Source organism: Cyprinodon tularosa, unplaced genomic scaffold (genome assembly GCF_016077235.1).
Source record: "Cyprinodon tularosa strain WSP-4 unplaced genomic scaffold, ASM1607723v1 ctg847, whole genome shotgun sequence".
Classification (NCBI taxonomy): Eukaryota; Metazoa; Chordata; class Actinopteri; order Cyprinodontiformes; family Cyprinodontidae; genus Cyprinodon; species Cyprinodon tularosa.
The window spans coordinates 79,959-201,854 of record NW_024039615.1 but is presented as its reverse complement, the minus strand read 5'-3'; the positions used below and the strand labels follow the sequence as shown (position 1 = coordinate 201,854).

The 121,896-nt window shown below is 39.8% G+C and overlaps 6 protein-coding genes across 9 annotated transcripts in view; 2 read left to right on the top strand and 4 right to left on the bottom strand.

Moving 5' to 3' along the window:
* Positions 1-554: 554 nt before the first annotated feature.
* Positions 555-30,572, bottom strand: LOC119775039 (disintegrin and metalloproteinase domain-containing protein 10-like). Its single transcript, XM_038272900.1, has 16 exons — positions 30,390-30,572; positions 23,262-23,412; positions 19,738-19,856; positions 19,434-19,592; positions 18,802-18,902; positions 16,853-17,002; positions 12,682-12,774; positions 12,405-12,588; positions 10,774-10,937; positions 10,504-10,687; positions 8,166-8,316; positions 7,899-8,082; positions 7,711-7,819; positions 3,089-3,309; positions 2,871-2,997; positions 555-1,824 (listed from the first exon to the last, which is right to left on the bottom strand). The coding sequence occupies exons 1-16, from the start codon at positions 30,454-30,456 to the stop codon at positions 1,643-1,645; spliced, it is 2,346 nt and encodes a 781-aa protein (XP_038128828.1). The 5' UTR covers positions 30,457-30,572; the 3' UTR covers positions 555-1,642.
* A 1,870-nt stretch (positions 30,573-32,442) lies between these two features.
* Positions 32,443-64,035, bottom strand: fan1 (FANCD2 and FANCI associated nuclease 1). The gene is made up of 13 exons (XM_038272899.1): positions 62,886-64,035; positions 60,324-60,464; positions 60,022-60,223; positions 57,503-57,736; positions 46,545-46,676; positions 46,370-46,478; positions 46,169-46,288; positions 43,046-43,210; positions 42,821-42,971; positions 42,629-42,732; positions 42,359-42,553; positions 33,839-33,967; positions 32,443-33,752 (listed from the first exon to the last, which is right to left on the bottom strand). Exons 1-13 carry the CDS (start codon positions 63,853-63,855, stop codon positions 33,591-33,593), a joined length of 2,814 nt encoding a protein of 937 aa, XP_038128827.1. The 5' UTR covers positions 63,856-64,035; the 3' UTR covers positions 32,443-33,590.
* Positions 64,036-67,396: 3,361 nt separating this feature from the next.
* On the top strand, positions 67,397-99,319 carry apba2a (amyloid beta (A4) precursor protein-binding, family A, member 2a). Of its 3 annotated transcripts, none has more exons than XM_038272903.1 (13): positions 67,397-67,515; positions 72,639-73,820; positions 85,915-85,974; positions 86,020-86,070; positions 86,245-86,284; positions 86,371-86,516; positions 90,434-90,520; positions 90,604-90,789; positions 92,949-93,128; positions 93,202-93,414; positions 94,856-94,975; positions 95,058-95,198; positions 98,583-99,319. In XM_038272903.1, the coding sequence occupies exons 2-13, from the start codon at positions 72,672-72,674 to the stop codon at positions 98,652-98,654; spliced, it is 2,445 nt and encodes an 814-aa protein (XP_038128831.1). In that variant the 5' UTR covers positions 67,397-67,515; positions 72,639-72,671; the 3' UTR covers positions 98,655-99,319. The 3 variants fall into 3 exon arrangements, with proteins under 3 accessions (XP_038128831.1, XP_038128830.1, XP_038128832.1); XM_038272902.1 differs by having other exon boundaries at positions 85,912-85,974; XM_038272904.1 differs by having other exon boundaries at positions 85,912-86,070; positions 86,254-86,284.
* Positions 82,801-85,652, bottom strand: LOC119775043. The gene is made up of 3 exons (XM_038272905.1): positions 85,508-85,652; positions 84,029-85,424; positions 82,801-83,105 (listed from the first exon to the last, which is right to left on the bottom strand). Exons 2-3 carry the CDS (start codon positions 84,983-84,985, stop codon positions 83,028-83,030), a joined length of 1,035 nt encoding a protein of 344 aa, XP_038128833.1. The 5' UTR covers positions 84,986-85,424; positions 85,508-85,652; the 3' UTR covers positions 82,801-83,027.
* A 1-nt stretch (position 99,320) lies between the features above and the next one.
* duox2 (dual oxidase 2) lies at positions 99,321-109,847 on the bottom strand. 2 transcript variants are annotated; one of them, XM_038272908.1, is made up of 9 exons: positions 109,468-109,847; positions 109,005-109,091; positions 108,508-108,685; positions 108,346-108,403; positions 108,120-108,254; positions 105,466-105,673; positions 105,158-105,372; positions 101,076-101,266; positions 99,321-99,724 (listed from the first exon to the last, which is right to left on the bottom strand). In XM_038272908.1, exons 3-9 carry the CDS (start codon positions 108,652-108,654, stop codon positions 99,713-99,715), a joined length of 966 nt encoding a protein of 321 aa, XP_038128836.1. In that variant the 5' UTR covers positions 108,655-108,685; positions 109,005-109,091; positions 109,468-109,847; the 3' UTR covers positions 99,321-99,712. The 2 variants fall into 2 exon arrangements, with proteins under 2 accessions (XP_038128836.1, XP_038128834.1); XM_038272906.1 differs by having other exon boundaries at positions 109,005-109,136; positions 109,468-109,846.
* Positions 109,036-121,896, top strand: part of duox (dual oxidase) — a 43,199-nt gene continuing 30,338 nt past the window's right edge. The window contains exons 1-15 of the mRNA XM_038272901.1: positions 109,036-109,276; positions 109,492-109,612; positions 109,694-109,777; positions 109,848-110,012; positions 112,170-112,357; positions 112,428-112,629; positions 114,366-114,532; positions 117,050-117,113; positions 117,427-117,523; positions 117,734-117,824; positions 120,853-120,955; positions 121,054-121,226; positions 121,311-121,486; positions 121,578-121,696; positions 121,783-121,896. The exon at positions 121,783-121,896 is cut by the window's right edge and continues 24 nt beyond it. Of these exons, the coding sequence (XP_038128829.1) occupies positions 109,241-109,276; positions 109,492-109,612; positions 109,694-109,777; positions 109,848-110,012; positions 112,170-112,357; positions 112,428-112,629; positions 114,366-114,532; positions 117,050-117,113; positions 117,427-117,523; positions 117,734-117,824; positions 120,853-120,955; positions 121,054-121,226; positions 121,311-121,486; positions 121,578-121,696; positions 121,783-121,896 (1,900 nt within the window). The 5' untranslated portion in view covers positions 109,036-109,240. The remainder of the gene's footprint in view (positions 109,277-109,491; positions 109,613-109,693; positions 109,778-109,847; positions 110,013-112,169; positions 112,358-112,427; positions 112,630-114,365; positions 114,533-117,049; positions 117,114-117,426; positions 117,524-117,733; positions 117,825-120,852; positions 120,956-121,053; positions 121,227-121,310; positions 121,487-121,577; positions 121,697-121,782) is intronic.

The following is a 121,896-nucleotide window of genomic DNA, read 5'->3' as shown; positions in this document are numbered from 1 at the left end:
TTAGTGTAGAGAAACGAAACAAGTGCAGATCGGTTATAATCCAGCGGATCCTAACAGGAGTGGAAGATATTTGCAGACGTAATAAATCCAACTGCAGAAGCACGTTTCTGTGTGGGAGCCGAAGATAACATCTGTTAGTGAAAAAACTGAATTTTTCCTCAATTTAAAAAACTAAAAAATACTTACGCCTTCTCTCTAGCCATACGAGTTTACATCATCAGGTAGTTCTTGCTTTCTAATAAATAAAATTCCTAAAATGTTTCCTTTGCAAACAGCTGAAAACAGAAACCAATCAGATTTCTTTCCTGCAGCAAACCGTCCAGATCCAGATAGATTCCTTTAGCGGCTCTCGACGACGGCGTTGATGTAAACATCAGGAACAACTTGGCTCTTTACGGGATCTGATCCTCGGAACGAGAACAGGAAATAGCTGCAGGACTTTTCCTGCAGGTTAATAAAAAACGCACTGAAGAAAAACAACAGCAGCCGTCGAGTGAAATACAGATATTACAGACCTTCGTCAATCCAACGTCACACGTAATGAAAGTGTCTGCATGCCCACATTGAACAGATCTTAAGATTCACTATCTGAAGAATAATAGGATGATTTCATCTTACATTTTTTTTTTTTTTTGTAATTTTTAAGATTTATTTCCACACTCATGTAAACTAACTCTGTAACACGACTCATTTCTAGACTCCTAGCCTTCCTTATTGAACATGATCAGCTTCATTCTTCGAGAACAAAAATACTAACGTGATCCTTCCTTTCTGTTCCCGGGACGCTACATCTCCTCACGCAGCGAAATGTTAGCAAGACCGAAATACAGAAAAAAAAAAAAACAGGGAGATGATGCCCTTAGTGTTCATAATCTTAGAATCAAGTAAAAGTGAATGTGATCCGACAGACGGCGACACAAGAGCGTCAAATCCTTAATGTTCCTTCATTTATGTGTTAATAATCCTGAGAGCACTAACCGAAAAGAAAAAGAGAGAAAAAAAAAGTGAAGAATTACACATTTACAGTAGAAGAAATAGTTTGTTTTCACTTATGATACACTAATTATTTACAGTCACATGCAGAAAGATGTCTGCATGAGGAGACCGGAGCCTCTCTTGCTGATCGACGCGTGTAAAAATCAGAAGAAAAAAAACACATCTGGGCGTCTCATTTCCGGCTAGGATGGTGAGGAGAGAAACAAAAGAAGAAGAAGAAGCGGAGAAGGATTCACCAGCAGCCACGGCTAGTCAATCCAAGAAGACGTTGCAACCGAACGAAAAAACACATCACAGGATGCACTGACGCCACGCGGGTTTAACTCCTCGGCACGCCGAAGAAAAAGGGAGAAAAAAAAGAAAGGAGGAAAAAGCAAGATGGAGGAGTGATGCTTAATCGCACTGCGCTGGAGGCGGCTGAAGGTCCAGTCCACGCCACAAACAGCCGCTTGAGTTATTAGACAATGTTTACTCTCGTTCCGCGTCAGCGGCTTGTCTGCAGGTTGGAGGAAATGACGACGATAAACAACCATGTCAGGCTTTTTCTTTGGATGGAGTGACGCTTTTGTTTCCCACTGTAGGCACGAGGAGGAGCCAAGGCATTGGGGGGGTTAGCAGAAGAGAGGTGGGGGGGGCCGAGGGGTTCTCAGCGTCTCATCTGGCCCATCTGATAGTTCTCTCTGGGCTGGCGGTGGTGCCTCTGGGGCTGCGGCTGCCGCTGCGGCTGTCCGCGGGCTTGCCGCTGGCCGCCATGGGCGTGAGGGTGCTGGGACTGGTGCTGCACCTGAGAGCTGGCGTGCTGCTGCGCCCGTCGCCGTTTCAGAGTGCCTGGGATGAGACGCAATTTCAGATTAACTCCTTTTAATCCCATTAGAAGAAGAAATTTGTCTTTGAAATAACTGGTTTAAAAAGTTTCATACCTTCTTTTTTACATTTTGTCACATTATATATTTCTGTGTATGTAGAGAGCTTTATATAATAAAACAAAACAGCCTGACTCGTAATTATTAGGGATGCACGATATAATCGGCCCCCCTATTAAAACTGAAAATCGGACATCGGCCACCCCACCGATATTTAACCCGATATTTGATCAGCTTCTGAGTTTCTAAAGTCTAAAAAAAAAATACTACTTCTTCTTCTTCCTCAAAAACTTCTTTTTTACAGACTTAAAAACTTCTAAAGACGAGGAAAAAAATATTGATACATTAAAATATCACAATATCTTCATATGCTGATATATTGCCATTTAAAAACACCATATCAATCTCTTTTACTAATGAAATATTGCTATATGTCATCGTTATGCTACGAAATCCCCCGAAAATTCACCAAATGTTGCCATATTTTTATATGTTGATATATTGACGCGGTATCGATCTATTTTACTAACAAAATCTCACAAGAATTTGCAAAATATCACGAGAGTTTGTAACAGAACGATGAAATTTCACGAGATTTTGAAAGTAAAATAGATCGATACCGCGTTTTTAAAAATCTATTTGATATCAGCATATGAAAATATATTTGAGTATATTATTTTTCAAAGTGTCAGAAATGGATAACAAAACTGCTATTTTCAATGACTACTTATTTTTGTCCAGCTTTAACATCGGTATCGATATCGGTTATCGGCTACATGAGTTTTAAAATATCGGCATATCGGCCAAAATCCCAATATCGTGCATCCCTAGTAATTAGGAAGGAAAATTTACAGATAAAAATAAAGAAGTGTGTAGATATGATAAAAGATGGATTCATATTTTATGAGGTAAAGGTTTGTAGCGGCTCTATTTACTTAATCTGCACTCCTGCCTAAAGCAAACAGAAACATGAGCAACACATCCTGTTGGCCTGCGTGTTCCTGCACCCACCTGGCAGCGGTTTGGGGGGAGGCAGCTTGGGGTTACTGCTGGGTGTGTGAACACTGCAGATCTTAATGAAACCAGCCATGAGCATGATGAGGGCGATGCCCATCAACAGCACAGCCCACCAGTGAGCCTAGAGCAGGAATCCACAAACAAAGACTTTTAATCCTCAGAAACTCACTAAGACCAACTTTCCAGCTATATAGCAGAGATTTTAAACGTACCACAATCCACTCTGCGATGTTCTCGTAGAGTTCTGGGTTAAAGATGGCCTTCTTTAGTCGGGCGAGCGGCCCGTCTGCGTCCACCAGCCGGCACTTCATGAACACGTCGCAGTAACCCCGGAAGTCGTTGCAAGGCGAGCCTGCGGGCAGAGTGGTCACCTTCTTGTTGAAGAAGCGAGCCAGCCGTTCGGATCCGGTGCTGCTGCACGTGTTTGGGTTCACTGTGGAAACAGGATGGTCATTTTCCCAGAGTTTACATTTTTTATTTGTTTTACTTTAATAAGCATTCCTGCAAATGCACCAGAATTAGCCAAAAGGCTGTTTTTCCTCTGTTGTCCCTGGACAGATCTTAAAATTGTTAAAATTGTGTTGTGAATTGGCGCTATATAAATAAACTGAAATGATAGAATTTACCTAAAAACACAACAGTAAGAATTTTACAGTAAAAAATATAAATATAAAAAGAGATAAAAACAGCTATAATTCTTCAAAACTTGTTCATAAATACAGAAGTAATGTTTGCTAGACTACAGATATTTAAAGATTGCATTTTATGTTAGTAAAGAAGAACATTCAAATCAAAATAATTACACACACTCACCTATCATATCTATCTCTCTATATCTAGAGATCTCTCTATCTCTCTACAGGTGCTGGTCATAAAATTAGAATATCATGAAAAAGTAGATTGATTTCAGTAATTCCATTTAAAAAGTGAAACTTGTATATTATATTCATACATTACATACAAACTCATATATTTCAGATGTTTATTTTGTTTAATTTTGATGATTACAAATGACAACAAATGAAAATCTCAAATTCATCATATCAGAAAATTAGAATATTACTGAAGACCAATAAAAACAAAGGATTTATAGAAATGTTGGCCAACTGAAAAGTATGAACATGAAAAGTATGAGCATGTACAGCACTCAGTATTTAGTTGGGCCTCCTTTGGCCTGTATTACTGCAGCAATGCGGCGTGGCATGGAGTCGATCAGTCTGTGGCACTGCTCAGGTGTTATGATAGCCCAGGTTGCTCTAATAGTGGCTTTTAGCTCTTCTGAATTGTTGGGTCTGGTGTATTGCATCTTCTTCTTCACAATACCCCATAGATTTTCTATGGGGTTAAGGTCAGGAGAGTTTGCTGGCCAATTAAGAACAGGGATACCATGGTCCTTCAACCAGGTACTGGTAGCTTTGGCACTGTGTGCAGGTGCCAAGTCCTGTTGGAAAATGAAATCTGCATCTCCAAAAAGTTGGTCAGCTGCAGGAAGCATGAAGTGCTCTAAAACTTCCTGGTATGTGGCTGCGTTGACCCTGGACCTCAGAAAACACAATGGACCAACACCAGCAGATGACATGGCACCCCAAACCATCACTGACTGTGGAAACTTTACACTGGACTTCAAGCAACGTGGATGAAGTGCCTCTCTTCTTTTCCTCCAGACTCTGGGACCTTGATTTCCAAAGGAAATGCAAAATTTACTTTCATCAGAGAACATGACTTTGGACCACTCACCAGCAGTCCAGTCCTGTTTCTCTTTAGCCCAGGCAAGATGCTTCTGACGCTGTCTGTGGTTCAAGAGTGGCTTGACACAAGGAATGCGACAGCAGAAACCCATGTCTTTCATACGTCTGTGTGTGGTGGTTCTTGAAGCACTCACTCCAGCTGCAGTCCACTCTTTGTGAATCTCCCCCACATTTTTGAAGGGGTTTTGTTTCACAATCCTCTCCAGGGTGCGGTTATCTCTCTTGCTTGTACACTTTTTTCGACCACATCTTTTCCTTCCCTTCGCCTCTCTATTAATGTGCTTGGACACTGAGCTCTGTGAACAGCCAGCCTCTTTAGCGATGACCTTTTGTGTCTTGCCCTCCTTGTGCAAGGTGTCGATGGTCGTCTTTTGGACAACTGTCAAGTCAGCAGTCTTCCCCATGATTGTGTAGCCTATAGAACTAGACTGAAAGACCATTTAAAGGCTTTTGCAGGTGGTTTGAGTTAATTAGCTGATTAGAGTGTGGCACCAGGGGCCATCAATTTTGAACCTTTTCACAATATTCTAATTTTCTGATATGATGAATTTGAGATTTTCATTTGTTGTCATTTGTAATCATCAAAATTAAACAAAATAAACATCTGAAATATATGAGTTTGTATGTAATGTATGAATATAATATACAAGTTTCACTTTTTAAATGGAATTACTGAAATCAATCTACTTTTTCATGATATTCTAATTTTATGACCAGCACCTGTATATCTAGAGATATCTCTATCTCTCTATATCTAGAGATATCTCTCTCTCTATATCTAGAGATATCTCTCTCTCTATATCTAGAGATATCTATCTCTCTATATCTAGAGATATCTCTCTCTGTATCTAGAGATATCTCTCTCTCTATATCTAGAGATATCTCTCTCTCTATATCTAGAGATATCTCTCTCTCTATATCTAGAGATATCTATCTCTCTATATCTAGAGATATCTATCTCTCTATATCTAGAGATATCTCTCTCTCTATATCTAGAGATATCTCTCTCTCTATATCTAGAGATATCTCTCTCTCTATATCTAGAGATATCTATCTCTCTATATCTAGAGATATCTATCTCTCTATCTAGAGATATCTCTCTGTATCTAGAGATATCTCTCTCTCTATATCTAGAGATATCTATCTCTCTATATCTAGAGATATCTCTCTCTCTATATCTAGAGATATCTCTCTCTCTATATCTAGAGATATCTCTCTCTCTATATCTAGAGATATCTCTCTCTCTATATCTAGAGATATCTCTCTCTCTATATCTAGAGATATCTATCTCTCTATATCTAGAGATATCTATCTCTCTGTATCTAGAGATATCTATCTCTCTGTATCTAGAGATATCTCTCTCTCTATATCTAGAGATATCTCTCTCTCTATATCTAGAGATATCTCTCTCTCTATATCTAGAGATATCTATCTCTCTATATCTAGAGATATCTATCTCTCTATATCTAGAGATATCTATCTCTCTATATCTAGAGATATCTATCTCTCTATCTAGAGATATCTATCTCTCTATATCTAGAGATATCTATCTCTCTATCTAGAGATATCTATCTCTCTATATCTAGAGATATCTCTCTCTCTATATCTAGAGATATCTATCTCTCTATATCTAGAGATATCTATCTCTCTATATCTAGAGATATCTATCTCTCTATATCTAGAGATATCTATCTCTCTATATCTAGAGATATCTCTCTCTCTCTCTCTATGGTTTGTTAATGGAGAACATTCAGCTGATGCTGACCAGGGTTTATACAGGAATGAGTAACTCTAATTTAATGCTTTTTAATGCTCTTAGAAATAAATTAAATGCCATCAACAAGAACGCATGACTCTCATATATACAGAAATAAAAACTCGGCAAAATCCTTTAACATCTTCACCGTCGACAGGCTGCAGCCATGTCCCAAATTCCTCATTTTCCAGCCACTTTTGTTTAAATTTGCATTTTCCAAAACCAGACATCCTAAGTTCCTAAGTTTGTTTTGGACTCCTGACTGTCAGAGAGGAAACCAAAAATTATTGGCTTATTCTTTAGACTGAACCAATCATCGCGCTCTCTGACAACCAGTCGCCTGGAATGCTTTGGACGGATAAGGGCATCGCTGTGGACGGATACTCTGCACGGGTTTCATAAGCAACGTCCTCCCCCACCCCCCTCTCGCTTATTGTGCCTTTGCAATCGTAGTAGTTCTAATCCGCACATGGTGCACGTATTATTTATTGCCTGTACGCCGGAGCTCGCATTAAAAAAACACCACCTTATTGGAGAATTATCCTGCCATAATGCAAGAGCACATAATTTCAATTTGAGAAAAGAATTTCATCTTCTTGCACTCAAAACTTATAATGCTCACACTCAAAACATGCGCTCTCTCTCAAATATTTTCTCTTCTCTCTCAAATTTTTGTTTCTTCTCTCAGATTTAATGCTTCTTGCACAGATATTTTCTCCTCTCGCTTGCCTCTTTCTCTTCGCGCACAAACCGCGCTCTGTTCGAGTCTCAGATACGCTCGCAAACCCGTAGGCCTTTTTTTTGCTCTCTCTCAGATTGGATCGGATCGTCGCCTAGCAACCTTTCCAGCCAATAGAACGACAGCCTCGGAAAGGGTGCGCTTGTCTAACTCTACTGAGTGTGCCTGTGATAAACCTTACAGACAATAAATTGCCTTTATCCTTTGCAGGATAATTCTCCCATACCACCTCACATAGTCTGAAATCCGAGATAATTTATCCGAATTGCAGGATCCGTGAACAACTATCGACATCAGGGAGACTCCCGGTTTTCCAAACATACGGCTTTAAGATCAACTGTAAGGAGTTCTGTGCAAACAGTTCTATCTGATATATCTAACCAAATTGTTTTTGTAAACATTTTTTTCCTAATAAAGCATTTTAAATGCCACTATAATCCCATTTAATGAATTTTAATGCCAATTAAGGCCTCAATTAAAAAAATAATACTTTAATGACTTAATAATTTTTAATGACCCACAGAAATCCTGTAAAATAAATAAAGAAGCGATGAATCAGATGAATGTTGGCGAACAGGTGGATGGACTTACTCTTCTCCATGCAGCACACGTGGCAAAGCTCCGTCTCATCCTTCCCTTCTTGGCTGGCACAGGTGCACGCCTCGAGCCCGTACTTCTCACAGATGGAGCCGGAGCAGCCCTGCGTAGGAGGAGCACGAGGACAGGCGGCGTTAGCGTTGCTATAACGACAGCCCGGTGTGAAACCATCAGCTGCTCACCCCATTGAGGCAGACTTGAGTTTCTCCATGGCAGGCAGTGAAGTTGGCCTTTGGCTCTGAGGTGGGGCACTGAGCGCCTGTGCCGCTGCACATGCCCTGGTGGGCACACTCCGACTCCTCCCTGCACTTCTCGTTGCGACCTTTGTAGGTGCACTCCCGCGTGCAGCATGGACCCTGACTCGGGCTGGGGAGAAACGAACCACGAGTCAAAAAAGTGTGAGCTATGAAAGAAAAGGAATAAATAACCAACCCAGCAGCGACATCTACCTGCAGACTTTGTTGGGCTTTAATTTACACTTGTCTTTGTCGGGCTGGTTTGCATCGTAGCAGCACTGGTCTCTGCACTGGTCACTGTAGCCACAATCACACTCCTCTCCAGGTTCTACCAGGCCATTACCACAGATGGGCTGACCCGATTCTAAGAATAAAAATAAAGCACAAGGAAGTAAAGGGAGGAAGCATGTCGACCAACAAGCTTCTGGTTCAAACTGGACCGAATAACTGAACTCAGACTCAGACAGGGTTAAGGTCAAGGCTTTGCTGCTAGAGTTCCCAAAACTTGCCTTGTGTTTTGGTTCAATGTTCAAAAATCCAGGTTTTAAGTTTAGTCTAGATGTTTATTAAAAGAGCAGCAACCAGCCAGACTGTAGCCTCCTATGAGCTGGAAACCTAATCAACTTCCAGAGCCAATTGGCCACAGTAGAGCAGGTTTTACGTTAGCTTTGACATTTAAGCACGGTGGTGACAGAATCATACTGAGGCTGTTTCTCAATCGGTGTACTGGTGCGTTCTCGTGAAACGTCTTCAGCTTCAGCCCTAGTAATGCAAGCAGACAGCGAATGGACAAAGATGTTGTTCTGGCCCCTCCCTCTTTACCCAGCATGCATCAGAGCAGACTTGCAGCATGCACTGCGGCAGCAGCAGCTTCCAGGTTAGCGCTCAAAGAGCTCAGAGTTTTAAGTTAAAAGTTGTTTTTTCTGTTGCCGTTCAATAAAAGTACGTTTTAAGGTAATTTTTGTGCGAGAATATTATACTTTAAGCTAGCCTCCTGCATGATGTCTGGGATAATGTCTGAGGTGGGCCAGGCGTTGTGGACGGCATTACAGCCAGAGTTCCTGCCATTAGGTAACCTGACTCCGCCAGATGGATTTGCTCCGCATATCCATCTGGAAGGGACGAAAATACTGGTTAGCTGATTGGCCTATGTTGGTGATAGACGGGCCAAATAAACCAATCAGATCAACGAACCATATGACGTGCTAACAGAGCGACGACGAAGAGGAGCCAATTGATAGATCAAACTCTTGCTGAAACCAGTCGGGAGAAGAGCAAAAACATCTTTTCCTCTGAGAAAAGCCTCCAGAGCAGTGTTTTGCTCTTCTTTCAGTGAAGAAATACTCTGTAATTCCGATAAAACTTGCTCGATAGCCACGCTAACGCTAGTTTCATCGGCTGAAGCCGCCATGTTCTTTAGACTGAACTGTCGCGCTTCTCGTTGCGTCGCACCTCAACCCGCCTCAAAGCCAACGCTGATTGGACGTTCGTTTGGTGAACGGCTCCAAATTTTCTTTAACGGAGAGTCTCCAGACTGATCTGCGAGTGAAACCTTGAAAGCTCGCGAGATCACGATGGTCTCACGAGGCTAGCCATTAGGTACCACATGCATGTACCATATGCATAGTGTAGCGCGGATGTAGAATTGACCAATCAGAGGCCTCCTGTCTCTCCTTCCTCCTCTGCGGCGATGTCTGCATTAGGGTTGTCAAAAGTATCGATACTCAAAAAAGTATCGATACTGGAACGTTGTATCGGGATACAATACTCGTTTTTAAAAGTATCGATACAGTTCTACCACCAGTGGCACCTAAGCAGTCATTCATCTAAAGTGCAGAATAGAGGACAATTCTGTGCACTTTTCGGTTTCAGACTTTTTTCTGTAACAGCTCCTGAGAATTATTTTTGTTTCTTAACCGATTTGGCTAGCGTCATTGTTATGTGTGCAAAGCATAGCCAAGGAAGGAACACTTCATTTTAATTTTATACGTTTTTTTTTTATCAAGCTTGCTTAATATTGTGCACAGCATACAACCTTTATTGTATTTATTTATTGTATTTTATTTATTAATGAAAATATTTCTGTAGAATTTTGGAGTCTTTGTTTTTATCCTTGTGGTATCGAAAATGGTATTGAGTATCGAATATTTTCCATAGTATCGGTATCGAGTTTAAAAGTTTAGTATCGTGACAACCCTAGTCTGCAGTCACCTACAACTTTTCCAGGCTTAATGCCTCAATATGTTGAAAATAAAGGCATCATTTTTTACTTCTTTTGAGTAGGTAAGAATTTTAAGGCTATGCTAAATGTGCTATCAGTACACAAATTAAAAGGAAAATAATTAAAGCAGTAGTTCAGCCTGCCAAATGTTGTCAGATAAAAACAGTATTTCAAAGCCTAAATAAGGAAGTGGCAGCATGTTATTCACTGATTCGGACTCCTGGTTGACTCAACTCTCCACTGCAGGAACGAAGGTCAAAAAGAGGGATTTCCTCATTTAATGTAATATTCCTTAAACAAGAAAAGTGGCTAAAAAGCTGCGCTACCCACCAACAAAACAGTTCCCTCTCTTCTTCTCCAGAACCTGGCTGATGTTGCGAATGCTGCAGATGGAGAACTTATTATTGTTGTACTTGTCTCCCGACGTGGCCCTCGCATACATGATATAATTGCCCTTCTCCTTCTTGTCTTGGCTTTTGGATTCCCCCGGGGTGCACTCGGATCCAGAGTCATGCTAAGAATTAGTAGAAAACGGAGGTTAGAAGAGGATGAGATAAAGGTGTACACCCCCATCATATTCGCCACATCTCAGTTGCTTACAGGGGAGCCAAAGTTGTGTCCCACTTCATGTGCGAAGGTGATATGAGAGACTTTTGGAGGTACGTGGGACGCGTAGTTCTGAACAGTGATTATACCGGTGTTGAGAGACTTCCTCTTCCCATCAGAGTACAGCTTGCTTTTTTCACAGATCCCCCCTGAGCTGCCTGGAACAGAGCAGAACACACAGGGAGGGCTTCAAAAGGAAGTGTTCACATTAAAAAGGTCCAGAATGGGTCATTCTAGAAGTTGGACGACTATAACATCCAGTCTATAAAACAGCTTCTTAGAAAAGAACAAAAAACTACAAAAAACTTGTTAATATAGTCATCATGATTCATTTAAATTTTAACGGTTGCAGTAAATAAATAAAGTTTTTGAAATAAAATTCAAATAAGCGTAGAAGTCCAACTCATAAGGTGAATGTTTGGGAATTTTAACATGTGCAAGTGTTCATTTTTGAGACTGCAGTCAAAACAGAGAGCAGCCCTCTACTTGGCCACACTGTGGATCTATGTTTCTTATACCTCATCCAAAATACTTATATTATCCTGAGCTATTTTGTTGCTTTTGTGCTGCTATAGGCTGAAACTGCTGGAGGACATAGGGACCCCTTTTTCATCATTCTGCTTCATTCTATCTCTATTCTCCCACTCTGCAGAATCTGTTAGTTCAATCTCTAACGTTCTGCTCTCTCTGCTTTTTCTCTCCACTGTCGCTACAAGCATGCTTAGTGCGAGGGATTGCCTTCAATTCAATGAGTCGATGAGATCAACTGGTTTTCCTTAGATAGAAAACTTTGAATCAATCTGACTGGATGATCTGGTGAACTGTAAAGTGACCTGAGATGACATGATGTGAATTGGAGCTATAGAAATAAACTGAATTGAATTAAATAAAGTTCAATTATAATTTTAAAGAAAGATCTCCCTCTTCTGACCGTGTGGCTGTACTGCACCCACTGCAGTGGACAAAAAGTATGAGAACATCAGCTCCCAGGCCAACATTTTAATTTTCCAATTTTCCAATTTTCCAATCAATGTTGGCTCCCGAGCCGACATTGTTAGTGTTTTTCAGTTTATTGGGGTGTAATGAACGAACGCTAATGAACTTTCTTAGTTTATTATGCTGAGAAATCAAATAGCCTATTTTATCAGTAAAACATAATTGCATTTTAATTGCATTGTATCTATGCTTCTTTTTCTATCTCTGCTTCTGTCTCCTTGAACCCCAGTGGGCCTCAGCAGATGGCCGCTCACACTGAGCCTGGTTCTGCTGGAGGTTTCTTCCTGTTCAAAGGGAGTTTTTCCTCTCCACTGTCGCTACAAGCATGCTTAGTGTGAGGGATTGCTGAAGAGTCAATGAGTCGATGCAATCAGCTGGTTTTCCTTAGATAGAAAACTTTGAATCAATCTGACTGGATGATCTGGTGAACTGGAAAGTGACCTGAGATGACATGATGTGAATTGGAGCTATAGAAATAAACTGAATTGAAATTGAATGACAGCAGCTGAAAACAGATCTAAAGGCCTCTTTTTACCCCATCCACCAAAATAAAAAAAAATCTAGCAGGCTAAAGTGATGTGATAACAGCAATAAACACAATAACTAATCTGTAAGGAAAACTTCAGTACCTGAGGGTGCGCCCACCCAGGCCAGCCCCAACACTCCATCATCAAAATCTCGGTCTGTGAAAACGTAAGCCAAGCAGTAATCGTCGTGATTCTGCTCAGAGTTTAGCTCCAGAAACTTCTCCACGCCAATGTTGGAGAAGCGGAACGGGTTGGATCTGTCTTTGTCGACGTCGGTGTTGTTTATCTGGTCAGGAGGAGATGAGCGGGTTTAAACGGAGAGCAAATACCACAGCAGTGCAGTAAAGATGAATGTAGGGAGACTGGCAGAGTAACTCACCCTGATCCGTTTCACCATGAAGCTGATGTTACGAATCCCCATGAAGTCTGTGCCCTGATAGATGGCATCAATGGCTTTGACATGGCTGGAGATCTGAAGGAGCAAAAAACAATGAAAACCAGGTCTCCTTATGTCGGACATCAATGTATCCGTAACCAGAATTCCTTCCTCTTTTCCAGCCTGAGCAGCAGCTCAAAACCTTTTTATATGTATTAGGGGTGGAACGGTTCACAAAATCCACGGTTTTCAGTTCGGTATATGTTGTTACACTGGAAAAAAATCGAAATCTGGATAAGTTGTTTTTTCTTAAAATAAGTGTATTTGTTCTTGGATTTAGTAGGTAAAAGAGAGATTTTGCCAATGGAACAAGACAATTTACACTTACAATAAGAAAACACAATTGCATTCGCTTATTTCAGGTGCATTTTATTTAATTTTCTTATTTTAAGAGCATCGTCTCTTGCTTCACAGAGTCTAATAACCTGGTTACATAAGCCACCAGAGATGCTATATTTCCCCAGATAATGAAGTTAAAGCGCCACCTGGTGGTGTCCCACTTAGGCAGTATTTCCCAACCTGCTTTGACTTTTGTTTCCCTTAGAGCATTTTTTTCTTATCATGAGTTCCACAATAAGTGTTAATGATTGTTCAAAGGTGAAACGCACAGTCACCGATTATAAAATAAAAACTATTGTATTTGTAATTTGAGCATTTAATTCTTAGGTATTTTGATTAGGAACAAAATACTGAACAAAATTTAAAGTCAGACTGACTTAATTATTTTTACTTTGTTTTCATCCAGACACCTGAGCTCCGATAGCTTAGGGTGAAAACCCGCTGATCCCAGGCTGTACTCTACATCCCGTCTGTTCCTCTGCTTGGTTTGGATTTTACACTGTTAAAAAAGTAAATGGCAATTGTTGTTCTAACACACAATTGTATTGTAATCCGACTCAGAAATATAAATTTGACATCTAACAAATAAATACACGTTTGCCCAACTCAAATTCTCAGAAGTTGGTTTAACAAGGAGTTTTAAATCGCCTATACAAGATTTTTTGAGTTCCCTCAACTGTAAACTCATGGGCATGCGCACTGCTTATGTTCATGGACACACCCACTACGGTACGGGGTTTCCTATCCCTTTCTTCAAGGGCACAGCCTTTTTCCCTCGTGTTTGAGAAGATTGGCGGACATTGTGATTTTATGCATCTGGAGAACCATGGAGGAACAACCCTGGGACCTCACCAGTTTTCTGAATCTTTTCTTTCCCCGGTGAGTGCTGCAAAGTACAGACAGTTAGCGGTTAGCTCCGTGAGTTAGCATTCCCTTGTGGTGTATTGCCACCGAGTTGAAGCATGAGTTCACATGTTTTTCACGTTCTGATGAAAGGAAAAGCCACGCACGTGCGCGTTTATAATGCGCATGTGCGCATGCGTGTTTGTGCCGCGCATGTGCGGGTGAGTGTTTATGCATAGAGAAAAGAGTGTGCCTGTTATTTTCATTGTACAAATGAAAAGAGACATTAAGTTGAGTGTAATAACTTATGAAATTTCTAAATTGTTTTATGTAGTGCAGTGTTGTTGCACTCAGGCACAGAATATTACAAGACTACATTATTTTACTTTCTTAATCCGATGTGGGTATTTACTGTTATTTACATTATTTACATGTGGATTTTTTGCTTTCATGATTTTATTTGCTTTACAAGAAAAACAGTGACATTAACAGTTTATATGTTAACCCTGTAATGCAGCAGTTAATTCGTAATGAGTTAGAAAAGTTACATTACACACTGAAATTTATCATACTTGGAGAGATATAAACTGTACAGTTAAGAACAAGAAGTGAATGGATTTAACTAAGCCCTGTTGTGCTATGCAGGCAGGGTTTTTTGGATACCCTGGATTCTGGATTCTCTCCTTAAATGGAGATGGTGAGCCAACCGTGTGAACATCTGGATTTGGACTGAAGAGAAGGATTTGGACTGAAGAGGACTTTCTTTTTTTGCATTCATCGTCCTGTCGGAGTGGTAGGACTAAAAAGAAAAACTCAGAGATAAAAAGGGAAAACCTTTTTCTTTTTCCGTTGGGAAACAAGACATTTTATTTCTTTTTTTTTTTTAAAGGGTGCATCCAATTTAAAGAGACTACAATTGAAAAAAACAAACTGAAGGCCGTCCAAATTTGTAAAACTGTTATTTTTTCATATATGTTAATACACTTACTTCACAAAAAATTACCTGTGTGTTTTCCTCTTACTAAAATGGTGTCTTACTGTTTTTTCCCTCATCATCACTCTTACGAATCTAGAACATTCTGGTCCAGTGTCAGGTTACTTTGATCTGTGCAGTTAAGATTATGTTGTTGAACATGGTTTTATACTGTATCTATTGATGCAATGTTTGGCTTGAAGCAATAAAAATGTTGTATTAACATAATTTTTTGTGTGTTGAATGATTGGTAGTGAAGACGATTGGTAGGACTAAAAAAACTGAGTAGATAGAACTCAACTTGCAGATAACACTACAAAATCTGAGTTTGTAGAACTCAAAATCTATATGTCAAACTCATAAAACAAAGTTGATAGAACTCAGAACTTAAAGGTGAAACTCAAAAACCTAAGTTGGTAGAACTCAAAATTTCTATGTAACACTCCAAAAACCTAAGTTGGCAGAACTCAAAAATCTTTGTAAACTCAACCACAGTGAATTTAAGTAAGGAAAACTCAAAAAACCAAATGCATCACGTTGCCTAGAAAATTTAAGTTCTGTCAACCTCTATTTTTTTTTCAGTGTAGCTGAAGTTGAACTTGAACTTATGCCAGGGTTTATACAGGAATAAATAACTCTAATTTAATGCTTTTTAATGCTCTTAGAAATCATTTTAATGCCACCAACAGGTAGCCGTCGACAGGCTACAGCCACGACCCGAATTCCTCGTTTCCAACCACTTTTGTTGAAATTGACATTCTTCCCCATTATCTAGCTTTTCCACACAATTCCACACAAATATATCCTGATATGTCTGATGAAATAGTTTTTATAAAATTTTAAATGCCACAATAAACACATTTAATTAATTTTAATGCCAATTAAGGCCTTAATTTAAAAATAAAATTTAATGACTTTTGATGATTTTTAATGACCCGTGGAAACCCTGTATGAGAAAACTAAATTTTTGGTTAATAAAAGCTCATTTAATTGTTCAGTTAGGTCTTCAAAAAGCTAAACAGATCCCAGCCCTATTTTATTTTATACCTAAGAAATAAAATATTTTCACATACCCTTTGCAATGCACCGGTGGACCACTAGGGGTACGCGTACCCACGGTTGCAAAACACTGCTCTAATGCTAGGTTAACACCGGAAGCAGCAGGTTTACATGCAAAGTCAATGATTGACACATATCAAGGTGCAGCAAAAGGTCCTGCAGCACGTTTTGAGCAGGAGCAGTGCGTCATGAGCTTCTGACGCATGCGACGCGCTTCAGAACCAGCAGCTGCTGGATTTGGAAAAATTTTACTTTAGCTGCTGGATGCGCCACATCAACCAATCAGAGAAGCTGATCTGGGAGCTAGCAGGGAGTCAGACGCAGCACTGCTGATGCAGAGCGCTATGATCACTCCTCTGAAACAGTTTATTAACGCCTAAATTAACTTCAAATGTAGAAACCTGCCAACTAAATATGTTTTATTTTATTATTCTGGTTCCTGCAGTTTGTATTACATTAAAAATGCTTTTCCACTGCGCAGCTAGAGCGGCAAAGATGCTTTAGCCGCATGCAGAACTAAACTTGTAAAAGCATCAAAAATGAAGGAGCAAGCGTGTTTTTGTTGCTCCTGCTTCCCGCGGTCGGAAAGTAGCATCAGAGAGTTCAGCTTTTAATTAGGAGCTTATTCAGTTCTGTATATAAGCTTGCATTCTGCATCAACAGCATTTAGAAAAAAAGAGTTTATTTTGTATTTTTTCCTAGTGAATGTATCCTTAAGATAAACTTAAGTTTGTTTAAGCACTGTTACTCTTTTTCCCCTTTTACCGAATTTGTACAAAACTTTCCCTTAAATCCAAGAGACACACCTATTCTTAAAAATCTAATGTACAGACTCTAAAGGACCTTAATTGACTTTGCATTAGATAAAAGGTTAGTACCTTAGAGCAGGCGGTGCCTCACCTGAGCTATGACAGCTTCGTTGCTCTTGTAGTATCTATAGAACAGGTGGTCGGTCTGAATGAAAAGCTGGCAGGTGTTTTTCTCCGCCTGGGCCATCCTCTTTCGTCTCAGCAGCACGGGCCCTTCAGCCTCAGCCTCAGCGTGGAGCTCCTGATGCAAGGAGCACATGTGAGTCTTACAGAGTTAAATAAAACATATAAACAGCATTTTCAGCCTAACGGCGAGTAAATAAATGATAGAGAGTATTTTTAGATTTTTTTCTCCAAGGCTGGATTCTGTTATTAACCCAGAATAGCAAAGCAGATATCAGATTATGTTGGGGAATTATGTTTGCGAGAAAACTCAGATAAGATCAAATATATAAAACACCTATTTGGGATCCAGAATTTACACTTGCATCTCAATAAAGTAGAATATTAATGTAAAGATAATTTGTTTCAGCAATGAAATTCAGGAAGTTAAATTCAGAATATATATTAGTGTACCGCCGCTGCCATTTTTTGGCCCCGATACCTGGCTGTGCAGTATCGGCCTCAGCAGATGGCCGCTCACACTGAGCCTGGTTCTGCTGGAGGTTTCTTCCTGTTCAAAGGGAGTTTTTCCTCTCCACTGTCGCTAAAAGCATGCTTAGTGTGAGGGATTGCTGAAGAGTCAATGAGTCGATGCAATCAGCTGGTTTTCCTTAGATGGAAAACTTTGACTGGATGATCTGGTTGAATTGTAAAGTGACTTGAAATTATATGTTTTGTGAACTGGCACCCACAGGGTTCCTACAGCATAAGGCGAGTTAAATTCAAGACTTTTTAAGACTTTTTAATGCCACTTGAAATTAAAATTTAAGACCAAATTCACAAGAAAAACCTGCTTGCGACAACTTAACCCAAAGGTTTATTTTAACATAAACCACTGCACTAATGTTTCAAATGTTGAAAAGCTTCCCATACAGGAAGAAAGCTAAAAACACACAAATGACAGATATATTTGAACAATTATTTAACTGAATTTACAAACTTTGTTTTAGCGGGGAACAAAACGAATCAGTTTTAAAGCCCCAACATAACCAGTGCTAAGTCTTTTTAGCAGCTATTTTTCTTTGTATGGTTTTCTTAGTATGTTTGATTTGGTGATAAGTGGAAGCGTTGCAGAGACAAGGGTGGAACTAAACTGTGAAATACCGGCTGTTTCTCTCTAACTCCATTTTGACGCTTTGTGTTTCGTGCTTCGCATGTGCGACTCCACTGCCTTAATTCCCATCGTTCCGAGCTTGAATGACTTCTTGCACTAAATCCACTGAGCCTCATGTATGTTCCCTGGTTTAAACCATGGAGAAAACTCTTGGCTGGAGACAATTTTGGTTATATTTACACTTGCTCATATTTTCCAGACAAAAAGTTAATGGTGTATCTCCCAAATGTCCCGGCTGCAACAACGCTTTATTGGTTCCGCTATCGGGACGGAACCTATAATGGAGAGCCATTATTTTTTATTTTTTTTTATTGTAAATTTTAACGATTTAGATTACAAAAATAAATAAATCGTAATAAAAATAATCCTATATACGATGTTTTAAAAATTAAGACCTACGAAATACTAATTTAAGACATTTTAATACCAATTAAGGCCTTAGTTTTATTTTGAAGAATTTAATGCCTTTTAAGACTTTTCAAGGGCCCGTGGGAACTCTGACTACAGAAATAAACAGAAATGAACTGAAGTAAATTCACTCCAGCATTCACTATTAACACTTTCCCAATATCATGCACATATAGGATTAATAACACAGCATTCAGATTTAATAAAACATGTCATGTAGCAACGCTAAAAAGATGCTATTTTGCCATATATGTTAAATCAATATTCCAACACTTCAAAATCAGGAACAAAACCGGCTTGTTCCAAATGAAAGGAGGATGTTTTCTCTGAAGCTTTCTTTATGCGCAGGGATTCACCTTGGCTGGCTTCTCTACGGCGGAGGCCTGATACTTCCTCATCCTCTCGAACACGGAGCTATCGGCGCAGCCTCCCTCTGGGCCGTACTTGTGCGGGTAGTCTGAGTGACAGAGGCAGATACAAACACTGTTTGGATTACAAAGACAATGTTAGCTACTTAACCCCCTGAGTCATTCTATTGCCGGTGCTATTCATGATCGGCTAATGGATGTACTTAGACATCGCTTGATGCGGCTCGCTGCGGTGTGTGAGCCGCTGCCTTCCTCGTCTCTCTCATTAGCCATTCTTTTCGCAATCCTCTTTAATTTGCCCCAAAGCCTCTTGCTATGTGTTCACAGATGATTTGAAATTGAAGGCTGCGGCTGTAGCAAAGTGTGCTCAGTGCTCACTATTAGCATCATAAATGTGGAGAGCATAAATAAGCCAGCAGCCTGAGAGAAGGATTGTTATTCAGCTAATGAGCACACCGGGTATCCCTGCTCCCGAGGGAGGCAATCACACCAGTCAACCTTCATCAGTGCTAAACTTACACCTTCCCTGATACACATTAGCAGGTAACAAATGACTCACATCTGATACAAGCAAACACACTTCTGACTGAGCAATGAGCAGGTTTAGAGGACAGACTTACGGATGTCGTCTTCGTGGTAGATGACAGAGTGAAACGGCACGTCTTTATCCTCCAGGTATCGCTCGGCTGGTTCCACGTAGTAAGTCCCGTGGTAGCTCTGTATAAAGCCTTCAAACTTACCATCCACAACGGAGCCATGAGTCAAGGTACCTTTCTCACCTGGGGAGTCAAATTATCGCAGTTTATTTTCAGACTCTCGCAAGATCGGAGGTGTAATTATCACAGCATCAAGAAAAAACAAGCGTTGTAAGAAATACCACGGGGCCGAGACATTAAACGGCGTGTGGAACAAACACGGCCTTACCGTAGATTTCTCCTGTGTAGATGTGAGAGGTGTCGTAAGGTATCTCCTCTCCTGAAACCTCCACTTTCAGATCTGGAGAAAATAAGGTGGTGTCCCTTTTCATTCGTAAATTGAAATGCCTGGAATGAGACGAGGAGAGAATCGATTCTTCAGTCACACATCCAGTCTGAAAGCCTTCCACCGATTAAGAATCAGACCAGTTCTGGATTTCAGAGGATAATGTAAACACAATCAAATTACAATCAAATCCAGTCCTTTATGGCTCTGTTTAGATGTTGTTGATTTTTATTATTTATACTTTGACACTTTAACACCTAAAGCTTTAAATGAGAACGTTAACTTAAGTCTCTTCTCTGTTTTTGCTGGTAATTTTAAGACGTTTAAAACGGCGCTATAGTGTCTAACATGTATGATTTTTTTATTTAATCTCCTGCCTGTCCAGGGTTGGACGTTTCTTCCGGCTGGTGTTTATTTTATTTTTTTTTCCCCCCACAGGATTTTTTCATGTTTTCTTCTGGAGCATGCAAGGTCAAATTTACCGTATTTTCATGACTATAAGGCGCATATAAACATCTTTTTTTCCCCCCTCAAAATGTGCGGTGCGCCTTATGTGTGTTGTTACTGCGGATGTTGTTGAGACCGCCATGAGAACGTTAAAGGGGGAAGTGTGGGCTTGGATTGTAGGGCTGAACAACTAATCGCATTTTCAATATAATCGCGATTGAAAAAAAATGCAATTTCCAAATCTCGGACGTCTGCAATTTTTGGCTAAGTAACAATTAGTGAATCAGAAACGTTCTTTAGGTGTCAGTAAAATGTTTAAAGTGGATTTGCCTCCACATGGAAGGGAAGACGGTTGCAGCAGTGAGATAATCTAATTTTATTACTTGTTTTAGAGTTTATATATTCATACATAGCACTAAGTACCAGTTAATCAGTTTAATACATAGACTGGTTTGTTGGTTGCACTTTGGACTTCATGTTCAAATCAGTTAAAAGCTGTTCTCTTGAATAATATTCTGATTAATAAAAAAATTAAAAGTTCTTGATTTAAATAGTCATTGTTTACAATTGTCTTTATTTAGAGGCCATTTTTGTTGCTTGTGGTTATGTAGAGAAAAGTCTAAATTAAATTGCAATTTTGGTTGAAATATATCGTAGGCAGAACGCGATCATTAATTAGGACACAGCGTGTCTTTTAGCACCTAATCTGCAAAGCGATGAAACAGATTGATTTGTTGTTTGTATATGTTTAAAAAAAGACATGATCAATTAAACTGGGGGGGGGAAATTGCAATTAGATTATTTTCCAAAATCGTTCAGCCCTAGTGGATTGTGTATAAAAGAACAGGCATGTGCTTTATGCAGAACATTGTTGCCATAACCCTGAAAATGGCAAAGAGACACGCCTATGAGTGCAATTTTTCCATCCGGACCAGGACTACAGCAGCTCAGCAACGTCCGGCAGATTATAATGAAAAGCTGGTAAGCTTCCACTCCTACTGCAGCAAACACATCGCCGCCCCGCACCCTACAGTCCGGTGCGCCTTATGGTCGTGAAAATACGGTACTGAAAATGTTTGTTCGTTTTAGTGAATATCTTGCCTTTTAGTTTTTCTACCATTTAAAGGCTGTTAGTAAATAACAAATCAATCAAATCTGTTAAGCCAGGCGTACACTGTACGATTTTTTGCCCTTTTCGGGCCGATTCTCTAATCGTGCGAGAATTTTACAATCTGACCGACTTTTAGCCCAATCGTGCGCCGTGTAGTGTACAGGGGGTAATGAGGGGCAATCAGCAACTCATTTTCCACACAGACTTTGAATGCATCAAAAAACCCTGCTGCAAACGGGATTATTTTTTCGCACACTACAGCACCTGATAAACAAATATGGAGCCAGCAGGTGTTTCAGCTGAGCGATATACGCCAGAGGTTGGAATTTCACACCGAGGACTTTGATCAAAAGGCGCTAATTTGTAAGACATGCCACAAAAACCCATCGCAGCAAAAGACAGCAGGACTAATTTATTCCACCATCTAAAAAGTCATCCGCTGCAAAATGAAGAATCTTCATGTCAGCGTCTCCCCGCACACCAATTAGAAGGTTCAATTAATCAGCTGTGAGGACGATGATTTTGGCCTCGTCGTTTGAAAAAGCAATCCCATATGAGAGAAATGGGACGAGATGGAAGGAAATCACAGAAGTTATTTATTACTTTATTTCAATGTTTTTTAGATGCTCTATGATGTGATGTTCAGAGTTTTTACAGGTGTTCTCTAAACTTGGAAATGTTCTCAACTTTACAACTTTAAAACTCCCAGCAGGTAAAGCTCCATGCTAATAGATTGGAGATAAAGCTCTTATTTTTGGACAGTATTTCCACTTTCGTTTTTGTAATTTGATTCAATTTCTTATTTTATTCTGCATTTTTTTTTATTATGCAAAAAAGAGCCCTTTTTAAAATTAGCATTTTATTTAGTATTGTGTGTTTTTGCTTTGTTTCCTGTTTGGTTGCTGGAATCTTGTTAATGCTGACACCCAAAGACATCATGTGGCAGAAAAGCTTTGAGATTGTTAAATAAAACGTTTTCAAGTTAAAACCAAAAGTTTGAATGAAAATAACACAATTTAATGCACTCTATTGTTTTTGAAGGTAATGTATCGTGCTATTAAATTTTCTTTATAATGTCGAGCCTTAAGTGAGGCAACACGCTATCCTGGATATTCTGTAAACAAACCCCCTAATTTCCGTAATAAACATTTGCACCCTGTCTTACATCCTGCAAGCGCTACTCAGGAAGCTCTCCAATCTGGAATGGAAACTATGATTGTTTGGCTGAAAGATAAAGGCGTCAATCTGTAGGGAAACTGAAAAGTAGAAGAAAAAATATGTACAAAAAAAAAAACACTTTCCAAACAAAAATAAAAGTGTCTTTTATGTCAGTGTTTTTGCACAGCTTTTTATCTTGCTCTGTTGTTCCTCATTAAGCAGCATCAGGGTTTAGGAACAGCGAGTTCTGCTGCAGCCAGGATGATAAACAGTCCCTGCCAAGATTCAAGGCAGATGGAGGCGACTTTGTGATAGAGTTTAGACTCTTAGTTTCTATCCAACTAAACACCATGTCCGCTTCCTCAAAAATAGGGACAACATTTTCCTATTTGTTGATTTTTATATCTTTATTAGATCTTAACGTAAATGCCTCCACAATCACCTCCAGGGGTGCATTGAGCTTTTAGTATTTTAATTGTCATGTGGAAAGAAATAAAAAGCAGCATATGAGGAAAAAAACAAAAGGTTAAAGTTTAAAAAAGCTTGTTATTATCCGGCTTTTAACCAAGTGGTGAATCATCTGGCTCCAACTAAAGTCAAAGAAACTGCACAAGAAAACCCAAGACGTACAGTAAAAGAAAAACAAAAACACAGGCGAAGAAAGAAAATGAAATCTGGTTTAGTTTTAGTATAAATCCCTCAAACTGGCTACAAAAATCAGCGTAGGTCACAAGAAAAGAGGTGAACAAACCTTCCATGGGCATGAAAGTCTAGATGAAGGAACCTGTCTTCATGGGAGAGGGCCCGCTTCACCCTTTGATGTTTGCTGTGAACGAGCTCTGTGTCGTAGGACAGGCCTTCATAATGGCGGATATACTTGTTCAGAGGATTCCTGTAGTGTCCTGTGGGGAAGATAAAAAAGCAGCACTTACAGACACCAGTTAGGATGAATAGCCGCAATAATTTGCCCCAGTGTCGGGAAAAAGTCTCCGCTTTATGTCAGTAACTGCAGAGAGGTAACAACACGCCTGCTCCAGCATGTTTTCTTATCCGAATCAGTCCTTTTCAGTCTGACTAAATAATCTAACAGACATTTCAAACACTAACTTTTGATAAATCGGTTAATGCTGGCATATGTTTAGTTACGAATATCTCAGCAATCCAAACCTTTAGCTGGGAGACTGATTTTAACGTCACCCAAACATAATCCTGCAGAAACCAACGTCTCAATAAAGTGGACACTCAGCATTTGATCTTAGATCAACACTGTTGGCCAACAGGCAGCAGGGTTTTTATTTTTGCTTGGTCAACATTTTCGACTTACTTTTTTTCTCCAGACTTCTGTTAGACAGATCCTATCTGTAACTGAACATTTTGTACCAGCTATGAGTTAAACTCCACCTTAAAAACCTTTCAGGCCCAGTTTAATAAAATGTGATTTCTAAATACATGATGGTGAAGATTCTCAGTCACCCACAGGGTTCCTACAGCATAAGGCAAGTTAAATTCAAGACTTTGTAAGACTTTTTAATGCCACTTGAAATAAAATTTAAGACCAAATTCACAAGAAAAACCTGCTTGCTACAACTTAACCCAAATGTTTATTTTAACATAAACCACTGCACTAATGTTTCAAATTTTGAAAAGCTTCCCATACAGGAAGAAAGCTAAAAACACACAAATGACAGATATATTTCAACAATTATTTAACTGAATTCACAAACTTTGTTTTAGCAGGGAACAAAACAAATCAGCTTTAAAGCCCCAACATAACCAGTGCTAAGTCTTTTTAGCAGCTATTTTTCTTTGTATGGTTTTCTTAGTATGTTTGATTTGGTGATAAGTGGAGGCGTTGCAGAGACAAGGGTGGAACTAAACTGAGAAATACCGGCTGTTTCTCTCTAACTCCATTTTGACGCTTTGTGTTTCGTGCTTCGCATGTGCGACTCCACTGACTTAATTCCCATCGTTCTGAGCTTGAATGACTTCTTGCACTAAATCCACTGAGCCTCATGTATGTTCCCTGGTTTTAGCCATGGAGGAAACTCTTGGCTGGAGACAATTTTGGTTCCATTTACACTTGCTCATATTTTCCAGACAAAAAGTAAATGGCGCATCTCCCAATTGTCCCGGCCGCAACAACGCTTTATTGGTTCCGCTATCGGGACGGAACCAATAATGGAGAGCCATTTTTTTAAATAAAAAAATAATAATAATTGTCAATTCTAACGTTTTATTTAGATCACAAAAATAAATCGTAATAAAAATAATCCTGTTATGATGTTTTAAAAATTAAGACCTACGAAAGACCAATTTAAGACATTTTTATACCAATTAAGGCCTTAGTTTTATTTTGAAGAATTCAATGCCTTTTAAGACTTTTTAAGGACCCGCGGGAACCCTGCAACCAGGTCATAGTCGTTCCAAAAAAAAATAAAAAAATCATTCTACTGGACTTTGTTTCCAAGTTTGAAGACGTTTCTCTTCCATCCAGGAAGATTTTTCATTTCAAAATGTCAGAAATAGCGTTTAGTTCCAGGTTTTAGTTTAGAAAACATGCAAATAGAAACGGATGAACGGGTCCCCCCCCCTTTGGAATGTGGGTCGTTTCGCTTCTTTGTTAGCCTGCAATGCCCCATACCTGTCTATGTCTCTGAAAGGGGGGTTGTTAAAGGTAATTGTTGGCCTGGCTGAATAGGCTAGGTCTTCTGTTCCCCTGTAAAGCGGTCGGGGGTGCTATGATGGTGGGAAGGAAGCAACTTGATCTGAATTGGAAAAAGCTTCCTGGATGGGAAACGAAACGTTTTCTAACTGTTTTGGAATGACTATGACCTGGATAACGGAGAATCTTCACCTGATGTAGGACTGCAAGATTCATCAGATTAAACACGATACATTAATTGGTGAAATAATCAGAAACTATTTTAGTCTTCAATTGTTACCTGCAGCATACAGACGCTGAAACATGCCATTAGCTGAGAATGAAATTAATAAAATCTCTTCAAATCCAGCATGCAATGAGAAAGTGACATTTTGGAGGCCAGTAAAGAGGCAGCTGATTCTGGAGTTGATGGTGAATCAACCAGTAAAGGCTGGGCTTTGTTAGAACATCTTTATTTTTAATTTTAATCTGCGGCTTAAAGTTGCACCGACCCCGGGCTGATCCCTGCTTCCTGACATGTGAATTTGCCAAATACAGAAATTCTTTTTTAATATATAACCAATACTGTGAGTTATCATAAGATCACAAAACAACTTTAACATTTTAATCTTATTTTACTGAAAAACATTGATCAGAACCGTTAAACTGCTCTCAAATATAAATCAAAGTTTAAAGCACCGACAGAGTATTTTTATATCAGACCATTGCAGAGGAAAAGATCGGTTTCAAATCAAAGTATCGGCTGATCTAAAATCGATCACTTCCTACTGCAGATGAATCCTTTACTACGAAGTTCAAAGTTTATACTAAAGATATTATTCAAGAATAAGATGTCATGTTATGTAAATGAAATGCTGATTTAAAAAAGAGGAATTCAACTATTTGCTTATTTTCTATTTTCTTTATATATATTTCTATTAGATATCAAATAAGCAATTTAAATATATTCAGAATACAGCCATTTTTATGCAATCAATTTTTAGAATAATCATCAGAATGCTGGATTAATGAAATGAGTGTTAGCTGCAGTTCCAAACAGCTGTGATCATATGTCCATCTGTTTAGGACGTTTTTGAAGACAAAACTAATCGTCTTTCAGGGCAGCAAAGAGGAGCATGAAAACCACCAGGAAGATATTAGTTTAAAAACAAAAAGTACAACACCAAAAAGCAAAAATCCTCCAAAGAATTCATCAATTGAGAGGACGTATTTACTGGTCTTCCTATAAAAGAGGGATATACCAAATGTAAATAAGTGTCCATATCATTTTGATTCAACCAAACTGCCAAATGTGTCTGGGTTGATCCAACGACAGACACTTGGAAAATAGAATTAAAAAGATAGAAATCTGCGTGTTAAGGCTCAAAAAGAGGTATTTTGGATTTCTATCGATTGAATAAAAAAAAAAAAACAACAACAGATGCCTGCTTTGGAGCTGCTTCAGCACCAGAGGAGTGGGAGGAGGATATGAAGGCAAAGGTTTCTCATGCATATCCGCCCATTTCATTTTTAAAAGTGAACCAGAAAAAAAAAAGGAAACCAAAACAAGAAGATCAATGTGTTTGAGTAAAATAAACTGCCAAGATTACTTTCTGTTTATAATGTCAAAGTAGCAAACCGGAGGATTACATAAAAATCCAGCAGCTTTCCCACAAAACAGACAATATACAATTAGAGCCGCCTGGCAGGTAATTAGTCTGACTACAAAGTCGTCATTTACTGGATACCGTAAATAAAGGCTGAGCAACAAACACGGATAAATGCTCCAGATTTCAGCCCCTTCACTCTTCATAAGCAGCATCAAATATTTAGGCGGTAACATTGAATTTTTCATTGAGGTAACTGTGAGAAGAGAAGAATGTCTGGAATTACCTAATCGGTCAAGTCTTTCACTAATGCACCAAAGAGCCAATGAAACAAAGAGTGAAAACAAAAACGTGAGAGGCCTGTTTGTCCATTTTTCTCTTTTGAAATCAGCACAGATCAAATCATTTTCTATTGAAAACAAATTACTGTCATAACCAGGACTCAGCTTGATAGGACCCTTTTTAGGAAAATAGGATTTAAAAAATTCCAGTGATTCCTCACATCTTAGAAAAACATCAAACGAAGCAGTGAATTATTGTACTACTGCTTTAATTAACCTCCTATTGGTGTTAACTTTCATTTATACGTTAATGTCTTTTAATAATGTTAAACATTATTATCCCTCAGATTTTTTCTGTTTATCTTCAACACTAATTGTATTGTCAAAACTAAAAGAATTAAAAATAACTTATAAAGTGTTGATTTTACTTATTAAAGGGAAAAACACTTTTTCAAACCAATCTAAGTGAGTATGACAAAAATATTCATCAGTGTTTCTATCAAGTCTCTGCTTACTAGAAACAAGCCTTTTAAATTGCGGTAGAGAAATTTTAACACTTTGTTTTGTTGCAGATTTGTTGGTGAAAAGTCATATTTAGGGGTGTAAACAATAATCGTTTTGTATCGATGCATCAATCCAACTGCCGACAATCCGATGCATCGACACGTCCACAAGAGTATCAATTCATGCTTTTTTCCCAGCCGGTCTATTTTTTTTATCCATTTGCTCCTGGATGTAATTCTGACTCCCACACTGCGGAGGCGCTAAACCTACTTTGCGCTCCTACCTTGCTTCCTTTAGCCACTACCCTATTTCCACTTGCAGTATTTTTTGATGAAAGTCCTTTCAGAATCTATAATATAGAGGCATTATTGTTTTTCATTGAAGGAGGTTTTCATATAGCCTGGGTGCCATTCCGAACTTAGTCCCGCCCACAAAGTTTGAGGTCGGGGAAGTTCGGTCTGGCTCTGCTCCATAGTAGCACGAGTATTATCGCCCACTGTCAGGCGATCCAATCAAATTGTCAGGGCGGGCTTTATACGATGATTGACAGATGACCAACAGTCACGTAATCAACCACGTGACCAATGTGCGCTTGGGTGACAACAACAATGGCTGCCGCTGGAGAGTTTAGGTGAGTAGATTCTGCTATTAGGTCTGTTCTAGAAGATATCGACAGCAAATTAATTTTAAAAGAGGGTGCAACTGCACGCTTTGATTTTTGTGGACAACAACTGTGCCTCGCTTAACACACGTCACGCACTCCGTTGCTCTTATTGGTTGTAGGTCTATCCAATTGAGTGCAGAGGCATTTTTTTTTCCTGGTTCGTTCGAAACACGCCCCATAATCACAGCTCTATGGAGCAGCATCAGACTCATTCTGACTAGAATTGAGTCGGACTACGTCAGGCTAGTTTTCATAAGCCTAGGTGGAGAACAACTTTTCAATTCTGTTATTTGCTGTTGTTTCTCAAATTAAACGCATAACGATATTACAAGCTTCATTGATTTATTGCACATTTGAAATTTTTTTTAGCCTGTAAGGTGTAAAAAAACAAACAAAAAAACAATCGAATCGTATCATGGTGTATTCTTGAGTATTGAAAATAATCCAATCGTTGGGTCAGGAAATTGATACAGAATTGAATCGCTGTGATGGGTGTGATTTACACCCATAAACATAGTCATTCCAAAAAAAGTTTTTTAAAAAAACAATCCACTGGACTTTTTTTCCAAGTTTGAATACATTTCGCTTCACATCCAGGAAGCTTTTTCAATCAAAAATTAATTCTTTGTTTAGAAAAAAAAAAACATTTTTGAACTAAAAAAGCTTCCTGGATGGGAAGCAAAATGTATTCAAACTTGGAAACTAAGTCCAGTGGATTGTTTTTTTATTTTATTTTTTTATACTTTTTTTGAGTCGCAGATTTCAGTTATTCTCATACAGGTTTCGACTTTGACTAGGCCGTTTTTTTTGTTTTTTTTTTAACCATTTGAAGGTGGACTTACTGGATTGCTTTGATTCAGGATTTGTTCTGCATGATGTGCACATGGGCTAAAGGTGTCAAACTGATGGTCGAACACTTTGTTTCGTGATTTAGAGGCAGGAAGTAGATTACATTGTTTCAGCAATCACAGTAAATTTTCAAGGCTCTAAAGCCAATAACCCCAGATCCTCACACCATCACCGCAATGTTTGAATGCATCGATTTATTTTTTTCTAGAAAGCCATTAATCTTTAAATAGACATACATAACGGAAAAATGTAAATTGCTTTGATGATTGATTAGTGTATCATATAGCGTAAACGATGTTGGCGGATTCCTGGAGGATCGCCCAAAATTTAAAGTTCGAGAAGAAATCCTGGAAAGGTTCACCACTGTGCAAAGTTTTCACTCTTAAATGAATGATGGCCACTATCAAAGCCCTACTGAAATGACTCTGTTCTGTTAAAAAGGTATGGCTTTATAAGCCTACTTCATGTCGTCAGACAGGTTCTTCCACAGCTTTAGATAGTATTTATCCCTGACTGTGGCTACTAAAGTAGAACTTAGTTTTCCAAAAACTGGGTTTAAGCAGACAAACAGTTTATGCAGGATTAAGAAAATAAAATCCCAATCATCTGATTTGACTCTATGGTGAATCTGACTATCTTGGTCAGATGGTCAAAGGAGTTTAACAAGCCTGACAGGAAATAAAGCGAATTTAAGAAATGTTTAATGGCAGAGAATCCCATTTCCCAGCACTTTGTGTTATAAAAAGCTGTATTATCACAGAGCTATTATTGGAAACAACACATATATGCTGTTTTTATTAAACCAAATTCAAGAACAACAGTAAAAAATAAAAATATTTTAAACAGCTAGATGATAAATGGATTATCTGCTTTGAAAAAGGTCGGATTTTGAAAAAAAGAAATCTTTAAAATATGCTACCGTTAGCTGCTAGCCTATGTGTTAGCATGGAGCTAGCGGTCCGTTAGCCCAGTCGGTATCTCCATCTTCTAACAACAATGGCTGTCGCCTGTGTTCGCACCATAACAACAGAACCAGGCCGAAGGAATAAAATAAAAATAGAATAAATAAAAACCGGTGACAACACGCGAGGAACAACATATCGGCGTCGGTTTACAGCCACAAACTGCGGGAATCCCGCTCGGCTTTGACGCAACGTATCTTTTGTTAGCTTGAAGCGAGACGGTAGAAAAGGGTGCAGTCCTGCTTACAACAAGCAGGCCCCGCTGCTCATCCTCCCTCCCGTTAGCTAACGGGCTCCCAGCCGCTACTGCTGCTGCTTCACCCGTTCCTCCCAGATTCTCCCCCTCCCCGCCTAAAATGTCCCCCACTCACCTTGGGTGTAGCTTAGCAAGTAAACGAAGAGGAAAACTTTAAGGGGTAGCAAAGGTGACACATCCATTGTTAGAGCATTGATGCCGTTTTCACTTAATTGTCCTCTCCAGGAAGGCGCAGACGCCCTGTGTGTTTATTGCAGCTTCCTCTCATCGCCTGCTCTCTCCTGCTCCAGCGTCGTGACGTCACACGCAGGGTGGCTGGGATCTCCCCCCCCTCCCTCCCGCTTATTATCGGAGATGGGTTTCAGCTCTGAGCATGGGGGGGATGGGGGGTATTAACGACAACCTTCACCAGATAACATCCATCATTACACACATGACATTTAAATCAAAAAACACTATTTTCTATCGTTTGATCCTACAAAAAGCTTATTAAAATACAGTTTAAATAGAGTACTGTACAACAAACCCAAAATATCAACAAATTCATTAAAAAATTCTTTTAAAAATGGATCGTCCTGGAAACCACAACTATAACACAAAGGAAGCTCAGTTCAGTTCATTTTATTTCTATAGCTCCAATTCACATCATGTCATCTCAAGGCGCTTCACAGTTCACCAGATCATCCAGTCAGATTGATTCAAAGTTTTCTATCTAAGGAAAACCAGCTGATTGCATCGACTCATTGACTCTTCAGCAATCCCTCACACTAAGCATGCTTGTAGCAACAGTGGAGAGGAAAAACCCCCTTTGAACAGGAAGAAACTTCCAGCAGAACCAGGCTCAGTGTGAGCGGCCATCTGCTGAGGCCCACTGGGGTTCAAGGAGACAGAAGCAGACATAGAAAAAGAAGCATAGATACAAAAGGCAACTGTAAAAGGTGAACCCGTCCAGGAAACACACAGCCAGGCAGACGAGCTCCAAGCCAGCTCCCATGTCAGAGGATGAAGAGAGCACATCCAGTTAGTCACAGTCAGAGAAACAGGACTACACTGAAAAACAGGCCAATCTCCAACATCTAGTCTTTTTTTGTTTATTCTGTAAATCTGAGCTAATTTCTCTGTTTTTAGTATCTGATTTTTATCTTCCGCCTTCCTGCCACCCACAGCAGACGGAGGGCTGTAAAGGTAAGTCCTGCTAGAAGCTGGTGTCAATCAGTTTACAGGAATTGTAGGCAGAAAAAATAAAAATGCGTATTTGTTAGGTAATCATAAGATTGATTTGCACATTATTACAAACTGTATTTATGGATGTTATAAAAACACCCACCAGACTTCCGTCCTTGGTTCCAGCTGATATTTTAATACATTAGTATAAAATCAGTGTAATTAGAGACAATTAACACAGTAATTATTTGTATGAGAAACTCACAGAGTTAATTTAGTTTAAGCTTCCAAGTAAATGTGATTTCCTGTTTTTGTTGCTTGGTAACCCAACATACTGATAAAACTGGTTTCTATTTTAATAAAACAAAGCAAATTCTTAATAACTAAAATTTTTTTTTAGCAAAAACCCAGGCTTCTGATTATATCCTGTCTCTGCCACGATGGTCATCGTGGTAGGGTTGGAGTAAGGTAGGGCTAGGGTAAGGTTAGGGTAAGGTAAGGTTAGAGTAAGGTAGGGTTAGAGTAATGTAGTGTTAGAATAAGGAAGGGTTAGGGTAAGGTAGGGTTAGGGTAAGTTGGGTTAGAGTAAGGTAGAGTTAGAGTAAGGTAGGGTTAGGGTAAGGAATGGTTAGGGTAAGGTAAAGTTAGGGTAATGTAGGGTTAGAATAAGGTAGGGTTAGGGTAAGGTAAGGTACAGGAATAGGTTAGGGTATGGTTAGGGTAAGGTAAGGGTGAGGTAGGGTTAGGGCAAGGTTAGGTGTAGGGTTAGGGTAAATTGGATTAGGGTAAAGTAAGGTTAGGGTAAGGTAGGGTTAAAGTAGGGTCAGGGTAAGGCTTAGGTGGGGTTAGATTCAGGTAGGGTTAGAGCGAGGTAGGTTTAGGGTAAGGTAAGTTTAGGGTATGGTAGGGTTAGGGTAAGGTAAGGTTAGAGTTAGGGTAAGGTAGGATTAGGGTAGCCCCAAACATTCTGGGTTGTTTTTTTTTTAGAATGGACTGGTTTTTTCCTTCAAGGAACTTTAATTATTTATAAAACATACATTTGAGTACCCAAACATAAAAAATACGCAACCAGGGTCAAATATATCAATGTGCTTACAATAAAAATTTAACAACAATTCTACAAAGTCCAACACAGAGTGCACATCAGCAAGGTTGTTGGAATAATAATGGCTGATTGAAGGGTTTGAAAATCTCCTTATGCAGATCTGGCGTTTAAACGCAGTCCGTAAAATCTTCAAAATAATTCAGGCTGATGTCAATCAAGAAGGTAAATATTGGCAAAATGTGTAAATTCTCAAACCAGTTTGATGTATTTTTATGATCATTTTCCTTTTGAAACATACAAATGTTTCCCAGTTTCAACCATTTAATCAAAATCTTGACAATTAGATGGATGGAAATTGGTTGGAGCAATCCAGAAGAATCCAGGACCTACCTGGAATCAGACATATGAACTGAAAGCGGTGGGAAAAACACTGACATGTGTGCAGGGCTTAAGCCAGGTGAGGCAGAAAATTTGGATGCAAACCCCCAAAAAACTCTGCTTTCTGGTGGTGACATCATAATGATGGCCCATTGCTGCTTAAGGTATTGGAGTGTTAGACAAGTTAACCTGAATAATAAAGTTCCATAAATGCTTCCTAGTCCTTGAGCTTCCTCTCAAATAAACAATAAGATGTTGAAATGCAGGACACAATTCATTTCACTAGTGTTGAATGGTTACAGCAGGCTGACAGAGTTCTGAAAAGACACGGACCAAAGCCATGGAGAAACTGTGGACCATGCTTTAAAATATAAGTACCTGTCAGAAAACCAAGCCACTCAGTATTGATCTACTTTTGATCATTGGGATCAATAATTCACCCAGAATTAGATCAATAGCATAAGATTTACAATAAAAATCTGAAAACATACAGCATTCATGCCCAGTATGTAAACCCCATTACTTTGTAGGTAATAATAATGAGGGAAGGCACCAAAAATAAACCACATAAGGAAACATTTAAAGAACAATCTATAAGTTTTCTGCTGAAGATTCAGCCAAATATTCCTCAGCAATAATCAGAGGGAGAGGAATTACACGATGTTTCTTCTTCCTCCTAGGAGCCTGTTTTTCCCCCCTGATTCTTCCCTTTTTGGTAGATTAATTCCCCTAATTAGACGCCTGTATGTTTGTTTCCTCCAGACGGGCTCCTCTGGCTCCGGTGGCCGTCACATGACACACCTCGACGTCAGCCCCGAGTTTCTGCAATTCATCCAACCAGATCTGCTGCTTCTGAGACAAACGGTCGTTGGGGCCCTTCACCTCCACCAGCTGCAACATGAGGAAATATTCACATGACAGCAGGAGCTAGTTTTACATGAAATATTAAAGGTTTATAAAGGTTTGGATGGTCTTACCTTATAAGTGTTGTTTGAGGTATTCCACACCACCAGATCAGGCAAACCTCCTCTGCAGTGCCTGTAGTCTTTAGCCATTCGGTCGATCACTCCACCAAGGAACGCTCCGCCAAGACATGCGACCAGAGACTGGAAGCATCGCAGGAAGAATGGGATTCTGTTAGAGCCGTCTTAGCGTCTCAACCGTAGACATGAAAACATAGACGCCTCTTTCGTTATGGAAGAAAAACAATCTCATTGGAATCTGCCATCTTTTTTATTCAGGATTTTAAACACCAAATTTTTTCTTAACACCGTATTTTAGATGCTGCATTTAACACTGTAAACACTGAATTTTAAACACTAAATTTTAAATACTGAATTTTTTTCACACCGTATTTTAAATACTAAAAATTTTTTAAACACTGAATTTTTTAACCCATCCGTGGAGGATAAGGAATCGAAAAGGTGAAATAACAATGGCAAACAATGGCAGCCCACTGCTCCCAAAGGGAATGGGTTAATTGCAGAGATATATTTCTCCAACGTAACATCAATATAGTTAAATAATTTTTATTATGTGATGCAAGGGTGTAGCTTTATTGGTGCGGACCAACAAATATACACTATACATAGTGTATGTATGTATATATATATATATATATATATATAGTTCTCCCTGAGCATGCGTTGGTTCTGTCCAGGTACTCCGGCTTTCTCCCTCAGTCCAAAAACATGACTGTTAGGTTAATTGGCTTCTATGAATTCTCCTTAGGTGCGAGTGTGTGCATGAAAGGTTGTTTGTCCTGTTTGTCTCTGTGTTGCCCTGTGAAGGACTGAAGACCTGTCCAGGGTGGACCCCGCCTCTCACCCGTAGACAGCTGGAGATAGACACCACCACCCCTGGCCAACCCACTTGGGATTAAGCGTGTCAGAAAATGGATTGATGGATATATATATATATATATATATATATATATATATATATATATATATATATATATATATATATATATATATATATATATATATATATATATATATATATATATATATATATATATATATAAGGGATGGGACGATTTATGAAAACTGTCCGAACCGTTCGGTTCGACTGTCTCGGTTCGGTTCATGCGCTGCTCCTTTTTCTCATAGGTGAAGCGTTTACACTCCGGAGCAGAAGGTGGCGGAACTGCGACTAAAGCCAACCACCAGCAGTAAACAAGAAGAAGAAGAAGCGAAGCAGTGTAGCCGGGTGTAGCAGGGAAAAAAATCAGTTGTTGTGGAGAATTGTGTGGGTATAGCGAGTGGGAAAGAACAGGAGTTGGAAGACGCGCCAGCAGCACTTTATAGGTTTGCTGTATGGGACCACTTTGCATTTAGAGTGACCTACGATGACGGCGGAAAGAAAGCTGTGGATAAAAGTGCAAGCATTGTGCAACACGTTTTGTTTATGCTAACACACTGCAAAAAACATCTAAAATTAAGTAAAAGATGTCTTAAATTAAGTTTATTTACCCTTAATTTGAGCAGCCAAATAAGATGATCTGCCAATGTATTTTTACTCCTAAAATAAGATAATTAGATAATATACACTTTAAATAAGAAAAAAACAATAGTTTTTTCTTATTTTAAATGTAAATTGTCTTGTTCCATTGGCAAAGTGTCTCACTTACCTCCTCAATTCATGAAAAAATGCACTTAATTTGAGTAAAAATGACTTATTTAGATTTCCATTTTTTGCAGTGCAGCAACATGTCATGCTAACCCCGAAATCCCTCATACTCCGTCAGCAACCCCCACTCCGCCCTGCTTTGACCGGCTGCACAAAGATAGGCCTACAGCCTCCACTGTGGCTTTGTCCGCTCCGCTCTGAGTTCCTTGGAGATGGTAGAGAGCATGCGCCAGATGATTAAATTCAAAGCAGCAAAACATACGGAAATGATCCAGGGTTTCTGCAGATCATTTAAAATAATTACAATCCATTATTTTTTGGGGGATTTTTTCATTAATTTCATAAATTTTTATGGGATTTCGGCGTAACAATCAACATATACCGAATCGAACTGAACCGAAAACCGTGACCACGAAACCGTGAATCGAACCGAACCGTGGATTTTGTGAACCGTTCCACCCCTAATGTATATATGGCCCAAAAACATTCATGTATAAATAATCTAACAAATTAACAGACGATTCCGATGCAAAATCGATAAATCATGCATCCCTAGAAGTACAATTTCAATTCCTTCCATCCAGAAAAAATGTGCTACATTTTAAATATAGCATAGCATATCTTTTCTTATAAACTTTCTGGTAAATTTGGAGATATATTTTATTGCAAGTTGCATATCCCAGTAAATCTGTTTCCCCTTTAAATCTGCAGCTCTCCCTACTTGTGTCTCTGCTTTGCTTAAAAACAGATTTATGAACCTGTCTACCAATATATATATATGCCAGAAACAGGGGCGGATCTAGAAAAATATTTATGGGGTGGCAAGAGGGGGGCAGGAATTTTTTAGGGGTGGCAACATATGGCTTTTGTTTACACTGAATTTAATCACAGTTATCACAGTTTGGTGAGAATAGTATGTACAGTACTAGTGTTTCATGTGAAACAGTTCATATTAATAATACATCGTACAATGAGATCTCACTTAATAGGAGATAGAAGCAGCTTTGCTGCTCTGGCTGCGCAGTGCAAAAGTGTGTCTGACGCGCGTTGGGCGGAGCTTCACTATCCTTTCTCTGCCTTGCAGCTATATTTGCTGTGATCAGTGGGAATAAAGTAGTTTTAATATGTTTTTAAGTGAGAAAATACACCTGAAAACGTAATCAGTGCAGACAGTTCATTCAGATTATCATCCTGCCTTACAATATTTTTTCTGTCGGAGACGCTCAGACCCCCACATACCAGCGGTGGGCCAACAGTAGGAATCCCTTCATCAGCAGCCTCTGGCCGGGTCGCCTCCTCGCGGTTCACCGCGGCAGCTGGTAGGTGTTTTTCATCTAAATAATCCAAACTGCAGGCAGCAGGATAATAAAAGCGAACATATTCTGCCAGCAGATTTCTGCATTTTAAGTTAATTTAGGCGTCAAACTGTATAAGAGGAGTGACCATAGCCTCTGATCATCAGCGCTGTGTCTCTCTCCCTGCCAGCTCCCAGATCAGCTTCTCTGATTGGTTGACGTGGCGCATCGAGCAGCAAAAATTCAATTTTTCCATCTCGAGCAGCAGTGCGTTTGCGGCGCGTCACGCGCGACAGATGCTTAGTCATTCGTTGCGTTCGCCTGTCTGCTAAGCTCAAAACAACCGCGCCTGGCTTGACGGAGAAACCAGGAGAACAGCTGAGCATATTTACGACAGTGCACTTTTACTTTCGCCCTCTGGGGGGAGCCTCGCTGGAAAATCAACACCGGTTGCATAGTGTACCTTTAAGGTAAGACACAGGTTCTGAGTCGCAGATGTGTGAGATTGACTGTCAGAGAGGCAGCTTTGCAGCATTTACACAAGAAGAAACGATAGAAAGAAAAAGTTACCTATCAGAGATCTATGGACAGAGCTGTACTAAAGTGAGCATAACTACACAGTAGAAATAAATGGGTCAAGGCACCCGAACAAGGTACTGGACATCTATGTAATGTTTACTCTGAACACACATTTACCCCATTTGTTCCTCAGTAACTTCACATACAGCAGTTAATGCAACATGAAAGGGACATTTCATGCATGTAAATATGCTGTAGATAGAGCTGTATATGGAGGACCAACTCTGCCATATTTAAAAATAAATACAGAAATAAATAAATGCTCAATAAAAAGATAAGCATACAATTCATTGCCACCAAAAATACAATCAACAAATAAATGTAATTAGAAATTATATTATAATGGCAGGCAGAAATGTTAAAAGGGCAGGCAGAAAGAAATAGCGGCGAAGAAATAACTAGGGTAAAAAAATACAAAGGAAGAATAAAACAGACAAAAATATGATAACATGCACATAAATAAATACTTAAAAATATAAGTAATTAAAAAATGAAGTTGAAGATAATAAATGACAAAAATATAAATAAGGTAAATATTAAAAAGGCAAAGAAATAAAGAAGCCAATTAAAAGAGTTATATACCTTTATGACTAGCTGTATAATTTAATTTCTACTTACATTTATTTGTTGTTTGTATTTTTGGTGGCAATTAATTGTATGCTTATTTATTTATTAAGCATTTATTTATTTCTGTATTTATTTTTAAATATGGCAGAGTTGGTCCTCCATACTGCTGTATCAACAAATCAACAAAAAGGCGGGTTCTGTATGTTACATCAAAATCTCCACAAATCTGAAAAGAAGCAACATAAAAAATACATTTTGCTTGTGAGTAGGTTCATACGGGTCATTTCTGGATAGTTTCATATTATATATACAAAAAAGAAACAACAACACTGCTTCATATCAAGCAGGATTCACACCAGTATCACATTTTTACATTTTAACACTGTTGGTTTTATTAAAGGAAATATCAGATTTTCTCAGGTGCCAAAGCAAAATGTAACAGCTCTGTAAAGGTTCACCAGAGAGCATACCATAAAGTTAACATGACTATAACAGCTGAATGCAGTGATTTCCATGTTGCTCAGCAAAACGCTTAACAACTTTATTTAGATCCAATCCCTTTGTGCGTTTTGATTTGAGTACAACCAAACTTGATCGTCTCTTTTCTGTCATAGTTGACTGCAAATATGTCTTTATGAGGCTGAGACGTCAGGCCTAACTAACATCATAGATAGAGAAATAACGTTCTGCAACCCAAGGGCGTAGGTTTGATTTGAACTTTGGTAGGGACACTATTGGTCGGGTGTCATTGGTGCTATGCAATTTGCATGCCCTTTTTTATGCTCGAAGTGAGCATCTGTACTGATAAGTGGAATTTATTGTTAAAAGAGAAAAGCATAATTATGCTACATAAATAAAAAAAAATTAAGCACTACACTCATTAGATGCTGTTTATCAATGTTTAAAGTATCACCGGCTCTGATCAATGTGGGATTAGGACTTTTTTCCACTTTGAAAATGGTTTCATTTGAACCACTAAGAGAGAAGGTAAATACAGTATTTTCTTTTGAAGATGTAGAATTGTGCAGAGTTAAACCCCACTCTTATATTTTACCTACTATGCTCTCTCTGTATCAAGTAAAATAATACATTCATTAAGATATTAACTTCACTATAAAAGTTAAACATCTGGGCTGTAGTTACTCTGTGTCGCCCAATTCATGTATTATATCTGGGGCTGAAAAAATGAATTGTATTAATTGATTATTTCAATAATCGTCAACAAATTTAGTATGTAATTTATCTAATTAACTGGAGAATAGAGACTCTAAAACATACAGTAATATAAATGTAAAATGTGCCTTTCCCCGACAGAGCAACCCACTTAGATCAGTAATTATACCAAAATTGTAAAAAAACAATATATATATATAATATATATAAGATTAAAAAATGTTTTTGTCTGTCAATATTCTCCACCCAGAACTCCTCAAGTGGAAATATTTTATTTTCACCTGGTTTATTTAGAGATCACCTGAAGCACTGAAGGGCAGCTGCTTCACCTACAAGCTGCCCTGGATCATTATTACTGGATATCTGTGTTTCCTATAATCATATAATGTATAAGTGCGTTTTTTAATAGTAAAGGATTAAATGTAACACAACCTTTCATCATCATCCTATATTGCTACTGTCTGACTGTTTAAATAGCTCCTTATATCTATTTATTTTTTTCTGTGACATCATCTACAAACACAACACTGAGAATGAGCCTAAGTGTATTGAAATATAAAATCACTTTTAACAATTATAAAAGACAATATAACACTATCTTATCTGTAATTTAACATTATCCAAAATAAACAGCCAGATTCCAGCATTTTTACCAGACATTAATGTTTATAGTAATTTACTTATAGACTGTGTGGAAATCTATGTAAGATAAAATCAATGTTTATATTCTTCCTCTGTTTGTTCTTGCCTTATCCTATTTCTAGAAGTATAAATAGTCAATTAAATTACTATTATTATGTGGAACCCTAATTATGCTTTTTAAACGAAAAATAACAGATGTTTAGATGCCATTTCTTGTTGTTATACTTTATAAGAAAAATAACACCTGCTAATAATTATGCCTGAACTTCCTAAAAGAGTCATCAAAAAATGAAAACAGTAATAGCAACTAAATATCGATAAAAAGGAAACCCTCGCATTTTCTTTTTTAGGTGGCTGTGGCTAAGAATCAGAAATGTTGATGGCTTACAGCCTTTATTTGCCCATTTTTCCAGCAGTCTTCAGAACTCCTGGCTGACTCAGAATATTTCGTTTTATAAAAGAAAAAAAAAAGTTTTTTGTTTTTTAGTGAACATGATATTAATTTCTTTCTTTTTTTTTTTTATTGGGACTAGTTTTGTAGGCTAATATTTATTGTAGTAACCGCTGCATTCTAGTGTGAATACATTTTCAATTTTGTGCTCCAAGCACAGGCGGACTAGAAAACAGCCAATCAGAGAGAGAGAAGGCGGAACCTAAGGCAGAACAACCAATGAGAGTAGAGTTAAACAGCGCAGCACAGTTCCATGCGCTGCTACGTGAAAGGGACAGGAGAGACCAGGCAGAGGAGCTGCAAGAGGAAAAGAAGCCTCTGCTGCTATAACTACTGCTGTAAATTATAAACATGTTGCTCACATCCAATTATTGGTAGGGACAATTAGGTCGGTTCAAAACTTTGGTAGGGACATGTCCCTATGGTCCCTATGTAAACCTACGCCCATGCTGCAACCTGATTTTTATCATTTGTAAATCAGCATTGCAGCTATGCTAGCAACATTGTGCTTTCATTATGATTTCATTTCTCTATAGATAGTTAATCAGTTTTTACCTGTTTCATCCCGTGTCTCCTCTCCCCATGACCCCTGGCTCCCTCGCTTTGCCCCAATCGGTTTTCAAAACAATCAGTCTCAGTCGCTCTCGCGTCATCTCGTGCTGCATTCACTGCAGTCCGACATTAGAAATTAGCGGTCGGTAATTCTCAAATGATTCATAATTTATAAGCCTCGCCACCCCTACCGCCAACTGGGGTGGCAGCTGGTGTGGCAAGGCTGTCATTTAGGGTGGCATTTGGCACCCTATGCCACCCCAGTAGATCCGCCTATGGCCAGAAACAAAATTTCAAGACATGCAGAAGCTGTCTGGACAATAAGAAAACATTTTAACTTATAACTGGGAGTCATGGAGAATCCAAGCGTTTTTAACTAGTAAAGTTTCTCAATCTTCTTGCATTATAATATTAACTTGTATAAACTTACAATCTGTTGCCATTTTAAGCAGAAAAAGCTCCGTATGTCTGGCATTTTTTTGTGGCATCTCTAATTTTTTTAACCAACCCGTCTCCCAGCTTTTACTTAAGCATATATCAAAGTAGCTCCTGTTTAATGCTGCTGTCTCTCTCCTCCAACCACGCAGCTACATCTCTAAGCAGTGAAATGCGACCGCAAATCAGATGCCTAAAAAGCGACAGCTCAGATGATGTCACACCGAGAGAGGCTCTACTTACTGTAGTAAACAGTAAGTAGAGCCGGCATGCTGGTGACGGACACTCTGAAAAAACGATCTAGAAGTGTGTAAAAATTTCTTAAATTAAGTGTATTTACCCTTAATTTGAGTAGGTAAATGATATAGTTTTCCAATGAAATGAGTGTTTTTACTCTTAAAATAAGATATTTAGATAAAATGCACTTGAAATAAGATAATGCAATTGTTTTTTCTTATTTTAAGTGTAAATTGTCTTGGTCCATTGGCAAAACGTCTCTTTTACCTCCTCAATCCAAGAACAAATGCACTTATTTTAAGAAAAAAATGATTTATCTAGATTTCGATTTTTTTCAAGTGCAGTGGTTGTAATGGATCACTGGAAAAAGGAACTAAAAATAAGTAGAAATGTCTTAAATTAAGTGTATTTACGCTGAATTTGAGTAGGTAAATGAGATAGTTTGCCAATGGAATGAATATTTTTGCTCTTAAAATAAGAAAATTAGATTAAATGCACCTGAAATAAGACAATGCAATTGCGTTTTCTTATTGTAAGTGTACATTGTCTTGTTCCATTGGCAAAATCTCTCTTTTACCTACTGAATCCAAGAAAAAATACACTTATTTTAAGAAAAAACAACTTATCTAGATTTCGATTTTTTTCCAGTGCAGTGGTTGTAATGAATGTGTTTTAGTCACACTTCATCGTGTCAGTTAGTATTAACCACGGTTAACGCCATCCGGAGGCGTCAAAAGACCTAGTTTGTAGGATTCTAAGGTGTTTCCATCTCCTCTTTAGCACATTTACAAAACAGTTCTAAAACCGCCTCCAGAGTGTAAAAATTTTAGCGACATTTAGTACGTTGATCCAAATTCTGCTGTTTCTATCAAGCTCTTCTAATGCAATGCTTAAAAAAATAAAAATAAAATGTGAATGGAATCTATGCAGAGTACCTGAGCCTGCTGGAGGGATGAGAATCGCTCCCAGCTGACAAGCGAACACACTTTGCCCTCCTGGGATTCCCAGACATCTTGCAGCATGTCGCGCAGCGTTTCCACTGTGGCCTCCTGAAGCAGCCCAACACGAGAGGCTATTGCTTCCTTTCTGTTTTCATAGAAACAGTCGGTGTAAAAGTCCAGAGGACAAGTCTGTAGAAAAGAGGGGAAATGAAATGTAGATGAACCTGTCATGGGTTCAGATGGTAAGATTAGACGGTGCTTTACCTGGTATGGGTTCCTAAAGACATCAGGAATACCTTCCATAAAGATGATGTCCCACATCAGAAGACCAAACAAGGTGGAGAATGTTGATCCCTCTCCATGGATACCTTTGATATAAGAGAGGATATTCTGTTTCTGTACGAGCATTTCTGCGTTTCTATCTATTTATGCTTCTTAAAAGCCGTAGCTGAAAACCTTGGTCAAAGCCGAGCTGTCGATAATGGTCCAAGCAGAACTCCTCCACAGAGCAAATTATGCTCCCTTCCCCTTCTTCACTCTCTGGAATAAGAAATCTAGATTTCCCCGTGCCACCCTCATGAGGAAACAGCTGGCCCCGAATGGTCACCTGGAGAGAAAGTTATGAAGATCTTAGTTTTTCCTCCTTTTTCTCCAATAAAATCGCCCTAAATATCAACTCACATGTTTAACATCTTGGACTTGGACGGTGGGCAGCTCTCGGAGTTGGAGTCGGTACTTTTTGCAGCTAGGAGCCTCTTTCATCCTGAGCGCTCTCTGATGCAGGGAGAGTTTGTGTCCTGTGCGAACCAGAGGATCCGACAACCCCTCTCTTATAGCACAGATAGCCTGAGTATGAAAGGGTTAATAAAAAAAATATAAAAAGTGACATTTAAGAGTATACAAAAAAAAGCTCAACTAAATCTTACACACAAAATCTGTTTTTAATAAATTCCAAACATTGTTAAACTCTGTTTTAATAGGAAAAAAAGGCCCACAGCATTACAACTACTCTACCATACTTAACAGTAGAGATGAAGAGCTTTTCCTGCTTGTTTCATGCCATAATTGAAGGGTTTAAAGGAATAGTACACCCAAAACATGATTAGCCTTCATTTTCTACTCCCCCCCATGCTGAACAACACTCTGGAGTACTTTTTTGATATCTCAAATGCATCTGGAGATCTGGGAGGCTTCTTGCTGTCTGCTGACATTCAAATAATGGAGGTCTATGGCACCCGAGGCAGAAAGGTCCATAAAAGTCCACAAAAAAACGTGTCAATATTCCTCCATACTGCTCGTCCAATGTATTCCAAGTGTCCTGAGTGGGTAGCGTCCATAATTTACTCAAAACGAAGTCATTTAGAATGTTTTTAGAGCATAAACAGTAGTGTAAAGGATTTCCTGAAAGCCGGCAGACCAAACCAGATGAAAGTGCGCATTCAGCGTCTGCTCTGCCGATAATGCAAGCGTAGAAGAAGAAATGTGCTGTTTACCTGTGCAAAGAAAGAAACAACGAAAGAAAAATGTCTGAGGACTTCAGTGTTGAGGAAGAGCATGAGTTCTTTGCCGAGCTGAATGCGCACTTTCATCCGGTTTGGTCTGCCGCGGTTTCCGTAGACTCGTGAACTTGCAGGTGCGCGCTTTCAGGAAATCCTATACACTACTGTTTATGCTCTAAAAACATTCTAAATGACTTCGTTTTGAGTAAATTATGGACGCTACCCACTCAGGACACTTGGAATACATTGGACGAGCAGTATGGAGGAATATTGACACATTTTTTGTGGACTTTTATTGACCTTTCTGCCTCGGGCGCCATAGACCTCCATTATTTGAATGTCAGCAGACAGCAAGAAGCCTCCCAGATCTCCAGATGCATTTGAGATATCAAAAAAGTACTCCAGAGTGTTGTTCAGCATGGGGGTGAGTAGAAAATGAAGGCTAATCATGTTTTGGGTGTACTATTCCTTTAAACCCATTCTAACTCGACCAAAGCAAATGATTCCAGGTAAATCTTGGATGTTTAAATTTTTACGGAGCCCCTAAAGGGACTTTTGCGAGATCTCGCAAAAGTATTGCGGGATCTCGCAAAAGTTTATTTTTTGCGAGATCTCGCAAAAGTACAAAAAATAAACTTTGCAAGATCTCGCAATACTTTTGCAGGATCTCGCAATACTTTTGCAATATCTCGCAATACTTTTGCGAGATCCCGCAATACTTTTGCAAGATCCCGCAATACTTTTGCAGGATCCTGCAATACTTTTGCGAGATCCCACAATACTTTTGCGAGATCCCGCAATACTTTTTCAAGATCCCGCAATACTTTTGCGAGATCCCGCAATACTTTTGCGAGATCCCACAATACTTTTGCAGGATTTCAAAATACTTTTGAAAGATCCTGCAATACTTTTACAGGATCCTGCAATACTTTTACAGGATCCTGCAATACTTTTGCAAGATCATGCAATACTTTTGCAGGATTTCAAAATACTTTTGGAAGATCCTGCAATACTTTTGCAAGATCCCGCAATACTTTTGCAGGATCTTGCAATACTTTTGCAAGATGTTGTGGAAGAGGACGCCAGGGCGGCAGAAGCTTGGTTTGGTGTAGAAGGCTGCCAGCCGTAGATGTTTGAGCCCTTGCCTCGCAACGCTGCCAGTTCTGTTAGCTCTACGCCTGCTGAAGACACAGACGTCCATCCCCGTGAACACTGGGACGCAACTCAATGGGAAAGGAAGGGATTCTGATTTCAACCGTTGCGTATATTAGCTGCGACACATGAATCAAGATGCTATGACCGAAAAAATTTGATTGATATATGATTGGCCGAATTTAGGTGTTTGGGCTGACGTAGAACTAACTGGCCTTCAGAAGATAACGAGAAAAAAAAACAGATTTTAAGACAGGATTTTTTTTTCAGATTTAAAATTTCTAACTTTTGGGAAAATATGGTCTGATAAAGAGTACATTTATATACATGATTAAGCCAGAATGATTTGACATTTAAATATGACTTCCCTACGACTTTAACTTTGCATGTTTTCTAAGCCAACACAAGGCTTTGTTGGGCTACCGTATAAAACCTGGAACTCACGCTATTTCTGACATTCTGAATTAAAAAAGTTTCCTGGATGGAAGAGAAACGTCTTCAAACTTGGAAACAAAGTCCATCGGATTGTTTTTAACTTTTTTGGAATCAACATGGCTTCTCATCCTGCCCAGTCGGATGAAAGAAAATCAGCATCTCTAAGAAATGAACATCACATTATATCATATGTATACCCCAAAGAAACTGTAAGACATGTTTATTATTTATTTTTTACCCCCCAGAAAAAGCCTAGAGTTACACTGGATGAAAGTTTTCTTGATCTACTGCAAAAAAGTAATTCTTTAGTGATGATAAATCCATTCAGCATTTTCCAGTTCATCCATGGCTGCTTTCAAAATCTTCACCTTTAGAAACGCTTTTTGCCTTGCAGGTACGTCCAGCTGAACAGGTGAAGTGGTTTTCAAAGCGATTACCATCACCTTCCCTCCCAACAACAGCTTTACTCACTCAGTGGAGCAGGCCTAATCTGCAAGCGTGTTAAACTGCGACACCATTGGCACAGTAGCCTTTAGCGCTAATAGGATATACAGTCATTGTGAGTGAGCGGTGATCTAACACTGTAAGCTGGAAATTTAAACTGAAAGGACTGCAGTACACGCCTTTAAAAGTATAAAATTAAATGTTGATGTTCATATAAATAACATGATTTAACAATTAATAACAAACAGAAACATTTTAAAACATTTCTCTTTACTTGGTCGGACTTTTTGAGGTGCTGGTGAAGGTTCAGAGCCAGCCTGTCCCACCATCGGCCCCGGCTGTCAGGACAGTAAACCGACTGCTTCAGTAAGGCCTGCAGTTCTTCTACTGCTTCCTGTTGTGTAGAAACAGAAAGAGCACCGTTAGTGATGCTTTCACCTCCAGCGACATTCGCTGACTGGGCGGGCGGGTTAACCTCATAGCGACGCAGCCTCTGTAAAATCTCCACGCCTCTGGATAAGATGCGGGTGTAGGCCCATCCTGTAGTGAAGCTGCGGAGGAAGACCGGCAGCTCTTCCTGGTGACTAAATGGAAAGAACATCAGAAGCCTGAACTCCACAGAAGTTGAGGATGGTTTATAGAGTCCTGACCTCAGGTCGTGGTTGAGGCGGAGCTGGCACCAGGCTCCTTTAGCGGCGGTGTAAAGCTCCAGCGCCTGCTCCCACTGACCAGCCTGCGTGGCCAGGGTCACCTCCAGAAGGGCTCGCATGGATGCTTCATATCTGGCATAACACGATGAGGCATTAGTAGTAAATAATGCTTATTCTGCTGCGAGGAAATACAGCTACAGGGTCTCCAAAAAAGTATTCACACCCAGGCTGGGAGTGGCAATCATGATACCGGGCATTAGCCCAATGGGCCGGTCCTAATTTCACCATGCGAGGGCCGGCCCTCCTTAAATCATAAAGGCCCCAACATTCAGTCTCAGGCTGTAGGTCCTACCTGTGACATTAAATAACTCAGGAGCTTAAGAAGTAATCCAATGTTATCTACCTAAATGATGCATGCAGTATATTTAGCTCCTCCTTGTGACGGTTGGCATATGGTGTCATTTTCTGTTTCTTCAAACTGTAAAATCCTTGCAACAAACTAAATTATAATGAAACTAAAATGCTTTCTTTAAACCAGGGATGCACGATATAATGGGCACCCTATCGGTATCGGCCTTAAAACTGAATATCGGACATCGGCCACCCCACCGATATTTAACCCGATATTTGATCAGATTCTGAGTTTCTAAGGTCTAAAAAAAAAAAAAATACAACTTCTTCTTATTCCTCAAAAACTTCTTTTTTACAGACTTAAAAACTTACTTAAAAGACGAGGGAAAAAATATTGATACATTAAAATATCCCAATATCTTCATATGCTGATATATTGCCATTTAAAAACACCATATCAATCTCTTTTACTAATGAAATATTGCTATATGTCATCGTTATGCTACGAAATCCCCCGAAAATTCACGAAATTTTGCCATATCTTTATATGTTGATATATTGACGCGGTATCGATCTATTTTACTAACAAAATCTCACAAGAATTTGCAAAATATCACGAGAGTTTGTAACAGAAGGATGAAATTTCACGACATTTTGAAAGTAAAATAGATCGATACCGCGTTTTAAAAAATCTAAAATGCGTAGCTTGCGTAAAAAAAGCTGACGTAAGTCGTGCTCCCCAGAGCCGGCGCATAAGGCTCTGGTGCTGTGGGAATCGAAAAAAGAATCGTTCAGCGAGCTGCCAAACGATGCCATGGAATCGGAAAATACGGAACCGGTTCTGAACAGGAACCGGTTTTCGATTCCCATCCCTAGTGGCCGATGTCCGATATTCAGTTTTAAGGCTGATACCGATAGGGGGCCGATTATATCGTGCATCCCTAATATCAGCATATGAAAATATATTTGAGTATATTATTTTTCAAAGTGTCAGAAATGGATAACAAAACTGCTATTTTCAATGACTACTTATTTTTGTCCAGCTTTAACATCGGTATCGATATCGGTTATCGGCTACATGAGTTTTAAAATATCGGCATATCGGATATCGGCCAAAATCCCAATATCATGCATCCCTACTTTAAACCAAACTACGATGTTCCTCTTATATTTGGCCAATTTATGTTTGATTATTTTGCAAAAATATGTTGCGGTCCATGATGGAGTTTTGCATCTAAAGGCTAACGTTTCCCATCTAACGTGCTTTGTTGCCAGGTTGTGATGTTTCCCGATCTGGCAGTTTATGGCCTAAGACTTTGGTTCAAATTGGGCGAGATTTCTTATATCCAGGCGGTTTATGAAAGTCGGATCTGGAAAACGCGAGTCAGTGAAATCTGGCAACCCTGCTGATGTGGTGAGTGTGGACGTTACGCAGCAGCGGTCACTGTGGCATCCGTGTTAGTAAACAAAGCCAGTAAAACCGCATTCTAGAAGTCTTGGTGATGGTTGTTGTGTGACTATTTATTGTTGTTGTGGTTATTTAAGGAGGTATTCCCTTTGATCTCCTCCTCCATTTTAGATGTGATTAATCTATCTCTGTTACAGGGATATGTACCTAAAGCTTTTAAGGTTGCTGTAATTAAACCTCTGCTTAAGAAACCGTCTCTTGACCCAGATGACTTGGTCAATTATAGACCTATATCCAATCTTCCTTTCTTATCCAAAATTCTTGAGAAAGTAGTTGCCAAACAAGTTTGCGATCACTTCCACCATAATGAACTTTTGGAAGAGTTTCAGTCTGGCTTTAGAGCTCATCATAGCACTGAAACAGCTCTGGTGAAAGTCACTAATGATATTCTCATGGCCTCAGATAATGGACTTGTATCTGTGCTCGTCCTGTTGGATCTTAGTGCTGCATTTGATACAGTTGACCATAATATTCTTTTAGAAAGACTTGAATATTTTGTTGGAATTAAAGGAACAGCACTAGACTGGTTTAAATCTTATCTATCTGATCGAATTCAGTTTGTTCATGTTAATGATAGATCTTCAACACGCTCAAAGGTTACCTGTGGAGTACCACAGGGATCAGTGCTAGGACCAATTCTCTTTACTTTATACATGCTCCCAATTGGTAGAATTATTAGACAGCATGGGATTAATTTCCACTGTTATGCTGATGATAACCAGCTATATCTGTCTATAAATCCAGATGAAGCTAACCCATTACATAGATTAAAGGCATGTCTTGAAGACATAAAAACCTGGATGACTCTTAACTTTCTGCTCCTGAATGCAGACAAAACAGAAGTTATAGTCTTTGGACCAGAGTCTCTGAAAAAGAAACTGATTAGCCAGTCACTTCATTCGGATGGGATTAAACTGATTTCAGATAATAAAGTAAAAAATGTTGGTGTTATTTTTGATCAGGACCTGTCATTTAAATCCCACATCAAAGAGGTTTCTAGAATTTCCTTCTTTCATCTGAGGAACATTACAAAAATTAGAAATATCCTGTCCAGGGGTGATGCTGAGAAACTAGTCCATGCATTTGTTACTTCAAGGCTGGACTATTGTAATTCTTTACTATCAGGAAGTCCACAAACTGTAGTTAAAAGCCTTCAGCTGATCCAAAATGCTGCAGCCAGAGTTCTAATGAAAATTAAAAAGAGAGATCATATCTCTCCTATCCTGGCTTCTCTTCATTGGCTTCCTGTTAAATCAAGAATAGAATTTAAAATCCTCCTTCTCACATATAAAGCCTTAAATGGCCAAGCTCCATCTTATATCAGAGATCTGATTGTTCCTTATGTTCCTAACAGAGCACTTCGCTCTCAATCTGCAGGTTTACTAATGGTTCCTAGAATTTCTAAAAGTAGAATGGGAGGCAGATCTTTTAGTTCTCAGGCTCCTCTCCTGTGGAACCAACTACCAGTTTTAGTCCGTGAGGCAGACACCCTGTCTACTTTTAAGGCTAGGCTTAAAACTTTCCTTTTTGATAAAGCTTATAGTTAGGGTGGCTCAGGTTATCCTGAGCTATCTCTATAGTTCTGCTGCTATAGGCTTAGACTGCTGGAGGACATAGGGACCCCTTTTTCATCATTCTGCTTCATTCTATCTCTATTCTCCTATTCTGCAGAATCTGTTAGTTCAATCTCTAACCTTCTGCTCTCTCTGCTTTTCCTCAGAGTAGCTTTGCCTCGTCTGTTCCTGTTTGGCTGTGACGTCATCCTGGAAAGAAACATCAGCTGTGCTGCTTCCATCAACACCCTTGTTTATAGATGTTGGAGATCGGCCTGTTTTCCAGTGTGGTCCTGTTTCTCTGACCGTGACTGAGTGGATGTGCTCTCTTCGTCCTCTGGCATGGGAGCTGCCTTGGAGCTCGTCTGCCTGGCTGCGTGTTTCCTGGACGGGGCCGCCTTTTACAGCTGCTTTTTGTATCTCTGCTTCTGTCTCCTTGAACCCCAGTGGGCCTCAGCAGATGGCCGCTCACACTGAGCCTGGTTCTGCTGGAGGTTTCTTCCTGTTAAAAGGGAGTTTTTCCTCTCCACTGTCGCTACAAGCATGCTTAGTGTGGGGGATTGTATTTGAGTCAATGAGTCAATGCAATCAACTGGTTTTCCTTAGATAGAAAACTTTGTATCAATTTGACTGTATGATCTGGTTGAACTGTAAAGTGCCTTGAGATGACATGTGTTGTGAATTTGGCGCTATAGAAATAAACTGAATTGAATTTAATTGAATTGTGACGCTTGAAGATAGATGGGTTAATCCACAATCTGTATTCGAATTTTGTTTCACATTTGAGACGCCCACGTTTGACTGTCCCAATCGTTCCCAGTCCGAGCCTGTTCACAACCCCTGACAATTTTTTTTTTTTTTTACAGTTACCTGTCTGGCAATGAGAATAATTGTCTTGATGCCAAAAAAAGCCCAACAGATTTTACCTTTACAAGTGGAGCAGTATGGTAATTGCCATATTGCTCCACTTGTTTCATGCATACACTGGAAAAACGATCTAGAAATAAGTAAAAATGTCTTTATTTAAGTGTATTTACCCTTAATTTGAGTAGTTAAATGAGATAGTTTTCCATTGGAAACAGCATTTTTACTCTTAAAATAATGAGATAATATACACTTATAGTAGAAAAATGCAATTGTGTTTTCTTATTTTAAGTGTCTTAAAATTACTTATCAAGATGTCGATTTTTTCCAGTGTATAAATTGCTTTATTATAATTATGCAGGGAGTTTTACAGTTTATATGGACACTGCAATGTAAATAGAGCAGAAAAACAAGAAGAAGAAAAAGGAAAAAAGAAAAAAAAGAGAAAAGATGAAAGAAAGAAGAGATAGGAGATAATGACAAAACATTTTCAGTCTGCTTCATCACCTGCAACGAGATGAAAAAAGAACAGCACAACCGAAAGACATGGTACGAGACATACAATAAAGCAACACCTTGAAACTATCGCTGAAGCAGTATTTTTTAGTCTGACATGTACTCTGTGTTACCTGAAGATACACTATATTGCCAAAAGTATTTGCTCACCTGCCTTGACTCACATATGAGCTTAAGTGACATCCCGTTCCTAATCCATAGGGTTCAATATGACGTCGGTCCACCCTTTGCAGCTAGAACAGCTTCAACTCTTCTGGGAAGGCTGTCCACAAGGTTTAGGAGTGTGTTTATGGGAATTTTTGACCATTCTTCCAGAAGCGCATTTGTGAGGTCGCACACTGATGTTGGACGAGAAGGCCTGGCTCTCAGTCTCCGCTCTAATTCATCCCAAAGGTGTTCTATCGGGTTGAGGTCAGGACTCTGTGCAGGCCAGTCAAGTTCATCCACACCAGACTCTGTCATCCATGTCTTTATGGACCTTGCTTTGTGCACTGGTGCACAGTCATGTTGGAAGAGGAAGGGGCCAGCTCCAAACTGTTCCCACAAAGTTGGGAGCATGGAATTGTCCAAAATGTCTTGGTATGCTGAAGCATTCAGAGTTCCTTTCACTGGAACTAAGGGGCCAAGCCCAGCTCCTGAAAAACAACCCCACACCATAATCCCCCCTCCACCAAACTTTACACTTGGCACAATGCAGTCAGACAAGTACCGTTCTCCTGGCAACCGCCAAACCCAGACCCGTCCATCAGATTGCCAGATGGAGAAGCGCGATTCGTCACTCCAGAGAACGCGTCTCCACTGCTCTAGAGTCCAGTGGCGGCGTGCTTTACACCACCGCATCCGACGCTTTGCATTGCACTTGGTGATGTATGGCTTGGATGCAGCTGCTCGACCATGGAAACCCATTCCATGAAGCTCTCTGCGCACTGTTCTTGAGCTAATCTGAAGGCCACATGAAGTTTGGAGGTCTGTAGTGATTGACTCTGCAGAAAGTTGGCGACCTCTTCGCACTATGCGCGTCAGCATCCGCTGACCCCGCTCCGTCAGTTTACGTGGCCTACCACTTCGTGGCTGAGTTGCTGTCGTTCCCAAACACTTCCATTTTCTTATAATACAGCTGACAGTTGACTGTGGAATATTTAGGAGCGAGGAAATTTCACGACTGGATTTGTTGCACAGGTGGCATCCTATCACAGTTCCACGCTGGAATTCACTGAGCTCCTGAGAGCGACCCATTCTTTCACAAATGTTTGTAAAAACAGTCTGCATGCCTAGGTGCTTGAATTTATACACCTGTGGCCATGGAAGTGATTGGAACACCTGATTCCAATAATTTGGATGGGTGAGCAAATACTTTTGGCAATATAGTGTATGATTGTGGGCTTTCTGTATGGAAGTGAATCTCTGAGTACCTGGAGCCGAGCACCCGCTGACATTTGACCCTTTTTGTGATGTTAAAAAGGCAACCCTCAACGACCATCACTATGGACAGTGTATGAACCAGTTATTTTTTGTTAATAATTAACAAAGTTTTTTTTTCCGATAATCTAGCTAAGTTTATTCTACTTTGTTGTTTGATATCTGTTATGACATTATTTTTTTTGGTTATTTAGTGCTGTTCCTTTGTTTCCGGTTAGTTAGGATTAATTTGGGTGAATTTTTATATATACTCTCCGGCCACTTTATTAGGTACACCTGTCCAACTGCTCGTTAACACTTAATTTCTAAGCAGCCAATCACATGGCGGCAACTCAGTGCATTTAGGCATGTAGACATGGTCAAGACAATCTCCTGCAGTTCAAAGCGAGCATCAGTATGGGGAAGAAAGGTGATTTGAGTGACTTTGAACGTGGCATGATTGTTGGTGCCAGAAGGGCTGGTCTCAGTATTTCAGAAACTGCTGATCTACTGGGATTTTCACGCACAACCATCTCTAGGGTTTACAGAGAATGGTCCGAAAAAGAAAAAACATCCAGTGAGCGGCAGTTCTGTGGGCGGAAATGCCTTGTTGATGCCAGAGGTCAGAGGAGAATGGCCAGACTGGTTGGAGCTGATAGAAGGGCAACAGTTACTCAAATAACCACCCGTTACAACCAAGGTGGGCAGAAGAGCATCTCTGAACGCACAGTACGTGGAACTTTGAGGCAGATGGGCTACAGCAGCAGAAGACCACACCGGGTGCCACTCCTTTCAGCTAAGAACAGGAAACTGAGGCTACAATTTGCACAAGCTCATGGAAATTGGACAATAGAAGATTGGAAAAACGTTGCCTGGTCTGATGAGTCTCGATTTCTGCTGCGACATTCGGATGGTAGGGTCAGAATTTGGCGTCTACAACATGAAAGCATGGATCCATCCTGCCTTGTATCAACGGTTCAGGCTGGTGGTGGTGGTGTCATGGTTTGGGGGAATATTTTCTTGGCACTCTTTGGGCCCCTTGGTACCAATTGAGCATCGTTGCAACGCCACAGCCTACCTGAGTATTGTTGCTGACCATGTCCATCCCTTTATGACCACAATGTACCCAACTTCTGATGGCTACTTTCAGCAGGATAATGCGCCATGTCATAAAGCTGGAATCATCTCAGACTGGTTTCTTGAACATGACAATGAGTTCACTGTACTCAAATGGCCTCCGCAGTCACCAGATCTCAATCCAATAGAGCATCTTTGGGATGTGGTGGAACAGGAGAATCGCATCATGGATGTGCAGCCGACAAATCTGCAGCAACTGTGTGATGCCATCATGTCAATATGGACCAAACTCCCTGAGGAATGCTTCCAGCACCTTGTTGAATCTATGCCACCAAGAATTGAGGCAGTTCTGAAGGCAAAAGGGGGTCCAACCCGTTACTAGCATGGGGTACCTAATAAAGTGGCCGGTGAGTGTAAATAGGCTGTCAATGGTTGGACATGCATCTGGACGTTTTCTTTTTTTTTTAACCATCGCAAGAGAAGCATGGAGGGAATGTTTGTCCTTTTCTGTTTGCTTTCCTGAGGAGAAATAAACTAAGAAGACTGAAGGAGCTTAGTTGGAACATTTTTTCTCAACACGTTTTAATGTCAGGAGTCAAACCCTTTTCCGAAAGCTTAACAGGTGTTTTTGTTTCAGACGTTTTATCATCATTTTAGTGTCAGACATTTTGTCTGTGTACAGAAACTTGACCCCAGTGCTTTAGTGGTGGCTTAATGGAACCTTTTTTAGATGTTTGGCTCGACAATGACCATTACAGACAGCTTTGATTAGGACTTAAAAGGTTTATATTTTTCCTTTTATAAATTAATTTGAGAAGTTTGGCGTGCATTTCTGTTATTTTTTCAAAAAAATTTTAGAGTTTGAAACTTCTTGGCAATAAAACAAAACAAGGACTCAATCAGATTACTTGGACGGTAAAAAGGAAAAGTCCGGCCATATTCAGAATTCTGAAAGTACTTTAAATATGAAATTATTACACACTGTTCAATAAATGATAAGTGTTTTTAATTAAGAGTCATTTTCATTTGAATGTGCTTTACTCAATAGATTTTTTTTGTTTGCTGGTTTTTAAATTGAAAAAAAACAAAACTTTTATTTCTCAGTGCACCTCCCTCCATATTTTTCCCCAAACAACTCCTTGTATTAATAAACAAATGCAAGGAGTTGGAATCAGTGTTGCTTTGTCGACGATGACGAAATAATTTTGTCGACGCTCCTTTTTTTATGACTACAACCAAAACTGATGAGCTAAACGCGGATCTTTGATGACGAAAAGTCTTCGTTGACGAGACTAAATAACAAAGTGAGTTGTGGTCTGTCAGAGGTTTGTCTCTCGTTGTTCTCGTTTGGATCTATTTGAGCGTTTTAGTTAACACATTGAAATTTAGGTCTGGGTTGCCATGGCATTATAAGGCATTTATACGGTAGCCCTGAAGTGCAAACTGCAACTACAAATCTAAAAGCGCAACTACATTAAGGAAATCGCAATTACATTAACCTACCGGAAAAGGTAGGTACCAGTGGGAAACATGAGACATCGCTGATTGGACGACGGCGCCGTTTGACCCTTGAACCGGAAGTTGCGTCGTCTGAACAGTCCAGCTTCTTTTAAGTGTGTCTTCAGTGTACGCAAACTAACTGAAATTTCGTGATTAGTCTTGAGCATATCCAGTATCGCCTCGTACGTATGTCCTGATTCAAAATATTCCTGGATAACGGCAGCTATGTTTGGGGCGCCGACAATATCCATGTTTTCAAAAGCCGCAGCAGGCAGAATGACTTCCGGTTCAGAGGTCAAACGGTGCCGTCGTCCAATCAGCGATGTCTCATGTTTCCCACTGGTACCTACCTTTTCCGGTAGGTTAATGTAATTGTGTTTTCCTTAATGTAGTTGCGCTTTTAGATTTGTAGTTGCAGTTTGCACTTCAGAGCCACCGTACATTTTTGTAGGTTCTCTCTGTATTTTTTTTTTTATATCAAAACCCTGTGAATTTAAATCTACTTTAAACCCCTGAGCAGCAGTAACCAAGGTTTTTTTTTTTTTTTTTAAGAAATGAAGCCAAAATTACCAAAGTAGAAAGAAGAATGTTTTTGTTCTTTGCTTTTTTGGAGTAATGCAGATTTTATTGATCTGTGTTTAATGTATAATTCATAGTAGATCAGGAAGCGTTTGCTTTGGGATGGAAACCTTATAGGTATAAAAACATTCCTTTATTGGACATTTTGTTTTGCAGAGATGGCAAAAGTACTCACTTTCCGTACTTGAGTAAAAGTACAGATACTTGTGTTAAAAAATACTCTGGTAAAAGTGGAAGTACTGATTAAACTTCTTTACTCAAGTAAAAGTAACAAAGTACAGGCTTGTAAATTTACTTAAAGTATAAAAGTAAAAGTAGAAACCACTTTTTTCATTTAAATGGATGTCTGTCAATAGGACTAGATCTCCGTTGTGTTCATTTTCAATCATCTCGTCGTCCATGCTACTATGCTAACGCCACCGCCACCAAGCTGCAATGATTTGCCGCCAATGAATACCGCCGAATCTGTCGATTCATCTTGTAGCGATGCGTCAAATGCAACGTAGATTCCCATCCAATTAGATTGAATTTGGTATTAATGACGTGAAAAATAATAACGGTAACTCCATTGAAATGATTCAAAACTAAAGTAACGAGCCAATTTTTTAAAATGTAAGGAGTAGAAGTAAAAAGTCGCCATAAAAATAAGTACTAAAGTAAAAATATCAGAAAAATCTACTTGAGTACAGTAACGAAGTGTTTGTACTTCGTTACTTCCCATCTCTGGTTGTCTGTCTGCTATATTAAAGGTACACTATGCAACCGGTGTTGATTTTCCAGCGAGGCTCCCCCCAGAGGGCGAAAGTAAAAGTGCACTGTCGTAAATACGCTCGGCTGTTCTCCTGGTTTCTCCTTCAAGCCAGGCGCGGTTGTTTTGAGCTTAGCAGACAGGCGAACGCAACGAATCACCATGTCTGCTGCGGTAAGTGACTATTTTGTTCCAATTTTCGAGTTTAAAAATTTAGCATGTTACATTATTTGTTATGCATGTGTCTAAATAACAAAGATTGTAGTTAGCCAGGTTCTCGCCGTAAAGCAAGACTGACTCTCAGGATGCGCGAGACTTCTGAGCCTGTGGGTGCGGGCCGAGGGCTCCTGCTATTGCAAGTACGGTATTTCCCCTACAGACCACCAGGGCGGCCGAGAAAACCTTTGTTCCACCTGAAATGACTCATTTAATCATCCAAAACGTTATGGAACACATTAATTAACTGAAAAATGTTGCATAGTATGCCTTTAACCAAGATGATGTGTTGAACTAGATCTGCTATTTTCACAGCTTTTGTGACACACTTTTTTTCTAAGTAGGGCATTAATTCATAAAAAGGTTTATTTGAATTCTATAAATCAAAGTTTTCTGCCCAACAGCAATGATGATCTGCACAGCAGCATTCTATATCCAGCTATTGTAGCATCTAGGATAGAGCTGCAGGCTGGGAAAGAATCTGGACGTTATTTGAAGTTATAAAGGTTCACTTTATAATGAAGTGCAACATTAAACCGACTAAAACGATCGCATATAGTAATAAATAAAATGACTAAAACTAACAACAGTTTTCATCCTGAATACTACGACTAAATCTAAGATGGCTGTCAGAACCAACACTGGTCTGAAATACTTTTGTATTTCAGGACTTCTTGCATCCCCTCACCTGATGAGATCCTCTCGATCTCGGAACACCTTGGCAACCCGCTGCACGGTGTAGTCTGGGAACGCCAGACGACCCGAGTTGACCAGCAGGATGGTAAAAAGCTGATTCTGACCTCCGGCGGCCATTTCCTCCTCGTCCATGGTGTCCGTCAAAGAGAAGAGCAGCAGGATGCGGGAGAAGACGGCCCGAGGCCCACGAGACAGACGCACGCAGGAGCCCGCCAGCTGCTTTGCCCTTTGAAGAAAACGTCCAAAAAAGTTAAAAAAAATCCACTGGACTTTGTTTCCAAGTTTGAAGACGTTTCGCTTCCCATCCAGGAACATTTTCCTATTCAAAATGTCAGAAATAGCGTTGATTTTTTTAAATATCAGGGGTAACGAATTAAAAATCAGCAGGGTCCGAATAAAGAAAATCATCAACCAGTAAAGGTCTGGAGACATTTTTAATTATAATCTGTTACTTTAAACAGAATTCAACACTGAAATAAAATGAGGTGTTTATGCATCCATGTTATACATTGACTTTTTAAAGAAAAAATATAAAAAAATAGAATATTTTTCCATTTTAAAATCTAAATTGTTTTTGGAGTAGAGAGCAACAATATTTCAGTTTTAAACAAAGATAATTTCCTCAGTTTTTTTTCTCAAACACCTGAACTGAGCGTTTGTTATTTCCTTTCTTTTTTCTGTCTTAATGTTGGCAGTGGGCTTTAGGCTGCCCTGCAAGGCTTTAAACCTGGGTTTAACCGGAGACTAAGCCATTCTCAAGCACATATCAAGGAGCTCATTTTGAGCCTGGATCCAGATTTATTGTTGATTCTGTTCATGGTGGAGAATCCTGCTTCACAGCAGCAGGTTGAGCCAAACATCCTCTAAATGTGCAGGGTCATCTTTGAGCACGCCATTTCACTTTTCTTTCACCAGTTCACCGCAGTTCTTCCAGCAGTCCACACTTTCTCTGCTCTCTTTTTCTCATGGTCTTCTCCTTCTTTCCCATCGCCCGGCTTGCCACAGGTTTGCCTGCTGTGTCTAAAAGTAGCAGCAGCAGCAACCCAGACTGACAGCTCATTGGCTCATTTGGATCACGCGCAGCCTGGAGCCGGACGCTCCCCAGGGCTTTACCGTATTAACAGGAGAAGAGGCGCAAGTGAAGTTAGACACTGTCGTCGGACAAGATCCGGTAGTTTTAAATCAGGGAGGAAAGCGGGGACGAAGATGTTGTGAAAGAGGACGCCAGGGCGGCAGAAGCTTGGTTTGGTGTAGAAGGCTTCCAGCCGTACATGTTTGAGCCCTTGCCTCGCGACGCTGCCAGTTCTGTTAGCTCTACGCCTGCCGAAGACACAGACGTCCATCCCCGTGAACACTGGGACGCAACTCAATGGGAAAGGAAAGGATTCTGATTTTTTGTTTCAACCGTTGCGTATATTAGCTGTGACACATGAATCAAGATGCTATGACCAAAAAATTTGATTGACAGATGACCGTTGATATATGATTGGCCGAATTTAGGTGTTCAGGCTGACGTAGAACTAACTGGCCTGCAGAAGATAACGAAAAAACCACAGATTTTAAGACAGGATTTTTTTTTAAATAGAAATGTTCTAAATTTTGGGACAATATGGTCTGATAAAGAGAACTTTTGTATACATGTTTAACCCAGAATGATTTGACATTTAAATATGATTTCCCTATGACTTTAACTTTGCATGTTTTCTAAGCCAGAACAAGGCTTTGTTTTTGGTCCACTCTATAAAACCTGGAATTCAACACTGTTTCTGACATTCTGAATTGAAAAATCTTCCTGGATGGAAGAGAAACATCTTCAAACTTGAAAACAAAGTCCTGTGGATTTCAACCGTTGCGTATATTTGGAGCGTGTAACAAAAGTAATTTCCCTCTGGGATTATTAAAGTATTTCTGATTCTGATTATAAGCTGCGACATATGAATCAAGATGCTATGACCTAAAAAATTTGATTGACAGATGAACGTTGATATATGATTGGCCGAATTTAGATGTTCAGGCTGACGTAGAACTAACTGCCCTGCAGAAGATAACGGAGAAAAAACACAGATTTTAAGACAGGATTTTTTTTTAAATAGAAATGTTCTAAATTTTGGGACAATATGGTCTGATAAAGAGAACTTTTGTATACATGTTTAACCCAGAATGATTTGACATTTAAATATGATTTCCCTATGAAAAAAATAAAGCCAAACGACCCCCATTCCAAAGGGGGGGACCCGTTCATCCGTTTCTATTTGCATGTTTTCTAAACTTAAACCAGGCTTTGTTGGGCTGCTTGATAAAACCTGGAACTAAACGCTATTTCTGACATTTTGAATTTAAAAATCTTCCTGGATGGAAGAGAAACGTCTTCAAACTTTGAAACAAAGTCCAGTGGATTGTTTTTAAACTTTTTTGGAATTACTATGACCTGGATGACTGAGAATCTTTACTAGCAATAATTAATATCACCTGTGGGAGGTTTTACATCCCAGCCATGAATTATCATCTCACCGTTTCAGGATCACTGTCCCAACTTTGCTTTCACTGGAGGCCAGAGAGAAGAAAGACCTCTGCCTGCTCAGACGGAGAAGCCCATCGACTAACTGCTGTTTCTGGATGCCAGAAGAGCCCAGATGGAAAGTTTTAGCGAGAGCTTTAAGTTCAGGAGCCGGCAGGAGATCCAGAGCCTCTCCGAGGTCCTCCAGGTCATTCTCTGAGACACCAACAGAAAGAATCAACAAACAGCTCAGAAAATGTTCTAAAACTCCTACAGAAGCATTATTAAAAGCCATCACTGGTTAGGGATCGCTTACCTGTCTGTAGAAATCCTAACTGAACCAGTTCCTGTGCAACAGGTCCCAGATCACTGCTGATTTCTCCATAATCCAGTTTATTGACCTGGAGCCACTTTAGCTTCCTCTGGAAGAGCCTCACATAGAGCTTCTGAGCCATAACTGCAGCAGACAGAGAGACGGCCATGCTTAGAGTCAATGCTTACAGCGGCGGGGGGGGGGGGGGGGGGGGGGGGGGGGGCAGGGTGTTTTCATGGGGGCACAAAACGGCATGGAATTAAAAACAGGGAAAGGGATTTGAATATATTTACGGAAGAGGATTAGGGCCACTGAAAAAAAAAAAAAAGTTAACTGATTTTTAAATTTTATTTCAGTTTAACATTGGAAAAAAGTCAGAATTCTGACTTTAATCTCAGAATTCTGACAATAAGAAAAGTCAGAATTCTGAGATTAAAGTCAGAATTCTGACGAGAAGTCAGAATTCTCACTTTTTTCCAATGTTAAACTGAAATAAAATTTAAAAATCAGTTAACTTTTCTTTTTTTTTTCAGTGGCCCTAATCCTCTTCCGTATATATTAAGAGAGCTGCATGAAGTGAAATTTCTATTCAATTAAGTTTAATTAAACTTCTATGTCTCATTAGGTCAATATACATTCATAATTTAGGAATTTTACATATTTTTTACTTAATTCTCTACAAAATCAGAATTAGAACTCAAGAAAAACTGATAAATTCAGCTGTAAAAATGAGAGTTTTTTATTTATCTGGAAAAAAAAACAAAACATTTAGCAGATAAAACTGGGTTCCTATCTCAATACCACAGTAGTCTTATTATAAACGTAAAGTTTTTAAATAATTATGTTACAGGTGGTATGGTGGGTGTGGTCCAAGCAGTATAAAAGCGGAAGCTGCAAACATTTGTTAAAAGGTGTCAGTTTCCATGGGATGCCAGGACGTATCTGGGTTCCACACTTTATAGATTCGTCAAGAATGTGGGTGAGTGTTTTTAGAGTGTGGGTTATATTGAACTTTTATTATGATGAATGTAAATTTTAACCGTTCTTTTCCTTGTTAGGAGGCCCTGCGGGTTTTTTAGACCAGGCTGTGTATACGGGCAGATGAGGGTGGTGTACGCGATATCGGTGTTTTTAGAGATTTTAAGGTAGTCATTAAAACTATATTTTGATTGCATTATTTTTGTAATTTGGTGTTTTCTGTTTGTTTACAGAGATGTTTTTTTGTTGCTCCTGCTGTCCTTAGGTTTATGTTTTGTTTTTTTTAGTTAGTCCGACCCTGTTTGGGGTCTTTGGTCCCGTTGTTCACTTGTGAGAGCGGACTAACTGTTTTGTTTCTTATCTTTTTTTCCATTGATCTGTTTGTTTTTTTCCTTCTTCACTCTCCAACGCCTACTGTGAGCTGGTAGACAATATTATATTGGATCTGATCGTCTGCAGTGTTTTTCACCTGATTGCTGTGAAGCCTTATAAGTAGGGATGCACGATATAATCGGCCCCCTATCGGTATCGGCCTTAAAACTGAATATCGGACATCGGCCACCCCACCGATATTTAACCCGATATTTGATCAGCTTCTGAGTTTCTAAAGTCTAAAAAAAAAAAAAAAATACTACTTCTTCTTCCTCAGAAACTTCTTTTTTACAGACTTAAAAACTTCTAAAGTCGAGGGAAAAAATATTGATACATTAAAATATCCCAATATCTTCATATGCTGATATATTGCCATTTAAAAACACCATATCAATCTCTTTTACTAATGAAATATTGCTATATGTCATCGTTATGCTACGAAATCCCCCGAAAATTCACCAAATGTTGCCATATTTTTATATGTTGATATATTGACGCGGTATCGATCTATTTTACTAACAAAATCTCACAAGAATTTCCAAATATCACGAGAGTTTGTAACAGAACGATGAAATTTCACCAGATTTTGAAAGTAAAATAGATCGATACCGCGTTTTTAAAAATCTATTTGATATCAGCATATGAAAATATATTTGAGTTTATTATTTTTCAAAGTGTCAGAAATGGATAACAAAACTGCTATTTTCAATGACTACTTATTTTTGTCCAGCTTTAACATCGGTATCGATATCGGTTATCGGCTACATGAGTTTTAAAATATCGGCATATCGGCCAAAATCCCAATATCGTGCATCCCTATTAATAAGTGTGCGACTTTCTGGTTCTGGTTATGCGGGTTTGTCCACCATCCACCAATGTCAGAGTGCAAATATTGTATTGCTTACCTTAAGCTATTAGTCTTGTAGAATGAGAGGGAAAGGATTTTTTTGTTTGTTTAATAAAGAACATATATTTTTAGGACTGAGTTTGTTTCATCCTGACGCGGGTGGTTACAATTAGTAAAACTGAATTTGTAAAGAAAAAAAAGGAAATAGATCCAAAAGCCCTGTCAGTAACCATGTCTGTTCCAGCGCAGATCATCATTACAATTTAATATGTCTTCGGTACAGGGGCCAGGAGATGATCTACAGGGGCACTGGTCCCCGTTGGCCCCTGTCTAGAAGCACCCATGTACTCAATGGCTTCAGAACCTACCAGATAACCGCTGGAATCCGTGGACGGCGGACATGTCCTCCTGGTTGAAGAGTGTCCTGTTGTCTTCGTTCTCCAACACGGCGTGCAGCACGGTCTGGAAGTTCCTCAGGTAGTAGGGAAGTGATGGAGCAGCAGGTCTCTCTGCAGAATCCTCCCTCTGCCTCTGTTCCTTCACCTCCTCTGATGTCAGGGTGTCAGGGGGAGATGGGGACGCATCAGCTTCCTGCTGTCCCCCGCTGCTTTCCTCTGGACCCAAACCAGAAGACGCCTCCTCAGACTCTCTCTGACCTTCGTATTTTGCTTTCTTTCCTCTGACAGAGGAGGCGGCTTTCTTTTTCCTCCTCGTTAGTTTTGCAGGTGGTTCAGATGGAAGCTCTACCTGTGCTGGTCTCTCTGCAGGCAGTGGAGCTGATGCTGCTGGAGGCTCCATGCTGGTGCAGACCACTGAACCACTGCTGTCTTCCACCTGAACATTTTCCTTCTGGGAGCTGCTGGTTGACTCAGCATCACTCATCTGATCAGGTTTATCTCTAACCTCTGCATGTTTGCTGCGATCATGTCTGGAAAGCTTTGAGGAGAGACTCCCTAAGCCAATGGCTCTGACCACAGTCTTACTGTTTATGTCACGTGGGGTCTGATCACAGATCTTCTTCTTGAAATAAGGACTGGTCTTGGTTTGTGTGTCCTCCTCTCTCTGGTCCAGCTCAGATTGAGGTGAAGCATCATTCCCACCTGTGCTGCCTCCTACTGTTCCTCCTCCTCTATCAAAGTTCTGACACTGCAGGTCGATGTGATCATTGATCTTGAATCTGGGGACCAGTTGTCCACACAGGGGGCAGGCCAGGCTGCGTGGAGGCTGGCTGCTGAAGAAAGAGCTGATTGAAGCACTTCCAGCTTTCGCTTCTTGTCTCTTCTTGTTCTTCAGAGACAAGCTTCGCCTCAGTTTGCCTCTGCTTGTTCTTTCTGCCATGCTGGAACAGAAACTAAAGTCAAAGCATTTTTCTGAAGCGCGGCTTCATGATGCAGGCTGATGGAAACAGATCAAACCAACGTTAAAGCTGCAGGAATCCTCGCTGAATAAAATGAACGCGGTGGAAACTTAAACAACAGTCAGAACCGGAGCGCTAGGTTCTCTGGAGGAAATGTGGCGTTCGTTACTGAGCCTGTTCACTGAGCCGGTTCCTTTTCCGGACTCCAACATGGGAACTTTTTAGAGGAAAAATCCTCCTATATTCAGAATTTAAACTTCTGAAAGTACTTTAAAATAAAAAAACTTGAAATTATTTCATCCTGTTCAATAAATGATAAGTATTTTAATTAAGAGTAATTTTCATCTGAATGTCCTTTACTGGAGGCATCCATGCCACCCAGGCCAGCTGACAGCTTTACTGGGGCCCGGGACAACTCAGTCTTTTTGAGCCCCCCTCTACACCAACTCCATTCCTTGACCTGTTTCTGACTCATTCTCAATTTATTTTCAACATTTACTCATAAAATCCCTCCAGCCGTTGGTGTTATCTTCCCTTTTTTTCTGTGCGTATAACTTCTGAAATCCTGACATTCTTAAAAGTTGCAGCAAAACAAACTTTAAAAGTTGCAGCCCACCGTTGTCCTGGTCAAAACCTTTTATGTAGGGGTGGGAGGAAATCTAATGGGGCCTCTTATGTAAAGAAAACATATTACATAAACCTAATGCATATATATATATATATATATATGCTTTTGCACTCTGACAGAGTTTTTTTTCTTATCTGTTCTTTAGTTCCTTTCAATTGCGGCTTAAATGCAGTTCGTCAAACTTAGCTTATCAATAAAATATAGGATACATAAATCTTCACACATACACACGAACACACTGCTGCTGTATCCTTATTTTGTTTTTATCTAGTTTCACACATTTTAATAATTATTTTACGATCTTAAGACTGGAAGTCAAATCATTGACACTAACGATAATTCAGATTTTGACATATAGGTATGAATTCTTTAATTTATATTTATTTGGGATAAAAATTCAATCTGTAAGAATGTAATGTGTTTGCACATTTCCATTAATTACGTAGTTAATTAATAATAGTTGAATTAATAATTCAACTATAATTATTAGTCAGAAAACAATGTTTCATCTTATTTTAGGTATTTCTTTTATAGTTACAGCTAAAGTATCGAGCAGTGCATATTATACAAGATAAATAAATGTAAAAAATATTGATTGATTTATTTTTTTTTATAATATAGGCCGAAATTTATCTGTGTAATTAAACCCCTGACCTTTAATCAACCATATTATCCTGAAACAACTTTTAGAAAATTATTATAATTTCTGGATTTAACAAACACAATATAATAATCAAACCCAGATAGGCTTAAATATCTATTTTTTCTAATAAAGCATAAGTAATAAATGTAAGTTATAAGATACAATCTACAATCAAAAACTCATTGAATCAGGAAGTGTGATTTTGTTCTTATTTTTTTGTAAACGTATCTCAGCCTAAAGAAGCGGATCCCTGAAAAAGACACGGAAGTCCCATCTGAGACGGTCCCGCTTCTCAGGCATAATCAGTAGATCGAAGAGTGTAGTTTTTCAAATCGATCACAGATAAATTGATCTTTTTCTAACATTTATTTTGAACTGAAAAAAATCGCATGCTCCCAATATTTTTTTTTCTAATGCCATAAGATTTAAGGTTTATAATAAAAGATAATAAAACAATTACAAAAAGCTTTTCATATACAGGTGCTGGTCATAAAATTAGAATATCATGAAAAAGTAGATTGATTTCAGTAATTCCATTTAAAAAGTGAAACTTGTATATTATATTCATACATTACATACAAACTCATATATTTCAGATGTTTATTTTGTTTAATTTTGATGATTACAAATGACAACAAATGAAAATCTCAAATTCATCATATCAGAAAATTGGAATATTGTGAAAAGGTTCAAAATTGATGGCCCCTGGTGCCACACTCTAATCAGCTAATTAACTCAAACCACCTGCAAAAGCCTTTAAATGGTCTTTCAGTCTAGTTCTATAGGCTACACAATCATGGGGAAGACTGCTGACTTGACAGTTGTCCAAAAGACGACCATCGACACCTTGCACAAGGAGGGCAAGACACAAAAGGTCATCGCTAAAGAGGCTGGCTGTTCACAGAGCTCAGTGTCCAAGCACATTAATAGAGAGGCGAAGGGAAGGAAAAGATGTGGTCGAAAAAAGTGTACAAGCAAGAGAGATAACCGCACCCTGGAGAGGATTGTGAAACAAAACCCCTTCAAAAATGTGGGGGAGATTCACAAAGAGTGGACTGCAGCTGGAGTGAGTGCTTCAAGAACCACCACACACAGACGTATGAAAGACATGGGTTTCTGCTGTCGCATTCCTTGTGTCAAGCCACTCTTGAACCACAGACAGCGTCAGAAGCGTCTTGCCTGGGCTAAAGAGAAACAGGACTGGACTGCTGGTGAGTGGTCCAAAGTCATGTTCTCTGATGAAAGTAAATTTTGCATTTCCTTTGGAAATCAAGGTCCCAGAGTCTGGAGGAAAAGAAGAGAGGCACTTCATCCACGTTGCTTGAAGTCCAGTGTAAAGTTTCCACAGTCAGTGATGGTTTGGGGTGCCATGTCATCTGCTGGTGTTGGTCCATTGTGTTTTCTGAGGTCCAGGGTCAACGCAGCCACATACCAGGAAGTTTTAGAGCACTTCATGCTTCCTGCAGCTGACCAACTTTTTGGAGATGCAGATTTCATTTTCCAACAGGACTTGGCACCTGCACACAGTGCCAAAGCTACCAGTACCTGGTTGAAGGACCATGGTATCCCTGTTCTTAATTGGCCAGCAAACTCTCCTGACCTTAACCCCATAGAAAATCTATGGGGTATTGTGAAGAAGAAGATGCAATACACCAGACCCAACAATTCAGAAGAGCTAAAAGCCACTATTAGAGCAACCTGGGCTATCATAACACCTGAGCAGTGCCACAGACTGATCGACTCCATGCCACGCCGCATTGCTGCAGTAATACAGGCCAAAGGAGGCCCAACTAAATACTGAGTGCTGTACATGCTCATACTTTTCATGTTCATACTTTTCAGTTGGCCAACATTTCTATAAATCCTTTGTTTTTATTGGTCTTCAGTAATATTCTAATTTTCTGATATGATGAATTTGAGATTTTCATTTGTTGTCATTTGTAATCATCAAAATTAAACAAAATAAACATCTGAAATATATGAGTTTGTATGTAATGTAAGAATATAATATACAAGTTTCACTTTTTAAATGGAATTACTGAAATCAATCTACTTTTTCATGATATTCTAATTTTATGACCAGCACCTGTATATTTCCCACAATAGACTAAGAAATATGATCGATCAGTTGTTTAAGTGTGAGTGATTTCTGTGGTCACTTTCTAATATATTGAGATTAATCAATTAAGACCTGAGGGAGCACGTGGGTGTTTTTTTTTTTAAATCCACGCAGCTTCCAGGGCTGCTGAGCTGTGAGTCTTTCTGCCTGAACCCCCAGTCCTTCACCCCACCCCCCATTCTGGAGAGCAATCGGATCTGATCAACGCACGAGCGTTTGTACAAAGCGGGCCGCCCACAACACTGATGTCGGTAAGTGGAAAACATCCCTTTCTATGCACAGAGACGGGAAATCAAACAAACATTTGCATGCATGATAAACACTTTATAAGATTTATTCTGGTGCTGGAAATAGAGCCGGTCTGTGGCGGTGAATCAGCCTGACATTAGGAACAGGAGGATGCCAGCATGGTGCAGTCTCGATGCTTCATGATGAAGGTCGATGTGAAGCGCAGCAGCAGGAGGAAAGGATGCTTCCAGATGTTTAGAGCTCTGGATGAGGCTGCAGGGGAAAGCTGTGCTTTCTGGAGACTCTAAATGTGAAGAAAATAGGATTTCCAACTCTTTTATCTACATGTTAGATGGGGGGAAATGCGGGGGGGGGGGGGGGGGGGGGGGGGCGGGCACAACAACAACCACCCCTGCAGGCTGCGGTACTAAAGCCATGATATGGATTTCTAGAAATACCAGAAAAAGCATGTTAAGATCTTTGCATGACAGAATCTACATTGCAGAGTTTTATATGTGCTATAATGAACCTGGATGTTTGAATTGACTGTTCAGCACCACGGAGAGGTCACTATTTGGTCTGCAGGGATTTATTTTTTATTTTATTGTTGTTGTTGTTTTTTAGGGGGGTTATTTACTTACTGATGATGAGTTTTTTATTACATCTAATAAAAAGCGTTCAGATTGATTTCATGATGTGGGTTAATAGCTATCACACATGCGACAAAAGCCTGGATTTCAGACGCGCAGGTTCATATGAGGGTGTGACTTGTTTATCCTGTCCTCCCTTCAGTGCTGAGTGCTGAATAAATGATAAAGCTCTTATTAAAGCAGTTATAATCTCTCAGTTTATTTCTATTTGGGCTTTCTGTTGCTGGCTTTTATTTTTTCTATTTTTGTAGGCTTGTAAATCCTAAAGTGAGAAATATCCTGTTAAATGTTTCCACAGTTTGACATGTTATAACTTTAGTGTAATTTACAGTGTTTTTATGTCACATAAAGTAATGCTTGTGTTGTGGTGGCAGCATCATTCTGGGGCAGATTTAGGAAATTAATATTATCAGCGTTCTGATGGCATTTTAGCCAAAGGATTTTTATCAAAAGCATAATTAATGTACAAATAAGGAATTATAGTATTAACCATACACATAAACAGAGTTTTCTGGGGAATGCAGCTAGAGAAGCTGGATGGATGCAAACTCCTTAGAGGCCGGGAACAGCGTGATACTTTGTTTACATTTCTGCATGACAGCAACAACCAGAGGCACGGGAAATGCCACAGATCAGGCATCCCCAAACTCAGTCCTCAAGGCCCGCTGTCCTGCAGGTTTTAGAGGTTTCTCTGCTTCAGCACAGCTGGTTATAATGATTGCAGTAGACCAAAAGCCTGTTAAGTTCAGTGTGTTCAGTTAAAATCAGCTGTGATGGAGCAGAGAAACCTCTAAAACCTGCAGGACAGGGGGCCTCGAGGACCGAGTTTGGGGATGCCTGCTATAGATCAAAACCCAGAATATTTGATCTGACATGAAAAACATGATGTTTGGAGTGAGAATTAATAATATTACATGCTATGAATAGAACAGCCCCACTGGGAAGCAGGGGGGTGAGCAGTGGCGGTTCTAGACCGAATGTATCAGGGGGCCAGGAGGGGGCCAGTGTGTTCATGGGGGCACAGAAAAGCATGAAATAAAAAACAGGGGAAGGGATTCAAATATAGCCGAATAAAGTGAAATTTCTATTCAATTAGGTTTAATTAAAATAATATGTCTTATTTTTTTATATACATTCATAATTTAGGAATTTTGCAAATTTTTGATTTAAATTATGTTAAAATAACAGTTTTCTATAAAATCTGAATTAGAACTCGACAAAAACTGATAAATTAAGCTGTAAACATTTTTTTTGTTTTTTATATATATAAAAAATGTAGCAGATGCAAACTGGGATCCTATCTCAATCCCACAGCAGCTATCACCTTATTGTTTTTAAATAATTAGCAAAACTGAATTTTTAAGGGGAAAAAAATGAAATAGATCCAAAGGAACAATCAGTAACCATGTCTGTTTCAGTGCAGATCAGCATTACAATTTCTTTGAGTATTATGTCTTCATTACAGGGGCCATAACAGGGGCCAGGAGATGATCTGCTAACCTGACTCCGCCAGATGGATTTGCTCCGCATATCCATCTGGAAACCTTCCGTTGAAGTAATTTTGGGAAGGGGTGAAAATACTGGTTAGCTGATTGGCCTATGTTGGTGATAGACGGGCCAAATAAACCAATCAGATCAACGAAGCATATGACGTACTAACAGAGCGACGACGAAAACACAAGCCAGGCTACTCTTGCCCAAACCAGTCGGGAGAAGAGCAAAAACATCTTTTCCTCTGAGAAAAGCCTCCAGAACAGTGTTTTGCTCTTCTTTCAGTGAAGAAATACTCTGTAATTCCGATAAAACTTGCTCGATAGCCACGCTAACGCTAGTTTCATCGGCTGAAGCCGCCATGTTCTTTAGACTGAACTGTGGCGCTTCTCGTTGCGTCACACCTCAACCCGCCTCAAAGCCAACGCTGATTGGACGTTCGTTTGGTGAACGGCTCCAAATTTTCTTCAACGGAGAGTCTCCAGACTGATTAGCGAGTGAAACCTTGAAAGCTCGCGAGATCAGGATGGTCTCACCAGGCTAATGATCTACAGGGGCACTGGTCCCCGTTGGCCCCTGTCTAGAACCGCCCAGGAGGGTGAGGCCATCATGCTGGTAGACGGAAGAACTCATTTGGAACATTGAATCTCAATAAAAGAAAATCCTGCAAAATAAATAAATAAATAAAACATTTAGAAACTAAAAAAGTCATAAGCCTTTGAATTTGAATTAGTATTTGATATAGCGATAACAGCAGTTCTATGATGTCAGCGCTATATGGAATTATATTTATCAATCAATACATGAGTTTATTACAATTTTTTTATTTCAGTTAAAGATTAAATCTGTTTTTTAAACAACCTTACGGGTATTTACTGATTAGGAAACAAGTATAAACAGACCTAACAACACATATGGAGACAAGAAATAAAAAAAACAATCAGTCTGCTTCAGGGGCGGAGTTAGATGGGGGGCCATGGCCACCCTTAGCCAATCATTGGCCACCCCTGTGGCCCCCCCTACCATTTTTTCGCTTCTAATACAGATGGAGTTAATACAGATACAGCAGTGATATTCTCAAGTGGAATATTGAAAACATTTTTTTTCCCCGTGGTTAATTATGCACATCAATATACACTCACCGGCCACTTTATTAGGTACCCCATGCTAGAAACGGGTTGGACCCCCTTTTGCTTTCAGAACTCCCTCAATTCTTGGTGGCATAGATTCAACAAGGTGCTGGAAGCATTCCTCAGGGAGTTTGGTCCATATTGACATGATGGCATCACACAGTTGCCGCAGATTTGTCGGCTGCACATCCATGATGCGAATCTCCCGTTCCACCACATCCCAAAGATGCTCTATTGGATTGAGATCTGGTGACTGTGGAGGCCATTTGAGTACAGTTAACTCATTGTCATGTTCAAGAAACCAGTCTGAGATGATTCCAGCTTTATGACATGGCGCATTATCCTGCTGAAAGTAGCCATCAGAAGTTGGGTACATTGTGGTCATAAAGGGATGGACATGGTCAGCAACAATACTCAGGTAGGCTGTGGCGTTGCAACGATGCTCAATTGGTACCAAGGGGCCCAAAGAGTGCCAAGAAAATATTCCCCACACCATGACACCACCACCACCAGCCTGAACCGTTGATACAAGGCAGGATGGATCCATGCTTTCATGTTGTAGACGCCAAATTCTGACCCTACCATCCGAATGTCGCAGCAGAAATCGAGACTCATCAGACCAGGCAACGTTTTTCCAATCTTCTATTGTCCAATTTCCATGAGCTTGTGCAAATTGTAGCCTCAGTTTCCTGTTCTTAGCTGAAAGGAGTGGCACCCGGTGTGGTCTTCTGCTGCTGTAGCCCATCTGCCTCAAAGTTCCACGTACTGTGCGTTCAGAGATGCTCTTCTGCCCACCTTGGTTGTAACGGGTGGTTATTTGAGTCACTGTTGCCCTTCTCTCAGCTCCAACCAGTCTGGCCATTCTCCTCTGACCTCTGGCATCAACAAGGCATTTCCGCCCACAGAACTGCCGCTCACTGGATGTTTTTTCTTTTTCGGACCATTCTCTGTAAACCCTAGAGATGGTTGTGCGTGAAAATCCCAGTAGATCAGCAGTTTCTGAAATACTCAGACCAGCCCTTCTGGCACCAACAATCATGCCACGTTCAAAGTCACTCAAATCACCTTTCTTCCCCATACTGATGCTCGCTTTGAACTGCAGGAGATTGTCTTGACCATGTCTACATGCCTAAATGCACTGAGTTGCCGCCATGTGATTGGCTGCTTAGAAATTAAGTGTTAACGAGCAGTTGGACAGGTGTACCTAATAAAGTGGCCGGTGAGTGTACAAACATCAAAAATGATAAGTACTGGATTGATGCTCTTTTCAGAGCTAGATTTTGTGTTAAATGGGGTAAAGAGAAAAATATGTGTCTCTGCAAGTCATCTAGAAGTCTTCAGTGAAATCAAAGATAAATAGAAACTTAAATAAAAAATTATCAAATAATTTATGTAGATGTTTGTGCTTGTAAATATCCATTTTATGCAGAATTTTCATTGAAACAAGTAGGTAAGTAATGACAATGATTGATTTACGCCCCAGAACTCAAAACTGAGTTTTATTCACTATACGTTTTATTTAGAAATTACGGATTTTGAAATATATTTGTTAGGCTGTAGGAGTATGATTTGTCTTCATTTAGAAAATATGGATGTTTTGCTCGTTAATTCTCCTGTTGAAAAGTGTAGATTGACCGTGAGGTTCTGGTTCCGATCCGCTTTCGGCCACCCCACAGTTTACATCGGTTGTTGCCTGGCCACCCTTATAAAAATTTTCTTGCTACGCCCCTGGTCTGCTTGTAATGATAAGATTAAAGGGTGTCTGAGATTTTGAAGTACGGCTGGTCTTTTATGAAACTCATAATTTTTTGATAGAAATCCATAGATTTGAAGCTTATCCATGCATTTTTGTTTTGTTTTTTTTGCTGTTTGCAGGGTTTAGGGTAGCAAACTGAAAGGGGGCCAGTTATGGCTCATGGCAAGAAGCCAGTAACCATGTCCAAAGCCTTGGCTCCTGTTCCTCAGCTGTGCCCAGATGCAGGACCTGCAAAACCGATCCAGGAGCAGCGATCAGAGAGCGAGGACACTCAGCGACCTCCTTGTTCTTTGAGGAACGACGACAACAACGAGCAGCTGACTCCTCCTGCTCCTTCCAAGCATTTTTACATGAGCTGTGACCCAAGTCCAGAGGACATGGACGACGCGTGCTCCGAGTACGACAACGTCGGCTCAGACGTGGAGCAAGACTATGATGAAGAGCTGCATTTAAACAGACAGGGCCCTAATAACATGGGATACTACAACCAGCACGGTCCCGGGGGGGTGCAGCACGCCCAGGAGAGTAATGAGGATCCTTCTGCTGACGCCATGACTCCAAAAGCTTATCACAGCACCAGGAAATTAGAGCGACCACAATCAGGCGGTAAGCCGTATAGAGCGGGTCACCGGTTTAAGTCACACTGTGCTCCCATCGCTGGAGATGAAGATGGAGGAGCCATGAAAACAATTCAAGGAGACGGGTTCTTTTTCAATGATGGAGATGATTTTGAAGAGGTGCTGGACGGGGCCAGATTCATAGAGGATGTAGATGAGACAGAAAGGAAAGCTGAAAGGCCCACCGGTCTTCATCAGGGAGCTGAGAGTGAAAGAGTTAGAAAGGGAGGGCATGAAAGAAAAAGAGAAGATGAAGCTCGCATACCAAGAAATCGGAACGCATCAGGAGCCGGGAAGAAGTCTGAGCCACCCCACGGGGGGCACAAGGGGAAAGAGCGTCTGGGTAAAGGTCGAGGAAGAGGGGGGGGTGAAACTCAGCACATGAACCCCGGGGTCAAAGGAGGCAGCATGGAGCAGCATCCAAAGACTGTGTCCAAAAAGTCTGCAGTGAGGTCCAAGGATCGGTCCGGTTGCATCAAACACCATCATCCTCCCCCGACCCGCCATGCCCAGCCGGCCCCCCGCCCCCAGAGGACCCCGCCTCCTGCTTCTGGACCCCATCCCTCAGCTGATGACCAGCAGGAAAGTGAAGCCCGGCCGATCAAACCGTTTCAGGCGCCTCATCACACAGCGGAAGAACACAGAGAGCCGCCCGACCAGCAGAGAGGTTCAGAGACAGCCGAGGTAAGAGAGGCACTCAGATCCCCGTCTCACCTGATCTAACCGCTGTGGAGAGAAAAAAGGTTCAAATTAATTTAACGTCCTCAGAGGGAGAGGTTTCTGACTGAGGCAACCTCAGTGCAAACATTTATACCTTACAAAAATCCCAGCAGACACACTCCCACTAGGCCAAAGGTAACCCATTAAAACTCAGCCGGGTCTGAATAAAGAAAATCATCAACCAGTAAAAGTCTGGAGACTTTTTTAATTCTGTAAATCTGTTACTTTAAGCAGAATTTATCACTGAAATAAAGGAGGATTTTATGCATCCATGTTATACATTTAATTTTTAAATAAAAAATAAGAAAAAACATGTTTTCATTTTAAAATCTAAAGTGTTTTTTTAAGTAGAGAACAACAATCGTTCAGTTTGGTTTATAGATAATTTCCTGATTCCCATATTTTCTCAAACACCTGAACTGAGCGTTTGTTATTTTCTTTCTTTTTTCTGTCTTAATGTTGGCAGTGGGCTTTAGGCTGCCCTGCAAGGCTTTAAACCTGGGTTTAAATGGAGACTAAGCCATTCTCAAGCACATATCAAGGAGCTCATTTTGAGCCTGGATCCAGATTTATTGTTGATTCTGTTCATGGTGGAGAATCCTGCTTCACAGCAGCAGGTTGAGCCAAACATCCTCTAAATGTTCAGGCTCCGCTCCGGTCCGGCCAGGTCAAGATCCGCTATTCTAATAACACCAAGCGAAAAAGAACGGCAAGAAGATCCGGTTTGTCAAATTAAAATACAGTAACAACAGATCGATAACTACAAGTTAGAGCATAATTCTTATATAATAAAAAAAAAAAAACTAACACCGTTTATTTGAAAGATTGGATCCAAACTATTGGTCCTTCAACAGACCAGGAAGCAGATTTCTCATCTCCATCAGAAACTAAACATCTGCTGGATGCTGATGGGGATTTTTTTAATCTGTCATATTAAATTAAGTGTTAATTTCTGCATGTTTAGCTCCTACGCTCCTCCTCGAGTTTAGAGGAGATCGCAGCAATACGGGAGGAACAGCGGAGGCTGCAGGCTTTGCTTTGCGCAGTGGGGTAACAGGAGGAGCGGCGCAACTGATGGTTAGACTCTGTCGTCAGACAACATGCTGTAATTTATAAATGTTTTAAATCAGGTTGGGGCCGGATTAGCAAGCAGGTGGGTCCGGATCACGGTCCGCTAATCCATGACCTCTGCCCCAGGGGAACCAACCCACCCCACCACATAAAGAACTTTCTCACACTTAAACATTTGGAGGAAAAACAACTTGAGTTCATGAAGGCCGTTCCCTGTTAGGTTAATATATCTTTCACCAATGGATGTTCTCCCTTCCATGCCATGAAGGAAGCTGTGTGACTCATTCTTATCTCTAGTGACCTTCGTTTGGAGCCTTTGAGGCTAAGAACAGACAAACCTCAACATGTTTTACTCCACATTACTCATGATTAGTCCCAGTGAAAAACTCTGTCCCTGCTAATGTTCATTAGCTTTTATATCGCTACTCTCGCAAGCACATTGTAACACTAGGGGGCTCAAATATTACAAATGTTCTGACTGAGAAGTATTTTGACTGCATTTGTATTGGACCCCCTTTTATTCTGTTAGCCCTTAATAAAGTCCTGTGCAGTCAGCTTTCTTCAGAAGTTCCCTAACTAGAAGAAAACTAAAGCAAACCAACCTGGAGCAGAAGCAATGGGACCTGCATGGTAACTGGAGGCGCTGCCAGCAAACATCTCAGGTTTGGAAAGTCAAATCTGGCTTTTATGGAACAAGGAAAGAAATATGAGAATCCTTTTTTGCAATTTAACGTAAGGAAGTGGGGTGCGCAATAAAAATGTGAGGAAAAAAAAGGAGCTGCATAGAAAAAAGACCACGGATTGAAAGTTGTGGGTTTATAACAAAACACAATGTTTGATGGAAACTAACGGCCATGTTAAATCTGAAAATCATGGTGGAGAGAGTATAATGATATGGGGACAGTGCAGTCCTGAAAGAATTTACTCAAAGTGAAGAAATCACCCAGAAAATCTCACTGTTCTCCGTCCAATTTGACTGATGATTGAAGAAACGACGGGCTGAAGACGTTTCTCTTCCCATCCAGGAAGCTTTTTCAATTTAAAAATGGCAGAAATAGTGTTGAGTTCCAGGTTTTATAGAGTGGACCAAAAATAAAGCCTTGGTTTTTTGTTTAGAAAACATGCAGATTAAACGGACGAATGGGTCCATTTGCATGTTTTCTAAAAACAAGGGCTTATTGGGCTGCTGTATAAAACCTGGAACTCAACGCTATTTCTGACAATTTGAATTTAAAAACCTTCCTGGATGAGAAGAGAAACGTCTTTAAACTCTGAAACAAAGTCCAGTGGATTGTGTTTTAACTTTTTTGGAATTACTATGACCTGGATTAGATTAGATGAGCTTTATTGATCTCACAGCGGAGAAATTCACTCGTCACATATTGGCATAATAATTAAAGAAGGTGCAAACACGGAGGGAAAAGGTGCATTAAGAATAAACAATATATATACAGTATATCAAGATAAATAAGGATTAAGGTGCAAGTGTACATGTGTCACACACAATGAAAAACAAAATAAAAATAAGAAATAAAAAAAATAAAAAAAATAAAAATACAAGGTAGTAGCATAGAGGTTTGAGGTGACATATGTACAATCCAGATGGCTTATATACATGTGGATTTACTTTTACTTAAAGTGTAGTAGGTAAGGAACAACGGTGAGGTAGTGGTATGACTATTTTATTCACAAATGTTGCACAGTCAGCATATTGCACTGGATGACTGAGAATCTTCACCAGCAAAATTAATCGATTAATCGATTAGTGAAATAATTGTCCATTCATTTAGTAATCCATTCATTATTAACTGGAATATAGAGACTGTAAAATATGCCTTTAGCTGACAGAGTGCCTCACGTAGAGCTGCAATTATATCAAAATTGTAAAAAAAATGTATAAACATTTTGCATTTAAGAGAAAAAAAAAGGTTTTCTTCTATCAATCTGCTCTATGCAGAACTCCAAGAGCTGAAAGGTTTTAGTTTCTCCTTGTTTAATTTCGCTAAAAATCTTATCACTTCCACCTCTTCTTGACGGCAATAAAGAGTTCGGTACTGCTGGTGTGAAGTCAGCTTTATTAAAATTCTTCTTATAATTTATTTTCCACTGACACCAAAACCACCGTCGAACTAAAATACAACATAAACTTAAATGAGATGGTTTCATGAGTACAAAATGACATAAAAAATTATATAAATACATATAAACATACCTCCCTGGCTGACCCTTCCTTTTGAGGTAGAAATGAGAAATAAAGGACCTTTTAAACTAAAATTTCTCTGTAAAACTTCTTGCAAATGTCATGCCTTCATGCTGTGTGCATCCTTTTCTTCTAGTTTTTCAGCGAACATGCTAGATTCCACACTTCCTAAAGAAGCCTTTCAAAATAAGACTCATAACAAAAAATTGCATAATACAAAGTAAAACATGTAAACCAAAAAATATGGCAGTAAACTCCAAACCACCAAATCACTAACCTATAGTGATTTAACTTCAAACATGTAACATTGCAATAGGAATATATTTACATTTTAACATTTACTGTGCTTCCAGCAACAACACAGTTTTATGAACTGGTCTATCAAGATACACTGGCTTGACAGTCCTTAGTCCATTCTTATCCAAGGTCGAATCACCTAACAACAGTTTCACCTTCCTGATCCTTCCATCTGCGCTTGGATATACATCTGTTACTCTTGCAAGTTTCCACTTGATCCTTGGAGAATTGTCCTCTTGAAGAATAACAATGTCATTCACCTTTGCATTTCTTTTGTCTCTTTGCCAGATTTGTCTCTGCTGAAGATTAAGAAGATATTCTTTCTTCCACCTTGTCCAGAATTCATTGGCTAAAAATAGGGCTGCAACTAACGATTATTTTAAAAATCGATGAATCGGACGATTATTTTTTCGATTAATCGATGAATCGGACAAAAAATATTTTTTATATTAACCTCTTTATTCCAAAATAAACATTATAGACAGAACAAACAAGCACACAAGTACAGGTTGCTCATTAACTGTACTAGTGCAATATGAAAAATAAATGTTTGTGTTAAAACTACGCAAACTTACATGAGAAATGTAGCTGTACATCCACAAAATATAGGGTACTTTGTTTCATAAAGCGCAAAAAAAGACATTTTTGTTTTTAAAAGCCTCTAAGGGGTTCAAACAATAGGCCCCCTCATTTCAACAAATGAGTTTTTTTTAGACTAGAAGAGTTCTGCCTTTTAAAACAGGAAAGTATAGCAGTTAAATTTGCTACTTGAGAAAATACTGAACCAAAGAGATAAAAATAGCCCTGTGATTCAAATTATAAATTGTATTTGGAATAAAAATGAGAGAACTAGGGGTGCTAAAAAACACATCCTCCAAAGACAGATATTTACATGGGAATGTGGCATATAATTAATTGACATATTACTGATCTTGCTGGATTTTATTCTGCTTTACTTCTATAAATTGCAGGATCATCTTTACTTTATCTTTGCCAGAAGATTTAAACTTTAAAAGTCTTGCCCTCATAATTTGCAAGCTAATTTATTTATAAAGTAAATATAAACGCTGCTTAAGCTAATTCAAATGCAATTAAAAGTAAAATAAGTAGCCAACCTTATCACTGTCTGTAACCTACCAACAAGGTAAGGAAAGCATCAGATGAGCTACCTGAGAAACTAACGTTACGTTTCCCCACTTTAAAACCAAACAAACATGGTGGTTTCGTGCCATGTTAATTTCTTTTGAAAAAAGTTGCATGTTATCACTTTTTTCGCTTTACAAAGCGCAGGCTATTTTAATTATTGTGATCAATTTGCGCCGTCAATCCCGGTGCATGCGCGCTTCATTTGCAGTCTGGACGCTGAGGCTCTGACTGAGAGGGACTCCTGCGGGAAAACGCGGTTGGGGTGGGGGAGGCGCCCCACGGCAGAGTAGGAACGATGCATGCTTTCACGTAAGAGTCTCCAAAAGCCGCCAGTGACACCGAAAAAAGTCGCCAGATTTGTCGCTAGTCGCTTTTTTGAAAAATAGTCGCTGGAGGGGTCTGAAAAGTCGCGGAGTTGGCAACACTGCCCCTGCGGCGCTGACTCGCTCCGCCATATTTTTTTTTCTTCCTCTTTCAGTCAAGAGGCAGTGATGACGGCGCGGCGGATGACGCAATAATCGCGCGACACAACTAATCGATGATGAAATTCGTTGCCAATGCTTTTAAAAGTCGATTGTTATCGATTTTATCGATTCGTTGTTGCAGCCCTAGCTAAAAACTGAACTTGGCGCCACCTCTTTCTCAAGTACAAGTCCTGGCTCACAAATTCACCAGGAGGGGGCAGAATAACACCAGACTTCATCATGAGAATATGATTTGGTGTAAGAGGCTCTAAACTTGGATCACTTAGGTTTTCTACTGTTAGCGGCCTGCTATTCACAATAGCCATCACCTCATACAAAAACGTTCTGAGGGAAGAACTATCAAGTCTCTTAGAAGTTTTATCAAGAATAGCAGTTAAAACACTTCTAATGGTCCTAATCTGCCTCTCCCAAACACCTCCCATGTGGCTTGAAGATGGGGTGTTCAGAACAAACTCACATCCATATTGTTTCAACTGTTCTTTGTCACAGTCCTTCAGTGCATTCAAAAACTCTCCTTTAGCACCAACAAAATTAGTCCCTTGATAACACCTGATCTGTCTTACATATCCACGAATAGAAATAAAACAACGCAATGCATTAATAAAAGCATCAGCAGTAAGGTCATCTAACATTTCAATATGTATTGCCCTGGAACACATACATGTAAACAAAAGACCATACCTTTTAAGTTCCTTTCTGCCTTCTTTTACATAAAAAGGTCCAAAACAGTCAACACCACAGTAAGAGAATGGGGGTGTTGTTTCCATTCTGTCCTCTGGTAAGTCTGACATCTGTTGATCTTGGGTATGCCTCCTGTACTTCCTGCAGGTTGTGCACTTGAAGATGTGTGAAGCAACTGCACTGCTGCATCCTGTGATCCACAGTCCATTGGAACGCAGCTCATTTACAGTAATTCCTCTTCCTTGATGCTGCACCTTCTCATGGAAGTGTTTAATCAGTAAAGATGACATATGACTTGATTTGGGAATAATGGCAGGATGTTTGATGTATGGGTGCAGACTTGCTCTTGTTAAACGTCCTCCCACCCTGAGTACTCCTTGCTCATCAACAAATGGGTTTAAGCTATACAGCCTGTGTGTCTTATCCTTGAGTTGAATGTCCTTTCCTTGGGTTAAGTCCTTGATTTCCTTGCTGAAAGTGTTTCCTTGTGCAAGTTTTATTATGAACAGTTCTGCTTCTCGTCTGTCCTCAACACATGTGCTTCCACCTTTTGTTTGTGTGTCTCCTTTAAAATCTTTCACAAATTTCCTTAAACGAGCAATAGCTTTAACAGCTCTTCTCCAATCAGAAAATTTGTTGAGACGATCAAGTATTGTTCTCTTTTCTTGTACTTCTGTTTTGAGCACATGTACGGCTTTCAGTTCTGGGTCATTAGAAACAACTTCACTTATCTTGTCAGTTTCAAGGGGTAGTTCATTTTGCCACAAAAACTCTGGTCCTTTAAACCAGTTAGATTTGAGAAGCTGTTGGACACTTAATCCTCTTGATGCATGGTCTGCAGGATTATTCTCAGATGGTACATGATGCCACTGCTGTGGGTCTGTGAGTGATTTTATTATTTGAATCCTATTTGCCACAAACACATGAAATCTTTTGGCATCATTATTCACATATCCTAACACCACTTTAGAATCTGTCCAGAAATGTTCTTGAAGATTGCTGATCTCCAGTTCCCTTCTTAGCATTACACTTGTTCTTGCTGCAACTACTGCAGCTGTTAACTCAAGTCTAGGGACAGTGGTGACTTTGGTTGGAGCAACGCGTGCCTTTCCCATGACTAGCACACAGTGAACATCTCCTTTGGATGTGACTGTTCTTAAGTAGCTACATTGTCCATAGCCTGTCACACTGGCGTCTGAAAAATGATGTAAATCACACTGTGTGATGTCTGTGTTTTCAGGTAGTATGCATCTTTGGATTCTCACCTTTGACAAGTTTTGAAGATCTAGGAGCCAGGATTCCCACTCTCTGTAGAGTTGATCCGAAAGAGGCTCATCCCATCCAACCTTTTCTTGACATAGCTGTTGCAAGATTTGTTTTCCTTTAAGGATGAAGGGTGCCACAAATCCCAGTGGATCATACACTGATGCTACTGTGCACAGGATTCCTCTTCTTGTCATTGGGTGCTCTTTGACTGTTATCCTGAACTGAAACTCATCAGAAGAGATGCACCACATAACACCAAGTGCTCTTTCCATCAGTGGCTCTCCAAGTGCTAGATCCAAATCTTTAACACTGTCAGCACACTCCTCTCTGGGCAGCGACTTTAACACATTGTCACTGTTTGAAACAAATTTGTGTAATCTTAATTTGCCTGTGCTACACAGCTCTCTTGCTTCTTTTACTAATTTGATTGCTTCTGCTTCAGATTTAACACTTACAAGTCCATCATCTACATAAAAATTTCTTTGAATGAACTTCACTGTGTTTGGAGAGAACTTTCCCTCACCTTGTGTGGCTAGATGTTTTAAACCAAAATTGGCACAACCAGGTGAAGAAGCTGCACCAAACAGGTGAACCTTCATGTGATAGACTGAGGGGGGAACACTTAGATCACCATGCTCCCACCATAGGAAGCGTAAATAATCCTGGTCTTGGGGCGTTACATGGAACTGGTGAAACATACGTTCCACGTCGCACATTACAGCCACTGATCCTTTCCTGAACCTACAGAGTACTCCCACTAAAGTGTTTGTTAGGTCAGGCCCTGTAAGCAGGTGTTCATTTAGCGAAGTGTCTTGATATTGTGCAGAGCAGTCAAAAACTACACGAATCTTGCCAGGCTTTTGAGGGTGGTATACCCCATGGTGGGGAATATACCAGGCAGGGGAATTACAGAGTTCTTTCTGTGGCACTTTCTCTGCGTCACCACTTGCAATAATGTCCTCCATGAACCTTACATAATCAGAGTAGTACCTTTGATCCCTTATGAATCTGCGTTTGAGACTGCTTAAGCGTTGCATTGCACATGACGTGTTGTTGGGAAGATTTGGTCTGTCGTTTTTGAAAGGCAGGGGCATTTCAAAATGTCCATCCTGCTTTTGTTTTATTCCTTCTTGTAGCTTTCTTATGAAGCAGACATCTTCTTGTGAAATGCTTGTTTCTTCCACTGCTTTCTCTGTAAAATCTGCTTCAAGAGCTTTGATTACATCTGGTCCTGTTACTTCTTTTACTTGTGTCTTGCAGATGTAATGAACCTTATTCTTTAGCTTCATGGTTGGCTCAGTCTCTGGTATTACTTCCTTTACAGTGATGCGATGGCTTACTCCAATAACATCGCTGCCTGCATCAACTAAATCACAGTAACTTATGATGCTCCAGCCCAAATCTGTTTTCTGGGCATAAGGTTGGTTTTCTTCACCACATATGACTTCTCTGGGCATTAAAGCTTGTGTACAGTTGTAGCCTAACAGGAGTCCTATCTCACAGTCCAATGGTGGAGCAATGTATTCAGAGAGATGTTCCAAATGTGGCCATGACCTTGCCGTGTCTGGAGTAGGAATATGGCTACGATTGGCAGGTATAAAATCACGTGTGTAAGCAATTGGCACAGTGAGTTTCTTTTTGGAAAACAATCCTCTTATTTGCAGAGCTTCAAGCTTTGTACATGGTACAATTGTTTTCTTGGATGACATCGTAGATAATTTTAGCTTAACCTGGGTTTTAACTGTGTCCAGATTGTTTGCTACTTCATTGAGAATAAAAGATGAATCAATCTGTGTGTCCAGCAGAGCGTAGGTAAGTATTTCTTTGCTTGGCTCATTTTGTGTGGATACATAAACAGGTACTATTGCAGATGTCTGTGTGTTTCTACTTTCATGAGTCACTCTGTTAGATGTAATTTCGTTAACTGCGTCTTGTGACTGTGTTACCTGTTGCTGAGTTTCCTTCCGTTCAGCTGCTTCTTGGTCTTTCGGTTGTTCTTTCTTTGTCTCTTGTCTTTGTCTTTCTTCATGCAGACATGTGGGATGTCGTTTGGAGCATGTGTTGCATGTCATTCGGTTGCTGCAGTTCTTGGAGAAATGACCACTATTTAAACAGCCAAAACATAGTTTTTCACCTTGAATGAACTTGATTCTCTCAGTAACTGGTTTCTCAGTAAACTTACGACATTTGTATAAGCTGTGTCCTGCTCTTTTACAAAACACACAATAACCCATGCTTCTTTCTGTAGAGTTAGTTGTGAAGATTTTTGCTGTATCTTGTTTCTTGTGAATGGGCGTAATTTGAGGTTTTGTCTTTGGTTTGTCAAATTCACTTTGTCTTATAGCTTGATATGATGTAATGGGATTACATGCAATACTTGCCTCCATTGACAGGAATGTTACAAAGTAACTGAAACGGGGGAACTGTCTGTGCTCCAGCTGATACTCTGTAGCCTTTCGGTTCCATCTGTTGCTCAACCAGTCTGGCAGTTTAGCAGCAAGTCTTTGATTCTCTATCCCATCATTGAGGACGTTCAGATTCTCATTAGTAGTCATTGCAGATTGACAGCTTTGTAAAAAATCCACAAACTTTCTCAACTCTGCACTATCTTTACCTTGGAGCCTTGGCCATGTGTGCAACTTGTCCCTAAATGCCTTAGCGATGACAAAAGGCTCTCCATAACGTTCATTGAGCATATTCCATGCTGCTATATAGGAATCTTCAGAGCCAATCAGAAAATAGCCTTCTAAGGCTTCTTTAACACATCCACCTACATACTTCTGTAGGAAAAATATCTTTTCTGCAATGGGGATGTTCTTTCTCTCTATTAGAGTCTGAAAGGATGCTTTCCAATGTTTAAACTTAAGTGGATCCCCACTAAATACTGAGGGTTCTGGAATAGGTAGCCTATTAGCTGACATAGCTTCTGCCAAAACCTTTACAAGCTCACCTGTGCTCTCATGGATGACATTTAACTGTTGTGGTGGCTGTGTGGGTTGATTAGCAGTGTTCTTGAACTCAGTTACCTGTATGTTTGCAGGACTTGGAGTGATGCTTTCTTGCTTTACTGAAAAGTAGTCCTCTTCATAAACTTGTAATTTTGCCTTTGCTGCATTGAGTCCTTTCAGATTTTCCAGTCTTTGAATTTCCCTTTTTAAGTCCTCGACTGACTTTCTCCTTGCAGCACTTTCCTCTTGTTGTCTCTTTATCACAGCTGCCTTTTCTTTTTCTCTTTTCAACTTGCGTTCTGATTCCTCTCTTTCCTCTAGCTGGAGTTGTGACATCACAGCAGCTTGCTGTTCTGCAGTTATGCGTTTGTCTTCTTCTTCTATGGTTTGGATTTTTTCTCTGAATTTCTCTTGTTCAGTCATTATCTTAAGCACAGCCTTTGTGGCTTCATACTCCGCTGCAGCTTCTTGTCTTTTGGCGGAGGAGCCATTAGAAACAGCTGAACATGCTTTAAACAGACTATGAACTGAGACACTAGCTGAGCTAGAAGATGTAAATACAGAACTGGCATCAGGCCAAACAATCTCCTCCTTATTTGTTCCCTCAACATGGCACTGGATGTTTTGCAAAACTACTTTAGTCACTGATGTACATTTGTCTAACTTGGAACGCATATTATGAGGTGGTCCATCCTTTGCTCTGTATTGGTCATAAATATCATTAAGAGCAGCTAGTTCTCTTTGCACAATGTCCATGTGATCTTCAAGGATGTCAACAGGATCTCCTTTAATAACAGATTTTTTAGCAACTTTAATTAATGCTTTCCATCTGTCATAAGTGCTTTCAAAGTGACGTTGTAACACCTGTAGTTTTTCTTTATGGAATTCTCTTCCTTTTCCTGTTAGCATGCGAGGTCTTTCACTCCTACGCAGCTCTTCTTGCCCAGATTGAATTAAAAAGGTTTCATCTACTTGCTCACCTACGGCAGCCTTTTCTGCATCAGCAAGTGTTTCTGTTTCATTTGTTTCTGACATTTTGTTTTACTTGGAATGTTATGGATTTTTACTTGGTGAAAATCTCCTTTTAACTTGACTTAAATTCACTTTGAACTTTGTTGCATTATTTCCCTTCCCGTTACCATTTGTGCTGTTGTTGTCAGGCTTCACACAGTTCCTTGTTGTTACTCCCTCCTTGTGTCACTTCCCAAACATTAACTTAAATGTCTGGCTTCTGCACGTCTTTATGAAGAAGCAACAGATGAACGTGTGTCCATTAATTTTGCAGCAGCTTGGTCTTTGGTGCAATGACGCGATGTGTCCACCAGAGGGCCGGGAATCATGCAGCTCCGAGTTCGACTATCACTTCCACCTCTTCTTGACGGCAATAAAGAGTTCGGTACTGCTGGTGTGAAGTCAGCTTTATTAAAATTCTTCTTATAATTTATTTTCCACTGACACCAAAACCACCGTCGAACTAAAATACAACATAAACTTAAATGAGATGGTTTCATGAGTACAAAATGACATAAAAAATTATATAAATACATATAAACATACCTCGCTGGCTGACCCTTCCTTTTGAGGTAGAAATGAGAAATAAAGGACCTTTTAAACTAAAATTTCTCTGTAAAACTTCTTGCAAATGTCATGCCTTCATGCTGTGTGCATCCTTTTCTTCTAGTTTTTCAGCGAACATGCTAGATTCCACACTTCCTAAAGAAGCCTTTCAAAATAAGACTCATAACAAAAAATTGCATAATACAAAATAAAACATGTAAACCAAAAAATATGGCAGTAAAAAATCTTCTTTAAGGAACATTTTGCAATCCAACTATTAATTGATAAATCGAAAAATTAATCGATAAATTAATCAATTTGCAAAATATTCGTTAGGTGCAGCGCTAGAAGAAACTGATGCTAGATGTTATTTTTCTTCCCTGAACTTTGGTGTTTGTTTAAAGCAGGATCAGGATGAGAAGCCAAGCACAACCGTGATGCCTGAGGAAGTGGCAGAGCAGCCAGAGGGGCCGGAGGGGCCGGAGGGACCAGAGGGGCCGGAGGGACCAGAGGGGCCTCTGTGTTCAGAGCCGGACTCTGTAGAGGAAAACAACTCTCCCAAGGTGAAAACTAGTTTTATTCCCAGACCATCGGTTTAGCTTAAATTTGAATTTTATCATAAACCTGCCTGTATCTGTTATTTTGTTTCATATATTCCCAAATACTGAACTGATGTCAACAGGACTTTTTGTCTTTTTTCATATTTTTGAGCCTTATTTTGTTAACATCTTTTAAAGAAATCACAGGAAGGCGCTGCTTTTCCCAGCTTTGAGGATGGTAAATATGTTAGAGTATTTCTACTTTTAAATATACGCAGCAAATGGAGACGTCTTGCAATAAAGAGTATTATCTCTGCCTCCTAGTCCCAGGTCCATGTGAGCCGGAGGATCTCATCGACGGGATCATCTTTGCTGCTAACTACCTGGGATGCACTCAGGTGTTGTCGGATAAAAACCCGTCCAAGTCGGTGCGCATGTCGCAGGCGCATGAAGCTGTCAGTCGGATCAAGGTAAGCGGCATTCAGGCATCGATTGGGTTTGAAATGAAGGCTTACGTTCTGTTTTCATCAGCAGGTTTCAACAAGGGGGGGTCAGTTTTATCAATAAAGCTTTTTATTAAAAGAGCAAACTCAAATCCTATTTTTAGCTCGGTTATTTTATAATTACGGCATTTAAACTGACATACATACAAGACGTTTAAAATGTTAAACAATATTTGCAGATGGGAAAAAATTCAGTTTTTTTTCCTAGGCTTTTTTCTTTTTTTAATGGTCTAAATGAACATTAAACTTTAATTTTTACATGAAACATGTCTAAATCATGCATATTTATTAACCCTTTGCTTACTAAATACTCACCAGGAATCCTTTTTTAGAATAGGGAATAGCAAATGGAGATGTTTTGTATTTTTCACACCAGGAAACCACTTATGATTGATTGTTTTTACCATATTTCTTTCTGGCGGTTAGACAGAAGTGTCAAGTAAAAAAGTACAAATACTTTGTTACCGTACTATCTATATCTATACTTTACTGGAGTGATAATTTTTTTTAGACTAATTTTTTCTTCTACTCCTTACTTTTTTTTTTTTTGCAGTTATCTCTACTTTCTACTCCATACATTTTAAAAATATTCTTATTAGTTTTGTTTCATTTAAGCTCATTTTTGTTATGGCCTGTTGGTATTTAAAAACAAAAAAAGTTAAAACATCAAAATAATTTGTTTCTGTCATGGTTGGTTTAGGAATTAAACCCACATGCAGAACACAAACGGAGGCTGAATAAAAGTTTAACAGAGTTTATTAAAGGTTGCACAAAGATAACATGAACTGGATTCAGGTAAACTGGTCCGGGCGGGATTCTCAGGCGTCTGCAGAGACGGATAGTTTGATTAGCCAGGTTAACGGATGGCTTTTGATGGCCTAACTCACACTCAGTCTATGCATTTAACATTCTAGATGGAAAATACTACCTCCTCATCGTCCCATCACAAAGCCTGCACTGGAAAAAATCTTAACCTAAATAAGTCATTTTTTCCTAAAACAAGTGCGATTTTTGTTGAATTGAGGAGGTAAGTGAAACTATTTGCCATCGGAACAAGACAATTTACATTAAAAATAAGAAAAACCCTGTTTCATTGTCTTATTTCAAGTGTATATCATCTAATTTCCTTATTCTGAGACTAAAAATCATCATTCCATTGGCAAATCCTCTTATTTTTCTGCTCAAATTAAGGGTAAATGCCCTTTATTTAAGACATTTTGACTTATTTCTAGATCGTTTTTGCAGTGTGACGGTTGATCCCTTGTCTGGCCACATAAATGACAGGTTTTTAACACATACTTCTTATATCTGTAGAGAGTCTGGCTGCAGACCTGCACTGTCAGGACTTTTCATTGCAGACCTGCAAAATGGGGTCATCTGCACTGCCAAGATCGGAAGTCTATTCTAGAAGTATTTATTCCAGTATTTGAAGCCTTCAGGAATGAGGTTTTTCTGCCGGATTAGAGTTCATGACAGTGTTAAACTGAGCATAGGAGCAGTTTAAATTATACGGTAAGCAAGAATCCTCATAGGACAGCCAACCTCCATTGTCACTTAGAAAATGTCTTATAGACCAAATAGAACAGAATAGAATAAAATAGAATAGAAAATCCTGTTATTGTCCCACAATGGAGAAATTCTGGTGTTTACAGCAGCAAAAAGATTATAGAAAAACTGGTCACACAAATATGAAACTTAGAAAAATGTATGACTAACACAACAGTGAAGAGTTAAAAGATAAACTATAGAATACTGTACTGTGAACAATATAAAACTGTGCACCTGGAGAATAAATAACCAATATGCAGCTATGGATATTTTTACATCAATGGATATTTGAAAGTAGCAGCAACATCAGAGATGTGCAGAATGACAGCAGCAGGTTATTTAACTGACTAAGGTAGAAACTGTGAAAAACCAGCATGAATGGAAGAACTGATTGAGGTTGTTGGGAACAGTGGTGGTTCTAGAATCTTCCAGCTGCTGGGAGGAAGGATCTGTGATAACGCTCCCTGGTGCATTTAGGGTGCAGCAGTCTGTCACTGAAGGAGCTGTCCAGTTCACCACCAGCTTCATGCATGGGGGTGGGGGGGGGGGGGGGGGGGGGCATTATCCAGCAGACATTTAGTTAGAATCATTTTCCATTCAGTGATCCAAATACAGAGACTTATTTCTATGTATCACTTATGTCATGATTTGTATGGAGGTTGGTTGAGGACCCAAATGCAGAAACCTGGAGGCAGATGTGAATCTTGTAGATTTAATGAATAACTGAGGCCAAATCAAAAAATCCAAAGAAACGAAAAAACAGAAAGCATATTGAAAAACTCACGTTGGGAGCCAGAGACAAAGGAACAACTAAACAACAAGAAACCAGCACTGAGTGACTGCAGAGGTGGAGTATATAAGGGGAACAGAACAAATGATGGACTAATGAGCTGAACATGGAGCAGGTGTGAGTGGAACTAATTAGAAGGAAGCCAAGGAGAAAGGAAACAAGCACAAGGGGGCAGCAGAGAGTAGCTAAAGACTGCTTGAAGATATTGGAAAATAATAATTGAAAACTAAAAACTCAAAGTCCCAAAAGGGGAGAACCATGGCAACATATCTATTAATCCAGATAGAAATTTGGTGGAAATTAAAATTGTGTGTACATAGGTTTTCAGCATAACAACACTTGTTTGTGAAAGGAAGCTAGCTTCACAGGGAGTTTATCGATGCTAGTTTTTAAAATGCTTGAATCAACTTTCAGTTCTAACAGCGCAGGAGACCTCACAGTGAAGTCAGGGTCCAGACAGTGCAGTCATGGTCAGAGATGGGAAGTAACGAAGTACAAATACTTCGTTACTGTACTCAAGTAGATTTTTCTGATATTTTGACTTTACTTTACTACTTATTTTTATTGCGACTTTTTACTTCTACTCCTTACATTTTAACACAAATATCTGTACTTTCTACTCCTTACATTTTAAAAAATTGTCTCGTTACTTTAGTTTTGAATCATTTCAATGGAGTTATTGTTATTATTTTTCACGTCATCAATACCAAATTCAATCTAACTGGATGGGAATCTACGTTGCATTTGACGCACCACTACAAGATGAATCGACAGATTTGGCGGTATTCATTGGCGGCAAATCATTGCAGCTTGGTGGCGGTGGCGTTAGCATAGTAGCATGGACGACGAGATGATTGAAAATGAACACAACGGAGATCTAGTCCTATTGGCAGACATCCATTTAAAATGTAGGCAACGGCATGAAAAAAGTGGTTTGTACTTTTACTTTTATACTTTAAGTAAATTTACAAGCCTGTACTTTGTTACTTTTACTTGAGTAAAGAAGTTTAATCAGTACTTCCACTTTTACCAGAGTATTTTTTAACACAAGTATCTGTACTTTTACTCAAGTACGGAAAGTGAGTACTTTTGCCATCTCTGGTCAGGGTCCTGACAGTGCAGTCATGGTCCGAACTGTGCAGGTCTGCAGCCAGACCTCTCAATCTCAAGGAGAAGCCAGGAAAAACTCTCCTGGTTGTGTGAACGCATGCTTTGCCGATGACAAACTTCATAAATTAGATCTTAACATTTTACGGTTTCAGTGTTTGATTAGAATGCATAAAAAAATCTGTTTTTGACTGTTTTCAAGCTTTATAATCCAGACTTTTTTCATCACTCTGTTATGGGAAATCAAATAAAATTCCTGGTTGTGTTTAGTGTTGCATGTGTTAATACATATTTCTGTGTTTATAATCTTTAGTGTCGGTTTTATTTTGTTAAACCACACAGGCGGTCACACTTATTTTTCTGACCTACTTTGGATCAGTGTTTGATAACAGTTGTACAAATACATGAAAAATGTGTGTTTATAATTTGTGCTCCACAGAGCCAAGATGAAGACTCTCAGATGATGACTGAAGTGGACCTCTTTATCTCCACTAAAGCCGTCAAAGTGCTCAATGCTGACACACAGGTCGGTAACTCCTTTCGAGCAGATTTGATTTAATTGCTGTGTTTGTTACCTGAAACACCCCGCTTGTTTTCCTCTGCCTGCAGGAGACGATGATGGACAGTGCCCTGCGGACCATCTCCTACATTGCCGACATCGGCAGCATTGTGGTTCTGATGGCCCGGAGACGCGTGCCCCAAGCTTCATCTGAGGATTTCTCAGAGTCCTCTGATTCAGCCAGTGAAGGGAAGACTCAGTACAGAATGATCTGCTACGTCTTTGAGTCAGAAGATGTGAGCATGTTTTAATATTTTGACAACAAACTTCAGTGTGTTTTATTGGGACTTGGTGCGATAAACCAGTAAAATAAAAATGTATGGATCCTCTACCTTCCAATTAAATTCTGTCTAATTCAGCTTATTTATTGAACCAGGGCTGCTCAGTGGAGCAGTGTGTAACACTGCTACCTTCCAATTTGAGTTTGCACTGCAAAAAATGGAAACCTAAATAAGTAATTTTTTCTTAAACTAAGCGCATTTGTTCTTGAATTGAGGAGGTAATTGACATACTTTGCCAATGGAACAAGACAATTTACATTTAAAATAAGAAAAAACAACCGCATTGTCTTATTTCAAGTACATATTATCTAATAATCTTATTTTAAGAGTAAAAATACTCATTCCATTGGCAAATCATCCCATTTACCTAATAAAATGAAGGGTAAATACGCTTGATTTCAGACATTTTTACTTATTTCTAGACTATTTTTGCAGTGTGCATGTTCTCCCTTAAGATCGGTCTGTTCTCTCCGGGTACTCCGGCTTCCTCCCACAGTCCAAAAACATGACTGTTAGGTTAATTGGCTTCTCTAAATTCTCTTTAGGTGTGAGTGTGTGTTTGAATGGTTGTTTGTCCTGTTTGTCTCTGTTTTGCCCTGCGATGGACTGGAGACCTGTCCAAGTGGACCCCGCCCCTCACCGGTAGGCCGCTGGAGAAAGACACCAGCACCCCTGATAACCCCAGCAGGGATAAGTGTGACAGAAAGTGAATGGATATATTAAACCAAATCACAACATTAAGAAGCTTTAATAAAGAAGTCAGTTCAATAAAACCATATAGTTAGAGCCCTAGCTAAAAGGATACATTACAGTCTATCCCAGATACAAGGTATTCAGAAATTTCATTTATGATTCAAACTGGTGAAAATTTTTTTGATGTGAGGAAACCCAGCACCTTGCATTCAGCTCCTGACTTTCAGCATTCACTCCTCTTGGACTAGAATAAAGTGACAGTGGACAGTCACTTGGATTGTGTTGTGGACTTTTCAGCATTTTTTTTATACCAATGATGCATCTTACTAGCCCCGTGAGACCATCCTGATCTCGCGAGCTTTCAAGGTTTCACTCGCAGATCAGTCTGGAGACTCTCCGTTAAAGAAAATTTGGAGCCGTTCACCAAACGAACGTCCAATCAGCGTTGGCTTTGAGGCGGGTTGAGGCGTGACGCAACGAGAAGCGCGACAGTTCAGTCTAAAGAACATGGCGGCTTCAGCCGATGAAACTAGCGTTAGCGTGGCTATCGAGCAAGTTTTATCGGAATTACAGAGTATTTCTTCACTGAAAGAAGAGCAAAACACTGCTCTGGAGGCTTTTCTCAGAGGAAAAGATGTTTTTGCTCTTCTCCCGACTGGTTTCAGCAAGAGTTTGATCTATCAATTGGCTCCTCTTCGTCGTCGCTCTGTTAGTACGTCATATGCTTCATTGATCTGATTGGTTTATCTGGCCCGTCTATCACCAACATAGGCCAATCAGCTAACCAGTATTTTCGCCCCTTCCCAAAATTACTTCAACGGAAGGTTTCCAGATGGATATGCGGAGCAAATCCATCTGGCGGAGTCAGGTTAGCATCTTACAACAGTGAAGAGCAAATCTCCTTTTCAACACCATGAAACCGCCTGAAGAACCAGGCTAAGTGTGACAGTCTTTCTGCCACAACCAACTGGGGTTTTGATTTGACAGAGTATACATAGAAACAAAACAAAGGAATAGCCGCCCCTCCCGCTCCCACCACCCATGACGATGTCCCAACTAAACAGAACACCAGGTCAGATGGAACTACTGTGAAAATGAAAAACAGCAAGAGAAGAGAAAGCGAAAAGCTGAACCATCAGCATATGAATTGGAGTAGTAGGAGAGTGTAGCAAAATTAAGAAAAGTTGCCTTTATGCCTTCCAGCAGCCAAAGCCTATAGCAGCATAACTACAGAGATAAATCAGAATATTCTGAACCCCTATAAATTATTTAGGATTGTTTTATTAAAAGCTAACTTTTTAAGGCTATTCTTAAAGGTATATTTGGTGTTCGGCTCACGGACCAAAACCAGGACTTGGTTCTGCCTAGAATAACCTTCCTGTTGAGCAGCTTTCACAAAAGACTTAATTTTTTTTACACAGGCGCAGCTGATTGCACAGTCCATCGGTCAGGCTTTTAGCGTGGCCTACAGAGAATTCCTGCGTGCCAACGGCATCAACCCGACAGACCTTAGCCACAAACAGTACAGCGACATCATCAACTCCCAGGAAATGTACCATGATGACCTTGTCCATTTCTCAAACTCAGAGAACCGTAAAGAGGTGAGGCATTCCCATTTCCCTACAGACAATGTGAAGAGATAGCTTCATAAACGCTCTATTATCCCGGTTTAAGCTGTACGTGGAGAAGCAGAGAGGCGAGAGTCTGGGTGTGGTGATAGTGGAGTCCGGCTGGGGTTCCATTCTGCCCACTGTCATCCTTGCCAGCATGCTGAACAGCGGCCCTGCAGCTCGGTCTGGAAAACTAAGTGTGGGAGACCAGATTATGTCTATCAATGACACGAGTCTGGTGGGACTGCCATTGGCCACCTGTCAGAGCATCATTAAGGTAAGCTCATTAGCTTGGTACTCCGTGGACCATCAGATGTGCAGTTCTGGTCAAAACTTTACACACACCCATTAGTCTGCTTTAAGCCGGGCATGTGCGATTTTTTACAATCATTGCACGCAGCTACAGCTGACACTGTACGACGAAACCACAGGGTTTTGGACTCGTCTATCCTGAAGCCAAACCAGTAGAAGAGGAATCTGAAGCTCACTAGAGTGAAACGCGCTACTTTGGATATTTTTGCAATTTTGTGCTGAAAGCCCTAAAAAGAAAAGGAGACGACGTATTTGGACAAAGACATGGCTGAGCTAACGTGGCTACTACTACTAATTTTAAAGAAAGAACTCCATTTCACTCATTGCCCCCCAACATGCTGCTGGGTTTTCCTCTGAGAGGAAGAAGAAGAAGAATCCTTGTTTGCCCACTGAGCGATTTGCCCACGACCACCTTACGATGGCCGACTGAATTACAAACATGTTTGATTTTCTCCCGATCTTATGATTCCTGATGGGGAGGTATTCGTGAGAGGCTGATCGCCCCTTGTTCCTCCTGTACGCTAGACGATGCACGATCAGGTTGTAAGTTGGCTTGAATCAACTTGAATTCATGACCAGAAAGGCGGCCTGAAAAGTGCAAAAAATCGAACAGTGTTGCTTTAACCACTCCAAAATCAGTTGCATGTTTGGAGTCATTCTCCCTAATTAGGATGTCCCAATGGTGCCCTTAGCTGTTGATTGGTGTAAAAGAATTGGAGTCAATCCTCTTGCATTTTTCTTTCTTCTTTTCACACAAGTAGCGCTGACCTGTACCGCAGCATGGTGAGGGTATTCCAAAAATATTTTGCAAGGCTAAGTATGGCAATACAAGTAAATCCACTTTAAGAGCAAACAGCAAGATGATAAAAGAGGTTTCCAGAAACACTAAATCATCATAATGGAACCAACTGTAGGCTGAGAAAGAGGTTGAGGAGATTGTACAAAGTTAACGTTTATGAAAGGAACCGGTTAATGTTAAAGAAAGTGTTCTTTCTGTCAAATTGACAGACCGTAGTAGCCACATTTGCTCAGCCATGTCTTTGTCCAAATACGTCGTCTCCTTTTCTTTTTTGGGCTTTCAGCACAAAATTGCCCAAATATCCAAGGCAGCGCGTTTCACTCTAGTGAGCTTCATGTTCCTCTGCTACTGGTTTGGCTTCCGGATCGACGAGTCTGAGTAGCGCCATCTCACTGCGGAGCTGAGTCCCACCTGGTTTTTAGACGTACAGTGAGCAGGTAGATCGCATCAGAGCGTTGGGTCGCATAGCGTGAGAACAAACATTGTGAGCTGGGAACTTTTCAACCATGTGGTTTCGTGTTACAGTGTGAGCCGTCCGGGCCCAAATCTTAATGATGGTATGATGGCATTAAGGCCCTTTGTAACTGTTTTATTCAACATCTTCCAGGGTTTGAAGAATCAGGTGAAAGTGAAGCTGAGCATTGTCAGCTGCCCTCCTGTTACTACAGTCCTCATCAAGAGACCGGACCTCAAGTATCAGCTCGGCTTCAGTGTTCAGAACGGCATAGTGAGTAAAACCCCAAGACTGAAGGTCTACAAGCATTAAGGACCTGAGTGCTTTGCTTCTGAACTTGGTGTGTTTTGGTCAGATCTGCAGTCTGATGCGAGGCGGCATTGCTGAACGAGGCGGGGTCCGGGTTGGACACAGAATCATCGAAATAAACGGGCAAAGTGTTGTTGCCATGGCACACGAGAAGATTGTTCAAACTCTGTCTGTCTCAGTGGGCGAGGTAAGACCGTGTCAGACTGCAAGGCAGCAATTTGAGCACGTTGAGCCTTAGAGAATGACAGAATGACACGTTGGCCTTTTATTCACATACTGGAATTGCTTTAGGACTAAAACTCAGATCCATGTAGTGAAACATCCCTTTATGGCAGGGATGTCCCCAAACAAAATACTGATCAACCAAAATTAAGGTAAACCCTTGAAATAGTGTTTTTAATAAGGAATGTTTGTAATTATTGGCGAAATGTGTTGTTCAGAAAATGATCTAATCAAGTATAAACAATAAAACAGAGAAGAAATATCAAAGGTTATCTAAACATGAGTAATAATCAAAAATGAGCTGTAGATTTTTTTTTATTTGCATGAGTTTAGATGTGATTTGACTAAACTAACATTGTTCTAACAAACTTCTCTTTCTGATAAATACTGCCCCCTAGTGTTTTTCAATTGGCATTACACTTTAGATTTCAAGCATGAGGAACATGAGGCCACTGATCTCTATTTATTCAATGGATTGCTGATTACCTGAAAAAAATGAAGCTACGGAGACGCACAGTAAAAATGCCTCCCTGTGCAGCATTTGGCTGCAAAAACAAGCAGCCTGCTGGCTGTGGGAAGACGTTCCACTGGTTATTTCACTGTCAGAGGATGAACTAACCTAGAAAAATCAATATATATGCCATTATATCCTATAATATAGTAAGTAGCATAACATTAGTCTGGCTATCCTGGGTTGATTAAAAGATATTGACTGAGTTAGCATTGATATTGTGTCTAAAGTTAGAAAACAGAAAGTAAATAGAAAGTAAATCAGTGTCAAATGTCAATGTAGTAATTCTTTATTAAGCTGTTGTTTCTGTAGTGTTTGTTGTATTTCTCATTTTCAAAAGGCATGTGCTGAAATACATTGCATTTTATATTGATGGAAAAAAACAACTCAAAACATTTGACCCATACATATAGCCTACGTTATCAGTATGTTCTTGTAATTCAGTCTTTATGTAAAATATTGAAATTACATGTAAAATGGCATTACAAAAGCAATCAATTAATGTCACTTAGATGGTTATGGGATATTGCGGGCTAGCAACTGAAGCCAGACGACCCCCATTCCAAAGGGGTGGACCCCTTCTTGTAATGATCTCAGAATATTGGACCCAGAATTCAAGGCGAGGCAGGCAGTGGGAAAGTTCAAAGCATTTATTTAACAAACTGGTGCGCGGGGCTGCTCGTCTGCTGCGGGGCGGATCTCTGATTCAAAGTTCAGTCCGTTCGCGGAGGTCTGACCGCAGTTGCGGCGGGCGACGCCCCCAGAGTTCCTAGAGAGCGAGCAGCCGACGCCGAGCAGCAACAGAGTCCAGAAGGGAAATCAAAGGCCGAAGTCAGGAGAAAGTTCCAGGTTCAGAAGCCGGTAGAATCCAGGATCAGACAGGACAAACAGAGCAGACAGGGGCAAGGCAAAAACTCGAAATCCTCAGGGCAGAAAACTGGTCAATATCAGGAAAACAGGCAGACTAAAGATTGCTAGGTAACGTCTCACAAAAACACACGAATAACCTGGCGCTGATGGGAGGCAAACACACAACTTAAATAGTAGAGGAACCAGGTGGATCGGCGATAATCAGCCGCAGAACCAATTAGACAGGGGAGCAAGGAGCAAAGGAAAAAACCAAACCATCAGCGCCAAGATCTGACATTCTGAATTCTGACATTTGGAAGTGAAAAAGCTTCCTGGATGGAAGAGAAACGTCTTCAAACTTGGAAACAAAGTCCAGAGGATTGATTTTTAGTTTTTTGGAATGACTATGACCAAAAGGACTGAGAAACTTCACCAGCATTTAGCAAGATGTAGTATGGCAATACAAGCAAATTCACTTTAAGAGCAAATATCAAGATGATAAAAGAGGTTTTCAGAAATTCTAAGACATCATAATTTAAACCAACTGTAGGCTGAGAAAGAGGCTGAGGAGATTGCACCAAGTTATGAAAGGAACTGGTTCTTTTAAAAGAAGTTGTTTGCTACCACACTGGAAAAACGATCTACAAACAAGTTAAAATTTCCTGAATTAAGTGTATTTACCCTTAATTTGAACAGGTTAATTAGATATTTTGCCAATGGAATGAGTATTTTTACTCTTAAAATAAGATATTTAGATAATATGCAATTAAAATAAGACAATGCAACAGTGTTTTCTTATTTTAAGCGTAAGTTGTCTTGTTACATTGGCAAAATGTCTCTTTTTACCTCCTCAATCCAAGAAAAAATGCACTTATTTGAAGAAAAAAATGACTTATCTAGATTTCCATTTTTTCCAGTGCAAAAGATCTGGAAAACATTTTTGGACAGATGAACTTAAAATTCAGTAATTTGGACACAACAATAGAGGATATGGACATTATGCCAAACAGTAAATACAAGAGTCCTGTATACAACCTGTTAAAGCAAGGAGGTGTAGTTAGGGATGCACGATATTGGGATTTTAGCCGATATCTGATATGCCGATATTTTAAAACTCATGTAGCCGATAACCGATATCGATACCGATGTTCAAGCTGGACAAAAGTAAGTAGTCATTGAAAATAGCAGTTTTGTTATCCATTTCTGACACTTTGAAAAATAATATACTCAAATATATTTTCATATGCTGATATCAAATAGATTTTTAAAAACGCGGTATCGATCTATTTTACTTTTAAAATCTCGTGAAATTTCATCGTTCTGTTACAAACTCTCGTGATATTTTGCAAATTCTTGTGAGATTTTGTTAGTAAAATAGATCGATACCGCGTCAATATATCAACATATAAAAATATGGCAACATTTGGTGAATTTTCGGAGGATTTCGTAGCATAACGATGACATATAGCAATATTTCATTAGTAAAAGAGATTGATATGGTGTTTTTAAATGGCAATATATCAGCATATGAAGATATTGGGATATTTTAATGGATCAATATTTTTTCCCTCGTCTTTAGAAGTTTTTAAGTCTGTAAAAAAGAAGTTTTTGAGGAAGAAGAAGAAGTAGTATTTTTTTTTTTTTAGACTTTAGAAACTCAGAAGCTGATCAAATATCGGGTTAAATATCGGTGGGGTGGCCGATGTCCGATATTCAGTTTTAAGGCCGATACCGATAGGGGGCCGATTATATCGTGCATCCCTAGGTGGAGGTGTTATGGTTTGAGGATAAACACAATCAGCTGCACACTAAATGCTACCATCCTCGACTGATTTCATGCTGTAAAAATGTTCGTTTTGATATTGCAGCTTTATGGAAGTTGATTGAATGAAGTCTCAGTAGGATGCATTATGGTCGTGACTGGATCAATTTAAGCTATTAAAATATTTACATGGCCGCCCTGTCTCATCACGTCTTCCCTTGTGCCAGATCAACATGAAGACGATGCCTGCTGTGATGTTCAGACTCCTGACCGGACAAGAAACACCCGTCTACATTTAGCACGGATCCATCCTCCGGAGTCCAGGTCGTCCAGCGCTCGATGGGTCACCCATTGGGACGGAGGGAATTTATTTTTCTACCATTTTAAATTGTTTTGCTTCTTGTCGCAATGCTGTAAAGAAAATCATTTCCAGGTCTTATCTTGAATTACATCATCATAATGGCCTTATAATGTGAATACCGTCTGTAGTACTGTACGTGAGGTTATGGTGTCAAAGAAAAGTAGCTTTATGGTCATGATTATTTTCCTATGAAGAGATAAATTAGCACATTTATTTTTTATTTAGTCATTTTTATAATGCGTATGGGGTTATAAAATGTACTTATACTGTAAATACTTTGGGTTCCTCTCGGGCTTTGTTGGGAAGGCCATAACTACTCCTGCAAAACAATGCAGTATGCATGTGATTGTGGAAAAATAACAGACCAGGGATTCAATCTCGATCTGACATGATAATCTATTACAGTAAGCATTACAAGTCAACAAAAACACGATGTACAAAGGCACCGAACTCTGCATTACGGCAACGCTGAAGGCCAAAGACACACACCTTGTTGGGGAGATAAAGTAGCCACACTTTGAGGGACAGAGAGTACTAGAATGTATCAATATACTCATTACTGGATGAATGTAATGAAAAAGAAAGTACAATTTCTCTCCTAAACTTGTGTTTGTTTTTCTTTTATTAACACTTTGCTGCAGAAAACATCCTGAAAACTTAAAAAAAAGCAACAATAAATACAGAAAACTTCTTTTTTTCTCCTATTAAAACCAACAAACATGTGCCAAAATTAATGTTTCACAATAACCTCTGATACATAAATAGTTTTTAAAGTAATTTGAAATGAGTTAAGATTAATGTATTAAAATATATTACTGTAAAACTTACACAGTATAAAAAAAAAACATTGCTTTCAGTTTCCCTTTTAAGACGTTAAAAATATAGACATGTATTTACAGTTTAACACAAAAACAGGCTAACATGGTTAGAAATGTTTTGTAACATATTCGACCAAAAAATATTCAAGTAGGGATTACAGGAGAGCGTTTGATGGCTTCATAGATGCTCCTGGAAAACACAAAATATTTGCAGTTTTAATTCAGGGATTCCGGAAACACGACAGTATTAATTGTCTTTGTATTATTTCCTCATTCAGAGCGAAAAGAAATCAAAAAAAGCACACACTGCAAAAAATGTAAATCTAAATAACTAATTTTCGCTCAGATTATGTGCATTTTTTCTTGAATTGAGGATGCAAGTGAGGCACTTTTCCAATGGAACAAGACAATTTACATTTAAAATAAGAAAAAAAACTATTGCTTTTTCTTATTTCAAGTGTATATTATCTAAGTATCTTATTTTAGGAGTAAAAATACTCCATTCCATTGGCAGATCATCTTATTTGCCTGCTCAATTTAAGGGTAAATACACTTAATTTAAGACATCTTTTACTTATTTCTAGATGTTTTTTGCAGTGCAATCAATGTGTTCACTGCAAAAACAATCTAAAAATTAGTAAAAATGTGTATTTAGCCTTAATTTAAACAGGTAAATAGGATAATCTGCCAATGAAATGAGCATTTTTACTCTTAAAACAAGTATAAAATAAGATAATTAGATATTATGCGATTGATATAAGAGACTGAAGTTGTTTTTTTACTTATTTTAAATGTAAATTGCCTCATTCCATTGGCAAAGTGTCTCCCTTAACTGCTTAATTCTAGAAAAAAGCTCTTATTTTAAGAAAAATAAACTTACTTAGATTCACATTTTTTATAGTTTATAAGGTAAGGCACTGTTACACATGAAGACACATGGCAATATGAGCATAGGCTTGTCCCGATCCGATCCATGTATCGGATCGGGACGCCAATATTGGCAAAAATATGCGTATCGGCAAAGCATGTAAAAATGCCGATCCAGACTGCCGATCCAGTTTTAAAAAAAAAATCCGGTCCGTATTTTCCAGTTTTGCCGATTGAAACGATCCATTCCACTATTTTGCGCCAGTTTTCCCCTGTTTTGCATTTTTATTAAAACTTACAGTAATATAGCACCTTTAACTGTTTACGGTTTTACTGTTCACTGTGCAATATTAGATTGCTATTCATAATTTTGTCCAGTTTGTGTTTATCTCTTAATAAACAGGTAAGTTTGTTGTTACCAATCATTGTGTTTTATTCAATCTCACCTAATTTAGCTGGCTAGATGTTATCAAGAGTACTAAAACCCTTTTCAACATGAGTCTTACAACTAAGGCTAAATACTTTAACTTAAACTTAAATACATGCTCGGATAGGCTGGTATCGGCCAGTATCGGTATCGGATCGGAAGTCCAAAAACAATATCGGTATCGGATCAGAAGTGCAAAAACCTGGATCGGGACATCTCTATATGAGCATATTGCATCCCAACTTACTGGTATAACTTTAGGGGTCAGTGGTAAATACGTCTCCCCACTCAGGAAAAGTGAGTTCAGGTAACCTTCTCGACGAGGCTGGTCCTCATCCTCACAGCTGTCCAATCCAACGCTGAAAGCTGCTTTTATCTTGTCTGGCATCAGAAAGTTCAGCATCACCACAGAAATCCCGATGATGGTGCACAGCAGTCCTGGAAGTCATCTCAGTTAGCAAACATCTAAACATTTTCCACAGTTTCATTTTTATACACATCTACAGCTTTGGTGCCTCTAAAAGAGTAGAGTAAAAAAAAAAAAACATTAATTCATTCTGTTAAATGAGGAAGTTATGTCCCCTAAAAAGCAGTTGCCCCTCGGGGCTTCCCCACTGGTTCTTTTCCTGGGAGCAAGTTACTTACTACTCTTAACTCAAACTGGGTAAAACCATATAAAAAAAGGACTATAAAAACAGGAGTAAAAAAGTAACAGAGTTTATTCCAGATCAGGTCGTTACAGGACAGAGAAAATGCTTGGAGGTTGCACAGCTGTGGGCTCAAAAATCACGTCCGCGAGCGTCCGGCAAAGATTGAGCCCCGAACAACGTCATCTTCTCCTTCTTAAAGCTCATGAGTCTATGTGTTGCATCATGTGGATGTTTAGCTGTCCGTATCAGAAACTGACACGCCATCCATGCCCGAGGATTACAGATAGCTCTCCTCTATCAATCCGGCTCCAAGATGTGCCCATATCCCGTGTATCTTTAAAAGACAAGAAAGCTGTCCTATTTAGATGACCCACTTACACAAAGTGAAGGAAGGTCATCTAATCTCTCTATCTGGCTAACAAAGTAACATGAACATGATGTATAAAAGAATAAACCTAACAATTTATCAAGTTTTTGTTAAATGCAACTGTTTATTTTGGGTATATTTCATCAGTTTTTTGTTTAAAAATAATAAAACAGTTGGATTTTACTGGTGTCCAGTAGTAACTGGGCGAGAGGGAAGGTAGGTCACCAGTCCATCACTGGGCAAAACAGAAACCCTATAAAACCATAGACATCATATAAGAGTAGACTCTACATCGATCGCTTTCGCCTTTGGGCGCCGACGTGATTTTGTGGCGCCATCTTGGGGCGGTTGACAGCTTGCTCAGTGTAATGTGTTAAGCAGGCACAGAATCAATTTTAATCAACTTTATCAAACATTTTCACATTTAATTTTTTTTTGCTGAAAACAAACAAATGGTTTGGTTTCTTTAAATAATCTTAGTGGGGTTAAGAGTAACACAATATTCTTATAGGATGCATGTATGTTGCAAAGCACAGTCCCTCAGACCTTTTTATAATTTTTTCATTAGTATAAACAGAAACATATTTATATGCACATATATACATAAAGATATCTCTCACTCTATGTATATATATATATATATATATATATATATATATATATATATATATATATATATATACACTATATTGCCAAAAGTATTTGCTCACCTGCCTTGACTCACATATGAGCTTAAGTGACATCCCGTTCCTAATCCATAGGGTTCAATATGACGTCGGTCCACCCTTTGCAGCTAGAACAGCTTCAACTCTTCTGGGAAGGCTGTCCACAAGGTTTAGGAGTGTGTTTATGGGAATTTTTGACCATTCTTCCAGAAGCGCATTTGTGAGGTCGCACACTGATGTTGGACGAGAAGGCCTGGCTCTCAGTCTCCGCTCTAATTCATCCCAAAGGTGTTCTATCGGGTTGAGGTCAGGACTCTGTGCAGGCCAGTCAAGTTCATCCACACCAGACTCTGTCATCCATGTCTTTATGGACCTTGCTTTGTGCACTGGTGCACAGTCATGTTGGAAGAGGAAGGGGCCAGCTCCAAATTGTTCCCACAAAGTTGGGAGCATGGAATTGTCCAAAATGTCTTGGTATGCTGAAGCATTCAGAGTTCCTTTCACTGGAACTAAGGGGCCAAGCCCAGCTCCTGAAAAACAACCCCACACCATAATCCCCCCTCCACCAAACTTTACACTTGGCACAATGCAGTCAGACAAGTACCGTTCTCCTGGCAACCGCCAAACCCAGACCCGTCCATCAGATTGCCAGATGGAGAAGCGCGATTCGTCACTCCAGAGAACGCGTCTCCACTGCTCTAGAGTCCAGTGGCGGCGTGCTTTACACCACCGCATCCGACGCTTTGCATTGCACTTGGTGATGTATGGCTTGGATGCAGCTGCTCGACCATGGAAACCCATTCCATGAAGCTCTCTGCGCACTGTTCTTGAGCTAATCTGAAGGCCACATGAAGTTTGGAGGTCTGTAGTGATTGACTCTGCAGAAAGTTGGCGACCTCTTCGCACTATGCGCGTCAGCATCCGCTGACCCCGCTCCGTCAGTTTACGTGGCCTACCACTTCGTGGCTGAGTTGCTGTCGTTCCCAAACACTTCCATTTTCTTATAATACAGCTGACAGTTGACTGTGGAATATTTAGGAGCGAGGAAATTTCACGACTGGATTTGTTGCACAGGTGGCATCCTATCACAGTTCCACGCTGGAATTCACTGAGCTCCTGAGAGCGACCCATTCTTTCACAAATGTTTGTAAAAACAGTCTGCATGCCTAGGTGCTTGAATTTATACACCTGTGGCCATGGAAGTGATTGGAACACCTGATTCCAATAATTTGGATGGGTGAGCAAATACTTTTGGCAATATAGTGTATATATAGATAAACAAATAAAATAAATAAATAAATAAAACAGTCTGTTCATTTAAACAAAACTACGCTGCAGTGCTGAGGCATCCTTCTTCTGTTCTGCTTAAAGCAGCAGGTTAGTGTAGCAGGTCGACCTCCCCAAGATGGCGCCCCCAACAGTCAATGCGGGGTCTACTCTTATATATATTTGTCTATGGTATAAACACCCTCACTTACATTAATTACTATAGTATAAATAGGCCAGTTTGTCTAATAATCTTTAGACTCTGGGAGGAAGGCAGAGTACCCAGCGAGTACCAACATGTGCAAAGAGAGAACATGCACACTTCATGCAAAAAGACCTAGAGCTGTTAGCCTCGTGAGACCAACCTGATCTCGCGAGCTTTCAAGGTTTCACTCGCAGATCAGTCTGGAGACTCTCCGTTGAAGAAAATTTGGAGCCGTTCACCAAACGAACGTCCAATCAGCGTTGGCTTTGCGGCGGGTTGAGGTGTGACGCAACGAGAAGCGCGACAGTTCAGTCTGAAGAACATGGCGGCTTCAGCCGATGAAACTAGCGTTAGCGTGGCTATCGAGCAAGTTTTATGGGAATTACAGAGTATTTCTTCACTGAAAGAAGAGCAAAACACTGCTCTGGAGGCTTTTCTTAGAGGAAAAGATGTTTTTGCTCTTCTCCCGACTGGTTTCGGCAAGAGTTTGATCTATCAATTGGCTCCTCTTCGTCGTCGCTCTGTTAGTACGTCATATGCTTCGTTGATCTGATTGGTTTATTTGGCCCGTCTATCACCAACATAGGCCAATCAGCTAACCAGTATTTTCGCCCCTTCCCAAAATTACTTCAACGGAAGGTTTCCAGATGGATATGGGGAGCAAATCCATCTGGTTGAGTCAGGTTATTGAGCTGTAATTCCAGCCCAGGACCTTCTTGCTGCAAAGCAACATACCTACCAACTGAATCAGCTTGCAAGTCTAACTGCTTACAGGAAAGAGGTATTATCAAAGAGGCACTATGACGAACCAGTCTGGATGAGGACCAATGTTTGGGTCGCCAGCGTGCAGGAAGGGGAGGACATCAAGGAAGGTAAAACAAACGGGGAAAAAAACTCCAGACCTATGCTATCCTAGGAAACCAACTTCCCACAATAAATAGGAGATTCTTTTCTTATAATTATGTGGAAGAACATCTGATGCTCAATGTGAGGTATGGTGGTTGATCTGTAGTGGTTTGAATCAGCTTTTGAGCTGAAAACCAGGATAGAGGTCATGAAATCAAGTCATTAAAGAAATGAGGCATTTGAAATCTGAACCTGTTAAAACAGCCACTACTGAAGGACGCTGATGTCCCATGGAAGTGGGGTTATACGTAAACTCCTTAAAGTTCTCACCTGTAGCCAGAGCCAGCCAAAATGAATGGCTGTACTCCGTCACAAAGGAGTCTTCACCTAGGGAGAAAACACACCGAGGCACATTCATGATGGTGGAGAAGGACGCCATGGAGAAGAAGATGCAGGCGGCAGTGGCCATGGTCATGTACCCGGCGTACAAAACGACCGGTAAGGAGAAGAGGATGTTGGCGACGATCCAGCAGCAAAATGCTGTCCTACAGAGCAGTTAGACATGGAACGATATTTTAATTATTACTGTTAAACATGTTTGCTTTCATGTGTGTTAAGTAGGAGTTGTTAATAAATACCAGAGAGTTGCAGAGGCGAATCGCCCGGAGTATCTGTACTGAAAGATCAGACCACAGGGGCTGCTCAGGGTGAATTTTTCCAGGATGTAGAGGATGGGGTTGGGTAAACCCTTCCGCAGAGCTTGCTCATACTCTTCTTCAACTATTTCATGCCAGCTGAACATCTCATTGTAGTTAATGGTCTCATTGAACTGTATGATGGGATTGCCTGAGAGAAAAGAGAACAACGGTCAGGAGGGTAAACCCATTAAATCATTATTATCATATTATAAAAGGGAAACCTGTCATCTCTGCTGGCTCTAATTTAGATATTCTACAAATAAACCTGATGCAGGACAAAAAGCCAGAGGTTGGAAAGGTAAACCCACCCTGCATTGCAGCAGGGGGGATAAAACAATTCTTTATTTAGCCACTTTTCAGACCCCTCTAGCACTTTGATTTCTAAAAAACTCCTAGCGCCAAATCTAGAGATTTTTTTCTGCTACTGGAGACTTTGGAGACAACATCTAAAAGCAGCGAACTCTGCTCTTCAGAGCAAGTAGATTGGTAACCCCGCCTCCTGCTCTCCTCTATCTTGTCTGCTGTCATGATTCATGCAGCTATTATTTCATCCAAATGAAAAATGGAGAACAGATAAGCAGATCATGGCTTGTCTACAGTGAAAAGAAGGACTGGGTTATTTACTTTGGCCTTTTTGGAAACACAGGAAGGAGCAATCAGCTAAGTGAGCTTAGTGCTTGGAAAAAATCTTTCATTCCTTTAGAGACAGCATGAAAAGTCAGCTGAGTACAAAACATAGAGAGGAAAACAAGAAGAAAAGGGACAAGAAGAGAGGGACACAACCTAGAACAGATAATGGATGTCTATTCTATTAACATTTCTACATCTGGAGAATGGGGCTGTTTGATGTGCTGTCTTCTCAATTCAGAGGGGCCCCTGCCTGGGGATTTGCCCAACATATCCATCTGGAAACCTTCCATTGAAGTAATTTTGTTAAGGGGCGAAAATACTGGTTAGCTGATTGGCCTATGTTGGTGATAGACGGGCCAAATAAACCAATCAGATCAACGAAGCATATGAAGTACTAAGAGAGCGACGACAAAAACACAACCACAAGCCAGGCTAACTCTTGTCGAAACCAGTCGGGAGAAGAGCAAAAACATCTTTTCCTCTGAGAAAAGCCTCCAGAGCAGTGTTTTGCTCTTCTTTCAGTGAAGAAATACTCTGTAATTCCGATAAAACTTGCTCGATAGCCACGCTAACGCTAGTTTCATCGGCTGAAGCCGCCATGTTCTTTAGACTGAACTGTCGCGCTTCTCTTTGCGTCACACCTCAACCCGCCTCAAAGCCAACGCTGATTGGACGTTCGTTTGGGGAACGGCTCCAAATTTTCTTTAATGAAGAGTCTCCAGACTGATTAGCGCAAGAAATCTTGAAAGCTTGCGAGATCAGGATGGTCTCACGAGGCTAGCCTGTCTTTGCTAGGGCCCCAAATTTTCGAAATCCGCCCCTGCCCTGGAGAAGAAACTATTAACACTATTAAATAAAAGCATTTTTACAGTAAAACAAATGATAATAGACAAATATACAGGCCCATGCATTAAATAATGCAACACAGGAGACAAACACACCATTTAATTTAGTCATATATATATTTTTGCATTTTTAACATACAGGATAGTGTTGGGATCTGGAGGTCTGTCCATTTTTCTCCACCAGAGGGCGTTCTAGGTCTCCTGGAGCTGGAGCTGACTTCACCACCTGCGGCTCGTTTGCTCATCAGGAGACCAGCATATAAGGAGGCAGAGGACATCACTCCGACGCCAGAGTGTTTTGCCAGTTATGGTTGACAAGCCTGAGCCAACCTGCCTGTCTGAATCTCTGACCCCCAGAAAGCCTGAACCTGAACCTAATCTGTTTTGTCCTCTCTGCTTCCCAGGTTGAACCTGCCAGAAACCTGAAACCTGGAAGAGTGTCTCTGTTGGAAATCTGTCAGTCTGATCTCTGAAGAACCCTCGAGAATCTCTCAGAGAATATCTCAGAAGAATCTGAAAGGGAAACTCAAACCTGTTGCCTGCAAACTCTCAAACCAAGCTCTGCCTCCGCCAAGCCCTCAGCCTGCCGACAGCCTCTGGACCCTCCTGGTTCCCCCTCTCTGCCGCTCTGCTCAACTCCCGATCAGGTACTGACCTGCACTCTCTAAACTCTGCAAATTACCGGGACTTCAGCTAACCACTCTGTCCCCCTCTGCAGTGAACCCAGTCGTGACCAGTCCTGGATCTGATAACCCCTTGGATCAGTTCTTTATTCTCTAAATAGTTTCAATAAACCTTTGAACTTTTTCCCTTGTGTCCGTGTGTTCTGCATGTGGGTTAGAAACCTTAAACCAAACATACAGGATAGTTCTTGTGTGTTTAAGGTGGCATTTAACAACTTTAAATACCTATTGAGAATTTTGTATAATAGCAGGAGTGTGTGCAGTCTTTTTATTATGCTATGTGCATTGTGCAACATGCATCCAGCTAGAATTAATTTGCATCCTGCACAGGATTTTCTTTTAAACAATCTAATAGTGCAGGTGGCCATTGAAAACAAAGACTGGGGCTGGTTAAGCCATGAAAGCGTCCGACACACTGGCAGTAAGAGTGACTCACCTCTAAGCGTCACGTTTATGCCGTACAGCCCAACATGCAGGCCAACCTCAGCCTGGATGACGGCATTACTGAAGGACTTGTAGGTAGCGTTTGTGGTCATCCTCGCCTCGGCCCAGCTGTTAGTGAAGTTCAGAGCTGCACAAAAAGGATAAGAAGATAATTAATGATGTGTGATAAAAGAGAATTGAACATTTTGCATAGATTTAAAAGTTAATACACAACCTACCCACTATAACCACACCTATGAACAAGCTGATGAGTATCCTGAACATCCAGAAGACCCGCTGGATTAAAAACAGGTATGAAGGAGATTAATACAATAGAAAAGCATTAAATATTTAATGCTCCTGCTTCATCTCCGTAAACAAAGGTTACTGCTTTCACTCACCGCCCTTCCTCGTATTCCAGGCAGGATGAGAAGAAGACTGACTGCCAGGATGAGGAAGACCAGAATAATGGCGAGCAATCGGCCGCTGATGATGAAGGCAGTCCTTTGTTGCGGGTAGAACGGGTAAATGTCGTCGTAGAAAGTCATCTTAGCTTCTGATCTAAGGATTCAGCCGAGACTAGGTAGCCAAACAGAGGAGCTAGTGTTAGAGAGCAGCTTCTCACTTTCCCCCAGGTGCAGAGATAACCGTTTTCCTTACAACTGATAAGGAAACTATCACCCTAAGGCGCAACTCATTATTCAACCTGAAGCGTTTGAGTTTATGGAGTAACTGCTTGCTATGTGTGCAACTTGCAAAAATACAGAAAGAACTCTAAAAGGCAGAGGATAATAGCTCCATCTGCTGCTGGAATGATTGCAACATCCTTTAATGTAAAAAAAATAAAATAAAACAAGAAATATTATCTTTTATTTAAAAAAAAAAGATGCAGTCTTACCTGAGATGTGCAGGAAAATGAGTGAAGAAGAAAGGCGTGAAGTCTGTCGCTGGAAATGTTCTCTTCCTTTATACATGTGGACCCCTCCTGTCACAGGAGGAGGAGGAGATGAAGACAGCGATGACTGGAAGGCTGTGGAAAAAGAGGAGTGACCCTGACATGTATGGCCATTATTTTGGGGGGGAATAGGTCACATATGCATGAGGTGAGCAACAGGTGAAGGCTGCAAGTGTTGCATGATCTCTCAGCTGGTGAGGATCTCTGCCTCTGCAGTGGGTGAGACTCTTCCTTTTATTCAGCTTCATGATTTTTTAGCTTTTCAGTGTTTTATTGAGCTTTATAATAGAACCTCACACATCCAGCTACTCATTGCAATGCAGAATAATAAATATTATTTGTTAATCTTCCAAATAAATAGATAATTTATCATGGAAATGTTGATATGAGTGCAGTGTTCAGTTACCTGCACGTAGTCTTCACTTTTCAGAAGTCCTTCTTTCCTCTTGGCTTCATCCTGAGGCAAGAAGCGCCTCTCGCATCAATGGGTTTGCGTAAATGGGTCTGCAGAGTGTGTGCAGCTGCTGGCCTGGTGTTCTTTCTTTGTCAGGGTAAGTGAAGCGCTGCAGCTTTTTATTATTTGAACTATAAAATAGATGCAGTTCGTAAATCTGTTTTTGCTTTGGCTGCAGATTCCCAAGGTGAAAGAAGCTGGGAGGTGCCTCGCTTTGACGGCTGGTATAACAGCTTGGCGCATCCAGAGCGCGGAGCCGTCGGTGGGTCCCTGCGCTCAGGATGACCGCCCTGCTTCCCCACGCACGCTCACTGACTCTGTGTTCCTGACAGGTTCCCATCTCCTGCGCCTCGTGCCCGCGCGCTACTGGGATGGAGTCTACCAACCTGTGCACGAGCCGGTTCAGCCGAACGCGCGCGCGCTGAGCAGGCTACTGGCCGGAGGCCCCTCCGGTCTGCCCTCAGCGCGCAACCGGACCGTCCTGTCTCTGTTCTTCGGTAAATATGGAGGCTTTCACCAAACTTAGAGGCATTTATAAACATAGGAGGCTATAATGAGGAAAAGAAAACCCTCTTAGGAACATTCCTTAGAGATGCGCAAAGATAGCAAATTGTTTTGGGGAAAAGGGAGTAGAAATAAATAAACAAATTATTATTATATTTTTTTAAAACACATGTTGGTAGGAAGAATTTATTCAAATAAATGTTTTAACAAGATAACCATTAATGGGCCTATTTTAGTTCCTGAAAAGCAAATTAAAGATCTGAAGGTATTATTAAAGATGTGTAGACTCTGATGTTCTTTACATTTGTAAGATTGAAATTCCTGGCAGTATTAGAAAAAAACAAAAAAACGTTTTTTCCCCCATCAGTATAATCTTCGTTTCAAAATTTAAGCCTACCTAAACTCTAAGTTACCAAATAAACAAAACAGTTTATATTTTAAAATCCAGCATCTTAAAGGCATAAAAGAAAACATCGGATTTTCTGGCCTCCATTCAGCCTTCCTGTTATTTGCTGAAAGTGTACTTCTCTCTTTGCAGTGAATTACCTACAGATTTCATTTATGGTTAAAATGAAGTGTTATAAATAATATCTAGTCTGCTTTACAGCAATATAGATAAATATCCATATAAATACCCTGTGAAATAACCCTGTTTAATAATCATGCTTTAAAAGAAAGACTTCAGCTGTCATATATATATATATATATATATATATATATATATATATATATATATATATATATATATATATATATATATATATATATATATATATATATATATATATATATATATATAACTGTTATAAAAAGATGTGCTGCAAGTACTATATATACCCCCATGCACTTTTCTTCGTTTGGCAACTGCTTCTCCTTTTTTCACTATTTGAGCCGATCTAACGAGTACATTTCTCCACTGTAAGATGAAAAGTAAATCAATCAATCACCATTATTTTTATTATATATATATATATATATATTAGGTATGATACGTTCACTGATCCTTGAAATATTTGATTTTTAAGTGTCCAACTACTTCTGAGAATTTGGACCTAAATGCGGTCATGTGCATCAAATACAAAGAAATTTGAATATTGCTCCCAGAAATGTCTTTACAAAGTTGCTCTTCAGCAATTATATTGACAGGTTGTTTAATTATTAATTAAATAACCGTTGAGATAGAAACAATTTTTCATAGTCTTTGTCAGAACCTGGATACAGACTCACTCAGAAATGTCACAATAAACCATTTTAGGCTCAGAACAACACAACATGGTTATTCTCCTGGGATGGATTCATCTCTGTGTTGCACACCTCCTAATCCTGTTTATGGTTACTGGAGAGCGCGGTGAGAGGCAGGGTAAACCTTAGACAGTTGCAGACCATCAGAGACCAGAACCAGACTCCCCAAAACAAAAACAAAAATTTAGATAAACTTTTACCTAGAAGCAGTTTAGAGTCAAACATGGATATTGGGATGAAGCAGAGTATGCAGAGAATGGGAGAGCATGTTGGGGAAGATTCTCAGTCATCCAGGTCACAGTCATTCCAAAAAAAGTTAAAAATAATCCACTGGACTTTGTTTCTAAGTTTGAAGACGTTTCTCTTCCCATCCAGGAAGCTTTTTCTATTCCAGGTGTCAGAAATAGTGCTGAGTTGCAGGCTTTATAGAGTGGAGCAAAAAGGAAGCCTAATTGAACCAGAAGAACAGGTCCGCCCCTTAGGAATGTTTTGTTTTTAGTCGGCTCTATAAAGCTTCAAACTTAACGCTATTTCTGACATTTTGAATTGAAAAAGCTTCCTGGATGGGAAGAGAAACGTCTTTAAACTCTGGAAACAATGTCCAGGGGATTGTTTTTTAGCTTTCCTGGAGAGCATGTTAGCATCTCAGGCAAGATTTCAGCCTTTATGAGTCTTTTCTGGGAGAAAAAAGCAATGATTAGAGCACTACTGAGTTACAGGCATCCATCAGTTCCTCACCCAAAGTTTCCTTTGCTTTTGGAATAATACATAATTTTAGAGTAAGGCTTAACAGAAGGTTTATTAAGATGCTGATATTTCCTTGTTTTAATTTGATATCAAATGAATTTGTTTAGTAAACGCTGATGAACATGTTGCTCACCTGGTTAATTCCTCTGAAACTGTTTCAGGTTACCACGTTGCGTTTGAAATCTTTGACCTGAGAGCTCCTGGTTGTCCTCCTCAGTTCATGAACATCAAAGTCCCCAAAGGGGACCCCGTCTTTGACCGCAATGCTACTGGGAAAGTGCTGCTGCCTTTCCAGAGGGCGCAATGGGACAAACAGTCCGGCCAGAGTCCCAGCAACCCCCGGATTCAGGTGCTGACCCTTTATCTCTGCCAGATGTTTTATTAGGGCGTCATTTTGACTCTTTCTCTTCAACAATCAGGTGAACTCTGTGACGGCGTGGATAGACGGCAGCTCCATTTATGGTCCTTCCTCTTCTTGGTCTGACTTCCTGAGAAACTTTTCTGGAGGACTCTTGACTTCAGGGTCTGAGTGGAAAATGCCAAATCAGGGAGGGGGGAGGAACTTCATGTGGAGCGCCCCCGACCCCTCCACTGGAGAAAACGGACCGCAGGGTCTTTATGGTGAAACTTTATATACAGTTATATTTTCTGTCTCCTTCAAGTATCAGACGCTTCAATTAGCATTTTAAATGCTAATGCACATTAAATGACAAGGCAAGTAAAAAAAATCGTTAACTTTGCTGGAAGGTCACAGTATCCTTCCTTAAAGGAATAGTACACCCAAAACATTATTAGCCTTCATTTTCTACTCCCCCCATGCTGAACAACACTCTGGAGTACTTTTTTGATATCTCAAATGCATCTGGAGATCTGGGAGGCTTCTTGCTGTCTGCTGACATTCAAATAATGGAGGTCCATGGCGCCCGAGACAGAAAGGTCCATAAAAGTCCACAAAAAACGTGTCAATATTCCTCCATACTGCTCGTCCAATGTATTCCAAGTGTCCTGAGTGGGTAGAATCCAGAATTTAGTCGAAACAAAGTCATTTAGAATGTTTTTAGAGCATAAACAGTAGTGTATAGGATTTCCTAAAAGCGCGTTCACGACGCTACGGAAACCATGGCAGACCAAACCAGATGAAAGTGCGCATTCAGCGTCTGCTCTGCCGATAATGCAAGCGTAGAAGAAGAAATGTGCTGTTTACCTGTGCAAAGAAAGAAACAACGAAAGAAAAATGTCTGAGGACTTCAGTGTTGAGGAAGAGCATGAGTTCTTTGCAGAGCTGAATGCGCACTTTCATCTGGTTTGGTCTGCCGCGGTTTCCGTAGACTCGTGAACACGCTTTCAGGAAATCCTATAAACTACTGTTTATGCTCTAAAAACATTCTAAATGACTTCGTTTCGAGAAAATTCTGGACGCTACCCACTCAGGACACTTGGAATACATTGGACGAGCAGTATGGAGGAATATTGACACGTTTTTTGTGGACTTTTACGGACCTTTCTGCCTCGGGCACCATAGACCTCCATTATTTGAATGTCAGCAGACAGCAAGAAGCCTCCCAGATCTCCAGATGCATTTGAGATATCAAAAAAGTACTCCAGAGTGTTGTTCAGCATGGGGGTGAGTAGAAAATGAAGGCTAATCATGTTTTGGGTGTACTATTCCTTTAAGGAGATATGCAACAGTTGCTTCTTTTACAGCAGTGACTTAAACTCTGTTTTTATTATATATTAGGACATAATTTCAAAATCGTAAATTATTTCCTCATAGTCCAGAAAGAAATCCCAACCCTAACCTCATAACAGTCTACTCTATTCTTCCTCTGTATTTGGCAATAAAAACCAAGTCAATAGGCTACTGAAAGCAAAAAAATAAAAGCCCAAATAGTTTGTCATTAATAATATTTCAGGCACGGTCCAGGGTTGCAGTCAGACTCTGAGTCAATTGAGACCAAGCCTGACGTGAGTTGTGACACCTTAATAATTGTGTAAATGGTATATGTCACTTTGACCACGTAAATCCTTCCCTCTAAAACAAAGGACCAGTCATGCATGTGTCATACAACCAGGGTTTTGTTGCTAGTGTTGTGAAAGTTGCGTGTTATTTCGTGTGGGTAAGTCGTTGCATGTTATCCCATTTTAATGAAATTTTTTCTGACAACAAAGCCCCCAAAAAATAATTGAAAAGATGGTTGAATAAATCAATTAACAACGATACTAGCAGATCAATGCTAATTGTTGTTTTCATATTTAGTCTGGCCCAGTTCTGCATCTTTCTGTTGTGGGTTTAATGAGGCTAATTTAGCTGATGAAACGGCCAAACTTCTTTGTTTTTATCCATCCTCTGCATCTAGAGTTGGGAAACGCCTGGGCCAATGAGAACTTGTTCACGGCAGCAGAGGGGATTATCTGGTTTCGCTACCACAATTATGTCGCCACAAAGTTGCACAAGGAGCACCCGGAGTGGTCAGATGAGAGGCTGTTTCAAAACGCCAGGAAGACCGTGGTGGCCACATTCCAGGTAAATGGAGAAGACTCCATGTAATCCTCACGCTGCACAGAGAAAGATTTAATTTGCACTCTGGAAAGATGGACAGGAGGTAGTTAAGGACCGGCACGTCATTTTGACCAGTTGCAGCTCTGTCTTGCACGTACTGTTTTGCAGTGGAATGCCTGCACATTAATGCTAATGCTCCATAAGGCTATGTTACAAAACCTCAATGAATTTGACTGGAATATTGTGTGATTGACCAATACAGAGAAATGCATGGATAGTTTGGTTTGCTCTTGAACGCAGCCTCCCTGGGTTTGTCTCTACCACGTTTGCATACCTGCAGAATAGAGTGTTCTTTCTAAGAAGCATGTCAAGCTAAGTCAAACTGGTTTGAGAACCTCTATTTGCCACATGTTATAAGTCTGGGCTTTAACTGCACATGCATATTCTTTTATCTATATCAGAGGTAACCGATTAAAAATCATCAGGGTCCGAATAAAGAAAATCAACAATCAATAAAGGTCCAGAGACATTTTTAATAATAATCTGTTACTTTAAACAGAATAAAATGAGTTGTTTATGAATCCGTGTTACATTTTGAATTTTTAAATAAAAAATCTAACAAAAATAGAAGATTTTTCCATTTTAAAATCTAAAGTGTTTTTCTAAGTAGAGAACAACAATCATTCAGTTTGGTTTATAGATAATTTCCTGATTCCCATATTTTCTCAAACACCTGAACTGATTGTTTGTTATTTTCTTTCTTTTTTCTGTCTTAATGTTGGCAGTGGGCTTTAGGCTGACCTGCAAGGCTTTAAACCTGGGTTTAAATGGAGACTAAGCCATTCTCAAGCACATATCAAGGAGCTCATTCTGAGCCTGGATCCAGATTTATTGTTGATTCTGTTCATGGTGGAGAATCCTGCTTCACAGCAGCAGGTTGAGCCAAACATCCTCTGAATGTGCAGGGTCATCTTTGAGCACGCCATTTCACTTTTCTTTCACCAGTTCACCGCAGTTCTTCCAGCAGTCCACACTTTCTCTGCTCTCTTTTTCTCATGGTCTTCTCCTTCTTTCCCATCGCCCTGCTTGCCACAGGTTTGCCTGCTGTGTCTAAAAGTAGCAGCAGCAGCAACCCAGACTGACAGCTCATTGGCTCATTTGGATCACGTACAGCCTGGAGCCGGACGCTCCCCAGGGCTTTACCGTATTAACAGGAGAAGAGGCGCAAGTGAATTTAGATATCATTGTCAGACAACATATATTAATTTATAAACGTTTTATATCAGGCTGGGTCTGGATCCAGAAGGCGGTCCACTAATCCGTGACCTCTGATCTATACCATCTCAGTGCATCCTGTGGCTTTATCAATGTCTCAGTTGTTTGCAGCCCCTAACAGCTTTCTGTTTCTTTCCTCTCATTACTTTCAATCAACGACAGATCTTTTCTTTTAATCCTGCATAAGAGAAAATTTTTTGAGTGCACAACTTAGTGTTTTTTCTAAAAAAGGGGTGCAATGATACAGAAATATCTCAGCTCAGTGACTCTCTCTTTTTCTTTAAGAGAAAGAGAGACACACTGAGATTCACTTCCATACAGAAAGTCTATATTCTTATCTTCAGGTAACACAGAGTACATGTCAGATTAAATAATACTACTTCAGCGATAGTATCAAGGTGTTACTTTATTGTATGTCCCCTCCATGTCTTTTGGTTGTGCTGTTCTTTTTACTTCTCGTTGCAGGTGATGAAGCAGACTGAAAATGTTTTTCCTTTCTATCTCCTCTTTGTTTCATCTTTTCTCTTTTTTTTCTTTCTTCTTCTGTTCTACCTACATTACAGTGTCCATATAATCTGTAAAACTCCCTGCATAATTAGAATAAAGCAATTTATATGCATGAAACAAGTGGAGCAATATGGCGATAGCTGTACTGCTCCACTTGTGAAAGTAAAATCTGTTGGGCTAGTAAAATTCTTACTGCAGCATCGCCAAACAGGACACTGTAAAAAAAAAGAGATGAAAATTAATTAATGTTTAGAAATGTTGTAGGCACATGCTATCTTGACTGTGCAATACAAACAGTTTCCTGCTTCTTCACAGCAAAAGGCATCAAAGAGTAAAACACATGGTTTGCTTTGCTGCGGTCTGGAAAAAATATAGAATTTATTTTAATTCTGTTAGTAGAAAAAAAAACATCTTTGTCAGTTTCAGTTATGTGTGTATGTTGGAATAGGGTAAGTTACCTTCAATAAGATTCTTTTTAATGTTTATTATAATTTCACTTGAAAATTAAAATTAAAAAGCAAGATCAGCTGATAGAAAATAACATTAAACAAAAAAGAAGTCTCACGTAAAAATAAACTGTAGAAACATTCCTCTATGGTCTATTTTTGATTATTCTATTGATTTAAATTCCAGTAAAGTACATCGAGGATTATGTTTGTTAAGTGATCATATTTCCTGTGTAAAAATAAAGCCAGGAAGCATAAAGACACGGTGGTTCTATGTTGGTGATGTTCAGTTTATCTGCATGTTTCTTTGCAGAACATTGCCGTCTATGAATGGTTGCCAGTATTCCTTGGAGACCAAAAACTTCCCCCTTATCCAGGTAAGAAACAGCCAGGCAGGCCAGCGTACAAGTGGAGGGTATCAGGTAATGCACCACTGACCACAATCTGTGATGAGGTGAGCTGCTGGTTGTGGTGTTTGACAAGTATGTGCTCCGTCAGCAAAGCATTAGCCCGACTCTCCCTGTTCTGCTGAGTAAGCAGCCACGGCTGAAGAAAGTTAGAGAGACAATAGTCACAGGATCCCAGTTCCTTTCTGACTTTTCTCTGTCTGCTGCTGATGTTAGCTGTTATCAGTCCTGGAATCTGCCTGCTGGGAAACGTGCTTTACTTTATGTGTTTTCCTGTCTGCAGGTTACCAGAAGTTTGTTGACCCTGGGATCTCACCTGAGTTTCAGGCTGCTGCCTTTCGGTTTGGTGTCACTATGGCGCCACCTGGTGTTTATATGAGGTAATGATTCAATGGACGTTCAAATACACCCAGAACACAAATCCTGTTCAGCAAATATAATAATAATAATAATATTAATAATAATAATAATAATAATAATAATTGATCTCACATTGGTGAAATTAACCTATGCATGTAAGTCTTGTCCTTGGGGGATCAGAAATATACAGTTTTGGTTAAAGTTTCTTATTTTTTTTTTATTCTCTGCAGAAACAGGACGTGTCATTTTCGAAAGATTATCAACATCGATGGCAGTGAGTCACCAGCAATGCGTCTCTGTAACAGCTTCTGGAAGCGGCAGGTACTTATTATGAAGCCTTAAATAATTGACAAAAAAAATTAATGCAAAACTTTATTTTTCATAGGAATAAATTCACCTGTCCTTATTTTTTTTATATAATATATTATATGCTAGTGTAGCAGTCGGTAGCACTGCTGCCTTGCAGCAAGAAGGTTCAGGGTTCGATTCCCGGCCTGGGGTCTTTCTGCATGGAGTTTACATGTTCTCCCTGAGCATGTGTGGGTTCTCTCCAGGTACTCCGGCTTCCTCCCACAGTCCAAAAACATGACTGTTAGGTTAATTGGCTTCTCTAAATCCTCCTGAGGTGTGTGTGCATGAATGGTTTGTTTGTCTCTGTGTTGCCCTGCGATGAACTGGAAACCTGTCCAGGGTGGACCCTGCCTCTTGCCCTTAGACAGCTGGAGATAGGCACCCTTGCCACCCCAGCAGGGATAAGCGTGACAGAAAAATGGATGGATAATTTATTATATTTTCATTATCTTGGTTGAAGGGGAAAATGGTCACGGTGGGGGTGGAGGTTTGACAGGACCCAAATGCTTGAGGTGCTTACAGGTGCTGGTCATAAAATTAGAATATCATGAAAAAGTAGATTGATTTCAGTAATTCCATTTAAAAAGTGAAACTTGTATATTATATTCATACATTACATACAAACTCATATATTTCAGATGTTTATTTTGTTTAATTTTGATGATTACAAATGACAACAAATGAAAATCTCAAATTCATCATATCAGAAAATTAGAATATTGTGAAAAGGTTCAAAATTGATGGCCCCTGGTGCCACACTCTAATCAGCTAATTAACTCAAACCACCTGCAAAAGCCTTTAAATGGTCTTTCAGTCTAGTTCTATAGGCTACACAATCATGGGGAAGACTGCTGACTTGACAGTTGTCCAAAAGACGACCATCGACACCTTGCACAAGGAGGGCAAGACACAAAAGGTCATCGCTAAAGAGGCTGGCTGTTCACAGAGCTCAGTGTCCAAGCACATTAATAGAGAGGCGAAGGGAAGGAAAAGATGTGGTCGAAAAAAGTGTACAAGCAAGAGAGATAACCGCACCCTGGAGAGGATTGTGAAACAAAACCCATTCAAAAATGTGGGGGAGATTCACAAAGAGTGGACTGCAGCTGGAGTGAGTGCTTCAAGAACCACCACACACAGACGTATGAAAGACATGGGTTTCTGCTGTCGCATTCCTTGTGTCAAGCCACTCTTGAACCACAGACAGCGTCAGAAGCATCTTGCCTGGGCTAAAGAGAAACAGGACTGGACTGCTGGTGAGTGGTCCAAAGTCATGTTCTCTGATGAAAGTAAATTTTGCATTTCCTTTGGAAATCAAGGTCCCAGAGTCTGGAGGAAAAGAAGAGAGGCACTTCATCCACGTTGCTTGAAGTCCAGTGTAAAGTTTCCACAGTCAGTGATGGTTTGGGGTGCCATGTCATCTGCTGGTGTTGGTCCATTGTGTTTTCTGAGGTCCAGGGTCAACGCAGCCACATACCAGGAAGTTTTAGAGCACTTCATGCTTCCTGCAGCTGACCAACTTTTTGGAGATGCAGATTTCATTTTCCAACAGGACTTGGCACCTGCACACAGTGCCAAAGCTACCAGTACCTGGTTGAAGGACCATGGTATCCCTGTTCTTAATTGGCCAGCAAACTCTTCTGACCTTAACCCCATAGAAAATCTATGGGGTATTGTGAAGAAGAAGATGCAATACACCAGACCCAACAATTCAGAAGAGCTAAAAGCCACTATTAGAGCAACCTGGGCTATCATAACACCTGAGCAGTGCCACAGACTGATCGACTCCATGCCACGCCGCATTGCTGCAGTAATACAGGCCAAAGGAGGCCCAACTAAATACTGAGTGCTATACATGCTCATACTTTTCATGTTCATACTTTTCAGTTGGCCAACATTTCTATAAATCCTTTGTTTTTATTGGTCTTCAGTAATATTCTAATTTTCTGATATGATGAATTTGAGATTTTCATTTGTTGTCATTTGTAATCATCAAAATTAAACAAAATAAACATCTGAAATATATGAGTTTGTATGTAATGTATGAATATAATATACAAGTTTCACTTTTTAAATGGAATTACTGAAATCAATCTACTTTTTCATGATATTCTAATTTTATGACCAGCACCTGTACTTGAAGTTTTAATTAACAAAAAGTTCAACAGAAGCAAAAATCTAAAAATGTAAATCCACAAAAATCCAAAAAATGCTCAAAACCAACAACACTCACAACAAGAAGGGGACAAAGTGATGATGACAAACCAGCCAAGAGTGACTGAACAGGAGGAGATGGGAGAGAGAAACAAAGACCAGGCTAATTAGCAGATTGGGAGCAGGTGTGAACAGAGGAGGCAAGAAGAGGGCAAACAGGAAATATCCAAGAACTCAAATAGAATCATAACACAATCAAAATGAAAACTGAAAATAAAACTTGAACAAAACCAAAACCATGACAAGATCATCTGCCTGATAGAAAGATTTCTGGAGAAACGTTTTGCTCTCTCTCCCTTTTAGAGTGGCTCTTTGCAGCTTTGATCAGGAGAAATTTCGACTTCATTCTGGCTTATTTTAGGTAGGCAATTAATCAAAATGTTTTTATTTAAAGGATAAATATGTTTTTCACTTTTTTGGTAAATTCCATAAAAAGAACTGAAAAGGGCAGGAAAGCATATTAAAAAAACATAAAAATCTCAAACAGATACAGACAAAGGTGTTGATGGCAGCAGCACAGCTGTTTAATAAAAACACACAAAGTTTGGCAGCATTCCTCTTTATAGCTATATTCTGTGTGTTTTACAATTAAACAATAAGAATGGACCGCACTCGTATTTTATTGATAATGAGGAAAACCTTTGCTAAGTTTAAGGGGCTTCATTACTTTTGCAAACCTCTGTACTATAAAGATGTCTTCTATTCTTAATAATATATAATCCTATAACATTGGATTCTTTCTGCTTGTTGATATAAAGATTAAATATATACATGTGGTTTTTTTTAGAGCGCCAACATGAAGTCAGGTCAAGATGTTGATGAGCTTCTGATGGGCATGGCGTCTCAGATCGCAGAAAAAGAAGATAACATAGTTGTTGAGGACCTCAGAGGTTTTTTTTTTTTATTATGATCTGTTTTTTCCAATGTTTTACTGTTTGATAGTAAAGTATTATTAATTATAATCCTAACATAGTGTCGACTTTGATAGATTACATGTATGGACCTCTGCGATTCAGCCGCACAGATCTGGTGGCATTGACCATCCAGAGAGGGAGAGACTTTGGTCTGCAAAGTTACACTGAGACCAGAAGAGCGCTGGACCTGCCGCCTGTGAAGACGTTTGAAGAAATTAACCCTGAGCTCAGCAGAACCAACCCACAGGTCACAGCTACGGTCTCCTAAAACAGTTTCATTTATGGAAGAAATTCTGGCAGTTGAACAGAGTTGTGTGTTCTGCACCGACAGCTGCTGCACGATGTTGCAGAGCAGTACGGCGGAGACATCTCCAAACTGGAGCTCTTCCCTGGAGGATTGCTGGAGTCTACTGATGGTCCTGGACCAGTTTTTACTGCAATAATTCTGGATCAGTTTGAACGCATCCGAAACGGAGACCGCTTCTGGTTTGAGAACAAACAGAACGGGTAATCCTTTGGACTTTACATCGTTTTAATAGAACAGCTTCTTTACAGTTGCTGCTCTCTAAATCTGTTCTCCCTGTGGGAACATTTCTAGTTTGTTTACAGATGAAGAGATCCGGAGAATCCGCAGTGTCACATATCAAGATGTCCTTATAGCCGTCACCAGCGCAGAGCCCACTGATTTACAGAAAAACGTCTTCTCATGGATGAGTGGTAACGATTTAACAGAATTATTGTTTCTTTGTTTTAAATCAATGTTTTAAATATACTTGTAGAAAAACTATATATATATTTTTTAGGTGACCCCTGTCCCCAGCCTGCACAGCTGGAAGCATCAATGCTGCATCCATGCACCAACTTTACTACCCTTAATTACTTTGATGGAAGCCAAGCTGGCTTTGGGATCTCCATCA

What these genes read in the sequence shown, in the direction of transcription:
- LOC119775043 (XM_038272905.1), bottom strand. Translation starts at nt 84,985, where the DNA reads ATGTCAGAAACAAATGAAACAGAAACACTTGCTGATGCAGAAAAGGCT. An exon ending in CAAGTCCTGCAAACATACAG is followed by an intron (nt 83,106 to 84,028) that starts GTAACTGAGTTC and finishes CTGTTTAAATAG; the next exon opens with TGGTCATTTCTCCAAGAACT.
- duox2 (XM_038272908.1), bottom strand. Translation starts at nt 108,654, where the DNA reads ATGACTTTCTACGACGACATTTACCCGTTCTACCCGCAACAAAGGACT. An exon ending in CTGGAATACGAGGAAGGGCG is followed by an intron (nt 108,404 to 108,507) that starts GTGAGTGAAAGC and finishes TTTTTAATCCAG; the next exon opens with CGGGTCTTCTGGATGTTCAG. An exon ending in CATAAACGTGACGCTTAGAG is followed by an intron (nt 105,674 to 108,119) that starts GTGAGTCACTCT and finishes CTTTTCTCTCAG; the next exon opens with GCAATCCCATCATACAGTTC.
- apba2a (XM_038272904.1), top strand. Translation starts at nt 72,672, where the DNA reads ATGGCTCATGGCAAGAAGCCAGTAACCATGTCCAAAGCCTTGGCTCCT. An exon ending in ACTCAGAGAACCGTAAAGAG is followed by an intron (nt 93,129 to 93,201) that starts GTGAGGCATTCC and finishes TCCCGGTTTAAG; the next exon opens with CTGTACGTGGAGAAGCAGAG. An exon ending in TGTCTGTCTCAGTGGGCGAG is followed by an intron (nt 95,199 to 98,582) that starts GTAAGACCGTGT and finishes CCCTTGTGCCAG; the next exon opens with ATCAACATGAAGACGATGCC.
- fan1 (XM_038272899.1), bottom strand. Translation starts at nt 63,855, where the DNA reads ATGGCAGAAAGAACAAGCAGAGGCAAACTGAGGCGAAGCTTGTCTCTG. An exon ending in CGCCTCAACCACGACCTGAG is followed by an intron (nt 46,479 to 46,544) that starts GTCAGGACTCTA and finishes CTTTCCATTTAG; the next exon opens with TCACCAGGAAGAGCTGCCGG. An exon ending in CATCCCTCCAGCAGGCTCAG is followed by an intron (nt 33,968 to 42,358) that starts GTACTCTGCATA and finishes CGATGCTTCCAG; the next exon opens with TCTCTGGTCGCATGTCTTGG.
- LOC119775039 (XM_038272900.1), bottom strand. Translation starts at nt 30,456, where the DNA reads ATGGATGTGTCACCTTTGCTACCCCTTAAAGTTTTCCTCTTCGTTTAC. An exon ending in GACTTTCATGCCCATGGAAG is followed by an intron (nt 19,857 to 23,261) that starts GTTTGTTCACCT and finishes GTCTCATTCCAG; the next exon opens with GCATTTCAATTTACGAATGA. An exon ending in TCATGGTGAAACGGATCAGG is followed by an intron (nt 12,589 to 12,681) that starts GTGAGTTACTCT and finishes CCTCCTGACCAG; the next exon opens with ATAAACAACACCGACGTCGA.